This window comes from Lepidochelys olivacea (assembly GCF_965140295.1).
Source record: "Lepidochelys olivacea isolate rLepOli2 genome assembly, chromosome: 10".
In the NCBI taxonomy this organism is placed as follows: domain Eukaryota; kingdom Metazoa; phylum Chordata; order Testudines; family Cheloniidae; genus Lepidochelys; species Lepidochelys olivacea.
Window position 1 is genome coordinate 35123041 of NC_140420.1, and position 130778 is coordinate 35253818.

Consider the following 130778-nt stretch of genomic DNA (forward strand, 5'->3'; position numbering starts at 1 on the left):
AATGAAATCACTCTTAATCTGAAGCAAGAGTGTCCACACGCCCTTGTGGAAGCCTCTGGTGGCTCTGTGTGGTTCCCGCTCTGAGCTGATACACAGAGAACAGGAGTTGTGATGGCCGCTACCTGCAGAGCCTTGGCTCTGTAACTCAAGCCGTAGCAGCTCATGCATTGAGTCCAATGACTGGTGTGTTGGCCCAAATGGCCATCATCACATTGCACCAGAATGGCTAGGGGTGGGAATTAAACCCATTTTCATTGGTTCAGTGCCAGTTTGTGTGTGGCCCTCTGGTGATGGGTGCCTTGGACATGCCTAAGCGTCTGTTGGATACCACGCTATGAACAAGATGTGGTAGGTGGCTGCTCTGTTCAAGTTGGAGCCTTGTCACTCAGGGTTGGCCGCAGGTTTCAAAGATGTTCGGGGCAGGCAGTGAAGTGATAGAAGGCTTGGCTTGGAAGCCCGGTCTGCACAGCTGTGGGTGGGCTAGTAGGAGAGAAGAGAAGAGAAGCATCGGTTATCCCATTAGTTAGAACAGGAAGCCCATGGAGCCAGAAGGTGGCAGCATGTCCAGCAGGGGGAGGGAGCTGAGGGCTGGTGAGAACATAGCCTCCAGGGTACTGAACCACGGGCCAGGATCTGAAAGTGTTCTACAGAAAGTTGATACACAGGTCCGATGGGGAACGTTCATTCTGGCATTTCCTAAGTTGAGCACTTGACTTGCAACCATAAAGTTCTCTTAACATAACGTGTCTGAGGGTGGGGGGTTAATATGGAGGTAGATCCACAAAGGGACTTTGAGGCCTCACTGCCTCTTAGAAGCCTACATCCAACATCTAGATCCAATAACATACTCGAAGCCACCTCTCGGGTACTGCCTAGCCCTCTGCTGGTGGGCTGCCTGGCCCCAGGAAATGAGCGCAACCTGCCGTGCCAGCAGACATGAAGGGGGATTCTCAAATGAGGAGTTCCCTTGCCCGTCTCCTGGCAGGGACCAGGCCCCATAAAAGACCTGCATATGTGGCGAGTTGGAGCTATCGCACTTGGCAGAGCTAATTAAATAGTTGAGCAGGGCTGTCAACCTGACTCTCCCACAGCCCCTGTGACCACTGGGCTAGCCTCGCTCTCTTTCTCCCCGTGAACATTTAATTTATTTAGGCAAAGGGGAGCAGCTGCAGCAGGAGATGCCATTACCCACACGCCCAGGTGGTCACCGTGCTCACCTGTGGGGTGGTAGTGGGTGGGAGCTGGCTTCAAGTCCTTGCTCCCAATCCAGTAAAGTAGGGATTGGAATCTGGGTGTCTCACAGGTCTATTGAGTATAATGGGGTCTCATTCGCTTTTTTTGCCATGTCAGCTCTAACTCCACAAGAAGGCTCTTGGCCGAGAAGCCCGAGTAGAGCGAGCATGTTTCTCCTGCTCACCAGTTAGGTGCCCAAGGCCCAGATCAGTGGGAGTTAGGCACCTAAACACCTTTGTGAATCTGGGTCCTAAGCCCTACCCCTTTTCTCTGCATTTCACTCCTGCCTAGCCCTGGCAGTCCCTGAGAATGCCTTTCCCTGCCGCAGTCCCCCTATGCTTTGTAGGGGTGGCTAACTCAGGGGTGAGAATTCCACTAGGCAGCAGGGTACCTGGGTGTTAGGCATTGTAATGCCCATGCCCCTATGTGGATCTAGCTCATAATGCATGTACATTTCTGCGCACACACTACAATAGTGTAAGGTGTATAATATACCTTTAATGCATAGCACGCTTGTGCACGGAGGAGGATCTATAATGCACATGAACAAAAGCCCAGCAGAAGGATCAAACATGCCAGTGGCAGAGCCCTGGCAATCCGAGCTATGATGTGATGCCAGAGCAGCATCAAGGCTGCACTTTATGGCTCCTGCCAGAGCAGAAGAGAGACAGGGACAGGACTGTCCCAGGAAATGCCTGTCAGGGAGATAGGGAGAGAGGGACAGACAGCAGGTGCCTGCGCTTATGCTAGAGAAGAAGGGAGGCGTCTTGAAGGAAAACAGGAATGAGACAGACACAAAAAGGAGGAATGCAGGTGCCTTCATTGGAATTCAGGCTTCTCCTTATCTCGTTACCTGCAACCTCAACTGAACCCCCCCCACCCCGGAAGAATCCCCCACAGTTAAGTGAGCACAAATGGAGTGTGGGATTGGCCAATCCCCACCATTATGCCTGCAATCATTTATCTTCTGGGGCTGACACAGCCTTTGTGTCTCTCCTTCCCCCCCCCCCGCCCCCTTCTCTGTTTCCATTTTCCCAAGAAGCCTTTAATGAAATCTGCCCTTAATTAAATCCACATTCATTTGCATAATTACCAGGAAATTGAAATTAGCCTATGGACGTGGCTGGAATACATTTAGGCTTTATCAATCATTCCCATTATGCAGGGCAGAGGGGTATGATGTGGGGGTGGAGTCCTGGCCGAGACACTCTGCTGGTTTGGGGTAGGATAGTTGTGTATGAAGGTGCCCTGGGACCCCTGACAACTCTGCCCGTGCTCCTCAATCCTGGCCCAACAGCCCCTCTGCTATCCCAGTGTTGGGCTCCCCATATCGCTCTGCTGATACCAGTCAGTCCCAACCTGCAACCCCCCTGCTCCTCCAGCCCTAGATCCCCCCACCGCTCTGCCTGCACCCCTCACTTCTGATTTACATCCTCCCTGCAGTCCTGGGCTTCCCACCCCACTCTGCCGGTGTCCCTCACTCCCGATGTGCAGCCCGTTTGTGGTCTTTTATGTTGGCACTTGTCCTAGCCTCATGGTGGTGATGTGCTCCTGCTTTCTATTAACCTCCAGCATAGCCCAAGGCATCTGGCCACACTCGTGCACTCAGCAGAACTGGTTCAGCTGGCACTGCAGCTGCATGGCCAATGGACAGTACATGTCGCGCATCTCCATGGCAGGCTGTGCAACGAATTTCCTCCAGGGATTCCTCCTCGCCCCACTTCCATGCCAACCCTCCATCAGTCCCCAGGCAAACCCAGAAGCTCTCGCATGTCGAGCCTGCCCCCCAAGGGCGATCAGATCAATTGCTGCTGAGCAGCACGGTGCCGAGTGCGAGTGCTTTCTCTGTAGGGGAAAACAATGTGAAGAGTGACTTCCGGGGGGCGTTTGAATGGGTTGGAGTGATTGGCAGTCTGCTGGCAGAGGCTGTGTGCATTGGATCACTGGTTCTGGGCTAGCTATTCTCTCAGCTCAGATCTCTCCCACCCACTCCCCAGCAAGGACCAATAATCTCCACAGGGACAAATACTTTGAAAAGCCACAAGAATCCCATGAGTTTCCCCCCCCACACACACAATTCCTGAGAAAGTAGGGCCCAAACGGCGCTTCCAACAGTTCAAACACCATCTGCCTGGAGGAGCACTGGAGTAATCAAGGTAGCTATACAGGGCTTTGATGGCTAGGCCCTGAAGCCAGACCTCAAAAACTCAGCTCTACTTCCCAAATTGGGCAGAAGTAGCCAGAGAAAGGAGTTGCGAGGAACCAGATGGGAGGTGTGTGCCCCCCAAGCCTGCTTTAGTTGGGGTTGGTCCTGCTTTGAGCAGGGGGTTGGACTAGATGACCTCCTGAGGTCTCTTCCAACCCTAATCTTCTATGATTCCATAAGACCAGCCCCATGACAGCATGGTTCCCTGTCCCCAGCTATGGTGACTCCATTTACCTAAAGCTGGGTAGCACCCTGCATTGATAGCAGGCCTAGGGGGCTGCTCATGTTACCAGAAGGATAACTGAGCTCGTATGCTGTGTGCTTCGTGCTATTGCGTCCTGAATATGAAGTCTTTTATTGCTGCTAAAGGTTGTTGAGTGCTGACTGCTTAGACAGAGATGCCATCTCTGCAGTGAGGAATCGAGTCTTGGAGCTCCGGGCAGGACTCCAAGGTCCTACTCCTGCTTCTTTGACCCTAGCTTTTCTTTGGGCAACTCACTTCCCTGCTCCCTGCCTCAGTTTCTCTCTCTCTAACAATCCTGTCCCAGAGCCCTGGCGTGTGAGTAAGGGTTAATTCATCAATGGTAATAAGGCTCTATAAGACCCAGGATGAAAGGCGTGATAGGAGCTCCAAGCAGTCATCATTCCTTGGACCCGTTATTTGTTAATGAATTGCAGGATGTGCTTTCAAACTAGCCCTTCAGCTTTGCAGACAGCCTTCCGTAAGCTGCCACCCTATCTGTCCCCTTCGTCCAGTGTGCTGCATGTCACAGCCTGGGAACCCACCTGCCCCAGGCCGTGAGCCAGGTGCCTCCACCGCTGTGGCCCTGGCCTATTGGGGGCGGGTTGGACCTGTTCTGACTTGCACAGAGGCGGAACTCGCCTCCGTCACCATGGACTTGAATGAAACAGGATGCAACGAATGGCAAATGAGCCTGAGAAGCTGCTGGGTGATGCCTTCCCTGGGGTTTGGACAATTCCTCCCATGAGACCATCTTGACGCCAGGGTCTCGGGTGGTAATGGGAAACCACCCAAGTACCCAGGGTTTGCTGGTGTGAACGTTTGGCAGCAACTTATACTGCCATTGCTACGTGGTCCCAGCTGCCATATAAACTACTGGCTGCAAGGCCTTCCCACCCCACTGCCTTCTGCCTCCACCCCTCACTTCTCCTTTCTGTCATGGGCCAGGGTTACCAGTGCGGCATACAACGGGGGCTAATGATGGTCTGAACCTTTCACTGCTGGGTTGCTGGTCCAGATCCCAGCTCAGGGTGGGAACGGCTGACAGCAGCTCCCTCTAGGGGCTATGTGAAATGGGCTGCTGGACTCAGTCTAGCCTGATGATGGCCCAGGTGTCCGTGCCCTTCTGAATCCCCACTGTGACTGGTTGGCCAAGTCAGCAGGGAGGCCAGGGGTTCCGTGGGGCCAAAGCTAAAGCCCAGTGGGGATGCTTACACAGCCACTGTCTGCCCTGTACCTGCTCTGGGAATACAGAGTTACAGACGCGAGGGGGAGCAGCAGGAAGAAAGATAGGCACCTAAATACCTTCTAGAATCTGGACTCAACTCCCTGCCTACCTGGGAGGGTCTGGGCCACAGTCCCCTCACGAGGGAGGAAGGATGGTCTTGTGCTGGGACTGGACTGGGAATCGGGAGATGTACTTTCACTTCCCAGTCCCTGGATGACCTTGTGCGAGTCACAGCATCTCTCTGGGCCTCCAGAGACAATACTAATGGGGATAACCATCCTGCCTGTGTGTGTTTAGACTGTAAGGGCTGTCTCTCAGCCTGTGTTCACACAGCACCTGGAGCAGTGAGCTCAGGTGAGGCCTCTAGGCACAGCTGTAATATAAATGATGATGATTCCAGTAGAGAGGAAATGTTCTCGTTCATAGAAAACCCCTTCCTTCGATTTCATCCTTTAAAATGGTCGATTCCAGTATGACGGGGAAGAGGCCATTTGCCCATGTGTCCAATACATACACGTACGCACCCCCACACCCTCAGAATGCACCCCCTCCCCACGGAACCCGTCCAACCCAGGAAAAACTCAAAACACTTATTGGGATGGATTGTTGGTGTGTTTTCCCCTTGGCTTTATTTTATAGCAATTGTCCTCAATATAGAATTAAATAACACATTTAAAAACCTCCTGCTCACAAGTCAAAGAACTCCAAAGAATTTACAGCTACATGGTACTCTTTTGATTGTTTGTTTGTTTGTTTTCCCTTTTGCAGAAGGGGGGCGGGAGAAATCCAACGACAGCACCATGTCTGCTCGTTTTCATTCTGTGACCGCCCCTCTCCAGGCGCACAGTGCAAGAACGGAGTATATACACCCAACCAGTTCACAAGGCTAAGTCACAACACAACCAACGGGATGCAGTGATGCTTCATGGGGAGATCAACAAAAACAGCTGATGGAGGAGATGCCCACGCTGCTGTACAGATCAGAGTCAGTTGGGGAAACGGGATGTCCAGCCTGTCACATCTACTCTCACCATCTCCTGATCCATCCATTTGTATCTGTCAGTCTTGCTCAGTAAGTTGTGTCCATTTAACACATGCAAGGGCCTTATCCAGCTCCCATGGAAGCCAATGGCCAAATGCCAGTTGGCTTCAAAAGGAGCAAGGTCGAGGTCCGACCTGCTCTGAGTTTCTTGGTGTGGTTGCTGGCATGCTGAATGTCTGGAGGGGTGCAGGGGTTCAGTGCATGGATTTCTTTAGCAGGTTCAGATCAAATAATGTCAGGAACCTTTGTCCAAAATTCCTCAACTTTCCAAGGCTTGCTGTCCAAGTGAAGGGCTGAACTGCCCCCCCACCAAGGGAATATTCGTGGCATCCATATAGTCTAGGCCCTGAGTGACCAGATGTCCCAGTTTTATAGGGACAGTCCCAATATTCAAGGCTTTGTCTTATAGAGGCACCTATTACCCCCCCCCCCCCGCCCAAATTGGCCACCCTAACATAGTCTCAACCAGATGAAATGGGGTTTTCACCAGGGGCAGTCTGCCTGTGGGAGATTCCCAGCCTAGTTTCTGCTCTAAAGATCATAGAATCATAGAATATCAGGGTTGGAAGGGGGTCATCTAGTCCAACCCCCTGCTCAAAGCAGGACCAATCCCCAACTAAACCACTAAGATGGTTCAGCTCAGAGAACATCCAAGCTCTTAGGAGCGCTGATGCCCAGGGACAGTGGGTGGAACTATCCCACTGACCGGGAGAAGAGTAAGAGACACCTTCTTCATCTTGGTGTTGCCCAAAAAAGAAGCAAAGGCCTCTGGATTATTGTCACCCCACCAATCAGAGCACTGCAATAAGGGCTGTAGTAGAGGTCAGGGAAGGGAGTGATTGGTCCTCTGCTTGGCCACCTTTGCAGCAGGTGGGATAATGGGTGCTGACTTGGAGAAACCCATATATGGGGAGGGATGGACTGTCCTCCTGGAAGCTGCCTTCTCCCTGCAATCCTTCCTCTACACTGAAATGAAAACGGCTCTCAATCCTCATGGTCTAGGACAACAGCTTGGGTCACGAAGAATTTTCTCCGGTGCGATACGACTGCACAGCTTGGTGCCTTATGAAAGAGGGAACTGACACCTTGCTTCAAAGCTTTTAGCACCCAGGATGCAGGGCTAGATTGGCCATTGAGCTGCTCTGGTGTGATAGCAGGCCAATCGCTGGCTGCCAGCCTCGTGTACTGCACTCAATCTGCAAGGGAGCCAAAGGACAAGCTCTTCTTGGGATATTTTGGGCTGGACTGGGAATTTGACCAGAAAGACTGTTCCAGGGACACCTCTAGCTGGATGGTCAGGCGCTGGCCAGTCTGGATAAGCGGCTGATCATTTGCCAGTTATGGGAGACCTTCTCTAACTCAAATGGCGTCTGTGCAGTGGAGCTGAGGAATTGGATTCTAGTCCAGGGTCTGCATGAGCAGGTGTGTAATGTATGTAGTAACAGTGTTTGTTCTCTGCACCACATGCATTCATTCCACTCTCCTCTGAGCGATGCCACGAGACTTAGGGAGGTTGTCAGAAGAGCTGGTTGGAAAATTCAACTTTTTAGGCTGACATTTCAACTTTCACTGAAAAAAACCCAAGGCAAAATGTTTGCAAAAAAAAAAAAAAAATCACAGCCCCTTTTTGGACCAAGAGTCAAAACACAAGCTTCAGCCCTTCCAGAAAGCAGCCAATACACTCAGCACTTTTTGAGCTGGCGAAGACCCAGCCCCCTCCCTTCAAATGGGACAGCCCTGGGGGAAACATCACTGCATTGTTACAACAGAGAATCACTTTTATTTTATTTTATTTTAAAAAGGCCTTCACGTCCATTGAGAGGTTTTGCTTTTTTTTTTTTAAATATATCCATTTTGTTGTTTTTTTGTCATTTTTTAATTTTTCTTTTCTTTTTAACAGTGACAGTAACTGAGGTAACACCTGTGACACTATAATCTCTCCTACAGGAAGAATATCCAAAACCTGACAGACAAAGGAATTACCCCCCCTCGACAACCTAATAACAACAATGCAACAGAAAAAATATCTCACGCACACCCTGAAAATCAACAAACCAACCGGAAAAATAAAAAAAGTTCTATGTGGTGTTCTTATTCCTTATCTACATTATTGCACGAAAGATCAAGGACATTGAGGGACCTAAGGCAAAAAGGAGAAATTGCGGCTCTATTATCTAAATCTGTGCAATGCTACCTCTAAAAAATACTCGAGCCCTGGTCTTCCCCAAAGCACGGGGTGACACCTAAACAGGAGGGCAAACAGGTTGCATTCCCCCAAAACGTGGACTGCTGAGAAGGAGGGGCGACGCTGGGTGTTGTAATGGTGGGGATGCGGGAAGAGGACAGATGGACGGGATTGGTGACACAAAGGAAGATCCAGGGGTCAGCAGGCTGCTAGTCTGAAGGGTGGGAGAAGCCTCTCAGATGCTGTCCCTTCCTCACCATGGATAGGTAGTTGTTTGAGTGGATCAGTCCTGCCAAGGGACGGAGCAATGGGCTATCAGACATGGTGCCCCTTGGATACTGTACCCAGAGGTTCTGGAGTCACCATGGTGCTCTAGCAGTGGTGGGGAAGGAGGCCAGGGTTGGGTGTGTGCTGTGGCCGGCAATGGTTATACAGAAGACACACCCTCGCTTTCTGCTGAAGTCCTGTGGCACTGGCTGTCAGGTGCCCCCTGCGTATTAGGTGGGGGGCTTGGACTGTGCCTGCCCTCCTGGTGTCTGTTTGTAAACTGCTGTTGCTGCTTAATAGCATGATAGCCCTTTGTGCAGTGCTGAGTGAGTTGGGCCGTGCCCAGAGGCCGGGGCTGGGGGGGCGGGAGCTGCTTGCCAGAGCAACACCTCCACTCAGCCAGTCCAACTCCCCTCCCCTGAAATGGCCCCTGCTACAGCCCCTGGGGAGTGCAGCCAGCCCTGGGGAGTCTGGGACAGGGCAGGGAGGGGGGGACAGAAAGGTGGACAGCACAGCTCTGTGCCACTAAAGCTCCAACAGTGTCCGGCCCTCAGCCAGCCGGGTGGCAGGACTGACCCTGTTTGTGCCCACACTGCAAGCCACAGGCAAGGGGGACAAGCCAGATGCTCGACAGGGGTCTGTCTTTGCTGCAGTGCTAACCCAGGCACCTACTCGCCTCACCCGCCCTTCCCCACACAAGCCTGATGGTGCTTTACAGTTGGGCTAGCTGGCCTGGGCTATAAGCTAAAACCTGGGTGCTGATTACGCTTGGACTGGTAACCCGCCCACTTTGCAGTGAGGACTGCAGCTAAACCACTCATGTTCTGCTAGTCCTCCAACGACCATCCCACAATCCCACCCCCTTCCCCTCATGTGCCCAGAAGGGCAGACAGGTTCCCCACAATTCACTGGGAAAGCATCATAGACAGTGGCTCAGCTCGCTGCAGTGCAAAGCACCATGGGATGGGCCACCGCAGAAGCCCTAGCGACACATACAGCGAGCGCAGCACCAGACGTAGCTGCATCTGGCTTTGCAGTGGCTGTTCACACCGGGCTAGGAGAGTCTGGGCAGTGAGAACACCCCGCCTGTCGCCAGTGTTAGCTCTGCAGGGAAGATCTGCCCTGAGGTGCAGGTGGGGTAGGCGCATGGGAGGTCATGGGGGCAAGTGAAGCCCCCCTGTGGGATGGCAGGGACCTATAGTCCCTGAGCTCAGGAGGAAATCCCTTTGGTGCATGCCCTTGATTGGGAAAGAGCCCATATGCCTTGTTCTTCCAGTATCCTGAGGACCCTCTGCTCAGGGCCGGAGCTGGGAGACAGCAGACGTGAGTCTGTGGTAGGCAGCTGAGCTGACCCTGTGGACACCTCCTGGCAGAAGCCCCAGACACCCCCTCATGTTTGTGTACGGACCCATGTTTGTGTACGGCCTAGGACTCTGCAATGAACTGCTTTCCTGCCCCTCCCCCCGGACCCCCCCAACGCCTACAGGACCTCTCTGGCTCTGAAGCACCCACACTGTGTTAATTCGATCCCTCACCAAGGCTCTGGGCTGGGCATTCAGCCCCCTTGCTCCAGAACCAGCCAGGCAGGTTCCCTATGCATCCCTGGGGTGGTTAGTTACTGATTGGACCTGCTAAGGCCCTTCCCCAACTTGCCCATGGAGAAGGCAACTCCGGCCTCCAAGTCTGATTCAACAGCAGATCAGAGAAGTGCTTATATCCATCCCTCCCCCTCACACCCACCCACCCATCTCTCACACACACACGCCCACCTCTCGTTCACACACACACACACACCCTCCCATCTCTCTCTCTCTCTTACACACACACACCACCTCTCTGTCCTGTGTCTCACACACACACCCTCCCATTTCTCACACACACCCATCTCTCTCATGCACACACACCCGCCCATCTCTTTCTCGCTCTCATACATGCCCATCTCTCTCACACACCCCCTCCTGTCTCTCTCACACACACACACACCCCTCCCATCTCTCTCTCACACACCCCTCCCATCTCCCACACACACACCCCTCTCTCTCTCACACACACACACACACACACACCTCACATCCCCTCCCTCTCTTCACCCTCCCATCTTTCTCACTCACACACACCTCTCTGTCTCTCTCACACACACACACATACTCCGACCTCACACGTTTCTCTCTCTCTCTCACACACACCTCTCCCATCACATACATACCTCCCATTACATGCACAAACACCTCCCAGCTCTCAGACACCTCCTACCTGCACCCTCCCATCTCAGTGCGACCCTGCTTGTCACAGGTCAGTCTCCCGGTATGCTCTGGCAGTGCAGTTGCCCTGGGCCTGCCGGTGGCACCCTGCCACTACCATGGGACTGGGGACTCCCCACCATCCTTTGGCCACACTGAGGTTTGCAAACCTTGCCTGCCAGTGACCGAGCTGGGACCAACTGAATCAGCAGATGCCACTCAAACTCCTGCTCCTGTCACAACACAGCCCACTAATGCAGGTACTTGGGCGGGTTGATCCCACAGCTAGAGAACAGCTGAGCACAGCTGGGAGGTGAAGCTCAACTCCCATCACTGGGCTACACACAGGCTTTGGGCAGGTGGGGTGCTAGCAGGCTCCAGCACGCCAGGGAAACACAGCCAGCTGCCCCACTCAGCCCATGGCTGTGGAAGGCTCACGTTAAGAGGTGACAATGTTGGGGGTGGGAGGGTCATTTCCACCTGCGTGTTCCCAAGCCACTGAAGCTACCGCCCTAGATATGTCTGTGCCTCCATCAAACCGCCTTGCCATGGGCATCTGTTGGCAGTGAGTGGGCTCCCAGCGGTGCCCTGGCTAGGGGAGAGCGAGCTGGCACAGAGTATCACAGTGGCTGAACAGGGCGCACTGTGGAGCTGGTGGGGCACGGAGGGTTAGGGCTGGGAGCTGGCCAGCAGCTCGGGTGTGGGCTGGGTCTAAGTGGAGGCATTCTAGAGGCCAGGGAAGCTCAGCAGCAAAGCCCATCTCCCCAGGGGCACATGTTACAGCAGCGCCTGGCATACCCAGGGCATTGCCTCCCTGCAACCCCACCCAGCCCTTCATGCCGCTCTCAGTGCAGTATGGCTGCAGTGCACGGTGAGTCATCCAGAGCACCCTGGACACAGGGCTCCTGCCTGCCCTGACAGCACCACTGCCTTCCATCTCTTCTCTCCAGCACCCTCTGTTGCCTTCAGCTTGTCGTGGCAACTGGCCAGACTTTGCGGGCAGTTAATAGCTTTCCTTTCTGGCCACCACTTGGGGTTTGGCTCCAGTGCATCCATCTAAGCAGTGGGTGCTGTGCCAACCCCCACGCCAATGCCTACTGGTTTGCCTTGGGCAACCCCGCCAGCTGGTTTTTTCAGGCTGACCTCACCTGTCTCCTGCGCCTTCCACCAGCATGCACCTCCTCCCCAGGGAATCCCATTGACGGCAAGCAAGAGCCGTCCAGCCCAGGAAGCAGGTGCCAGGCCAAGCTCATCAGGGGTATCTGTGAGCATCCCTTCCCAGGCCCCTGCCATCCAAGCCCCAGCCCCATATGGCCTGGCACTGCATGCTGATGAGAGCCTTTCTAACCACTGCAGCCACAAGAAACCCCACGGAGCAGGGGATCCGGAGCCTGTTGGCGGCTCTCCTGCTGCCCACGTCCCTCCAGTTAAAACCAAATGGGTTAGATCTCTGCTCCTCACAAGACATCATGCTCTATGCCCCCTTGCTCCTCATATGGGTCCCAGTGCCCAGCTGACCCACTGGGGTCAGGGACAGGGAGAGGCTGTTCCCTGGGAAGGGTGATGGTGACAACAGCCGGGCCCAGCCGGCCCGACACACAGTGACACATGGAACACACCGACATTTGCTACATTTAGCACTTGCTTCCCCCACTGGCAGGGAGAGGCATTCCCTCAGGATCCCTCAGCAAGGAGGGGACCAGCAGGAGCTGGGGCTGCCCGAGTCCCCACCCCTGGGGGAAGTGCCCTGGGCATGGCTGGGCTCAGGCTGTCAGAGAACTGGCCCTGAGAACACCCCCTTTACAGACAGGGTCAGTGGCTCAACCAGGCTTATTGGTTTCCTCTTTATCTCCTGCTCCCCATCACAGGCCACCCTCCAAGCAGGATGGCAGTGGGGGACAGGGATGAGGCAAAAGGGGCAGACCCCAGCCTGCTTGGTATTAAACAGGCTGGTGCACGCTGCTCCCCACAATCTCTCCAAAGGCCTCCTCCACAGACTGGGCTCATGAGCCTTCCACTCAAACCCCACGAGTCCACCCTGCCAGCCCCCCCGCCCCACCCCCCCAGGGAAATCACAGGAGGGCCCCCGGGCCTGAGCACAGACACGAAGAGCCAACGAAAGAGCGACAGCGGGCAGCTCTGGAGGGCAACGCTGCTGCAGTGCCCACTGGACAGTGCTGGCCCCATGCTCTCTTACCGGTATCCTGTAGCAAGAGCCCTGCTCAGAGCCCCAGCACCCACCCTGCCCCAGGGAACAATGCACCAGTTCGCATATCAAGCCTTGACAGTGATAGGGGTTCCCGGTGACCCCCAGAACCACACGCCTGCTGCAGCCTTGTTGCTTATTAACTACAAACCACCCCCCACACCATCCTACCCCCCACCCCACCCACACGCCCGATGGCTGTGACATCCCTGCTGAGCCCCTGCTGCTCACAAGATGGTCACCCATCCGTTTGTCCAAGACTGGGTGCCGATTCCCTCCTTCCCGCACCCCTGTGTCTTCCCGCTATCATCCCTGTGAAAGTCCCTGCCCACCCCCAACAATGGGAAGAGCCTCAGCGCTCCTCCCATGCCCCACTGACAAAGGGGGGGCGCAGTGCAGAGTGCCCGGGGAAGCAGCCCCCAGCCCAATCATGGAAGACATGAGGGGGAGGGGCCACCATGCCACACAGGGTCCTTCCCAGCCGCCAAGCCGGGGCCTTTCTGCCTGGCTCTATGTCTGCACTCTGGCCTTTCCTCCAGGGGTTAGCTATACGTCGCAGCCTCAGTATCAGTGAGTACTAGCAGTGTGAGTATTTTTTGCTTCGGGAGACATGGCTCCTGGTCCCTTTTCACACAAAAAAGGAATCCCCTCCCCCCTGAACCCCATTCGCCAGTGGGGCGGGGAGGCAGGGGTGCTGACATCATCGTTGCAGGCTGTACAGAGCGGAGCAGCGTCATGATGACCAGCTGCCCCCTCATTCCCGCTGAGCCCTCATCAGACACAAATTTCTATTGCTGTGGCCAGGACCATCTGCCCTTTGCCTTTGTCCTGCCGCCCGTCCGTCCGGCTAGCTCCCCCCGGGGAGGACAGGCCTGGCTCGGAGGCGGAGAGCCGGGGGCCGCTGCCTTCCGTCAGGATGGTTCTCTTGAGCGGGGTGGGGGTGCAGGAGCTGGGCGTCTCATGGCGATGGGGGCCGGCGGAGAGCTTATCTCCGGCATGCTTGCGGGAGCGGTAGGAGGGCCGGCGGCGCACCTCCGACATCAGGTCGTACTTGATGAAGTAGAAGACCTCCTTGACGGGGCAGCGCTTCTCGGGGTCCAGGGCCAGAAGGCGCTGGAACATGCGCAGGGCATTGTCTGTGAAGCGCCGCCATTGGGACGGCAGGCCTGCCAGGCGCCCCTTCTGCCACCGCACAAATTCCTCAAAGAAGGTGTCCGAGGCAGCGGCTGCCTCCCAGGGGAAGTTGCCGGTCAGGACGCAGAAGATGAGCACCCCGAAGGCCCACACGTCGATGCTGGTGTCCACCGCGAAGCCCTCGGCCCGGCCGGCCTGGCATACCTCGGGCGCCGTGTAGGGTATGGTGCCGCTGATGCGCTTCACCCGGCAGCCCACCTTGCGGGTCATGCCGAAATCGGCCAGCTTGACCCGGCGGCAGTCGCGGTCAAAGAGCAGCACGTTCTCCGGCTTGATGTCCCGGTGCACCAGGTTCTTGCTGTGCACATAGTCCAGGGCCAGGCCCAGCTGCTGCACACAGCGCTTCACCATGTCCTCAGGGAGGCCCACCTGCAAGGGCAGACACAGTGCATTAGCAATGGGCACGGGGATGGGGGTGCCGGGGGGGGAGGGGCATTTCCACATCACTGCTGCGACCCAGGGGCCCAGCCTGATCTCCAGCACATGTGGAGTTGGACAGGCAGGCACTGGGGGTTTAGCCACAGAACTACAGAAGCGAATGGATTAACAGCAGGTTGGCTCTCCTGGGGACTGTCCCTGACTGCCAGGCTCCTCACAAGGTGTATGGGCCCCGTCACAGACACGTCCTGTTGGCACATTTCAGGTCACACAAAGACTCTCCCCTTAGGAGCTTGAATTAAGGAGGTCCTACTATAATTCCTTTATCAGTGCTTAACCTCCTCCTTCCCCAGGCCTCCACGTGGCCTCGCACAGATGGAAGTGTGTCACTCCAAAATGGCACATGCCCATGCTCCTGGTCGCTGCGGGGATGACTGCCCGCCCCGAGGTCTGTCCCAGAGTGGGCCCTTCCTGCCCCCCAAACAGCTTTGTGGCTCTTCTCTGGTCAGTATCTGGTAACGAGCTGCCCAGACCTGGCCGCACCATGGACATTCTGCTCAGCCTCCCTGCTCCGTGACATGGAGCCGTGGCTCTCCTCTACAGGCACATCCCCCATCCACTGTCACCCCCCAATCCCAGGTAAGGTCCCCTGCTCCCAGGGCTGGACCCAGAAGTCAATTGGCAGCAGGATCTCAGTTGAGGACCTTCTCCCTGAGAGAGGCCAAGTCCAGTGCAAATGAGTGGAGATCCACCTCAGCTTCTCCTCCTCTTGGGTCTCTCTCTAGTGCCTGTTAATCTCCAACAGACCACGACACCCTGGGAGGAGGCAGAGGCGTCGACTCCATGCGTTCTCCAAGGCTGGAACATCCATGGAAAAAAATTAGTGGGTGCTCAGCACCCACTGGCAGCCAGCTCCCCCTCACAGCGCCTCCCACCTGCCTGCTGCCCCACCCATCAGCGCCTCCCCCTCCCTCCCAGTGCCTCCTGCCTGCCGCAATCATCTGTTTCACTGAATCACATCATGCAGGAGGCGCTGGGAGGGAGAGGGTGGAGTAGGGATGGGGCACGCTGGAGGGAGGAGGCAGAACTGTGTGGGAAGAGGCGGGGAAGGGGCAGGGGCGGGAAGAGGCGGGGTGGGGGTGGAGGCTTGGGGGAAGGGGTGGGGTGGGAGCAGGGTCTGGGGTGGAGCCGGGGTTGAGTATCCCCTAGGCCCGGAGGAAGCTGGCTGAGAAGACTGATGGAGCTGGAAGGGCTGGCTGAGGAAGAGATATGAAGGGTGCTTGGCCAAGGCAGTGTGAAAGGGAGGAGAGGAGGTCATGGTGTTCATGTGGGAGCAGGCAGAGGAATTGCTTAGGGTGCTCTGGGGTTGGACAGGGTAAGAGGGAGGAGACTGACAAAAGGGAAGTCTAGGCTGAGCTTCAGGAGAAATATCTAAGGCAGAGAGGTCCGGGGGGCCAAGGTCCTGGAGAACAACCCTACACTGGCCACTGGGTCGGGAGGGGATGGACTAGGTGACTTAAAAGGCCTTCTCTACCTCTAGTGTCTCTGATGAGCATTGCCTTAGGTCCCTATCCATGTGCAATGCAGAAGCTGGGTGGAAATTTGGAAACCATCATCATCCTGAAATGGCAGCCAACAAACTGTTTCCCTCCCTCCCACACACCAAGGGCTTGAGAGGTGATCAGGTGGCTGGTTAAGAACTGCCAGCCACTTGGGCAGGGCTGTTGAGTTCAGCAGGGGTGGGGATACAGTTGTCCTTCTTCTCCAGGGGGCAAGGTCCTTACCGCTCACCACTACCTTGGAGACCAGTGCAGGCCTGGTGGAACCAGTCCAGAATGCATCCCCCAGGGGAGATCTTAGCCAGAACCCAGGCTAGTCTGAATCCCTGGGCCAATTGCAGACACCAATGCCAGCCTTCCAAAGGTCAGACTGGTGAGGGGCACACAGGGGCTAGAATTTCCTGGGTCACAAAGGAGAGGGCATTTCAAGGACTCACTTCCCTCCCCTGCCCCTCCCCCACACATACACCCTGTCTCTTGTCTTTGCTAAAGCACCTGCTGAAGCTGTATAATCACATTTTCCTTTATTTGCTTTACATTACGATTTCATTACACTTCCAATTCAATTATGTCTAATTATATTTGGGGAGATCTCTTTCTACTCTTTGGTCATCCTTTCTCCTTGGTTCTCTCTCAGTTCTGTCTGCTTATTCCTCCTCCCCCCCATGCCTTGTTCCTTCAGTGCAGAGAGGGGAAATGTTTTATGATCAGAGCAAGCAGTACTATATGTGCCATTGGGCTAGCTCGCCCCAGGAGGTGGCTATGAACCCCTGGTCACTGTTGAACCCTCCCTACTTTCATAAGGATAATGAATCATAGTCATTAATTTCTTATCTTCATCTAGCACCTTTCAGGATCCCAAAGCACTTTGCAAACCACTTCACCTGCCACTGAAATGCAGCCCCCTCTGGGGTGGGACATGCCAGCAGTTTAACAGCGCACAGCATCATTAGGCAAGGGTTTAGGACAGGAAGTGATGCATAATGCACCCAGTTGCAACTGCAGGGCAAGCATAAGCAGGAAGGTTGTAGTGACCCCAGTTAGTATTTAACAGCCCTGCTCTTGTGAAAATTGCTACAGGCTCATTAACAGGACACAAGTGGCCAGGGGCTCAGCTTTGTCTCATCTGAAGGCATGCTGCCCCCAGGGGTGAGGTCTGATTGCAGAGTCGGGGGCAAGAGTGCCACCTACTGAACACCCTGTATATGCGGGAGCCACTAACACTCGGGATGCTCCCAATTCAGAACTCTCCACTCACTCTCACCTTGCCCAAGTAGAAAGGATCCACAAGGTGCTAGCAAGAGGAGAACCAGGCCCAGGTGCTCTCAGACGGGAATGTCAGGGCTTTCCTGTGGCAGTATTGCACTCAGGCACCCGCCAGGCCTGAGCCTGATCTGCTGGCTCCAGTCAGCACCCTTGCTTAGCACATGAGATCACAGCTGGAGGACAGAGTCTGCCTTTAGGTCTCTGAGTAGCAGAGGTAGGATGGGGGTCAATGGAGAAGGTGGTCTTCTCGTGTAGGAAAGGGGTCTGTTGTGCAGGGGAGCTGGGGCAGCCCCAGTTGAGGGCCATGGGTGTTAAAGCTCAGACTCCACGGGGGCAGGAGAGAGGTAGCCTAGGGAAGCTTCCTAGCTGGTACCTGTGGCGGAATTATGTCAAAGAGGTCCCCGCCAGGCGCATACTCCTGAGCGAAGACATAGCAATCCTCAGTCTCAAAGACCACGTCGAAGACCTTGATGATGAAGGGGCTGGAGGAGAGCGTGTTGGTGATGCTGAACTCCCGCAGGAAGTTCTTCAGCTTCGTCTTGCTCTTGTTCACGAACTTCAGCGCCATTTTGGTGCCTACAGGGGAAAAGGCTCAGGAGAAGGCTCAGCAACATAGGGCTCCTCCCAGACCAGTGAGGAGTTTGGGGGGGGGGGACACAACGCTCCCACAAGAGCTCCCAAATTCATGGTCCCCGACTCAGGCCCCACCCATCCAAGCAGTGAGGTCCCAGCAGGTGCTGCTCTCCCTACCAACCCAGCTCTACGTGGCGCTTGTCATGGCCTGGCCCACACCCACTGGACCTCTGGAGAGGCCTGGGCAGGAGACACTGGTCTTTGAGCACAAGGACTGAGATTTTCCTGTCCGTTTTCAAGATTTTAAAAAATGTTCCCATCCCAAATCAGAACAAAGAGTTGAAATCTCAAAAAAATGTTCAAACTGAAGGTCTGGGGGGAAAAAATTGATTCGGGTCAGTGGAATCGTTTCATTCCCATTTTGTCAATTTTTTCAAGACCTTTTTAACTCTTGTTAGCTTACATTTCTAAACAAAAAGTTGTTTTGAACCAGAAAGGTAGAATTTTCCATGTTGAGTTTGACACTCTTTTTTCAAAAATGTTTTGAGTGGAGAAGTTCATTGACGACGCCCCTTTCCCAGGAAACGTGTCCATTTGGATGAAAACCATTTCATTTAAAAATTCCTGACCAGCTCTGCTGGGGCTGGGGCCAGTAGCTGAGCAGGGACACTAACAGGAGCACCTGGCATCCTCCCCAAAGGGCTTTGCCCTCCCAACCCAGAACTACAGAACAGCCTCAGAGCAGCAAGCCTGGTCCACTGGGAGCTGTACAGAAGGAACCGCCCCAGCCTCAGCCCACCATGGAGACCTTCATGCCTATCCTGTCAGCTCACCAGAGGCAGAGGACTGTGGGTGTGTCAGGGAAAAGCCAGTGGAATGGCACACAGAGCGGATCCCTGTGGCCACAGGCCCTGGTAAGAGGCAAGCAACAGGCCATACTTGCTACTCTCCCAGTAGCTGGATGCCCCCTGGCTGGGGGTTGGGGAGTGCACCCCTCATGCCAGTACAATTTCTGCAAGCAATACCCTTTGACTTAGACTGGGGATGTGGCAATAACGAGTCGAGACCCAGCCTGCTTCAGGGGTCCCTGTCTGAGCAACTCCTCACTCCCCCATGAGCTGAACCTAAGCTGGGGTACAGGAGCCTGACACTTCCTGCAGCTGGCATGGCTGGAAATATCCCGAGGTGAGCCACTCCCAGTGGGCATCAGTCAGCCTGCAGCAGACAGGCGCCAAGCCAAACAGGAGGGACAAGAATCCTTGTACTCCCTGACCTGCTAACAGGTCTGGGCTGAATTTCAGATGGCTGCTCAGTTCCTCCACTCCAGCCGTGTCTCCCCTCTCCGTCCAGCCGCTCCCAGCCCGTGGCTCGCCAAGCTACCAACAAGCCCTGCCTGCCCAAATGCCCAGGCCTGGCCACTAGGAGCCGAGCTGGCCTCACCTGTGCTTTTGTGGGACACCAGGTCCACCTTGCCGTAGGTGCCCTTGCCGAGCTCGCGGATGAGGTCATAGTGCTTGTTGATGTCAGAGCCAGAGAGGGTGCGGATGGCCAGCGACTGCATGTCCTCGGTGATCAGGGGCACTCCGCAGCAGGCCAGCTTGCGCGACGGCTCCTGCTCGATCGAGCCAGCACTCATCGTCGCACTGCAAGGCAGAGACGTGGTCAGGGGCATCGCCATATGTTGCCACGCCTGTGGGCCTGCCACACACACTGCCTGGCACCCGCTGTCCTGTGTGGCGCTGGGCAGAGGGGAGCCTCATGAACCACTAGGGGAGTTCTTTGGGGCCTGGGGAGGGCTGCCCCTGCAGGAGCACAGAGACCCACTGTGCTGGATAATTCCCCACCCATGTTGTACAGAAACAGCCCCTCCTGTCATCAGTCTAAATTCCCACCCACTCTCTCCATGTCAGTCCTGATCTTTGCCATCACTCTCATTCCTCTAATCCTTTGCTGGCTCCCCTTCTCCATCGCCAGCTCCAGAGCTCTGCCCTCCCTGCTCATCTGCCCAGGCTCCATCTCATCAGCTCTGTCCATGATGCCCCATTGCCCTCTTTGTCTGCAACCCCCGTGGCCGTGCTGCCTTCCAGGCCCCCCCCTATACATGGAGCCCCCACCCCCCAATCCAGGCTGGCTGGCTTCTTTAAATCCCCCCAACAACCCCCTCCCTCCCACAAGGCCTGCTGTGGCTGTAGCCAATATCCAGTGCACTTATCCACCTCGTGAGTCAGCTGCTCCCCTCCATAGAAGGAAAGGTCAAGCACTGGGAGAGGAGTTAGGACTCCAGGACTGATGCAGGGAATTCCAGGCAGGTGGGGGGCACAGGAGGGCTGAAGTGTGTGTGTGTGTGTGCACCTGGGCATGTAATTTAGGTATTCTTGTTAATATGATGTGTATTGTGCTAGGTGCTGTACATTATTTATTAGGGATATTATGTTAGCACCAAGGAGCCCTGGCCCTATTGTGCTAGACACTGTACATTATTTATTAGGGGTATTACGGTAGCACCAAGGAGCCCTGGCTCCATTGTGCTAGGTGCTGTACAAACACAGAGCAAAGCAGTGGTCCCTGCCCCCAAAGAGCTCAGTGTGTATGACTTTATAGAGCTCCCAAGCACAAGTGACTGTCCATGCGATCACTGGGCCTGCATGTTACACCCCTTTCCCTTTCCCCTCAGCTTTTCAGTTTGTCAGCTCCCCAGGGCAGGGACCATGTCCCTGGCTATGTTTGGAAGTGTGGACTACGTTGCAAGCGCCCTGTGACAGGGCTTTCTCCTGGGGTCTGCCAGACTTGGTACAACTCTGCACACATCTGCCCCTCCCTGGGGCTGGCTGTGAGCCGTGCTATAGGCAGCAGGGAACTCAGAGGGTCAGGGAGAGCTTGTTCACAGAGGGGAGAGCAGGAACTCAACCGTGGCAATGTCTCAGCTGGCTGGGGATTTCCATAGCATCACCCACAATGCTCTGCTTCAGAATCTGATTGAGGTCACCCTCATTGTGCTGAGGTGGGACAGAGAGCAAGGAGGAAGAGGTGGCTACTTACCAAACAGTGAATGTTGGGACACCACAATAAGGCTGTTTGGAAAGGCATTGGTGTTAGCACCAGAGGAGCATCTTTACTAAGGGCAGCCTTCCGTGAGCAGCTGTCTGAGCACATATGATTCCATCCTGCAGGGGGCAGTGGAGCATGCCCACACCCATGCTCTTGTCCAGCAGAATGGATGCTCTTGTGGCTAAGGTCTGGCACTGGGTCTCAGGAGATTGAGGTTCAATTCCATGCCCTGCCATGGGCTCCCTGTGTGACCTTGGGAATGTTCTTTGACCCCTCTTTGTCTCGGTTCTCCACCCAAACAGGGTATGGCTGTAAAGCAAGGAGAAGCCTACAACAGAGAGTTTCAGAGCCCAGGTTTTCAGGCCTGTGCAGTGGCACTAGAAAGAGCTGTGTAGCCATATGGGCTCAGGCTCTGACACCCTGTTCCAGGGGAAAGCTCGCTGGAGTGGGGCTGAAGGGGCCTGAGCTGTGTTCCTCACTGCCACGGACTGGCTGCATGACCTCGGGCACGTCTCCTCACCTCACTTCCCCAGCTGGTGAAGGGGGAATTATATGTCCCGAGCACTAGATCTGTGTGTGGAAGAAGAGCTAAGTATCATTCTAGCATTTGCTATACAATCTCTGCTGGGGCCGGGGGGAAGTCGCCTGGCGCTGGGGCGGGAGGGCAGGCCAGCAAGGTGGATTTGTCAGGGGCCCACGTACCAGAGGATCTAGGCACCAGGAGAAAGTTACAGCTCTGCTGCTTGTCATTTGAGTTAGCTGTTGTTGCCAGGTCTTTAGCCTTCCCACAACACAGCATTACCCTCACCCCTGCAGAGAGGATCCAGATGCCAGCAGCACACAGCAAAAAACAAGATGCTGTGAGTTATCCCCGCGACACTAGCAGCATTTGTGCTCTGAAAGCAAGTCAGACCTGGCTGGGGGGATTCTGGGCACCTCAGCTGGCACAGAAGGGCAAGGATTGGCGAGTGCAGGCCCAGACAATTTCTGAGGGGGGGCGGTTGGAGCTGGCCAGGATCTGAAATCCAGGAGATCCTGGGTTATAAACGGAGAGCCTTTGCGCAGCAGCAAATGCACAATGAAGGCCAGCTGGTGCTTGGAGCTTTAAAGAGCAACCCCCCCTGCTATGCCAATGGGTTTTCATTCACAGAAAGATAGGACCTGATTATGTAGAGAGCTGCCTCCAACCCAATCCCTTCCCCTAGGACAGCTGGTACCATCTATGATCTCACAGCACCGGACAAAGAGACACTAATTAAGCCTCACATCACCCTTCCAAAGCAGGATGGGATCTTTTATCCCCATTCTGCACATGGGAACACCGAGGCACAGAACGGTGATGTAAACTGCCTGGATTCACACAGCAAGGGTGAGGCAGAGAACCAGATCGCCCAGCTTCCAGGCCTGTGCTCACACCACTAGGCCATCCTGCCTCACAGCATTAAATAATCCCCTACAATGATTCTCTCACCAGCTTGAGTGTAGCAAGGACTAGTGTTGATGTGCGGCAGCCTTTGGATGCCATGGTGTACTTCCTCTAAAGGAAAATAGTCTGTGCCCCCTCCCCCGGACCTGCCCCCTCCACACATACTATGCTACTGCTGCTACAGGAGACATCAATCAGCCCCTGCGGGGCCAGCTGTGTAGCTCATGGCCCATCCTTATACAGTGTGACAAAGCTGCTTTCTCAGTTTGCTGGCTGGTTGAGGGATCTGGTAATGGGCTGTCGAATTTTTCACTACTGGGTTACTGGTTCAAATCCAGCCCAGATATGTGCTTATCCCATGAAATGGTTGAGGAGGGGTCTCTGGCACTTCCTCCCATATCACAAAAACACCACTGATTGCCCTCTTGTTGGTGGTCTCCAAAGGTTAAATGAGGACTGGAGAGGGAGCTACTGTCTGGCCCTAGCAGCAGGCACAGGGGTGGTTTGCAGGAGAAGTTGCACAGCTGCTGAAGATAATCCAAGCGTTTCATGCTCCAGGACTGTCCTGCAGCCGGGTGCCCATCGACAGCACAGAATTCACTCTGGAAATCACTTTAGTTAACAGCAGCGTTCAGGCAGAAGAAACCAACGCTGCAGTAAAACAAGCCCCGAGACAGCTTCCCGAGCGCAGTATCATGGCCCCTGCTGTTCCTGCTATGAGGTAAGAAGCAACAAGCCCAGCACACACAAACTGTGACCAGAGCCTGTTGCTACCCTTCACCAAGGAAACCTGGGCAAGGGAAGGCAGTGAAATGAAAACACAGAGATGCCCCCTCCCAAGTCATGTTCTGACACGCTGCAGCTAATGTCCTCCACAGCCGGTGTTCAAAAGAGGTGTGTGGTTGCCAGGGAATGCATGGGTGTGTACAAATGCAAGAGCCGGGACGGAGAGGGGAGTGTGAGAGGGATGTGTTTAAGTGTGTGAGGAGTGTGTGTTGCAGAATGCCCGAGCGGGGTGAGCAAGAGAGGGGTCCACGCATGTGTGGGAGATCTTCCTGGTTTGCCTTCCCTCCCTCCCTGGGACAGAAGCAGGATGCTCCTTGGTTTGAGTTGTGTGCTACTGCACTTCCCCTTGAGCTGCTCTCTTCTTGGGCGGGTCCAGAAGCGCTGCAGACGATTGAGTCTCTGCTCATCTTCTCCCACAACATTTTCCTCTGAAGGGCCCTGAAGGGAATGTAAGTCCCACTGGGGCTGTACCAAGCTCCCAATTGCTGGGTACTCAGGGGTACATTGCCCCAGATGCTCAGCTTCTGGCTGCAGAGGAATCTGGGCTTTCCCCCATGCACTGGCCCTGCTCATTCCGCATTTCCCACACTGGCTGTGGGGGTTCTCGCTGGGGAGTGCAAAGGGGAGCCTTTGAGAGCACTGGACAGCCAGAGCTCCCGAGGCAAGGCTGAAAGGCCAACATTTTCCAAAATGCCACTGATCTTGGTGACCTCCATTTTTGGGAGCGCCTGACTTGGGACACCAGGGGCTGGTTCCCGTTGGTGCTGAGCTCCTGGCAGTTCCCATCAGAGTCAAGGGGAGAGGCAGGGGGTGCTCAGCCCCTGGGAAATCAGGGCCCAAGCAGTCACAAGTCAGGCACCCAAGCTCAGTGGCCACTTTGGCGTAAGTGGCTGGGCTGCCTGCGATTGCCATAGTACCGTATGGCCCCTGCCATTCTACAGCTCTGCGGAGCGAGAGGAGGCTAAGAGGTGGCCAAGTCCAATTGGCAAACAGGGGGCCCAATTCGCCCCCAGGGGATGACATCAGTGGAAAGTACTGGTATTCCACAGGAAGACCATCAAGACTTGGGAACCACCACCATGCTGGGGTGTTAGCCGGGCTGTTTCTTGCTCTTCCCCGGATCTGATGCTGCTTTGAGGTGGTGCTGAGGATCACCCAGGGCACAGAGGGCCGTGGGCGGGGAAGAAATTCAGGCTGGATGCTGAGATTAGACTGTCAGCTCTTTGGGGCAGGGATCAGCTGGTTGTTCTGTGTTTGTGCAGCACCTGCCACAACAGGGTCCTGGGCCACGTTGGAGGCTCCTACGTGCCACTGTAATACATCTAATAAATAATGTACAGCACCCAGCGCCAGGAGAGCCTGGTCCATGACTAGGGCTCCTAGGTGCAACTACAATTCACATACTAAATAATAAACATGGTGGGATCACTTGGGGTTGTCTACTGATGTTGGACCCCTCAGGTTGGCACGAGCACCCCTCTGGGACATCAGCATTCTGGGACTGTCCCCCAAGGGCCTTGGTGAAGGTGAGGCAGACACCCTGGACCCCAATGGGCAAACACAGACCGTTCCACCTCAGCAGCCACTCAGCCACTGCTGCCTAGTACCAAAACCACTGCCCAGACGCCTCAAAGGGGCAGGGGACGTTAACTGAGGTGGAATGAAGTGTTCAAGCTGTCTCCTTCCGTAACAACTGAGTGAGATTCCATCGCCAGGCACCAACATGCCCTGTGTAGCTCTGTGATGACTTTCAGCTCTGCCCTCACCACTGCTGGACACTCCCAGCCATCAGCACTGGATGCTGGAGCGCATCAGGTCTCACTGTGGCCAGGCACCTCTCCCCTGAGTGCTCTTTGGGGAAAGGGCTGTCTTTTCATAATACAGACTGGGCAGAATTCAATTTTATTTTTTTATCCTTTCCACAGATGACATGGATGCGAATTTTTAACCATTTAATTTTTTTTTAAATCAATTTACATTTTCACAGTCATGGAAAATGGAGGGGGGGTCAGACAATAATTAATTAATGATAGGAGATGTTGAGATTCAAAAAGTTAAAGCTTTATGACCATTAAAACACATTGTCTACATCACATATCAAAATAAATATCCTTCAATCAAACTCTAATAAGTTCTCAAGCTGTGTTTTTCTTACTGTGTCTCTCTGTACATTTCAATTACTATCCATGGCAATATTCTTAATCGGTTTGAGTGTGTACGGTGAAATGGACATTTACCGATAAAAACCTAATACTCCCAAGCCTAATGATGTGTGTGTACAGTGCCAAGCACAATGGGTGTCAATCTAAAGCCAAGGCCTCTAGGCATTACCAGAACACAGCTGACCACAATTATAATCCACCTCAGCACATCTGTCTCCAGCCAAACCTCCAGCTTCAGCAGCCTAGCTGAACTAGACAGCACTTTTACTGGGACAGAAGGGAAGGGTGTGGGGAGAGGATCACAGGCAGGAATGCACAGGCAGGAATGTCTGTGAGGGGAGGGCTCCTGCCTCATACTGGCAATGAGGGGCGATCAACAGGTTATCTCAAGTGCTTATATACAAATGCACAAAGCCTTGGAAACAAGCAGGGAGAACTGGAGGTCCTGGTGATGTCAAGGAACTATGACGTGATCGGAATAACAGAGACTTGGTGGGATAACTCACATGACTGGAGTACTGTCATGGATGGTTATAAACTGTTCAGGAAGGACAGGCAGGGCAGAAAAGGTGGGGGAGTAGCACTGTATGTAAGGGAGCAGTATGACTGCTCAGAGCTCCGGTACGAAACTGCAGAAAAACCTGAGTGTCTCTGGATTAAGTTTAGAAGTGTGTGCAACAAGAGTGATGTAGTGGTGGGAGTCTGCTATAGACCACCGGACCAGGGGGATGAGGTGGATGAGGCTTTCTTCCGGCAGCTCACGGAAGCTACTAGATCGCATGCCCTGATTCTCATGGGTGACTTTAATTTTCCTGATATCTGCTGGGAGAGCAATACAGCGGTGCATAGACAATCCAGGAAGTTTTTGGAAAGCGTAGGGGACAATTTCCTGGCACAAGTGCTAGAGGAGCCAACTAGGGGGGGCGCTTTTCTTGACCTGCTGCTCACAAACCGGGTAGAATTAGTGGAGGAAGCAAAAGTGGATGGGAATCTGGGAGGCAGTGACCATGAGTTGGTTGAGTTCAGGATCCTGACGCAGGGAAGAAAGGTAAGCAGCAGGATACGGACCCTGGACTTCAGGAAAGCAGACTTCGACTCCCTCAGGGAACGGATGGCCAGGATCCCCTGGGGGACTAACTTGAAGGGGAAAGGAGTCCAGGAGAGCTGGCTGTATTTCAAGGAATCCCTGTTGAGGTTACAGGGACAAACCATCCCGATGAGTCGAAAGAATAGTAAATATGGCAGGCGACCAGCTTGGCTTAATGGTGAAATCCTAGCGGATCTTAAACATAAAAAAGAAGCTTACAAGAAGTGGAAGGTTGGACATATGACCAGGGAAGAGTATAAAAATATTGCTCGGGCATGTAGGAATGTTATCAGGAGGGCCAAATTGCACCTGGAGCTGCAGCTAGCCAGAGATGTCAAGAGTAACAAGAAGGGTTTCTTCAGGTATGTTGGCAACAAGAAGAAAGCCAAGGAATGTGTGGGCCCCTTACTGAATGAGGGAGGCAACCTAGTGACAGAGGATGTGGAAAAAGCTAATGTACTCAATGCTTTTTTTGCCTCTGTTTTCACTAACAAGGTCAGCTCCCAGACTGCTGCGCTGGGCATCACAAAATGCGGAAGAGATGGCCAGCCCTCTGTGGAGATAGAGGCGGTTAGGGACTATTTAGAAAAGCTGGACGTGCACAAGTCCATGGGGCCGGACGAGTTGCATCCGAGAGTGCTGAAGGAATTGGCGGCTGTGATTGCAGAGCCACTGGCCATTATCTTTGAAAACTCGTGGCGAACCGGGGAAGTCCCGGATGACTGGAAAAAGGCTAATGTAGTGCCAATCTTTAAAAAAGGGAAGAAGGAAGATCCTGGGAACTACAGGCCAGTCAGCCTCACCTCAGTCCCTGGAAAAATCATGGAGCAGGTCCTCAAAGAATCAATCCTGAAGCACTTGCATGAGAGGAAAGTGATCAGGAACAGCCAGCATGGATTCACCAAGGGAAGGTCAAGCCTGACTAATCTAATCGCCTTTTATGATGAGATTACTGGTTCTGTGGATGAAGGGAAAGCAGTGGATGTATTGTTTCTTGACTTTAGCAAAGCTTTTGACACCGTCTCCCATAGTATTCTTGTCAGCAAGTTAAGGAAGTATGGGCTGGATGAATGCACCATAAGGTGGGTAGAAAGCTGGCTAGATTGTCGGGCTCAACGGGTAGTGATCAATGGCTCCATGTCTAGTTGGCAGCCGGTATCAAGTGGAGTGCCCCAAGGGTCGGTCCTGGGGCCGGTTTTATTCAATATCTTCATAAATGATCTGGAGGATGGTGTGGATTGCACTCTCAGCAAATTTGCGGATGATACTAAACTGGGAGGAGTGGTAGATACGCTGGAGGGGAGGGATAGGATACAGAAGGACCTAGACCAATTGGAAGATTGGGCCAAAAGGAATCTGATGAGGTTCAATAAGGATAAGTGCAGGGTCCTGCACTTAGGACGGAAGAACCCAATGCACAGCTACAGACTAGGGACCGAATGGCTAGGCAGCAGTTCTGCGGAAAAGGACCTAGGGGTGACAGTGGACGAGAAGCTGGATATGAGTCAGCAGTGTGCCCTTGTTGCCAAGAAGGCCAATGGCATTTTGGGATGTATAAGTAGGGGCATAGCGAGCAGATCGAGGGACGTGATCGTTCCCCTCTATTCGACATTGGTGAGGCCTCATCTGGAGTACTGTGTCCAGTTTTGGGCCCCACACTTCAAGAAGGATGTGGATAAATTGGAGAGAGTCCAGCGAAGGGCAACAAAAATGATTAGGGGACTGGAACACATGAGTTATGAGGAGAGGCTGAGGGAGCTGGGATTGTTTAGCCTGCAGAAGAGAAGAATGAGGGGGGATTTGATAGCTGCTTTCAACTACCTGAAAGGGGGTTCCAAAGAGGATGGCTCTAGACTGTTCTCAATGGTAGCAGATGACAGAACGAGGAGTAATGGTCTCAAGTTGCAGTGGGGGAGGTTTAGATTGGATATTAGGAAAAACTTTTTCACTAAGAGGGTGGTGAAACACTGGAATGCGTTACCTAGGGAGGTGGTAGAATCTCCTTCCTTGGAGGTTTTTAAGGTCAGGCTTGACAAAGCCCTGGCTGGGATGATTTAACTGGGAATTGGTCCTGCTTTGAGCAGGGGGTTGGACTAGATGACCTTCTGGGGTCCCTTCCAACCCTGAGATTCTATGATCTTACACCTCTCACTTCCCTGCTTTTCCCCACTCCATAGTGAGCTTCCATGTTATCCCACAGCGACTGTTATCCCGCTGTGGTTGTGTTGTCTGATGACTAGTTACCATTGCTACTCATTCACACAACAGTCAAGTGAACCCCAGGACTTAATTACTGATCATGATGGGGTGTGTACCCTGCACAGACCCGGAAGGGGTTAATGAGGCCTGGGAGGCCAATGATGTTATGTGGCTGCACATGGAGGGGGGAGCCAAGTTTAACTGACCTTGATGACCAGCTGGGAAGAAGCAGGCGGGTTAGTAAAAAGCCAGAAGCTGAGAGCAGAAGGGGGCTGCAAGGAGAGAATCTGCAGTCACTGTCTGGGAACAGAGAGCTGGTGAGGAGGAAACCTGGGGGGAGAATAATCCCTGGGAGCCTAGCCTTGAAAGAAGGGCCAACCCAGAGAAGCTGTGGGGAATAAGGCCTGCGAGAGGCTGAGTACAAAGAAGCCCAGGGAAACAGCATCTAGGAGTGGGACTGTGCAGACCTTGGCTGCCAGTTGCAGGATCCTTGGGCTGGACACCAATGTAAAGGGAGGGCCTGGGTTCCCCTACCACCCATTGGGAAAGTGGCATGAGCCCAGAGTCTGGGGACAGAGCCCCGACTTAAGGTCTAGAAATTCTTTGTGGGACTTTTTATTTGTTGAACCTTGTTACCCCAAAAGGAGCAGACATAAATCTTGTGACCTGGCTGGAGGGCCAAGCTGGTGGAGGAGAGACCACCACCGCAATGGAGCGACAGCAAGGGGCACCACACGGGGAGACACCTGGCCACAAGGAGTGCGATGAGTGACCACCTTACACTTGTTCATACATAATACATGAATTTTTAGAATCCAGGTACACTGATTACATAGTGTTTACACTGGAATTACTCTGTCATGTTGCAGCCGCCTTCCAGTTACAGGGACTGGTGATAATGAAAGGTACACAAAGCACAACCACCACAGAACCTCAGGGATTGCTGTAGAACTGATGCATAACTTCACTGTTTTGACAGTGTAGCTACAGCGTGACTGCACAGCGAGTGCAGCAGAACTACAGGCAACTACCTTGTCATTGCAGCATAAATACCACCCCACTGTGTTGTGGCTGTAGTGCAACCACAGCATAATTACAGTCACTAGATTGTATCACCCACTGGGATGGGACAGCAGGATTTCACAACTGTCCTGGCCACTCCTTGGGGTGACCTGGGCACCCAGCAGTCCCCCATGCATACTGCAGGGTAACCTCAAGAAACGATGCCAACACAAAAGGGAATTAAGTCCCACCCTTCCTTCTGGCCACTTGGATCTAACTGGCATGGTCCCAGCCACACAACCAAGCAATAGGAGGCCAGCCTTGGGATATAAAGATACGAAAGCCCATGAGGCATCCATGCAACAAGAGGATCTCATGGACAGCTGGGGCAGGGAAGACTTTCTAAGCACCACTTCAAAGGTCATGCAGTTGTAAAATAGCCTTGAGAACAAGCCAACATCTGCATGAAACCCCACTGGATGGATCCATCCTGCATGGCCAGTCCAAAGTCTCCTACCAATGCTGACTTGCTCTTAAAGCAAACCTGAGATGGATTGCTGGGGACCGTCTCTTCATTGGTTCTTCAAAGTCCTGCTCTGGGTCCATATCAGGGCAGTAGAGACCCCACGCAGCCCTGATGGAGAGCTATTAACAAATAAATGGACGGGTTTGGTCTATATGCAGTTTTTGCACTGCTTTCACCATATCAGTTTAGAAACAGATATAGCTCAAGTAGTACCAATCCCATGTGTGGATGCACTTATATCGGTATCAAGGAGCTTATAGCTGATTCCCACATGGGAAGGGGAATAAATTATATTGAGAAATGGCAGTTTTATACCGGTACAACTGCAGCCATACTTGGGAGTTTTAACCAGTATAATTATAGCAGTAACAAAAATCACACCCCTAACACACAATTAGACTGGCGCAAAACCTGTGTGCAGAGCAGGGGGAAGAAATCAGGGCAGTGCCAGAGTACTGCAGAAAAGCAGATGCTGTAGCAATCTTCAGAACAAAAAAAAAAGAGAGATCCTGACAATAACTGGCCCCTACATCTCACCTGACTTTCAAGTAAATAATGAAACAAAAAATAGTAAAGCATCCAAGGCCTTCCTCCCTATTGACTTGCACCATGTGTAGTCCCCAAGAAGGTGGACAATGCTATCCAACTCTGAACAGTACTGCTTCACATCCACTTTGGATTCTGCATGGCTGTAAATGGTCTCACTAGTGCAATGGCCAATCAGACCCCAAAGGCAGGATGGAAACATGAGCATCAACTAGCACTGGGTGTTTGCAAAGAACAGATCCTCCCGGATAAAGCTGAAGGCTTTTCTTTCGCAACAGATTTCCAACATCACTGGGCAAGAGGAGAGCTGTTGCTGTTATACAGTTAAATGTGAATACAGTGGCTCACAACATCTCTCAACATAAATTACAGTTAGCTTGCATATGAACAGTGTCTTGTAGATGGGAAATGGTCTGCAGGGCCCTAGGCCAAGATTTATGTTATCACAGCAGCAAAGAGCCAAGGGTAACAAATAGCAAAACCACAGATGGTGGGGAGGTGTCTGCTGCCGTGCCCCCGGGATAAACCATATGTTATGGGGTGGACAAAGCCCACAGTGGGCAAGAAGGAATTAACAAGAGCCTGTGGACAGTCAGTCTGGGAGGGTGGAGGGGGGGGAGGGAGAAGAACAGATACTGGCTGTAGCTCAGCGAGAGAAACCGAGCTAAAGCAGGAAGCTAAGGGTGCGCATCTACACTGCAACAGACCACCCATGGCTGGCCCAGGAGAGCTGACTTGGATTCGTGGGGCTATAAAATTGCAGTGACGACAGACAGGCTGGAGGGAAGGCAGCTGGCCCTGGGTTCTCTGTGCCAGTGGAGGGACCTGCAGAGAGCAGGAAGACTCCAGCTGGGTCAGGGACCGGCCTGCCAGGGGAGCAGAGAAAACTCTCCTGAAGCAGAACCACTGGGTGGCGAAGCTCTGCAGTGAGCCTGAGGAGAGAGAGAGCTGCCAATACGCCCGAAGCCTGTGCAAAAGGTGGAGGCAGGAAGTGGTCCTGGGAGGCAGTGCGGGTCTGCGCAGATAGGCCTTGACTGCTTATTAAAGGATCCCTAGACTGGACGCCAGAGAACAGGAAAGGCCATTGAGGGGGGTGTGAGGCACCAGGGTAACAACCCTTGCATCCCCCTGATACCAGGGGTAAAGACGAGTGAGTCTGGAGTCGGGATGATGTCCCAAGGAGAGGTCGATGGTCTATTATTTGTTGGACTCTTGGTTTACCCCAGAAGGCATGGGGCTATATGTGACCTGCCTAGAGGGCCAAGCCACAAGAAGAAATGATTCACCAGGCTGTCGGACTGCCTTGCAATGCCCAGCCTCAAGGGGGCAATCTGGCAGCAAGCCACACTCTGACACCATACAGTAATCTACATACCTAAGGCACTTCCATGGCACTCACTACATCTGAGCTCTTCCCAGTCCTTAATGTATTTACCCTCACAACACTCCTGTGAGGCAAGCCTCTTGTCCCCATTGTACAGAGGGGGAAACTGAGGCATGGAGCAGTTAAGTGACTTGCCCAAGGTCACAGAGAAAGCTTTTAGCAGTGCAGGGAATTGAACCTAGGTCTTCGAGTCATTTTAGGCTTCTACCCTTACCACTGGCCTATCCTTCCTCTCTAGGGATGAGCTGCAGCTGATACTGAACTGGGAGTTGCTGTGACCATAAGTGAGGGCCGATAATACACAGCGACCCAGGGAGATTACTGACATGGGCCCGATCCCGCAGTCAATCCATTCTGACACAAGGGTCTGTCCACATGGATCCCATCCTGGGATCAAGGCCATGGGCAGGTGATCCCACTTGTAAAAATGCAGCGAATATCCTAAAATTGTGCAAAGTCAAAGATCCTGGATGGGAGGGAGGAAGCCGGGACCAGTGAAAGAGAACTAGGGGCAATACCAGACAGCAATTTAGGCATGAGTGTTATGGCAAAAGGAGTGTCCAATCAATGCAATTTTAGGGTTGCACACCCAGGACAAGTAGATAGCCGTCCATCTCAATGGGACCTGGCACAACCTCACCTGAAATCCTGGGTTTGGTTCTGGGTTATCAGAAAGACTCGATAAACTGATGAACAACAATACAAACCATCCGGGTTCTAGAGGGCCTGATGAGAGTTAAGCACGGATCGCATGGCTAAGCAGGGGGACAAATAGAGGGTGCAAACATCAAGAAGGGGAGAGTAGAGCAAAGGCATATAGGGAGAAGCAGTGGGACATTTAGGCTAAAGATCAGGAATCTATCCCAACTGAGATCTATGAAGCTTTTCAAGGGAACAGGTGGAGACCCCATGGCTTGGTCCAGGTCAGACTAGACTGGGTGAAGCATTAGCAATTATACCACGTAGGGAAAAATCCTGCATTGGCAGGAGAGGCTCTGATCTAATAGGATGTTTCCATCTCTCCAGGAATCACCACCCTGGTACAGACCAATGGTCCATCTGTGCCCAGCCTGTCTTCAACAGAAGCCAGTGCCAGACAGTTCAGAGGAATACACTAAACACTCATAATGCACGTAAGTGTGCAATGCTCCACCCCAGGGGAATACTTCTGCCGGTACCATCCGGTGATCAGCTCGTGCCCACAGACATGGCTGGGAGCCTTTGTCAGGGGCATTCTAGCTAGGGTAACCACACAGCCTGGCTCTTTGTCTGAAAGATCTGCTCTAGGAATTATTTGGGAGTAGTTCTCTGGCCTGTTTTTCCCAGGTCAGATTAGAAGATCATAGTGGTCCCTTCTGGCCTTGGAATCTATGAATCCAAGATGCTCTCCTTTACTACTAGAGATAGGGCTGCAGATAGCTTCCTCGGAATGAAACTGATCTTCCTGAAATGTCTCATGCTCCATCCCATCCCAGGGATGTCACACTCACACAGAGCTGTTTTCACACCACTACAGAGCCCTATTTTACATTCTCTAAATCTTCATTTTTCAAGAAAAATACAAAAACCCAGCCAAACACACCCTGCAACATATGAGCCCTTAGTGTCAGCCCAGCAGTGGTTCTAAGAGCTATCCTGCAGCAGGGAGTTCCAAAAGTTAGGTCTAATGCTAATAATGGGCTTAACAGAGCCAGAGCTTTAGAATTGAGGGTCGCTGGATGGTGATCCGGAAGGACTTTAGTCACTTTTTAAAATCCCAAACTAACCATCCTGCTAACAGCTAACCCAGGCCCTCTTTGAGACACTGCAGCGAGAAACACCAGGACTGGGTGCAATAAAGCTTCCCTTCATCCACAAGACAGCTGGCTCTTACTGCCCCGGACACATGGTGGAAACAGCAGTGGTCGCATGGCAAAGAAGAGAGGAAGCGCCACCTAGTAGTTACAGCAGGAGACTGGGAGCCAGGAGACCTGGGTTCTGCTCCATCTCTGCTGCTGGCTGGCTGGGTGACCTTGGGCAAGTCACTTAATTCTCTGGACGTCAGTTTACCCATCTGTGTGATGGGGATAATTGACACTGACCTACCTCCAGAGGGGAGCAGGATTCATTGTTTGCAAAGTGCTCTGAGGCTCTTGGAAGGGAGCTCCTAGAGAAAGGTTACAAGCTGAGGGGAGGGAGTGGCACCAGCTCATTCAGTGCCACATTGCAAAGGCCCCCATGAGGAGAAGCATCTCCTCCTGTTGGTGACAGTGGCCTGGAGTGCAGGGCACGTGTAACATTGAAAGGACACTCCACTGTCTGAGCCCTCAGCTCGCTCCTGATTAATCCCTGCACTGCTAAGGATGCTCCCACCCAGCTGACCACTGACCACTCCAGAGAGGGCTGAGCCAGGCCCTAGACTGTCTACTGCCACCCTAGCACCTCAGGTGCCTCCAGGCTGTGGTCATAGGCACGTCTGGTGAGAAGGTCCCATTATATTGCTGTGAATCGTGGACACTGCGGGGTGTCCAGCCCACACCAGCACGAATAGAAGCTCAGTGAAGCTACCTGGCCAGCCCCAGAGGCTGGGTCAGCCCCAATGGCTGATGAATCCCAGCTGGGGGTGAGCATAAAGAGAGGAAGTTATGGAGAGCTACAGAAGAGGGAGGAATTATCTGGGATGGGAAGATGGAAAGGGGCCTGGAAGCAGTCAGCTGTGGGCCACGGGAGGGATGAAAGGTCAAGGCTGAGGAGGGAGAAGGGGGCTGAATTCATAATGTCCCACTGGGATTTAGTTGGGGGGGATTCCAGGAGAGCTCTGGGAGTCCTAGCCCTGCAAGACGGGTGAGCTGATGGAGGCCCTGGAGAGACCTCCTGCCAGGCTCAGGAGGGCAGAAGCCTAGGGAGAAAGCAAGGGATGGGTCTGAATATGGGCAGACCTTTCCTGCTTGCTTCAGGGTCTCTGGGCTGGAATCCAGAGGAGAGAAAGGTCCTGGGCTCCCCCATCAGTCACTGAGGAATGAGCTGGGAGATCCCCCCAAGAGACAGGGATGACAGTGACAAAACCCTGGGAGAAGGGTGTGAGGCCCAGAGTCAGGGCCAGAAAACCTGATGTAAGGACATCAGGCTTCTTGTTGGGTTGGACTCTGTTACCCCAGCCAGAAGGGGCGGGGCTTAAACACCACCTGGCTGGAGGGCCAAGCTGCAAGAAGAGGAGGAGCACAGCAGGCCCTGAGCACCCGTCACAGGGGGCCCTAAGGAAGATGAAGCTGCTATGCTGTGCCCAGCCACAAGGAGGTGCTATAGCAGTGAGTCCAGTTATCTACACTAACGTTATCACCGTTATTTATCGCTTGGGCTGTGACTGAGGTCGGGGCCCCCTCGCGCAAGGTGCTGTACAGGTGCAGAGTGAGCCAGCCTGTGCCCAGAGCTGGCCATCGAAACAGACTAGACAAAGGGAGCATCCCTGTTCTACCAATAGGACACGGAGCCAGAGAGTAAATGAGGGACTGAGCCCCGCTCCCCAGCACATCTGTGGCAGACCCCCCACCAGGCCTGCCATCGCTAAGGGCAACGAAGCCTGCCAGGGGGGAAGGGCCAGCAGGAAAGGGTTAACCTGCTAGCCGCTGGCAAGCAGTTCCCCAGGTCACTGGCTTTCAGCAAGGCAGCATGGGGCTCCCTACGTCTCCCCACCTCAGCTCACGCAGTGGGCAGGGTGCCGAGTGGGGCCAGGGGCTGCAGTGATGGCAGAAGCCCTGCAGAGTCGCACCCTTTGGCGATTCAGTGGGAAGGGGGATCTGCCCCACAGGACAATGGAGAGCAAGACAGCTGACCTGGCTCGTGGGGGGAACAAAGGGCTTCAGTCTTCTACCTCGCACAACAAACCCATTGTGTGTTGCTGGGGCCCCAAGCAGCCTGGCCATGCCTCACTGACTGCTTGCATGCCAGGGCGCCTGCTGGGCCACGCTCCCCTCTGAGGGCTGGTGGCTACCAGAGCTGGCAGGGTTAATAGCTCCACTTGTCTCAGCAGCTGCCAGTTCCTTGTCACTACATATTAAAGCCTGGTCCTTGTGCAAGAGGGAAAGTGCTTCCCTTAGGAACTGGGCCTTTTTGAATCAGCCCCAGCCTGCTCATCTGGAGCATATTTAGTTATGCAGCCTGTGGGTCTCGTTCACAATGCTCTGCCTGGCATGGCAGCCCACCTGCACCTGAAACACACAGGGCTGGGGAGAGGGGGCTCTCAGCAAGTCTGGTCACTCGTTTCCACCAGCCCCAGCACTGAAACCTTTCCCAGGCCTTGGGGACCTCACATCCCTCCTCATTTCTGTAGGCAAGGGCTGCGTTGTCCTGCCTCTTCATTTCTCACCTGGATCAAGTCTAGATACTTGTACATCATAGTAACTGGACTCTTCTCAATCTTCAATGGATTTACCCTCACACATCCCTAGGAGGCAGGTAAGTCATCCCCATTGTACAGCTGGGAAACTGAGGCAGAAAGAGGCTAAGTGACTTGCCCACGGTCACATAGGAAGTCTGTTTCAGAGCAGAGCATTGAACCCAGGTCTCCTGAGGCCTAGGCTAGGGCCCTGAACCAGTCTCTCACCCCCTCATAGCTGACCCCATCCTATTCTGCACAGCCGGTGTCAGCGACATAAGTGAGAACTCAGGGCCTCCTGCTGCAAAAGCGGAAGGCGAATCTCCCTTAATTGTTAGTGCACATGTGGCAAAGCCACATTGCTCAGCTAATTCCACCCAGGAGAGGGCAGCAGTGCACACATACACTGGGCAATCTATTGCAATAACAACATGGCATTTAGTCCATCTCCCCATCCCCGACCCAGGACCAGTGCAACCCCCTCTCTCCAAGCCGGTACAGTCTCACACCACTGCCAGCTCAGGCTGGGGTCCCTCCTTAGCTGGCTATAGGGATGCTACAGTCTGAGCGAGGCTGCTGACATGCATGGACTCCAACTAGCCAAACTCTGCATGGCCCCGGGCGGGTCCCACTCAGGCTGGGCTCTAGGAATGGCCCAGGTGACAGTGCCCATAACCACTTTGCCTGCAGAGACAGGGGGTCCCTTCTAGTGGTTAAACCCTGGCGGGGCATTGAGCACTCAAGAGTTCTAATCCCGGCTCTGCCACGTTTCCCTCACCTAGCAAACCAAGCCAGGTTCTGAAAGAAACCTGCCTAATTGGCTGCTGTGGGGCCTGGGAGTCCAGCCTCCAGGGCCATGGCTCCAGAACAGCCAGTCGGGTGGGATGAAGGGGAGCTAGGAACTGGCTCCCAGCTCCAGGTGGAGGCATGAGGAGTGCTTTGAGATCCTACCTGAAGGGCGGTTCCAAAGAGGATGGATCTAGACTGTTCTCAGTGGTGGCAGATGACAGAACAAGGAGTAATGGTCTCAAGTTGCAGTGGGGGAGGTCTAGGCTGGATATTAGGAAAAACTTTTTCACTAGGAGGGTGGTGAAGCACTAGAATGTGTTACCTAGGGAAATGGTGGAATCTCCTTCCTTTGAGGTTTTTAAGGTCAGGCTTGACAAAGCCCTGCCTGGGATGATTTAGTTAGGGATTGGTCCTGCTTTGAGCAGGGGGTTGGACTAGATGACCTCCTGAGGTCCCTTCCAACCCTGATATTCTATGATTCTATGATCCTGAGACGCAGGTGAAGTGTCGTGTTTTATTGAGCGTGGGCATGCCAGATGAAGCAGTGGTGCTGGTGTCACACGCTGGTCAGAGTGTGTTACAGTCCACCTCAGTGTCTGACTTACAGAGGATCTGAGTCTCCAGCTGGAGACCTTTAGCAACTAGCCCTTTTTACTTCGGCAATCCCTGGTTCAACCCCCAGCATGCTGGCCAAGGGGCAGCCATTACGTTGCATGTTCACTATACAGCCATGCCCAGTCTCCACTGGGGTGGAAAGATAGCAGCTGCCATGCCAGGGCCTTGAGGCCAGGGGAAGAGGGTATATACCGCTCCAAGGTGATAAACACCAATGATCTAAACACACTGAAGTTCAGATCTGACAAGCAGGAACCTTAATACAGAAATACTGTTGATGCTTGCTCTTTGGACTGCCCAGCACTAATGAACATAAACTGGCTGGCTGCTTTAGCTGTGTTTGAACTGTCTTATCTCTCAGCAAAGACTCAGAGTCATGCTGGAACAGAAAACTGAGGGGAGAGCAAAGAATTCACAGGCATTCCTTTTGTTTCTTTTTCTCTCCCACCAGCCTCCTCTCTTCACAATTTTCTTTTCTTCTGAGAAGATTGGGTTGATCCATATCTGTATTCAGCTCCTGGCTCTGCCACTGACTTTCTGTGTGACCCTGGCAAAGCCCCCTAATCTCGCTCTGTGCCTCGGTTTCCCCATCTGTAAAACAGAGGTAACAGTCCTTCTTTTGTCGGTCTTGTCTGTTTAGATTGTAAGCTCCTTGGGGCAAGGCCTGTCTCTCGCTAGGTATCTATACCACACCTGGCACAATGGGGCTCTGATCTCAATTAGTGCACTACCATCAGGTGAATAATAGTGATTTTCTGTTGTAAAACACCGGTCTCCTGCACGCCATTGCTTTGCTCTGTCAGGTCAGTGAAAAGGCAAAGAGGAAATAGTATGGACAAGCGACACGGGGTGGCTTCTGGATTGTCTCTGCATCCCCGATGGTATTTCGTCTGTGGAGAGGTGACGAGACAAGAGCTGTACAAAGTTCACTACGAATTCTGCAAAGCTTATCTCTCCAGGTGTTTGAATCCCATGCTCCCCACAGTGATGGACGGCCAAGCAGATGGATACAATGCTGCTCTCAGTGAAGTGACAAGGGACACACCATGGGCTCCCTGGTGGCAGAGAACAGGAGTGCAGCAGTGCCTGCAGTGACACAGACCAGAGGAGCCGCGGGGAGATATTTACCCCTCTCCCCCACCCATGAAATCAGAATGCCATCTCTCTCCTGCTTACAGCAATTGTGTGAACAGTTCATTGGTTTTGCAGGAATGCGGCACAGCCTTCGCCATACGAGTGTCACATTAGATGCATGACATTTGGCAGGTTTGGCAAGAGATTCCACCTCTTATGTGCTATTCCCAAAATACTAGGAAATGTGAAGAACCCACAAGGGGCAAGGGGAGAACTCACTGGATCTAGGGTGTCTAGGCTGGTCCCCCACAAGCCTCAGTATAGGGGTCATGTTGGGGTGGGGCGAGGAGTGGGAAAAGTGGAGGCCAGAACACATGGGCTGCCCTGGGGAGGCTGCCATAACTTAGAGAATCCCCAGAGATGATCAAGGTCTTACCTACACACAGTCTTGCACTGGTTTACTAAAGGTGTGCTTTTCAGTCAAGTTTGCGTGTAGACAAGGGCTAGGGTACACTGGGGGCCCCACTCCCAGAGCAGCCCAAAATTTGACTGCAAAGATGACTTTGCACCATGCCTGCTGGACTGACTTGCGCAGGTGCAGCCCAGAACTGATCCTCCCTTCCTCCCCCCAAAGGGAGAGAAATACACTTCTATTAGATCTTTGCCTCTGGGTCCAGCGTAAACACTGACGCTGCTCTGCAGTAGTTCAACCAGGGCCTGCAGGCCTTTGCTTCCGGGACTGGTCCCTGAAACACTCTGGCGAACCGGGCTCTGCACAACCATCCCTCAAGTCAGAGGACGGCCAACGTTGTGGGCAGCAGCAGAGCCAGGTTTTGAGCAGGGGTGCAGGCAGGAGGGCAATGGGTCACTGGTGGTGCCATTTTCAATTATACCTGTTGGATTGAAAAGGCGCCGCACATGCACCTAAAGGCCACTGGGGAGTGCGGTGCTGCTGCCCCTCCCCCTCCCCCTCTATTAGCTCTGCCACTGATTGTGGGTCCTTATTGGTCACATTCTCCACAGGCTGCCTCGGGTGCTGCAGCACTGCACGGAGCTTGGCTGCAGCTTGAGGCCCCAATCCTGCAATCAGAGCTGCACTGCTTAACCCGGGTGCCTGAACACACTTGCAGGTGAGGCAGGAATCCGCCCGCACGGACCTGACTGCAGGCGGGGGGCCTGCGGGTGGGTTTTGGAGGGCAGTTTGGAAGCTCTGCCGGTTTTGAGTTATTAATGTGCAAAAGGAATGTGCTTTCCCTGGTTTTACTCAACCCTAGCTGAAGTCTCACACTTGAATGATCTGAGGAATAGTGGTTTAGAGGGAAAAATAATTGAAGTAATAGAGTAAGTGACCAACAATTTACTGTTGTGAAATTCCTGGCAAGTTCTTAGACACTAGCAACACTGTGTCAAATGCCCTGCAGAGGATAAAGCCTCAATCCACAGAGAAAACCAGACTCTATGGGTACTCCTGGCTGCTAGAATACTGTGCATTGCCTTAAACCCATGCTTCCTCGGGCCAACCGTTAACAATTCCTCCCAAACCGCCGATGGGGTATGGAGCGCTATCCCTGTTTTAGAGACGGGAGACCTCCTGAGTCGCAGAAGTGAAATTATTTGCACAAGGTCGCGCTGTGAGTGGCGGAGCTAGGCGCAGAACACAGGAGTCCTGAGCAGAGCTGGGCAAATAATGGACTTTGTCATTTGTTGGCAATTCTGGAAAATGGAAGAAAAATTCATTTGAGGTCAAACTGAAAACAATTTCTTTTCTTTTTTAATTTTGGCAAATCAAAAATTCAGGGGTGGGGGGAATTGACTTGGGTCAAAAACATTTTTTTTTATTCTTGAGCAATTTTTTTAAAAAATAAAATTAAAAGGAAATCTCAAAACAAAAAGTCAAACTGAAAGGTTCTATTTCGTCAGAATGTTTTTTGGGGGGGAGGGGTTGAACAAACAGGCTTGCCGAAAGCAACACAAAGCCACAAACTGTTTCAGTGTCACCAATCTGAGTTTTTCATTGAAAAACAGTTTGTGTTAACTTGGGTCGTCTCAGGACCCAGCCACCTGGCCCTATCCAAATACCCCTTCTGAATCTCCTGCTGGGGGAGGAGAGCAAGGAGGGGGCTGTGCTGGTGCCACACCACAATTAATGACTTTCCAAAAAGCAAGGTGAGAAGAGCAACCGAGCCCCATCCATCTCCCTGCTCTGGATACGTCAGCCCCGGCGGCTGCCTGCAACTCTACACCTGTCTACGGTCCCCGTGTCCTTTGATAAAAATAGCCCAAGCTCCATCCGTTCCTTCTGTTCCCTGAATCCTCACTGTTGTACCCTCTCCCTGAGATCGCAAGTGGGGCCAGCACTACTGCAGCACTAGCTGACCCTACAGCACCTCCTGCTGGGAGAAGCTATGCTGCTTCTGCACCACTGCCTGCAGCACCTACTGTGGGATGTAATGGGTACTGGTAGCACTCCCACCCCCTTGCAATGCCTCCTGGTAGGAAAGCTGCACACTACTAGTCCAGGCTCAGCTTTCCACTGTGGCTAGAGGCATCTGCAACCTTCTACATCACCTGCCAGAGGTACACATGGGGGAAACGGAGCCAGGGCTAACTTGCTAAGAAAGCCCAAGAGCCTGGATTCTGGGACAGAATCGATATTGCACCGACCAGGCTCAGGACGACTCCGGGCACTTCCCATGGGATATTTTCACTGGCACAGTCCTCGGATGTAATGCTAGTGCCCCAGGCTCATCATTTGTCATCAACAGACTTCAAAGTGCTTTACCAAGGATAGAAGAATCATTGTCCCTGTTTTACAGATGAGGCCCACGAGGTGAAGTGACTTGCCCCAATCCACATCTGATGGCAAAACTGAGAACAGAACTCAGTCTCCAGAGTCCAAGCCCAGTGCACTAGCTGCCAGACCATACTGCCAACGAAGAGGGAAGCGATGCTGCAGGTCCCAGGAAATAAGGCCCCTCAACATCAGACTGCACCTGAAAAGCACGGCCCTGGTCCAATGAGTTCTACACACATGGAGGGAACTGTTCACCAGCTGCAGCCAGTGCCACAGTTTTAGCTGGCGAAATGAGCAAGCCATTGACACATTCACTGGAATGCAAGAAACACAGGAGCAGACTCAAAAAGAGGCAGGACTGAGCACTTGCGCCTGCTGAGAGCCAGACAGCTTCTGCTTTGGAAACTCTTGCTGGAGTCTTGGTGAAAGTCACCCCTGAGGGGTGTGACCACTCGTATAGCGCTAGATGCTGCCTGCCCCAAAGAGCTCTCAATGGAAATAGGTAGTGTAGCCCCGCTTTACCGAGGGGGAACCAAGAGCAGCGGAGAGTAAGTGGCTTGCAAGGGCGCAAAGAGGATGTGCAGCAGAGCCAGAAATTGAACCCACCTACGAGTACCTGTCCAGTTCCTTAACCACAAAACAATCCCTCCTCCTGAGTTTTGCTCCACACGCAAAGATCAACCCTCCTCTTTCAGCCTGAAGGGGTTTCTTTTAGATTCAGGGGAACCATTCACCAAAAGCAAAGTCTCTTACAGTTTGCGCAGGGTACACGCCCCATCACACTATCCCAGCTCAGCAGAGAGTGGGCAACTAGCAACATACACAGAATGCTAGTGACAAACGCCGTATGTCACCCTTAAAGCCCAGCTCTGAAGCCTGGAGCTAACCCACTGGCTCGGCCCCCTTCATGCTCTCCAGCAATGGTGATCCTATAAGCCCCATGTGGCAGCTCCTTCTGTGGGCTCAATGGCTTGATTGGTGCTTCCTACTAGTCAGACTGAAATTGTTCTTTGTTTAAGCATAGGAATCATTTATCTCATTGACTAGGGAGGATAATCCACCCACTTCTTCCTCACTCCATGGCTGCTGTATGTATTTATAGATAGTGACTGTCTCCCATCAGCAGCCGTCTCTTCTCTCCCCAAGAATCACATTTCCCAATGCTGCTTTGGCTTTGTCCCTGTTATCCAGCTCTCTCTGGTAGTGCCCGACTTTACCCCATGGCAGCCTGGCAGCAGCCTCCCCAGTGCAGCATAGAAAGTTAAGACCCCACCCACCCGTTGTCCCCCATAGATAGACATGCCCACTGCTAGCTGACAGAGTGTTCTCCCTATTTTAGTGTCACAGCCAGGCATGTGCACAGAGACAGACCGCAGTGGGCCTGTTTGAGATGAAACGGAACATAGCTGGGTAAGGAGGGATGGGCACATGGGTATCAGAGCAACCCCCAACTGCAAGGGCCTGGGGCAAGTTTGTGACTGCTCTGAGCGCTCCCAGAGAAAGGCTACATACAAGTCAATCAAATGAGTGACACCTCTGATCCCAGCCCCCACACAGTGGTCAAGATTGATACAAGACAAATTGGTGGGACTTTGGGCTTTCCCCGTCCCTGGCTCCATGCCGGGCCTCCTGCACCAACATTCCTGCATACCCACCCTGCAACTTGGCCTGCTCAGGTCACCACCAGCCACACCAGCCAAGCTCCAGGCCCAGCGGGAGCGGGAGTTGCTGATCTCAGGCTGGTGAGCCCACAGGGCTGCTGACCACAGCTGAGTGAATAACAGATTTTCTAGGTCACTGGCAATTCCGAAGAATCAAAAAAAAAAAAAAAATTCCTTTGGGGTCACCCCCAAAATGAAATTAAAGAAAAAAAATGTGTTGACTCAAACAAAAAAAAAATCTTTTCAGGTCAAACAAAACATTTTATATCCGTTTTGATTAATGTTTTACAAAAAAATTAAAAAGCATTAAAGGAAATTTCTAAACAAAAAAAATCAAAGGCTTGTTCCAAAAATGTCACAAAACGTTTTGATTTTTTTTTTCCAGATTTTGTTTTGTTGGGTTTTTCCTCAACTGCAACCATTTGACAAAGCTGCCATGAATTTGCAAACCTTGTCAGTGGGGCCAAATCTGCATTTTTCACCAAAGCAAAAAGTTTCAGTTGAAAAACTTTGGCAGAAGCTGGGAATGGGCAACAGGGGATGGATCACTTGAAGAGTACCGGTTCTGTTCATTCCCTCTGGGGCACCTGGTACTGGCCACTATTGGAAGACAGGATATTGGGCTAGATGGACCTTTGGTCTGACCCAGTATGGCTGTTCTCATGTTCTCTTACCCAGTTATAGCCCTAGTTAGCAGCCAGAGGCGCCCAGTTCTGCTACTGGCTGGCATGTCCTGCTGGTAGAAGACATCGCAGCCTGCATTTCTGTTTGCCTGGAGTGGAAGCCAAATTCACCCCCAAAGAAGTGGAGTTTTATTTGCTCCATAGCCAGATTTCTCCTTAAAATTATCGAGAGGCTCTGCAAAAGGTACATTTTATGGGGTTATCCCATAACCCTGCTGGTTACTGAGCTGGGGCTGCCAACATGAGCGTAGTCTGGAGAGCCATGGGGGCATTGCCCCCCACCCCAACTGCAGGGTGGCACAAGTGAGGCAGCAGCCCAGGGCACAAAACTATGGGAGCAGCTACACGTGCACTCTGTCTCTCCCAGTCTCTGTGTCCCGCCGGGGCTGATCACCAGGGATCCTAGTTTTCCATGAAAAAAAAATCCAAAATTTTCCAATTAAAAAACCAACAACATATAAATCTGCGTTTTTTCATGATTAAAATGAAACGCTGAACTTTAGTTTCCCTAGCCACAATATCTAGAGGTATCAGTTGAACACAATGTTTTATTGATATACAGCAGAACCTCATTTATCTGAGCCTCCATTATCCGACTCTCCGCATTAACCGAACTCCCTATAAAAATGCTAATGTTTTTCTGTGGCAAATGGATTTCTAGGATCCTTGCTGATCACTCTTTAAAACTTTGTCTGAAACTCTGCCTCAGTTACCCCATCTGCAATAGGGGAATAACCTGTGAAACTTGTCAAGACCTGTGATACCTCCTGATGAAAAGTCCTATTTAAGTGCAAGTAACAGCATTAGAATTGGGATCTGGACACAAAGTGGTTCTTTTTAAACTGTCTTCCAAGGGCCCAGGGGAAAAAATAATTTGCCAACTACAGGTGGCCTTTAAATCATTTTCAAACATGTCCATATTGTAGACTGCTTAAGAGAGGGCGTCTCACAAACACTTCCCTTCCCAGATCACTCGCCACTCATTCCTTGCAGCAACTGTGCGCTGTTTGGTTACATGAAGAAGTCATGGAAAGGCATTATTAAAGATACAGGATCCAAATCAGCTTGCTTCAATTCAGTAGCTGGGGCCGCATGGTTTCTGCCTGTCTGCTGTTTAATTTTAAAATGTTTCTAGCCTTTACAGTTGCGAGGAGTGTTCTAAATATAAACGTGAGGCAGTGGTGTCATGCCGGGTTTGCAGAGAGCATCACAGCCCCAGCTGCTGCTCAGAGTTTTCCCAAACAGCAGCAAATGAAACTTGGGAGACTCCGGCTGCTTTCACTGAGGCGGTTCAGAGCTCTGTGGTAGCAGTGGAAATGAGCAGCATGGGAAAACTAGAAGCCCTGGCTTTGCATTTGTTAGTACCAAATCTTTCCCCACAAGCCCCTTTCATCTCTCCCTGCCATTCTGTGGTCTTGAATCAGTCTTCTTGTGCGTCAGAAAATACAAACTCTCCTCTAAATTTGTCCCTAGGGCTCCCCGCTCTGAGAAAAGTCCACTCCCTGCAACCTCTAGTCAGCAGCAGCTATGGAGGCCCACTAGTGCTTGTTAAATCTGCTAAGAAGGGAGATTCACATGAGGAATGGTGGGAAGAACAATAACTCACCCATGTGGCTCCACTCCCCTTGCCCACCTTCCACATTTTGTAAGTCTCCAGTGAAGTATTCATGAACAAATAGAGAGAACTAAGACACAAATGAGGCCTTTTGTTCTCCAAACCCAGAGTGAGGGAGGATGAGAAAGCATAGGGCTGTAACCAGGGCAGGGCGAGTGGGGCAGCCACCCAGGGCGCAAAGCCGCAGCGGTGGAAAAATGACAGCAACAAAAACAGATCCATGTGTGCGACCGCAACAAACACCGGGGCAGGTGCCCGGCCCCACAGGCCTGCAGTGGACCCACAGCGTGCCCAGCCCTGCAAGCCTTGGGCAGGCACAGAATTTCCGTCCCCCGGCCCCATTGGCCAGGCTGTAGCTGCCCCCACCCCAAATATAGAAGTAAAACTATGCCTATGGCTGCCAAAGGACAAATCAAGGCTCCTGCCACCTCCTGTACAGGCCACTCTCTGCCTTGTCTTGCCCTGTTTGTGCTCATCTGTGCCTTGAGACTTGATACCTGTCTGAGGCTGACTACCTCTGTCCAGCACCAGGTGCACCTCTGTCACCCACTGCACTGTATTCATCTCTTCCCCCCCTCCTGGTGCCCTAGGAAAGAGGGCTGCGAGGAAGGCTGTTGGAATAGTTAACAGAATTTAGGAGCCTGCTCCTGGGCAGTGAGGGCACCTACCCCACACAGGCTCAGAGGCACAGGCTGAGAGTTACCCTTACCACAGAGGTGGCCTGGACTCCCTAATTGGCTTTTCCATTTCAGGGAACAGCAGCTTGGTTCCCACAGAAGGTGCTGGTGTGAAGGATGAGCCAGTGGGTTAGAGACAAGCATTAAACCCCCATGACCCCAGCGTTCAGAGGGGACAGGTTTTTACCTCTAGGTGCAACAGTATTTCAGCTCTGCCAATAAGTAATTGGCAACTCGTTAACAGCTCGTTGAGAGCCCTGGAGACCCTGTGACAAAAGCTCCCCTCAGGAAACCAGCAGGGTGGAGCATCTGCTTGTCAATTACGGGGGTGGGGGGGGGGGGCGCAAGACTGCGCCAATCAAAAAATTACAGGCCAGAAAACAACCTGATTATTAAATGGAGTCAAAGTCAGTGGGTTCAGAGCTGGATCGAACATGAGCAAAGCAGGCAGATGCTAATGGAAACATCGCAGTGAGGCTTGGCTGTATGAGGGTGGCACTGCCCAGATCTTTGCCATGTGATCTTGGGCCAGGGGAAATAAATCAAACACCGCATTGCCTGAGCTCTTTGGCCCTCAGTCAATCCAGCCAGAAAACTGGGTAAAAGACAGCAACCTGGCTGCTTAAACCAGACGTTGCGTCAGGGGTGAGAGCTCCCTGGGGAAGGGAATGAAAGGAAAAAATACCTGTCTTGGAAACCTGCTCCAGACAGTGTGCCATGGGAGAGGGCAGAAACTGGGCCAGAGCCCTAGCTGGGGTGAACTGCTGCAGCTCAACTGAGTCAACAGAGGGTGGGTCACACTAGGATCAGACCCGTTCTGTTTAACATCTGTGGAGTTTTGGTTTCATCTCTGAACTCTCACCTCCTGGTCTCTCTCTGTTACACCCACTTATTAGGTGCCCATCCCCAAAGCAATAACAATAATGAAATACTCTGTGATTCTCACACACCTTCTGCATGAGGATCTCAAAGCACTTTAGCAATGTCCCTGACTGCATCTTCTGTGAGGGAACATTATCCCCCAGTACAGATGGAGAAAACTGAGGTACAGAGAGCAGAAGTGATGGGCTCAAGGCCACACAGTAAGGCAGTGCATAGAAGTGAGCAAGGAATAGAACCCAGAGGTCCCAGTTCCTTGTCCCATGCTTTGGCCTCCTGCCTAGTCTTTCTCTCTGGTGAAATTATTTTATAGGTAGGCTATTGCTCCCTGCTGATCACAATGAAGCGATCTAGCATGTCCACTGTCTATCTAGGCCTAGCTAGGAGACTCCAGACCATGCAGCATTATCCCTTCTCACCCTACCCAAAGCCAGGGAAACATCAGCTAGAGACCATTGGCCCAAGGGATAGCAGCAGCTGTATCAGGGGCCAGCCTGACCAAAGACGGACTCTCTTGTGCCTCATCCTTGTGCCTGCTCCAGGGGCCCGCAGCCCCAGGCAAAGCTCTGCTCCCACAGCTTCCCGCCAGCATCTTCTGAGCCTTCTGCTGCCAGCAGCCCCTGCCTCCATGCTAGAGCTACTGCCAAAGACTTGGGCTCTGATGGCCCATGAGCAGGTGCAAGTTCTAGAGCACCAGGGCCCTCCAAGGCCTTGGCATGTGTCCGCTGGGGGAGCTGATGGCAGAAGTGCCATTGCTAACTGTAGCGGCAGGGGGGAGGGGAGGGGAATGAGGCCCCATCTGCACCAGCACCCCTTTGCTCCCACCTCCCTCTGTTGCCATCACTGGTGGAGCTGCAGTGGTGGGAGTTGTACTGGACAGAGCTCTGGGCAGCGGCTGGTGTTTTAAGCACTGTGTTGTGTAGCCTTCCCATGAGCAGGGCTGCTGCCTCGAGCCGTGTTTAGACAACGCTCCCGCCCCTGGAGCTGAATGACAAACGGACCTTAGTTCGAACACAGCCATGGGAGAGTGAGGAGTCCCTGAGATCAATGGACCCTGGTGCACCTACTGCTCTATGAATAACCACCAACATCTCCAGCTAGTCCACAGTCCTGGACTCCAGTGTAACGAGCTGTGTCCCTGGTTACACTGCCTGTAGGTGGAGCCCTATTGACCAGACCCCATAGCAGAACTCCAGAGCTCCTCAGCATCAATAAACTGGTCTGCTGGCTCTTGTGATGTTTGCAGATGATCCTGTGGGCTAGGGAAGAGGGATGCTTGTAGCCGCGTTCACGAACCCATCATAAGAGGCAGCAGGGGACAGTGCACCTGTGATTCGTCATCTGTCTCCTAATTGGGCTTAAGAGATCTCATCTGGGCATCCAGAAGTGAGACAGACAGGCAAAGAGAGCATCAGGAGGGGCACGGGAGAGCTGCCTGAGAAAAGAAGAGGTGTAGGAGGGGGTACAGAAAGTTGCCTGCAGGAAAGCTCTGAAGGTGAGCAGTAAGTGACAACTGTCAGGGATGAGTTCTGTGGAAAACTACAGCCTGATGCCTAACTCCTATTGGCTTTCAATGAGTCAGTGTCCCACCTCTCTGGGGCACTTTTGAAATTGTCCCCCATAGGTTTGTATTTAAATGCAAGTGGAGATGATGGCACCATTCTGGGGCCTGGGCAGTGGAATAGTGGCAGAGCTGGGCAGCTCCATTCAGTACTTACTGAAGTGTCTGGGTAGCTTTCAAGTGGCCAGGCCTCGGGCTGGCCCTCTGCACAGGGTGAATTTCACTCCCTGAATGGAATCTAAACAAAGCACCTGCCTGTCATTTGAGACCAGCTGTGCATCAGGCTGCTCCATGACCATGTCTTGGATGGCAGCTTTCCTCCATCAGCCTGACCCCCAGAGGTGCCAGTTTGCAGTCCCACCTGGTGGATCTGAAAGGCAGGGGATTATGTAGAGCGATCCACCCCCCTTAGCAAACCTGAGACAAGAGCACACAAGCCTCACACACTCTCCTAGAGCTGCCGCACCTCTGAGGTGCTTATTACTCACGGGCAGGGCATCTGCTTGTAGTGACTGACCTGAACCCAGTCCAGCAAAAGCTGGGAACCTACAAGGTATTTACAGCACATCTGCAGACCCCACTGGGACAGGGAAGGGAGTGCATAACCTAGCCTAGGGGGTTGAACACTAGATTAGGACTCTGCAGATGTGGGTTTTAGTCCCAGTTTGATCCCTGACCTGCTACATGATCTGAAGCAAATCACTTTGCTCCTCTGTTTTGTCTATTTCGGGCTGTCTCTCATGCTGGGTTTGGACAGCTCCTAGTGCTCGGAGTCCAGCAGTAACAGAAATAACAACAGGCAAAGCAGGCAGCCCTTCTAGCTTCTCAGCTGTGCTTCCCACCTGGAGCTGTCTGCACATTTCCCTTCGCTTCCTGCTGAAAGGAGAAAGACGGAGGGCAGTTTATCACACTGCTCATCTCCTGGAGCATAAGTCCTTGTTCTGTAGGGTAGCAGGGCTGTGTAAATCAGTATTTAATTTGGGTGTCTGTGTGAACTGAGTGTTCAGGAAAGCTGCCAGAGCAACACCCTGGAGTCTGGAGGAGTCTCTCTCAACACGTGCAGGGCACGCATCACACAACACCAGCCTCTGGCAGTGCCTCAATCCTGACCTAGAGGGACCAGCCGCTGGGATGAGAAAGGGTAATTCTCCATTAGCCACAGCATTCTTGGACTCCTTTAAAGCTGCCCAGCAATACCAATGGCTGCATGTTGGTTTTAGTTATGGGGCTGCCTGTCTATACGGAACGGGACTGGAACCGGTAAAGTCAGACCATAGAGAGATTAGACAAAAAGATCGGATTAGATTAGATTCCAGATTTCAGTCTTGGCTGGAACCAAGAACTGCACACATGAAACAATAAGGAAAAAAGATAACCCTTGTCAAACCTCCAAACAGATTCAGTGATATGGACAGGGACGGACTGTCTGTTCTGTGTTTGTACAGCAACTAGCACAATGGGGTCGCAGGCCATGCCCAGAACTCCTTGATGCCATCACAATACACATAATCAATATATGTTTGTATTACAGAAGCTCCTAGAGGTCTGAGATGAGATCAGAGCTGCACGGCACTAGACACCAGACAAACACATAACAAGGGAGGGTTCCTGATCCAAAGATCTTGCAGTTTAAACTGACAAGAGAAACAAATGATGGAAGTGAGACCAGGCAAAGTGACCTCCCAAAGCTACACTATAGATCTGAGGCACAAGTGGGATTAGCACTCACGTCTCGCTGAATCCAATTCCAATCCCCCTACCTCAATTTAGCTTTGTTTGATCCAAATCAGTTGATTAATTTTTAAAGCTGGGTGAAAACTGGGTTTCCATTTTGTGGGAAATACCATTACAGTTGATGCTTGTTTGCAGCAACATTTTGTAAGCGCAATCATCACTTACAACAGGGGCGGGCAAACTTTTTGGTCTGAGGGCCACATCGGGTTTCTGAAATTGTATGGAGGGCCGGTTAGGGAAGGATGTGCCTCCCCAAACAGCCAGGTGTGGCCCAGCCCCTGCCCCCTATCCAAACCCCCCATGCTTCTTGCCCCCTGACAGCCCCCCCGGGACCTCTGCCCCATCCAACCTCTGCCCTGTCCCCTGACAGCCCCCCCAGGACCCCTACCCTATCCACCCCTCCCTGTCCCCTGACCGCCCCCAGTCCCCCCGCCCCATCCAAACCCTCCTCTCATTCCTGACTGCCCCCCTGGGACCTCTGCCCCATCCAACCATCCCTTCTCCCTGACCGCCCCCAGAACCCCTGCCCCTGACTGCCCCCCATCGACCCATCCAATCCCCCTCCTCCTTCCTGACTACTCCCTCAGGACCCCTGACCCCATTCAACCCCCCTGTTCCCCGCCCTCTGACCGCCCTGACCACTATATATATATTCAGTTCCAAAACAACACACCCCAAAAATTTAAAAATTTCCTGCAAAACAAAATTCTGAAAAAAAAAAAAAAATTTCAAGTTGACCACCACATTTCATTCCAATTTTGACTTTTTAACTTTTAAACATCTTGTTATATAAAAAAAAACAAAAAACCTGATTTTGTTTTGTAACCAAAAAAAAAAAAATCAAAACGTCATGTTCCAAAAAAGGATGGAATAGGAGGTTTGACATTATTGAAATGCTTTGTTTTGTTTTCTAAACAAAATTTCACTGAAATTAATACAGTTTTCTAAATGCTTCAAATTTCAAACTGAAAACGCATTTTTGGTCAAAAAAAATTTCCAACCAGCTCTATTACTTTTTCCATGTAAATACTAGTTACATATATATTCTTACTGCTGGATATTCTTGGGCTCTTTTCTGTCTTAAGGGGCAGTCAGTAGCTAGGTGGATTTGCACATGGATAATTGACTTAGCCCTCCACAAAGATGGATTTCCCTTGCCCCACACAAATAAATAATTATACTTTGCACTTCCCTAGCAACTTCCATCTGACAGCTCATTACACACATTAATTAATTCAATTTCACAACAGCTAAGTTAAATTTTGCAAATGGGAAAACTGAGGCCCAGAGAGGCAAAGTCATTCACAGAAGTCACAAGCTGAAACAGAAGCAGAGCCAGGAATAGAACCCAGGAGTCCTGCTGTGACACTCCATTTATTAAACCACATCCCCTCCTTCCTTCCTTTTCAGCAGCAACCTTCACTATAGGTCACATCAAGGTATCTATTCTTTGTATAATGCTTTGTGTTTTGCTTTCTTCCTCTTTTTTCCATGGATGCAGCTATATAGCCTTTAGTGTTGATTGCTTGGTTAAAAAAAGCAAAACAAAACACAAATTACAATGGGGGAAGGAAAGGGACTATATGCATATATCAGGGAGGCAGTGTGGTCTGTGACTAGAGTATTGGGACTGCTGACCTGCTGCCAGACCTTGGGCAAGTCATATCACTTCTGTGTCTCTATTTCCCCCTCCTACCCTTTGTCTTGTCTATTTAGATGGCAGGCTCATTGGGGCAAGAATTGTCCCTCCGTAAGGCCTTGCCTACCTGTGGTGGCATGTCAGGTACATGTAGCTACGCTCTGCAGTGAAAGGCAGGCTGAGTCCACACTCACGGTTCTGGGTACACATGGCAGCGAAAGGCTCCGACAGCAGGGAAAGGCTCCGGCAGCGGGAAGCTGCCTGAGCCTTTCCCCACTGCTGGAGTCTTTCACCATGGCAGGGAGAGGCTGAGGCAGTGGGACGCTACGCAGCTAAAAATAGTAGTGTAGACATGGGAGGCGTTGCTTGGGCATGCAGAGAGCCATGTAGGATATATCTCTTTGGCTTCGGGCAAGCAGGGCCTCTGCTTAACTTGCCTAAGCCATGCCTCACCCTCCACGCTGCTATTTACACCTGTGCTGGCTGGGTTTGCATGCTGCTGAAAGCGTAGCCATAGCCTGTTTGTACAGCAGTTGACATGACAGGGCCCCAATCTCAGTGCAGACCTCGAGGCAATATTGTAATACAGACAATAATAATCTGGTAATCTTCAAAAATTACATGACAGCAATTCCTGGAGGGAATTAATTAAGACACAGATTCAGCACACTTTGTCCTGCCACCAAACCCCCAGACTGTCCCTCTCTGTCCCTAACTCCTTATCCAGTGGACATGTTGATCTCAACCTTCCAGCCCCATCCAGGCAGACAGATTCTTTGGGACAAAGTTTCAACTGCTGTAATCTGTCACAATTTTGTGGGAGTTAATGGAGTTTCACCAATTTAAACCAGCAGGATATTTGGCCCTTGGTTTCTCACTGACTCCCTACTGTGACGGTCTCTCTGAGGCCACCAGCAAGCCTGATTTCAAAGATCCTGCTCTAACCCACCCCTTGGTAAGCCACGCCAACTGTCTCTTGTACAGATCTGGCCCCTTACCATAGAACCTGAGCACCTCACAATTTTTAAATGTATTTATGCTCACAACACCCCTGTGAGGAGGGAACTGCCATCATTTTATAGATAGCAGCTGAGCCACAGAAAGATTAAGTGTCCTCCCCAAGGTCACACAGGAAGTCTGTGGCAGAGCAGAGTTAACCCACATGCCTTGCGTTCTAGGCTAGCTCACTAGATCTGGGTTCAATTCCTTCTCATGGATTATGGGATCTCCACCTGCCATTTGGTAATACCATTTTGTACACTGCTTCCTCGGGTAACTCAGAATCAGCATAGCAATTTCTGACCAGGCTTTTGTACCATAGGATTCATCCCAAAAGCAAAAATTAGCAGCCACGTAATAGACCCTCAAAAGATCAGAATGTGTGCAGTGCAAACAGCTATAAGCATAAATATTGCCATATAGCCCCTGAAAAACATAGGCATTCAGTGGATATTGTACTTAATTAACTGATTAGGAGCATAGGGGGAAAAACCTCTTCAGTTCATAATTATGGTGTAATGAAAGCCCGGTCAGTGAGATGCAACAGATACTAATTGCCAGTTTGGCTGGCCACGAGCAGTACAGTGGGCAGCAGAGTAACTCACCAGGACAGGTCATGTTATACAGATAACATGACTAGACTGCATCTCAGCAGAGATTCAATATTTGTACAGGGGCCGTTTCATAGGAACTGCCACATTGGGGCAGCCAAATGGTCCATCTAGTCCCATGTCACTAATATCAGGTAACTTAGAGGAAGGTGTAACCATCACTACCCACAGAGAGCATCTACAGATGCAATATCCCATAGGGCAACATTTCTTCCTGACCCCAGCTGATGTCATGAGGCACTTAGATTGAGAGTCCTCATAATGAGTGTCACAACTGATGCTATTCTTATTCTATCTGCCTTGGTGCATATACGGCTCCTGTCACTCATATCTGAGCAGCTCAAAAGATTTATCCTCAGAAAACCCCTGGGAGGTAGGGAAGTATTATGCCTATTTTACAAATGGGAAATTGAGGCACCAAAATATTAAATGACTTGGCTAAGGTCACACAAAAAGCATGTGGCAGAGCCAGAAACTGAAATCAGATTGCTTGACTGGCTATCCAATGACTGAGTCTCATTCCAAGACCATCCTCCTCACCCTGTATAAAGGTCTAATCATTCCTTAATCTTGCTAGCCTGTTGACCTCAGTGATATCCTGTAGCAGGGAGTTCCACAACTTCCCCTCAAAAAACAGCTCTCTTCATCCATTTTAAGTACACTGCCTTTTAATTTCCAGTGGCCTTTTGTTCTCGTGTGATGGAGAACTAGGAGCACGCACGTGGCACTCACTAGACAAAACTAAATCTGAATGTGGTAATGTTCAAGGTAATGATGTTATAACATTTTCTGCATCATTCTCTTTCCCCTTCCTATGTCATGCTAACACCTAATCCACTCCATTTTCATGGCTGCTGCACACTGAGCAGGCAGCTTCATTGTGTTGTCCACAATGATGCCTAGATAATTACAACCAATTCAGATCCTCAAGGAGTGGATGAATAGTTTCAATGATCCCTTGACAGCAATCACAGGTTGCCTGTGATAGCAGGGCACTGTCCAATGTCACTTCCAATGGGCACAACTTTGCCATTTTTCTAGGCTGAATTTCATGTCACCTAATTTTTCCAGATTCTTCTGGAGCTCCTCATAATGCCTCTGCCCTAAGTTAAATCATATAGGGCCTGATTCAGCTCATACACTTCTGTAAATCTGGTGTGACTCCTTTGTAGTTAATGCAATTACACAGGCGTATGTTTAGAGTAACAGCCGTGTTAGTCTGTATTCGCAAAAAGAAAAGGAGTACTTGTGGCACCTTAGAGACTAACCAATTTATTTGAGCATGAGCTTTCGTGAGCTACAGCTCACTTCATCGGATGCATACCGTGGAAACTGCAGTAGACATTATATACACACAGAGACCATGAAACAATACCCCCTCCCACCCCACTGTCCTGCTGGTAATAGCTTATCTAAAGTGATCATCAAGTTGGGCCATTTCCAGCACAAATCCAGGTTTTCTCACCCTCCGCCCCCCCCCAACTCACTCTCCCGCTGGTAATAGCCCATCCACCACTCTCCCTACAATGTGCATGATAATCAAGGTGGGCCATTTCCAGCACAAATCCAGGTTTTCTCACCCCCTCACCCCCACACACACACAAACTCACTCTCCTGCTGGTAATAGCTTATCTAAAGTGATCATCAAGTTGGGCCATTTCCAGCACAAATCCAGGTTTTCTCACCCTCCACCCCATGTGAGCTCTCAGTCGTGCGCTCTGTGTTGGGAGCAAATTTTTCTACTTCAGTACCCAGCCCCCTTTCTAGGTTAATAAATGTATTGGACAGAGGTCCTGGAGCAGACCCTCAGGGCTTCCATATGTAATGTTTCCCCCCAATGAGATCTCTTCGCATCCCATGTCAGCTTTTAATCAGTGACAGGACTTCACCATTCTCCCCATGGTTACCAGGTATCTTGAATAGCATCTGAGGAGGCTCTTCCCCAGAAGCCTTTGGAAAGAGCAAATAACTGATCTCCACCATTTCTGCTCTACCAACTAGTTTGATCATTCAGTGCTAACAGGTGAGACAGATACCTTTATTCTTATAGAAGTCATCCTTAAACTATTACTCTCGTTTCAATGCTTTGCAATTCTCTCTTCCATAGCTTTTCTCTACTGTTTTCCCTGGCCTATTATTTCCAAGCACACCCTTAGCGTGGCACCTTTTTACAGAGATGACACAGCATTGGCTGCCTTCCAGTCCTCTGGCTTCTCAACACTTTTTAATGATAAATTACAAATCTCTGTTACTAGCTCAGTTACTCCATTCTTTATCAAGCTCTGAAGAGGGACTTCCAGTGCTGGTGATTTATGGGAACTTAATTATTTGAGTTGTTCCATCATTTCATCTCCTTTCAACCCTACCGCCCCCAATTCTTCCATCTTCTCTGGCAATGTCTCACTTTCACCACCCGTGAAGAGTAACCCCATGATAGGTATTCACCCATCATCTTCAGTGGTGAAGCATCATGGTAGCTGACCTCTTCTTTATATGCACTGATGATCAGGACACCTCACCAGAACTCTTCTGATGTGGAGGCTGACTACTGGATGTGTATTCTTGTGACCTGCATCATGGGTTTGGGTCTCCTACTCCTAATCACTCAAGCAGTCTCTGTGGCATGGATCCTTTGGCTATGGCCCTGCTCCCCATGTATAGTTTGTCAGAGCATCTCACTAATTGTTCTCTTCCCACCACGGAAATGCCAGTGGTGTCGAGATCTTCCCCCAATCCCAGCCTTTCCAGCTCACCCAGGTATGTTTCAAACATCCCACGCTGATCTGCAGCTGATAGTAGCTGTGATTTGTAACAGGGCAGCTCATTTTGCCTGAAACTCTTGTTATACCTTATTGGATTATTCCTCCTTGTTCTCACCCTTCCCACAGGGCAATCCTAGCCTAGTCTACTGGATACATACTGCAGTGGAACTTGTACCTCCGATGTCCCCAGCAGATGATGTCCATCGTCTGACTAGAGAGCTTCTCTGCACCTGCCAGCTTTCCCCCACCCCCCGCACCCTTGCACCCAATTTAAACAGCCTCCAAACTCTTCTTTGCTGTCATTGCCAGCAATGATTAAAAGCCCTCCTTTCCCCACAACCTAATAAACTCAGTCCCTCCCCTCATCCACAAACTGCAGCTCCTCTATCTCCCTGTGTGTGGGACTAGAAGAATCTCAGAGCACAAAGTCCCTAACCTCAGCCTTGTTTCTAAGCATCTACAGGCAGATCCCAGGTGCCATGTCCTGCTATTGCCTGCAACTAGTGCTGCCATTTACCGTGCCCACCAATGCCCCAAGTCTCCGTAAGAGAATTCCTAGCTCATGAGATCCAACATTCTCCCCTCTGATCAACCCACAGCCAGCTCTTTCTTTGTCTGGTAAAAGCAGCATCCATCCAATGCGCCAATGGTCTCTCTTTCCCCCAGAGGGATTTGCTCAGTCTAGGAGGAATTATTATCCCCCTCAGCCTATGCCAGATGGTGGCTCCCTCGACCCATCTCTTCATGCTTCTTTGATCTCCTTCCATCCCAACACAGGCTTCAACTGAAGGTAATTGGCAGCCCCATTCCTGCAGGTCTCTAGATCCCAAGAACCAGATTCTCAGTTAGTATAGCAATCAGAACAAAAGCCTTATGCCAATTTATAGCAGCTGAGGATCCAGCCCCATATAGGCACATCATGCACCATGCTGTCCATCTGGTAGGAGAGCAGCCCTGGCCTCTGAGCACCTTGAGTTGCTTCTACCATCTGCAGACACAATTTGGCCACAGGGTAAGTAGGCAGTCAATGGGTATTTAACTGGGTCACACTCACCCTTCCTAAAGTGTAGCTGATTCTTGAGCTAGACTCTAGCTCAATGACAGCTTCTTTCCGCTGCATCCCGCTGAGAAGGAAGATAAAAAACAAAACCCAATCAGCTCTCACCTTTCCTGCCACGCTCCTCTGTTTGTCCAGTTCAGGTGGGCAGCTCACCCCTCCACTGCCTGCCACTTGGACCACCACTGCCTAGCTTCCGATCTCACGGCTGGAGATGGCCTCTTGCTTCCCTGTCTTTCTTTTTATTTTTCCTGCCTTTTCTAGCCCAATCCATCAGCTCCATCCCAGCAATCAATTTCGTCAAGTCAACAGGGCCACCTCTATTCACAGCCCTCAATCAATCACTCCAGAGCAAAATCCTCAGGAGCCATTACAACCACGCTCCTCCTCGCGGCTCCGCTGCACAGTGACTATTGAAAAGGCACATCTGGAAAACTAAAGTCCCCTAAACTCTTCACCAGTCCTTACCCCCGGATTTCCATTGCCACTCAGGCTCCAACTCCTTTCAAGCATGACTCACTCTGTTTCCCTCTCTGGTTCAGAGTTTCTATAAGCTACCAGCAGGAACTGATCCTTGCTGAGATCTTTTGGTTCCCTGACAATACAGCAAAATCAAGCAACTGGGCTCTAGTCCCCTCCCAACCTGGGATACCATCCCTAGGGTACAGGCAAAGCTGAATGACAAGCAGCACACCCAGGTCAGAAGAGAAGACTCCAGTGACAGCAGGACCATCAGGCAGAAATGAAAATAAATGGCCACGCACATCATAGCCACACCAGCTGCATTCCCTGAGTCACCAGCTACCCTAAGCAACTGAATAGCTGGGCCACCTGGAAAGTCTGAGCCCAAGAACCGAGTCAGAGGAGACCAAGAACTGTCTAGCTCTATGACACGTGCTCTGTGAGGTGATCATCCTGCCATGCTTAAAGAAGGTGCTGGGAGGCCCAAAGGGCAGGTGAGTCGTGCCCCCCCCCTTAAGGCCAATGACATCAGGAGATGTCACCAGGACAAGACATTATCTCCCCAGCTCACAAGGAGCGCTGCTGTTAAATGGATCCATTAATTACTATTTACAGCATGTTTGCCAGGAGAAACAGCTCTGGCCAGTTCTCAAGGTGCGTAATGATGGAGATACTGCTCTGTGCCTATGGAGGGAGGGGATACACCACCTTCCAAAAATCAGCACTCCTCCCCCAAGAGAGATTGCTACTTACCTACCTGGGGGTAGAGGACAGGCCATCTTTGGGACAGTGTTTCCAGCAGGGTTGCCTCTAGCAAAAGATTCTTCCAGGAGGGTTTCACAGCACAAACACCATGTCACTGGAGCACTTCTGGAAGCACTAGAAAGCCTCGGGGGAGGCAGTGTATGATATATGGGGACCTCAGAATATAATCCCTCCTCCTGCTCTTCACATTCCTTTAAACCCACCCCACCCCACCCCCATTACTGCCTAAAGCCAAGCCCTGAAATCCATGCAGCAATCTGACAGAAAGTTTCAGCGATTCACAGAAGGGAGGAAAACAAGAGATCAAATAAGTAGCCCCGGGCAGCGCTGAAAATTCCCTCCTAGAACAACAGTGAGGATTTAAGGCAACAACAGGAGGGAAGTGTACCTGAGAACTGGCTAGAAGGACCCTAACCTGACAGGGAAAGTGCAGGTAGCAAAGAGGAAGGCTGCAGTGAGAGACAGATGGGCATAATACGTAGGATCTTGACACTGCTGGGAACTTGTCACCTCCAGCACTGGCCCCTAGATACAGGTACTAACGGATGACAACTTGTGGATGGAAGAGACCAATTCAAACGCACAGGTTGTGCCAGCTTTGGGAGAGCTCTGGGGCGGAGGGACAATAGAATTTGCTCCTGGTGCTGCTACCAGCTCACTGACATCCCTCTGTGTTCACAGAGAAAGGGCCTGACAGAACCAAGCCATACCCGATGCTGCTGTTTATTTACTCCAGTACCCCTTACAGGGCAGGGGGAGGGACAGCTGGGGTGAAGGGGGGAATCAGGCTTAGGCGGGATCGACATCCATTGATAAAAAGAGAGGTTGGATACCTGTTTCACGGCCACTCCCCACCATGTCAATTTCCATGCCAGTAGCAAGGGGGAGAGGGGTGTTCCCAGAGCAGGACAATCTAGGAGGGAGGCTTCGGGCTCCCCCCTGCAAAGCCCCGATCTAGCGCATTTAGGGCTTGCATGCAGAGCCCTTGTGGATGGCTGTGCTGGGGCTGGTGCCGCCGAGCGCTTGACGAGGGGGAGGGGGAGGGGGACTAGGTTTTGCACTGAGGAGAGACACAAAGGAAAGGGCCCTTCAGACGTACAAACAGGGGGCTGGAGCGAGCTGCCGAAGGGGAGCCCAGCCCTCCCTGCACCTGCCTCCGCCCGAAGCATCCGCCTGCAGCTGCACAATGGGGGACAGACCGGCCGCTGGGGGGGCTCCAGCCTCACAGCGACCTCCTTCTCCTAGCAGGGCCCTGCCCGGGCTGGGGGGTGCCGCTTCATTGTCCGGCTGGGCTGGGCTCCACCTGGACCCCCACCCACGCCGCGAAGGGGAGATCTGCGGAGCTCCAGGGCGGCTCGGAGCCCGGCCTTACCTGGGTGGGAGCTGGGACGAGCCCCCGGACAGCTCCCGCCTCCCTCACACACGTTCGCCTTCCCTTCTTCTCGCCCGCCGACAATCGCCCCTGGGTGCCCGGGCGGGGCTCACTCCCTGCGCCCCTGGGGGCCCCCCGGACGGGGCTCGGTCTCCGCCTCGCCTGACTTCGCTGGGGGGCCGGGGCATCCCCCCCTCCGCCGCTCGCCTGGCTCCCGCTAGGGGGGTCTGGTCCTCATGGCCCCGGGCGCGGGGCTGCTGCCGGGTCGGGTCCGCAGCGCGAGTCTGACCGGGGATGGAGCGGGCGGCTCAGGCGCGGCGAGCGCCCCGGGCTGCTACAGCTGCCGGCGCCGGGCGGGGTCCTCGCTTGTCCCCGAGCAGCAGCCGCCGCGCAGCCCGGCCGCCGCCGCCGCCGCCTCTCTGCTCCATCGCGGCGCCCCCCGGCCCCTGGAGGGACGGTCCCCGAGCAGCCAGTGCCGCCTCGCCTCTGGGCCAGCAGCCCCGCGGGGATCCGTGCGCCCCAGCCCCACAGCCAGCTCCCCGCTTTGTCCTGGCTCGGTGCGTGTGTGTGTCTGGGTACGTCCCCCCCGTCTCTGCCTGAGAGCTCAGCCACTGGCCTCCTTCCTCGCCGCGCTCCGGCTCCTCCTCCGGCGGGCCGAGCCAGCCGGGTCCTAGCGCTCCTGCGCCGCCGCCTTCGCCTCACCTCGCCGGTCGGAGTATCTGGGTCACACGCCTGGGCAGGCTGCCAAAGCCCGGGCTCACGGGGCGGGGTTAGTCTGAGGGCGGCTGGGGTTTGTTCAGGCTGGAGCGGTGTCACTCGCCGGTAGGACTCAAGAGCATGAGTTTGGCTGTCTCTGCAGGAGACACCCATTGGTGTGGGCAGAGTCGCCCAGCTCCCCTGTCCCTGGCTGGACAGATGCAGTGAGCCGCCACCCCAGCCGCCAATGGCCAACAGGAGGAGCAGCTCAGGCAGTGCAGTCCCCTGCTGCTCAAAGGAGGGGGGCGGAACTCAAGTTATTTGGGGGGCCAGTTATTCAGAAAGGAACCCTACAAAAAGTGGAAACAAGGAGGAATTGCGATAGAGGAGTACAAAAACAGCACAAGCACCTTGGGACAAAGTTAGAAAGACTATGGCCCCAAATGACTTACAGCTGGCAAGGGACAAAAACAGCAATAAAAAGAGGTTCTTTAAATACATTAGGAGTCAGAGAAAGACTGAGGACCATGTAGGCCCTGCACTTAGTAAGGAAGGAGAACCAATAACAGATGGCTTTAAGAAGGCTGAGGTGTTTGTTTAGTTTGCTTTAGTTTTCACTAAAAAGGTTTACGGTGACCAGAGACTCAAAACGATATTCATAAGGGAGAAGAAATGTGAGCCAAAATAGGGAAAGAATAGTTTTAAAATACTGAGATAAGTTAGATGTATTCAAGTCAGAAGGGTCTGATGAAATTCATCCTAGGGCAGAGGTGAAAGTGGGCCTGGGCGGGCTGGCACAGCGTACCGGTAAGAAGTGGCAATCAGTAGCGGCCCATACACAGCAGCGCTTTAATGTCACTGCCCCTCCCACGACTGCTGACGGGGGGACAACAGGGGCAGCTGCCCCAGGTCCCAGTGATTTAAAAGGGCCCGGAGCTCCCGGCTACTGCTGCCACTATCACAGCAGTGGCCAGAGCCCCGGACCCTTTAAATTGCCCCCGAAGCAACATGGAGGGACTGGCTGGGGGAGGCTGACCTGCCAGCCCCACCCCTTCCGGGAACCCAGAGCCAGGCCCCCATACCGGTAATTATTTTGATCTTACTTTCACCCCTGTCCTAGGGTGTTTAAGGAACCAACTAAAGCAATCTCGGAACCATTAGCAATTATCTTTGAGAACTCATGGAGGATGGGTGAGGTCCCAGAGGACTGGAGAAGGGCAAACATAATACCTGTCTTTTAACAGGTGAACAAAGAGGACCCAGGGATTTATAGACCAATCAACCTAAAATCAATACCTGGAAAGATATTGGAACAAATGATTAAACAATCAATTTGTAAGCACCTATAGAGTTATAAGGAATAGCCAGCATGCATTTGTCAAGAACAAAATCATGCCAAACAAACCTAATTTCCTTCTTTGCAGGGTTACTGGCCTAGTGAATTGGGGAATCAGTGGATGTGATATATCTTCACTTCTAGTAAGGCTTTTGACATGGAATCAGTGGATGTGATATATCTTCACTTCTAGTAAGGCTTTTGACATGACAGTCTCATAAGCAAACTAAGGAAATGTGGTCTAGATTGAATTACTATAAGGTGGGTGCACAACTGGTTGCAAGACCGTACTCAAAGACTAGTTATCTGTGGTTCACTGTCAGACTGGGAGGACATATCTAATGGGGTTCCACAAGAGTCAGTCTGGCTCTGGTACTATTCAATATTTTCATTAATGACTTGGATAACGGAATGGAGAGGATGCTTATAAAATTTGCAGATGGCACCAAGATGGGAAGGGTTGCAAGCACTTTGGAGGCCAGGATTAGAATTCAAAATGACCTTGACAAATTGGAGGTTTGGTCTAAAATTAACAAGATGAAGTTTAATAAAGACAAGTGCAAAATACTTCACCTAGGAAGAAAAAAAATCAGCCACATACAGAGTGGATAAAAATCAATGATTTTAAAAAAAAATCTGATTTTTTTGTTTAAATCAGATTTTTTGATAAAATACTTTTTGAGGAAAAAACCTATCTAAAGATCATTTTAATTAAGATACATTGTAGCTCAAAGAGATCTCATCATGGAATAGGGATTATAAATTAGAATTCTATAGTATGAGACAATATATTCATGTAACGTTTAAGAAAAGTTTTGTAAACAAATTTCAACGGGTTCATGGATTAGGGACCTAATCTTATGGGGTTCCAGGGGCTTCTGTATGGATTTAGGTTAATCTTTCTATCTACCCAATAGGACTCAGTGCTCAGTCTAGAAGATGCCATCAGAGATGCTTAGTTTTGCAGTTCTCAGACTGTGGCTTTGTGTCTCCAGAGATAACATGCTTCTTAACAGCAAAAGTGTTTTTAAATAAATAAATAAATATGTAGAGGTGAGAAATAACAGACCTCAACCCTAGTGTCCCTCTGCAAATTCATGTACACAGAGTTAATCCCTTACGTCTCTCTAAAAGTACAAAGTTTCAAAGTTCAATGAATAGAAGATTGTTGCGGGCGGAATAGATCTGGACAAGGAGAAGAAGTCTGGAAGTGAATTTGAGAAGGGAGGGACAGTCAGTAGAAACAAATGAAACTGTTTGAGCAGCATATTCCAGAAGGCTTGAGGTCTTTCTGAGTGTAGCCTTCATTGATTTGAGATCTACCATATCATTCTCTCACTAGAAGGGAAAACCTATAATGGCAACAGGCCATAAAAGAGATCCAGTTTGGGAATATTTTAATGAAGTTCCTCTACCTGTGGGTAAGACAGGCATGCGTGCAAAATGCAAATAGTGCAACAAAGAAATGCAAGGCCTGGTTGCCTGAATGAAACAACATCATGAGAAGTGTTCCTTCTCAGGAGGAAGCTGCATTTTAAGATGATGAAAGGAACATGTCTGAACATGCACGATCTTCAGGTTGGTAAACTTTTTTATTTCATACTTCTTTCCTAAGGACTGCCTGTCTTCCTTCTGGACTATTCTTGAATTCTCATGTTTGAGCAAAAAAATTACAGTTGTTACTCTATGGTACTATCATTTTAGATGAGGTTGTGATAAAAAATAAATAGCTGAAATAGGCAGATCTTCCTTTTACAATTTCAGCTTTAAAGTAGATCTGAGTGTCAGTGACCGCAATGAGTAATACTAAATTAGCAGTATGGTAATAATTAAATAACTGCATTGACTTATTTTGTTTAGGAGAATCCATCCTCAACATACAGGATTCTGAAGACTATCCACCTTCAAGATCACCATGATAGTGTTTCAGTCACATCATGTATGTCACATAGCCACGGTATATCACCTGTAGCAAAAAAGAAAAAAAAACAGATAAATTTGTGTTAAGAACCAGCAGTTTACAAAAAGAGGTAATTGATTAAAAAATTGCCCAGTTTGCTTATGCAACAAACTCTCCTTTCTGTATGATTGAGAACCCACTCTTCATTAACATGGTTCAGTCATTAAGACCAGGATATAGTCCACCCAACAGAGCAGATGTCACAGGCCAATTGCTGGATAACGTGTATGAAAGAGAAATTGAGCAGTGTGCAAAAGGTCTAGAGGGTAAAATTGTTAACCTGAGGCTTGATGGGTGCAGCAACGTCCACAATGATCCTGTTGTATGTGCTTGTGTGATAACAGAAGAAGGGAATGTCTTCCTTACAGAAACAATTGATACCTTGGGAATTGCACACACAGCAGAATACTTCCAAGAAGTAGCAGTAAAAGTCATAACAAACTGATAAAAAAAAATCAAATGTCTAGTACGCAGCTTGGTCACAGACAATGCTGCAAATGTATCCAAGATTAGAAGAAATTTAGAAGAGAGTCCCAAGCTAATAACATACGGTTGCAGTGCTCATTTGATGCACCTCCTAGCCAAAGACTTCAGTGTTCCAGAAATAAAGGCTAATGTTGTTGAAATTGCAAAATACTTCTGTAACAGCCACTTTGCAGCAGCTGCTCTGAATAAAGTGGGAGGAACCAAGCTAACTCTTCCACAAGACGTGCGATGGAACTCAGTAGTGGACTGTTTTGAGCACTAGATCAAGAACTGGCCTAATCTGATGACAGTTTGTGAACAAAATAGTCAAAAAATAGATGGCACTGTCACAGACGAAGTTCTCAACATGGAGCTTAAGAGAAAGGTTGAACACATGCTGAGTTCCCTGAAGCCTGTTTCTTAGCCTTGAACAAAATGCAGGGAAATAGCTATTTTATTGCTGATGCTGTTGAAATTTGGAAGGAACTGAGTGAGATCCTAAAAAGAGAAATATGCAATGACAGAGTTAAATGACAAGCATTTAAAAAAAGAGTGGGACAAGCACTATCTCCAGCTCATTTTCTTGCAAATATTCTCAATACTCGGTTCCAGGGTCAAACCTTAACTGCTGAACAAGAGGAGTTGGCTATGACATGGACATCCAGCAATCATCCCTCCATAATGCCAACTATAATAAACTTCAGAGCTAAGGGTGAACCTTCAAGAAATATATGTTTGCTGATGAGGTTTTAAAGAAAGTCAGACTTCCACAGTAAACTAGTGGAAGTCACTTAAGCACTTGGATTCAGAGACTGTTGAAGTGATAATCTCACTTTTAACAGCAGTAGCTTCTTCTGCAGCGTACAGAGAATATTTTCTTCCTTTGGATTAATTCATTCCAAATTGAGAAACTGTTTGGGACCTGACAAAGCAAGAAAGCTTCTTTTTCTTTTCCAGATTATGAACAAACAGGAAAATGAAGGTGAAGACAACTGAGTTAGCTGCAGAAGCAAATATTTTAAGTTGACCTGGCTGACATAGTTGGGTTGTTGTTGTTGTTTTTTTTAATATTTCATTTAACTATTTTAGTTAAAAACAATTTTAACAAAAACAAACCTGATTTTAAAAAACTTGAATGTTTAACTAAATTCAAAAATTCATGTGCTTGTTTTGTTAAAATATTGTATGTTTGCTGTTGAAGAATAAAATCCAGAATACATAATGTTGTTATTTTAATTAAATAAAACAATGTAAATGTCTGTCTGGTGATGTTGTCCTCCTAATATTAATGATTAACCTGTTGAATTGGAGATTGTTCACCTCCCAATGACTTCATAAATATCAGCTTCAATTACCTTTGGTAAATGAAATAACCAAATAATCATTCATTTTCTGATATAGTTGTAAAACTAATGTGAAAAGTTTTCAAAATAAATCACTTTAAAAATGTATAGTGTGTACCTTCTAAAAATGAAACCTACATCTATCTCTGAGTTGTGAAGAATATGTATTAAGGTTATAACAACCCACAAGAATGCACTTTTATATAGAAATCCATGATTAAATCGAGTCTTCCTGACTAGTGATTTAAATCAATTAGATTTAAATCAAATCTGACCACATAGCTACAAAATGGGGAATAACTGGCTAGGTAGCAGTACTGCTGGAAAGGATCTGGGAGTTATAGTGTATCACAAATTGGATATGAGTCAACAATCTGATGCAGTTGCAAAAAAGGCTAATATTCTGCCGTGTATTAATAGGAGTGTTGTATGTAAGACACAGGAGGTAATTGTGCTGCTCTACTCAGCTCTGGTGAGGTCTCAGCTGCAGCACTGTGTCCAGTTCAGGGCACCACACTTGAAGAAACTGGATACATTGGAGAGAGTCCAGAAGAGAGCAACAAAAATGATAACAAGGTTTAGAAAACCTGACCTGTAAGGAAAGGTTGAATACCTGGACATGTTTAGTCTTCATAAAAGACCTGATAATAATCTTCACATCTGCTAAGGGCTGTTATGAAGAGGCCAGTGATCAATTGTTCTCCATGTCCACTGAAGGCAGGACAAGAAGCAATGGGCTTAATCTGCAGCCAGAGAGAGATGTAGGTTAGATACTGGGAAAAACTGTCTAGCCATAAGGAGAGTTAAGCTCTGGAATAGGCTTCCAAGAGAGGTTGTGGAATCCCTATCATTGACGGTTTTTAAGAACAGGCTCAAACAACACCTGTCAGGGATGGTCTAGGATTACTTGGTCCTGCCTCAGTGCAGGGGGTTGGACTTGAGGCCCTCTTGAGGTCCCTTCCAACCCTACATTTTTGTGAGTCAACTTCCTTAACCATGAGGCCCTCCTTTCTCTTCCTACAGTCTCCTGCCTCAGTCACCAAGCATCTTCCAACTTGTGCAACAAAGGAACAGGAGTCCTACAGATTGCAGCCTCCTACACTAGCTAGTTCTGGTCTATTCACAGTCCATCCTGTGCTCTGAATGAGGCAGGGGGCCCGTGGAAAAAATAGTATCTGATCACATCATTAAAGACAGTAGCATAATGCATACACACAAGGGGGCAGTATTAAGGTTGCACAGGCCTTAATTTTGGCATTTCCTAATTTCTGAGTGCTTGACTTTGCCAACTTACTTGTGGCTTTTCAATATAGTTTTATGTGTGTAATTTCCTAGGTTTTTAAAAAAGCAAACTGAACAAATTCCATCATGTAGAATGATGCTGACACCCCCATGTGGTTCATCACATGATCACTTTTAGATCCCCCAAACAGATCTCTGCCAGTTCAGCTACAGGCATAATCTGCAGCAGTAATAGATTGTCATCCTTTTTGTGGATCAGCACTAAAAGGGGGAAGAGAGACACACCTTGCATGGGGAGCATTGAGAGCACAGGAAAGACAGTTTCCCAGTTCTGGTGCCACAGCACACCCCAGCACCCGGGAGCAGCAACTGCAGGGAGAGACCTACTCAACAGCTGCATTCCTGGGCTGGAACATACTCAATGCAGACAGACTCTTTGGAGAGTCTGACAAGTCTCTCCATAGCATGTGCAAAGAGAGATTTTTCAAAAAAGGTTTATAATTTGCCCAAATTTGGGCAGATTTTTGCAGGGATGGCAAAAAGGTGACCCACCCTCTCAAGCGTCTCAACAAAACAGCTGAAAGATTTTTTTAACATGGCAAAACAACACCTCTTTCCCTAATTTTGTTCTTAAAAATGACTGGAATATCTTAGCTGAACCTTGAAAAGAAAATTCATCTTGAGGCAGATGCCCAGCATGGAAAATTTCAGTCCAAACTGGTAACGTTTTCAAACAGCTGACAAGAAGGTCTTTTATAAGGGCAATTTTAACTAGAGGTGGTACTACAAGGTCTGGCTATAACTGTAGATAACAGATTAGATGAAAGGCAGTTAGGTATTCCTTCCTGAGCCAGCCCTAGACAAGTCATCTCTTTCCTTTTGTGTCTCCTTCCCACCCTACCATTCTTGGAATGACTGACAGATCTGGTCAAACTATTCATTACAAATAATGATCCTCAACTAGTTTAAACTGGCATTGCTCTGATGTCAGTCAAGCTGCATAGATTTTCCCCAACTGAGAACATGGCACTGGATCTGTTACAAATGCAGACCTGTGTTTGGTTTGCAACTCATTTGAGAGCTCACTCTTTGTAAGTATTAGCTGAAAAATTTGGACCAATAATTTTCACGCCATGTGTTGTCCACAAACACTTCATTCCAACTCTTTTCTATTCATTATTCATGTTCTGTGGTTGGTCTCTCTTAGGAGGTATATAAACCCCACATCACCTGAGAAGGCCTAAGAGCTCTATTAGCTGCACCTTGTTACACCCTGAGGGTGTGTCAGGCTCAGGGAGGAGTCAAAAGGAAAGAGCTGAGAGTGGTGGAGTCCCAGGAGTGAGGTGGTCTGGAGTTCCTTCTCTATGGGAAAGACCTGACTGAAGCCAACTGGAGGAAGAACTGTGAGGAAAATGTACAGGAGTGGTGTTAGCTGCTGTGATGGGCCTTGAAAAAGAAGCAAGGCTCCAGGGAGGAAGCCTTGTGGGTTGGTGTTTGGTAGAAGAGTCGAGAACTGGGGGAAATGTGAGATGGACGAAAGGCTCAAGTCTGAGATGGGTCAGAGTTGTTTAGTTTGTATTTCATCTGGTTTGGGAGTTTTGCAAGGGACCTGTTAGCCAGTGTCCTGGAAGAAGCTTGGGACTGACAAGGAGCCCTGGAAAGGTTGAAGATATTGCACTGATTGCCATTATTTTGGGACACAGATAATGGGATGGAACCACAGTGTGACCTGCTGGAGGACAAGCTCACCACTGAAGTCCTGGGGACAAGAGCAAAGCAGAATTGCTGAAACACCATGTCATGCCCCAAGGGGATGCTGCAGGACAGTGAGTTGATGACCGCCCCTAATGCGCATGGTGTTGTTTCCCTCCCCATTTGGAAGATTGAAATGCCTTAAGCAAGAGGCTGGCCAATAACGAATAACGCACTTCACCATAGGAGTGTTAGCAGATTTTAACACCAGTGATGATCCTGACGTGTTCAGGCTTTGGGAACACTTTTTGTGGCCTCTGCCTGTTATCCAAATTCCAGTGAATAATGAAACAGATGGCTCCCAGCACATGTATTGTGAAAATCAGGGTTCCTTTATCCTTCTCAGTGCCTGGCCCTTCAGCCATCTCTTAGCCAAAATGTTCACTGTTCCCCCCACTGTCACAAGGCCTGCAATGTCCATAGACATTCCTGAATTAAGGGAAGCAGCCTGGCTAGGGGAGGAGCCCCCTGCTGGAGAAGGGGATGAGGGAGTTTCTCTTTGCCTCCCGCTAACTCCACCCTGGGGGCATGTACTTTCCCATGCTGGGACCTTGTAAAAGAGCAGACTCACCCCTGTGGCACCTCCTGCTGGTTATCCTTGGGAATTAGCTCTTTTCCAGCCTGGAGCACCTCTGCAGGCTGGCAATCTGCACTGCTCTGGCCCCCATGTCCCTCACAGATCCCAGTACCCCTTTCTCTAGGGTTCTGCCCCCTGGCAGTACCCCCACACTCTGCCTCTGGGTCTCCCCATCCTGGGGAACCCCCAGCCCACTATCCCCACCTTGCCTCAGTCTGGGTTACTGCTAGTCATCACCAAGCCCCCACTCCCTGGGGCAGACTGCAGTGTAAAGGCCACTCATCATAGGCAAGGGGGTTTGGACCTGCTGCCTTCCAGTACCTCTATGGGCCTTGGACCAGGCCTTACAGCCTGGGGAGTTGCCAACCGGGAGCGCCCCTGCTTAGTCTGCTCCTTCCCCAGCACTGCACCACCTTCAGTACCCTGTTAGGCAGGCCCTGCTCTCTCCCAGCCTGGAGAGAGACTCCTTGGGCCTCTGGCTCACAGCCTTTTTATACAGGCCAGCTGGGGCCTGACTGGGGCATGGCCCAGCTACGGCTGCTTCACCAATCAGCCATCCGCAGCCACGGCCCTCTCCAGGGCTGCTTTTAACCCCTTCTATTTTAGGATTGGGGGTAGCCACCCTGCTAGAGACCTCCTCCTGCACCTGAAGCTTGCAGGAGGTCTCTCCCTCAGCTCTAATCTAAGTCTGGTTTAGTGCACAGAGCAGTTAGATCTTGATTCAGCCTCTTGGTTTAAAGTCACTCATAAAAAACCTGACACTTCTTTTCAATTTACTGCCAAGCACTGCTATGACACCAGGGGCCTGTCGGCACTAGGCAAAGGAGGCGCTGCTAATCAACCATTGCTTGGATGACTCAGTGCTTTCAGCACTTGGGCATCCCCATGCAGCGCTTGTGCTGGGATGAGGCTTGTAGCCCAGGCCCATGTGAACTAAGAGCTACACTCGTTTGTCCCCCGTGTAGCTGAGAAGTCAGGAGCCTCATGATTTCTCTGGTTCAGTCAGTCCTCTTCACTCCATCCCACTGTGCAGTCCCCTGCTCCAAATAACACTGATGGGCATCTGTTGTTATTATTTCTATGGTAGCCACATCTGTAAGAACCAAACAAGATCAGGACCCTGTTGGTCTAAGCGCTATACAGACACTTAGCCAGAGATCACCTCGGCCCTGAGGCGCTAACAATCGACATGGACAATGGAAATGTCACCGATGGCACAGAGATATTATACAGGTTGCCCACGGTCACACAGGGAGTCTGTGGCAGAGCCAGGGATCGAACCCACATCTCACGCCCATGCCTCTTCCTTAGCCTCAGGACCATCCTTCCATTGACAGAAATGCTTATTAAACTGAATACCATTGATCACTTTGCTCTGTCTTCCTTAAACCAGCCTATGGATTTCTGTAGTAGGGATAGGCTATTCTATTCAATTCCATTGTTTCCTTCAAGTAATTTCCATACAGTTTCATCCTTACTCAGTTCTTTAGGTTTATTTCATATGGGCCAGTTATGTTTTTCCCACAGAGAGCGACCATAGACTCTCTGCCAGAACGCCTTTTATATTAAGAGGAAAAAACCAAGAAAGAACAAAAGTAGGGTCCCCATGAGAGAGAGCACAGTGTGTGTCTCTTGCATAGCAGGCTGCATTTGAATGGAACACAAAATAGCAGCTGCCTCTGCAGCCGGGAGTGGGTCAGGGACTTCTCTCCAATTTAAAGGTCAAGCACACAAAATGGAATTGCAACAAATTCACTAAACTGGAATCCGATTAGAGCTGAGGGGAGCGACCTGCTGCAAGCTTCCTGTGCTGAATCAGGTCCCAGAGTGCGAAAGCACATGCTCCCATGGTGCAGTCAGGGGGAGAGAGAGCAGGCAGGAGGAGAAAGCAAAGATACTCTCCAGAGCGCCGTTGAGAAACTATCACTAAACTCTCTTATCATGTTGTTCTGGCCGGTTGAATCTGGTCTGGAGTTGGGGTGATGGGCATGGACAGTAAGAACATCAGAGTTGCCATTGACCTGGGCTGGAGGGGAAGGTTTGAACTCGGACGAGGGGGGGTTAGCATAACGTGATAGGAACTTGGCCTTGCTTCCCTGGAGGAGTCAGACCACACTTGCTGAGGAGTGCCCGATGTACCTGTATTAGAGAGAGTTCCATCTGGCCATTTTCACACCCCCTCTGGCCCCATTTCATGGGGGGGAGGGCAGAATTTGGGCCATGGTTTTTGCTCCTGCAGGGTGGTGCTTCTTCCTTGTCTATTTGGGAATCGTTGGGGAGCTGGGTGTGGCAATGAGAATGGTGAATCAGCCCCAAGCCTGGTTGACAGACTGGCTGCCAATTTGAGTCAATAGATAGAGGTGCATGTGTTGCCTGACCTCAACTCTTGCAGCTCCCCGCTACTCCCAGGGCGATTAGAAACCAGGAGCAAGTCGCGGCTGATGAAAATGGTGGTCAAAGTAAGGGTGAGCAATGCCACAACCCCTCCTTGCCCTCCCCCTGGGAGCACACACAGCCAGGCTGCCACACCTGGGCTAAGAGCAGCTGGTTGTTTTGACTATGAGTGACTATAGGCTCAGCAGTTGTAGCACTGGTATCTTAGGGACATAAGGACTGGGACTCTGCCCCAAATTTCTGCCCACAACCACTGGAAACTGGTTCCGACCAAACCAAGATTACCCCCTCATTGCTGCAGATCCCTAGGCGTTGTGTGACAATGCCTTGAGGTGGGCTAGCTGCAGAGATTGAACTGCATCTCCGGATCTGGATGCACAAACCTCTACTGCTTGAGCTAAAGGAGCAGCTACTCACTGACCTGCTCCTTTAGCTCAGAGGCTGTAGCTGACTCAAACCTTGACACATCATCTAGCCACTAGAGGGGGACAAAGAGCCACATTGCATTAGCACAGATGAACATCTGGGTCCCGATCCTCAGCTGGTGTAAAGCAGGATAGCTCCACCAGTGTCATGCCATCAGTGGAGCTACGTGTTTTACACCAGCTGAGGAGCTGAGTGTTTCCCTGCCCCAGATGAAGCTCTGAGTTGGGTTGGCCTCTGATACCAATGCGATTCATACACAGAATAAAACACATCTAATTTGTGTCTTGACTCCAGATCCCAGCACCACTGATTTCCATGGCCTGACTCCATGGGCAAAGGGTATCGCAGTCCAGAGGAGGCTAAGCCTCCCCAAACTGCCACGCGTGGCCCCAGCCACGCTCCATCCCGAGGTCTCCTCCTGCTTCCAGCCACTTCCTCTGTGGCCTCAGCCCAGGCAGGCTGCTCCTCTGTCCCAAAGTGGGCTGGGGCTAGGGTGGGCTGGCCTGTGGCCCAGGACTCAGGGGGGTGCAGGCCCGTGCTGAGGCCGCCCAGGGCTGGGGCAGGGTGGGCCGGTGACCATGGTAGGGGGCTCAGGGCTCTAGCGGTGGAAGGGGCAGGGCTGGGGACTAGCCTCCCCAAACAGGTGATTCACGTGCCGCCCGTGCTTGACTCACATCAGCTCAAACAGCAGAAGGATCCAATCCTGCGCTGTTCCTATGTAGAGAATGAGAGAAGAGCGGAAACATACAGCAGGCAAATGACTAGGCTCCTCAAACAGAAGCAGAGACAAACGCGTAAATGTGCTTCCCCCTGCAGATCAAATGCTTGTTTCTGTTCCTATGTAGAGACAGACAAAATTGCAAGGCAGCTTGGGTTGGAGATATTCTCTGCACTTAAATATACACAAGACAAGGGCTTGTAAAATTACACTGGCCTTCCTTACTCTCTCCATGCTCAATCCTGCCCGAGGGAGCTACGAAAGCAATTTGAAGCAAAAAGACCCCCCTCCCCCCCCACACATACACACGAAACCACCTTTCATAGAATCATAGAATATCAGGGTTGGAAGGGACCTGAGGAGGTCATCCAGTCCAACCCCCTGCTCAAATCAGGGCCAATCTCCAACTACATCATCCCAGCCAGGGCTTTGTCAAGCCTGACCTTAAAAACCTCAAAGGAAGGAGATTCTACCATCTCCCTAGGTAACCCATTCTAGTGCTTCACCACCCTCCTAGTGAAACAGTGTTTCCTAATATCCAACCTAAACTTCTCCCACTGCAACTTGAGACCATTGCTCCTTGTTCTGTCATCTACCACCACTGAGAACAGCCGAGCTCCATCCTCTTTGGAACTGCCCTTCAGGTAGTTGAAGGCTGCTATCAAATCCCCCCTCATTCTTCTCTTCTGAAGACTGTCACCCCAGTTCCCTCAGCCTCTCCTCATAAGTCATGTGCCCCAGCCCCCTAATCATTTTCATTGTCCTCTGCTGGACTCTCTCCAATTTGTCCACATCCTTTCTGTAGTGGTGGGGCCCAAAACTGGACGCAATACTCCAGATGTGGCCTCATCAGTGCCAAATAGAGGGGAATAATCACTTCCCGCGATCTGCTGGCAATGCTCCTACTAATGCAGCCCAATATGCCGTTAGCCTTCTTGGCAACAAGGGCACACTGCTGACTCATAGCCAGCTTCTCATCCACTGTAATCCCCAGGTTCTTTTCTGCAGAACTGCTGCTTGACCAGTCAGTCCCCAGCCTATAGCGGTGCATGAGATTCTTTGGTCCTAAGTGCAGGACTCTGCACTTGTCCTTGTTGAACCTCATCAGATTTCTTTCGGTCAAATACTCCAATTTGTCTAGGTCACTCTGGACCCTATCCCTACCCTCCAGTGTATCTACCTCTCCCCCCAGCTTAGTGTCATCTGCAAACTTGCTGAGGGTGCAATTTATCCCATCATCCAGACCATTAATAAAGATGTTGAACAAGACCGACCCCTGGGCACTCTGGCTGCCAACTAGACATTGAGCCATTGATCACTACCCATTAAGCCCGACAATCTAGCCAGCTTTCTATCCACCTTATAGTCCATTCATCCAAACCATACTTTTTTTAACTTGCTAGCAAGAATACTGTGGGAGACCATATCAAAAGCTTTCCTGAAGTCAAGTTATATCATGTCCATTGCCTTCCCCATACCCACAGAGCCAGTTATCTCATCATAGAAGGCAATCAGGTTGGTCAGGCATGACTTGCCCTTGGTGAATCCTTGTTGACTGTTTCTGATCGCCTTCCTCTCCTCCAAGTGCTTCAAAATGGTTTCCTTGAGGACCTGCTCTTAATCACTCCTACAAGACAATAAACGTTCTGCTGATAATCAACCTCTCAGCTCCCCTCCCAGCCACTGATTTGAATCAAGATCATCCTGTCTGCTACTTGGAAGGAAAACAATAACGTTCTGGAGAGCAAATTGAAAGAGCAGATCATTTTAGACCAGCACAGAGACATGCCAGACATCCCTAACTAGGAGGGAAGAGACCCACTTTTTTATTTTTTAGCCACATCTGTATAATTGTTCTCCCCTTCTGTGCTACCATAAGCCTCCTCCTCTGGTGTGTTTCAAGGAGGGGCTATGATCGGTTCACCAGATGTCCCACTTAAAGTGTTTAGCTGTTTCTAGATCAGGTCTGAGTAGCTGTGTGTACAAGCATGCTGGAAAAGGAGCTAGCCTTGAGGTGAAGGTACTAGAGTGGCCCTCAGGAAATCTAGATTTCATTTCCTGTTCTGCCCAGACTTGTTGTGTGACCTCGGGCAAGCTGTGATTCTCTGTGCCTTATCTCTACTCAGACTGTAAGCTCCCCAGGGCCTGCAGTGATCTTTACTAGGCATGTACAGCATGGAGTACTAAGAGGCTTTGATCGTGGTTCATGTGATATTGGTCACAACAACAATAAGATCAGAGTAATTATAGCCCTAAACTCCTCCCCACAGAGATCAGGAAAGCTTCTTTCCCCTGCACAGAGGATGACGAACAAAGCCAAGCATGTGCCTAGCCAGCTGCCCAGTGATCCTGCATCTACCAGGCTAATGGTTTGATGGATAGTAAATCCTCTGCACCTGCATCTCCAGCCCTTCTGGTGTCACTCCGGCTGGCTAACCCCTATGCTGAGTGACATGTTCCCCTCCTCACTCGTCAGAGACAAAGCCCTTGCAGGCTGCCTCTCCCAGGCACCAGAATCTTTCCAGGAAGTGGCTAATTCTTGGTTGCGGAACCAAGCAGTTTATTTAGAGCAATTAAACTGGAGCTCAGCCCTGACCAGCTTAGCAATTTCTCCCCTGAGCAGCTCTCATGCAGCAGCTGGGGCTGTCATCCTGCACAACGAACTTCACTATGGAGCAGGCATGTGGGTCATGCCTAGATTGAATAATAATAATAATAACACCACTTAACAGTCGCATAGAGCGCTCCATCTTCAAAGCACCTTACAAACATTAACTAATTAAGATCAAAGAGATGAAAGGGGCCTGATCATGAAGCCCGTGCTCTCACCAGAACTGTTTCAAACACATTTTCCACCTAACACAGTTTGAGGCTGCACCTAAACCATTTTATAAAACCCAGACTCTAGTACAGTCTCTCAGCAGTTTCACCCAGGAGAGTTATTAATGAAACTTCCTACCCACAGTGTGTTAGCAATAGGGGTCCTAGCCGCTGATAGTTAGGAAGTGCACTAGCAAACAGGTGCTTGAAACTTTGATCAGGGTTCAAGACACGGTATGGACAGAACCTAAAGGCAGCTTGTTAGTCAGTTGGCACCTGTTGTGGTGACCTCAGCCTTGCTAATAACACAGGCAGTGCCCCGGGGACATGGAATGAGATAGAGAGATAACCTTGGAGTGAATCTGTACCAAGGAATGTAGAAGGCATGTTACTCTTGGAATAAATCTATCCATCGTTCTAGTAATGTACGTAAAAACTGCCAGGTACATTACAGAATCCCTGGCTGAGGAATAGCTACCCCTTAAATGGATGGGGATGGGCACAGACCAGGAGTGGGGCATGCTGGGAAGGGAGCTGGCAGAGGCTGTACAAACTAAAACTGATTAGAGGGGAAACACATGGGAGAGAGAAGACCCCAAGGGAAAGTCCAGTAGGTGCCGTTAAGGCCCTTTGGCAGGTCTCTGTTAGCGGAACCAGGAACCCCAGTAGCCCCATAGATCTATTGCTCTATTCCAAAACTTAGACGGACAACTGGAACCTGTTGGAAATTTTCAATGGGAATTTCCCCTAGAGGTAAATGAGCCCAGACTTCAGAACTATGTGTAATGCCAGACATCAGCAGCAGGGATCAAACCTGGGACCCCTGGAGCTGAATGCATGAGCTATAAAAGATACATCTATTAGCCAAGGCTGTAGCAGGCTCATCATTCTCCAGGGCAGGGATGGGAAAACTTTTTGGCCCAAGGGCCACATCTGGGAATAGAAATTGTATGGCGGGCCATGAATGCTCACAAAATTGGGGTTGGAGTGTGGGAGGGGGTGAGGGCTCTGGTTGGGAGTGCAGGCTCCAGGGTGGGGCCAGAAATGAAAAGTTCAGGGTGCGGGAGGGGGCTCTAGGATGGGATCAGGGGGGTTAGGTGTGGAGGGGTGAGGGATCCGGCTGGGGATGAGGAGTTTGGGGTGTAGAAGGGCGCTCTGGGCTGGGACTGAGGGGTTTGGAGGGCAGGGGGTGGTTCAGGGGTGCATCCACCAGGCAGTGCTTACCTCAAGCGGCTCCCGGAAGCAGCGGCACATCCCTTCTCCAGCTCCTACGCGGAGGTGCAGCCAAGTGGTTCTGCACGCTGCCCCGTCTGCAGGCACCGCCCCTGCAGCTCCTGTTGGCCGTGGTTCCTGGCCAAGGGGAGCTTGGCGGCACTTGGGGCAGGGGCAGCATGCAGAGCGGAGCCCCCTAGCTGCCCCTATATGTAGGAGCTGGAGGGGGGCCATGCCACTGCTTCTGGGAGCCGCGTGGAGCAGCCTCTGACCCTGCTCCCCGGCTGAAGCACCGGAGCGGGGCAAGCCTCAGACCCCACTCCCCAGCGGGAGCTCGAGGGCGGGATTAAAACGGCTGGCGGGCCAGATCTGCCCCACAGACCGTAGTTTGCCCACCCCTGCTCCAGGGGACATAGCTGCCACTAGAGGGGGTCAGAGCACCACTCTGAGCAAGCCTGGGATTACACGTTACCCATAGAACCCACTGGCCAGTGTGTCATGCATCCCACACTCTGCTGGATCCATAGAGGTTGTGAGTATATCACAGGTCCCAGCGCTTCAGGGCAAGCAGACTAGCAGATTCAGCTCTGGAGGTGCCTGGTGCCAGCAGAGATGGCAGCCATCACACCCGGCCTTTTGTAACGGTCCCTACCACTCACCGGCCTTTCCTTCTCTGGTACCTCCTCTCTGAGGATCTCAAAGCACTTTGCCAACCTGCAGTAACCTCCTAGCCTCCCTGGGATGTGAGTGTCCTTCCCCCATTTTGCTGACAGGGGAATCGAGATGGGAAAGGGGCTTGGTTTCCAGGGGTGCTGAGCACCCTAAATCTGTCAGAGTTCATGAGTGCTGCAGGGTCTTGCCCCACTGCAAAGCAGGCACCAGGTGACTTGCCCTCACCCAGGGAGTCCTCAGCAGCCCCGGGAATGGAAGTTAGGAGCCCAGCCCCTGCTCTGAGCACCAGGCACTCCCCCTGCCAGGGTGCTTCTGGGATGGAATCTGTGCTCGGGTGGAGTCGTTCACTTTTCCGCCAGTGGTGGCCCCTGATTTGCTGCACTGGGCGGGAGGTGCTTGCTGAGAGTTGCAGGCTGCCCAGCTCCAGTTGAACAATCTCCCTGCGCTAGGGTGGCCAACAACTCCTTACAAGGGACGTCTCTTATGTCTTCATCTCTATACAGGAAGATTGGGAGTGGCTGTGTGCTGCAGAAAGCACCAAAAAATAGCCCTGGCAAGCATAGGTGAGTCCTGCTTATTGGTATTAATACTAATAATGATGATAACAGTAACAATATCAGGGGAGAGGTGGAGCAGGAATGCTAAGGAAACAGTTTCTGAAATACAGTGTTGGCAACCCTCCCTGCCCAGCATACAGCCTAATCGAGCAGGAGAGTGACTGGATGTCAGCCCAACCTGCTCCACCCACTCAGATGATGGGGGCTTTCCTTTGCTCCACATCCTGTGTCCTGGGACATCAGAGCCAGCTGCCCCCTTCTGGCCCTGCTCACATCAGATCTAGCTACCTCCTCTCCTCAGCACTTCTAAGGCACCTGTTGGAGATGTTCTCTGGCCTGTGTTCTCCAGGGCTTAGACTAGACTGACCCTTCTGGCCTTGGAATCTATGAATCACCATGTCTCCCGGCATGCCCCCGCTAAGGCTGACTCATTATCACCTGCCTCCCTGCCCTCCTTATCCCTGGCCTCAGCACTGCCGAGCCAGGATGCAAATCCTGAGTCACTCACTCGCCCTCCGAAACACGGCTGTGTCCCATGGACAGTGCCACTGACCTCCAGCAGGAAGCCATGTTCCCTGGGGGATTAGTGGAGCCTTGTATATAAGGGCCTAACTCCAAATCCCATCTTGCAGCTGTTTATGCCCCTTCAGTAGAAACCAGTCTGGCCTGTCTCGGTGCTGGAGTCTCAAACCACCCACCACTGCATCTCCTGGGATGTGACTGCATGTGGGCTGAGGGCATCCCCCTGGCCAGGATAGCACTGAGCTGGTTTGCTTTGCTATTCCGGCTATTACTCTCCCTGGTTCTCTGCCTCCCGCTCACAGAAAGCAGCAGCAGGTGATGAGTCTGCAGCATGGGAGCAGCTTACAGATGACAGCTCAGCCCTGCCAGTAGCTGGCCGCAGAGCTGAGTTTGTAGGTACTGTTGGGGATGGCAGACTGGAGCACAGCCAGGTCATGCTGCAGCATGGATCCACACCTGAGCTCACCGTTCCCCAGCTGCTGGAGGGGGGAGCTGAGAAAGGCCCGCAAAACGCTTCAGTGATCCAACCCCAAACAGACAATGGGCCCTTTGCAGAATTCCACCAACTCCCCCCATCTCTACCAGGGTGCCCCGCCCCCCACCTCAGTACCCTCTCCATCACACGAAAAGGCAGCCCATCTCCAAGGGCTAAAGGGAAATGGTTGGTTGGTTTTTTTAGTGCAACAACGCACTAACCTGCATGTTTCAAGGGAGAACAAGCTGAGCTGGCTTGATGGGTAGTAATGATGTAAGGCAGGGTGGCTCAGTGCATGGGACATGGGGCTAGGCGGCTGGAGAGTCACAGATCTGGGTTCTCTACCTGGCCCTGCCACAGCCTCACTATGTGACCTTGGGAAAGTCATGCAGCCTCTCTGTGCCTCAGTTTCCCCTTCAATACAATGGGAACGAGGATTCTCACCTTTGCAAAGTGCTGTGATGGTCACAGATGAATGGTGCCATGCCAGTGCTGAGGGTTACTGTTAATTCATCCTCTTGCCTCAGGGTATAGACTGATCCCTGGCTGAAGTCAGGAAGAATCACCCACCCACCCACCTATGGTATACTGTATAGTTATGTGTGGGAGGGTTATGCCTTCCTCTGAAGAGTCATTGGCCTAAATGGACATTGGCCTTTTTTTGCTGAGGCAGCCTATGGGCTAGCTGGACCCTGGTCCAGCCGCATTAGCAGCATGAGAACATTAATAGCTCCTGATCCTGAGGTAGCAGATCAGATCCAAAACCTTACTGCACAGTGACATGTGACATGACCTTCAGTTCCAAATGATGGCCAGGAAGCTCCAGTTCAGCCACTCACTTGGAATGGCCCTGTTGTTACCAGCTACACATGTCGCAGCCCTGACCCCGAGCCAGGCACCCTGCACGGCCAGCCCGTCCAGTTTGCCCTCAGAGCCCCAAAGCTCTGTGGGCTGGGTGGGACAGAGCCTCTAGGGGGCACACGGGGAGAGAACCCAGACCTCCTGAAAGTGTGTCTGTGGAGCCTCCAGACTCCACCAGAACAGCCACATGCAGCTGCCAGTCACTTTTTCAGGTTTAAACCTCTTCATTAGGCATGAAAATAACTGCTGAGCTCAACCACTTTTTGGGGGGGGGATCCATTTGCTGGGATGTTAAAGGGTTAAACTAGCCCCTTTCCCCAGTGTTTGTGCCTGCTGCTTACCCTTTCGAGAGCCCCCTCTAGCTCCCAAATGCCCTTGTGTTAACTCTTCAGATGCCAGGTCACTTTACAACTGAACAGAATCTCGTGGACAGGCTAGTTCCAGAACAGGATTAGAGAGTGAAGGAAGGGCCAGATCCCGACATGCTTACACCTCTCCAGTGGCATCTTACTCCACAGTGAGCCCCATTGTTTTCTATTACACTACCCCTGGAGTCAAGGGCTCCGTACCTTGTTGGCAGAAACTGGTCCAAAGGAAGAGAACCCCCAGCAGCCAAAGGATAAAACGAGTTAGATGTGTTACAATTCCACAGGCCACAATACTGACCGTTACAGCCCCCAGCTCGTCTGGGAGAGAACATGGTGTCTGGAGAGCTTGTCAGGTGGGGGATTGCTGGGCCTCCAGGGAGACATTTGTCTGCATGTGCCATGCACCGCCAGCCTAGAGGTCACTGCTCTGTGAAGAGCTTGGAGAGAGCTGGAGGGGCAATCACCATTTAGAGAGCAGATGTATCTGCCGGGACAGTGCATGTGCAAAATGTGGGACATTCAAACTGCCCCACCCCTGCCATGCACAGGCAGCCCCACCAGGACAGCTCCTAACACCAGAGGCAAGAAGCATCAGATGCCAGCACAGAGGACTGCTCTGGGAATGGAGAACACCCTCTCCCCGCTGGTCCGGCAGGAAGAGCTTTTGCCTTCCTCACCCCCTGCCAGCACCTGATATGAGCTGGTTCCTCCTGGTGAGCTGGGGAACCTACTGACCCTTCCCCAATGAGAGGGTAGACGAGATGCCTTCAGTAAAGCAACATATGCTCAGCTCCCACACAAGTAACTTTTCCTATTGTGGGAATTTGAGGTTGAAGCGCCCTCTGGTGCTCATTCTGCATCCTGCGGCGCAGCAATGTGGCCTTGTGCTCCCTGCCTGCCCAGTCAGCGCTCCTGGTGCCTGCAGCCAAAAGCCAGCATGTTGTTTGCTGTACGTTTGGCAGTTATGGAAAGTCTGGCTCTTGGGTCACTGAGCGACAGCTCAGGAAAGCCAGGCCTAGCGCAGGCAGGTGACAGGAAAGCTTCATCCTCCCTGGATACCCATGCACAGAGCTCTGCCAGGGCTCCCGCTAACTCCAGCCCTGCCCCTCTCCAGCTCTGCATTGCCCCTAGGTCAGGGCTTGCAGCACTTCCCACAGTAGGCTTTGCTGCGTGTGGGGGAGAGCACTAGCCAGAGAATATCCAGGCCCCACTCCCCTGGGCTGGGGAGGATCTCAGCATTCCTGCCTCCCAGCTCAGGTTAAAGGCTCTGGCAACCCCCACAGGCACATGCATGGGTCCTAGTTCACCCCAGTCCCAGAGGAGTCATGGAGGGTTCCCAGGGCAAAGGGCGGGGCCTTACCCCTGATCAGAGGCTCATGGGCTCCCCATAGCTCTGAAGAAAGGGTGAGATCTGCATGCCCACAACCCTCCATCAGCCAGTTCAGCCTTAGACCAAGGGGCTTAACCCTCTGTGACAGGGGCTGTCCTACAGGAGGTAGGCAGGCAGGGAAGGAAGGGGGTTCATTGGCATATGGGGTTGCAGTTTGTGGCACCGGAATGACCCACTGTGACCCAGTCCTGCGGTCAGAGCTCTGCACATGGAAGGCTCCCCCACCTCATGTGACAGAGGCTCTTGGGTCAGACTAAGCCAGGACTGGCTGGTTCCAAATGTGATGCGGCCATGGGGTGGTGATAGGGAACAAGCCCATCTTGGCCTACCTGTAGTAATTGACTGCCTAGGTGGCTGCTTGGCAGCTAATTGACTAATGAGCACCTGAGCCTGATAAAAAGCTGCCGTAGCTCAGCTGAGGGAGGGTACTCCTTGAGAGACAGGTTACTCCAGCTACTGGGACTTACCTGTCTGGTGCATAGCATATAGCCCTGAGGAGCTGCTGAATGTGGGAGCAGAAGCTGAACTGAACCCTGACATGGACCCTGGAGGGGCTGGGATTCAAGGGTCTGAAGAAGAGGTGCTTAGATTCTATCTGGGAGTTAATAAATCAGAGCCCCACAAAAGGGGGTCCCTGCTTGAAATACTTGGCTCTGAATAAGTCACTGAGGAAAATGCAACTTTAGGGTCACCAGGGGGTGGGTGTGAGGATGGTGCCCTATTACTGGACTCCTGCAGCTCTGCCTGTCTGAGGCTGTGGCTATGCTAGGGAGGCTCTCCCTTCATAGCACTGGAGCGTAGATGGAGCCTGCACTGACAGAAGGGCTATCCTCTGGGGTAGGAACCTCCCTGTGCAATAATAGTTAATTCAACAGAAGCATTCTTCCATTGCCATGGCTGTGCGTAAGCTGGGGGTCAGACTAACAGTGGGGCAGGGAGGTTGTTTCACACCCCTGGCTGATGTAGCTGTGCTGTCCTAACTTGTCAGTGTAGACTAAACCTGAGTCTGCAGGCAGCCTGAAACGATAGCTCTGAGAGAGTGCTGAGCTGCTCCTGTTCAGCTCAATGGGGTGTTCACCCTGAGGTCTCATGCTGATAGCCCTGTTAACTGTTTTGGTGCTGATCCTTTTAACAGGAACCCCCAGCTATTCCTGGAGTGTGGGCAGAGCTGTGAGCAGGCACTGCAGATGGTGAGTCACCTGGTCCTGGAGGCTCTGTTACAGGATCTGAGAGAATAGCTGCTTAACTTAGTTTCAAGCCCCATTAACAAGTGGTTTTATTTCAACAGAGGTGGCAAGCATCACTTCACAGCCCAGAAATAGCCAGGCACTTGCACCTTCTGAGCTGCAGGGCCCAGAGGGGAGGGAATGCCTCTGCTCTCTGCCAGACCCAGCTACTGCTGCTTGGGCCACATTCCTCTACTAGCGTCTTCCCCTCCCTTTAAGCCTCTCACCCCAGGACTATGTCCTGAATCCCCTTTGTTCCCACTCCACAGCTTGCTTCCTTAGCTCCACCAGTGCCCCCTGGTGGGGGAGAAGAGACAGGACTTCTCTGGGATGACTAACGAGGACTTGTTAGTGGTGCTGCAGGACACAGACAGACCTTGTGGTTCTCATGGTAATTATCTCCACCAGCTGGGGTCTAGCCTGGACTGGGTTGCTTACTACACTGCATGGTTCGCCAGCCCCAATCCTCTCCCATTCCTGGCTGTGGGCTTCTGTGCTGTGATCTCCCTAACTCAGCATGCCCAGTGCCACCTTTCACCCTGCTTCTGCAACATCTATTCTAGTCAAAACAACTCCACTGCCCTCTAACCAGTCTGTGCACAGGGCTTGGTGTGCTCAGCTATCCAGGACAGAGAGCTTGTCTGCCTGCTTAGTGCTGTCCAGGCCTAGGACCTGGTCTTCCTGCTTTGTAGCCTACTGTGTGAGCTGCTAGATCACCCGCGGACAGGCCATAGGAATAGCCCCACTGCATAGAGAGGGGTGGTCACTCAGTGACTTGCACCCTTAGCTGGAAGGCCGTCCATCCCCAGTCGCCGTGGGCTTCCTCGCAGCTGGCCTTGGAAACACAATCACCATCCCTTTACAAGGGAGGAGCCAGGACTAAACCGAGTGGGATGCCCGCCCCTAAATCTTCTGCTAGGACCGGAAATGCAACCTCCCATGCCTGCTGGGTAGACAGCCAAGCCCACCCGCGATGGTGCAGGACCAGGCATGTGCGCGTGCGTCTAATTGAACACCCAGGCATGACAGGTGGCAGTGGCCTGTGTGAAGCTAATCTCCGCCTTTGGCTTGCCTGTAGACACCTGTAATCCCCAGATAGGGGATTATCTCACATGAGAGCGACACTGCGAAGAGCAAGGAGGGGAGAGAAATATCTTCTGTGCCTGGGCCATTCCTGTGGGGATCTCTGCCTGATCCCAACAGGGATTCTATGGGTCCGACTGCAGCAGCACCCTCACCTGCCAGTGAGATCCATTAAACCGCAGAACCGTCAGCGGTTTAGGACACTTATCCTGGGAAGGACACAGCCCCAGGGAACATGCTGTCGGGAGCAACCTAATGCACCAGATAATCCCTGGACGGGGCCTTGTTGCTCTCCATTTCACCATGCATCACAGTGGCAACCTGGGTCCTCTTCAAACTTATTCTCTCTGGCTGCCCCATGGAAAGGACTTAACTAAAAGCTGCAGCATGGCTGCAGAGCTGGGATGGCAGCATAGATGGCACTGGGGGACGAGCACGGAGAAGGAGCCACTTCAGTGCCATTAAAAACCCAGTCAAGGCCCCAGTGATGGGGCCAGAATGGTAACGGGCTAAAGGGGGGTTAAATAAGAGACAGTGTAAGGACCGTTCTCCTGCCTCTGCTAAATGTGAAGGGGACTCCCCTCTTCTTTGGCTGGAGCCAGTGGGGCTACAGAGCCTTTTGTCTCCAGGCGACTAGTACAACTCTAGCCCAGGCCAGTAGCGGCTGAAAGCCATTTACATATGACAGCTGATCCTGGCCTTGGTGGTGGCTTTACTCCAGGTCTCGACGGACCCATGTCCAGGTCAGAGTTCGCACTGTTAGCCTCCTTGCTAGCAGTCTCTGCAGAGAAAGGCCACAGCAGTGCTGGCCTTGGAAATGGAAGGCCCGAGGCATGGCGGAGTGAAAGCTCATGCTGAGGTGGCCTGTGTTATGAATAATTGGAGGCCACGAGGCTGAAGAGTTGCCCATTCCCTGTGTCTTACTGGAATTAAACATGTATGGGAAACGAACAGCATGAGGCCTCTAGAAAGGCACCAGGCGTGAGAACATAGGTGCTGACTTATTCAGAGCCTGCAGGGTGCTCCCCCTGACTCTGACCCAGCCCCCACTCCACCCCTTCTTCCAACCCCCCACTCTACCCTGCCTCTTCCCATCCCTGCCCTGCCCCGACTCCACCCCTTTCTCCAAGCCCCCACCCTGCCTCTTCCTGTCCCTGCTCCTCCCTCTCCCCGCAGTGCCCCCTGCACGACACTGAACAGCTGGTCACGGTGGCTGCAAGGTGCTGGGAGGGAGGGAGAGGAGCTGATCAGCAGCGCTGGGGGGAGGAATTGATGGGTGGGGCTGCCAGCAGAAGGGATGTGCTGTGGGACAGCTGGCTGCCGGTCGGTGCTGAGCACCCACTTTTTTTTTCCATGGGTGCTCCAGCCCCGGAGCACCACAAAGTTGGCGCCTCTGAGTGAGAGAGCATGGAAAAAGAGAAATGAAAGATAGGAGGCAACAGATGACATTCGCTGAGCACAATAATCCAGGCCACCCCCTCCCCATAGGGAGGATCCTGGGCTCCTAAGCCCTTCAGAGCATACGCTATGTTAGCTGTCACTGCTCCATGGAAGCAGGGTGTCCTCTCCTCCCCAAGCTCAGAACACCAAACCCATGTTCCTTGCGGCCAGAGCCAGGCTCAGAGCATCCAAGCTGGTCGGTTAACCATGTAATCCAAGTCCAAGGGGCAGCAGCCAGCCAGGTAAGAGTGTCTGGTCCAGGCTTGTCCCAGGATGCAGCTAGGGTTGCCAACTCTGACTGAAGCTATTCTGAGAGATTTTTTTTTTTCGAGCGTGATGTAATGTCATTTTCTTAAAATATCCTCTGAAGGTCTTCCGGATTGCTTTCAATAGTCACCGGGAGATTGCTGCCAATTCCAGGAGACTCCAGGCCAATCCTGGAGGATTGGCAACACTAGATGCAGCAAGGATCAGAGGCAGGCCTGAACCTCAGAGCTCAACCCCAGATCCCACAAGGGTGCTGGGATCCATGTGTCTATAATCGGCCCTCCTGACTGCCCTCCCTTATGAAGAACCTGCCTCCCTCTAGAGTGACGCCATCTGCCCTGTCCTACGCAAACAGCCACCCAGCTGTTTATTCCTGGGCAGGACTGTCATCACAAACACTGACTCTCAGAGCTCAAGGCACCCAAAAATGGGATTGACGCGAAAGGAACGAATCCCACAGCTTCTTGAGCTGGGCTGAGTCCTGCAGTGGGGTCTTGGCAGGTTAGCGGAAGGCAGACTGGCTGCAGCAGATCGAAGCCCGGGGCTGGCGAACGACACGTGGGCAGAACACGAGGCCAGCTGTAAATAAGGTACAGTCGAAGCGCCAAGATTCTGTTGTTGTTTTTATAAATACGGCACAAATCTGCTGGGAGATGACACGATGCTGGGTGAGCGCAAGCACCCAGCCCAACGGCACCGAGACAGCTGTAAATAATGCAGTGGGGAAGGGGGCGAGGAAGAGACTCGTAATTACCACGCTGTCAAAAGCAAACAGAGCTAATGGGGCCAACCGCAGAGCTGGGTTGCTCCCAGATGCCTATCGATAACGGGGGCTCTGAGCATCCTTAAGAGCACTGGGGACGGAGTGAGCTGGAAAGTAAACACCCAGTCAATAACGCTGCTTCCCAGGGAGTCTGGACTGCAGGTGGGGGCTAGGAGAGAAGGACGTGGATACAGACCCCCACAAGAGCTCTGTTCACAGGGTCCTCCCATTCCTGTTAATGCTTAGGAGGAAGACGCACAAAAGAGCAAGCCCAACAGCAAACGGTTCCCGGGAAGAGCATGGGTGGGGTGGCACGCAGAGTAAGGCATTGCTCAGCACGCAGCTGGCGCTGTCTGTAACGACTAGGGTGACTATATCGCAAGAATAAAATATTGGGGGACACGGGGGGGGGGCAGCCACAGGCTCACAGCCCCCACTGGAGCCTGTGGCTGCCATCGGGGGGTGCACAGTCCTAGGAAGCCGCAGGTTGGGGGTGCACGGCCCCAGCCCCTGCCACAAACCGTGGGGCAGGGACACACAGCCCCAGGGGCAGCCCCAAGCAGCAGTCCCACCGCAAGCCGCCCGCCACAAACCGGAGGTCGGTTGAGGGTGCGTGGCCCCAACCACAAGCCGCAGATCGGGCGGGGGTGCACTGCCCTGGCTCTGGCCCCTGCTCCAAGGGAGGGTCTCAGGGCTGGGGCATGGGATTGGGGTGCTGACTCTGGGAGGGAGTTTGGGTGTGGGAGGGGGCTCAGGGCTGGGGTTTGGGGAATGGGAGAGGGTGCGGGCTCTGGGCGGGGCTTACCTCAGGCGGCTCCCCAGAAATGATGACAGCTCCCTCTGGGTCCTAGGCGGAGGTGCAGCCAGGCGCCTGTCCGTGCAGCTCCCATTGGCCACGGTTCCCAGCCAATGGGAGCTGTGGAGCAGGCACTCATGGCAGGGGCAGCACACAGAGCCCCCCTGGTCGTCCCTGTGCCTAGGACCCAGAGGGAGCTGTCACCACTTCTGGGGAGCTGCCTGGAGCCAGGTTGGGAGCCTATCAGCCCTGTGCCAACCAGATGCCTGGCAAGCAACCCTACAATATCAGGACAAATGGTGTCCTGATCGTACACCGGGCGGGACGCAGGACAAACAGTTAAATATCAGGACAGTCCCAATTTTATCAGGACGTCTGGTCACCCTAGTGCAAAGACACCTGAAACCCAGCTTAACCAGTCACTGGGGAATCGCCAGGTGGTCTAGAGCTGGGGTAGCAGCAAGGGGTGAGATCCAGGAGTGTGATTCTGAGGCTGCTCTGACTAATGCCAGGAACCAGACTGATCTCCATGTAGCCCCAGAATCCAGAGTCACAAAGGAAGGACCCTGTGGTCCCTGAGCCACATTGAGTGCAGCTGTACTGCAGTTCAGAATTGGGTCCTTCACTGGGTGTGGTTTACTGGGTGAGCAGGGAACTCCTAATTCCTGGCTTTGCTGGACAACCTTTGCCAGGTCACACCCCCGCTCAGTGCCTCAGTTTCCCCATCTGTACTCTGGGGATAATGATACCAACTCTCCTTGCAGAAGGCTAAAGGAGTGAGTCCCTAAGGCACGTGGAGACCCTCAGAGGAAAGTCAGCTCCTGTCTGGATGTGACTTGGGGAAGGTTGGTCCTCCCACCCTGGGACTGGCTGCCCTGCTTTCCCATTCAGCCTGTACTGTTCAAATGCTGCTTGGCTTGGCTGCTCCCTGCTTCTATTCCATCTGCCTGTTGAAATTTAAAGCATTGCCAGGTACAGGAGGTGATCCCAGTGCCAACCTGGAATAATCAGTCATTACATTCTGGGAAGGCAGCCAGCTCAGGCTCGCTGACTCCATGCTCAGCTGCTCTGTTCTCCCAGCCTCTTCCATCTTTACCTCCTTTAAAGAAGCTGTAACTTCCCTGGGAGGACTTGCCACTCTCCCAGGGTCCTAGGGAGGATGCTAGGTGCAAGGAGTGTGCAGTGAGCCACTTACAGTCCGGCCAGTCTTGGGAGAATACCCGGAACTGCAGGCTCAAAGGATCATATGGGATGGGTGCAAGGCCCTCCTTACAGTGAAACCAGGGGGTGCTTAGAGGAAGATGGGGGGCTGTTTGGGAAGGCAGCTGTTGGCTGAGTGGGGAAGGCTGGTATAGCGGGTCACTTGGCAAGTTGGCTGAGCGGGATGCTGGGATACAGAGAACAGGATGGGGGCTTCCCGTGTGATGAGCCTACCATGGTTGCGTGAGCTGGCACCTGTGCCCTTTACCGCAAAGCCACTAAACTCTCCGTGTCTAGCAGGGTTATTGTGTGCCAGCAGTGTGTGGAGCGCTAATGGATAGTGGGCACGCAAGGGCAAGAGGCCCTGGGCACCCCTAACCCTAACAGCGTGGTCTGGTGGGTACTGCAGGGGACTTATACTGCACTCATCGCCATAGTATGTGGGAGACAGGATGCCTGGGTTCTATTCCTGGCTCAGCCACTGACCTGATATGTGAGCTCAGGTGGGTCCCATTCCCCTGTCTGTGCCTCTAGGGTGCAAGGGCCAGATTCTGTGTTGTACATCACAGCAGGTGTGGGACAGGGGAGGGCTGTGTATCACCTTTATGCCTCCCTAATTCTGGGCTGCTCTGTTGGCTGATAGAGCCCCGGATGTAAGTTAGAGCAGCCTGCTCTAGAGAATGGCAGCTGCCTTCTCCAACCAGTCCCCAACACGCCCTGGCCCTGCCCTTCCACCTAGCCCATGGGATGAGCAGAGGGGAGGGGTGGATTGATAGATGACATAGGGTTGCCTACATTGTCCCTATCCTGTAGGAATTCCCTGCGGGGCACTGTAGATCTTTTTATACAGGAGCCTTAGTCGGGGGCCAGGATCTTGCCCAGCTACACTGAACACATGCCTGGGAGGAGGATTGATGAAAGGCTGAGATATCCTCGGGGCTCTTTGGTGGAAGGGGCAGCCATGGGGATTTTCAAAAGACCACCGATTGTGATTAATTTCACACATCCCTCCCCAAGAATGAAGCCTCCTCCGCAGCTTGGCTCCAACACCCAACCCCAGGGAGCCTCACAGTCTGCTGGCCCTGGCACACCCAGAGCAGGCATGGTATGCAAGCAGACACGCCTCCTTCTCATGCCACCAGAGCCCTGGCGGGCACGGGGCCTGTACATTACTCCCCCCACCCCCGCCAAGCACACACCCAGCTCGCATGATTGGAGCAGAGGGGATAGGGCTGCAGGCAGGCTCGTGTACCAATGCGCAGCTGGCCGGTCTAATTTTAGGCCTTGTGACCTTGAGGGAAGTGATGCCTGTTCTGCTGAGTGTGGCATTGTGGCAGCTGAGGTGGTGAGAAGCGCTGGCTGCTGAGACTCTGAGATGGGCCTGAAAATAGCTAAGCCCAGCTCAGCTCAGCCAGCGGTTCCTCGCTGCCTGCTAGGGACTGACGCCTTGCCAGGCTCCTCCCATGGCCCGATTCCTCTGTGCACACCTCATGGGCCGCAATGCTGGGCTCCAAGCCTGGAGTCTTGGGCCTGCTCTGAGTAGCCAGGCCAGGGCAGGGGAAGAATCTACCCCAGTCCAGAGGCAGGGCCACTCCACAGGCCCCTGTGCACCCCACACATCCTCCCTGTGCTGGTAGTGGGGATGGGCAAGATTCCCCAGCCCTGCCGTGTCTGTTTCTGTGTCTGACTCTTTTCCAGTGTTGCAGCTGTTGCTGAGTGTGAATCCCCAGGCAGGGCTGGGCATCTCAGCTTGGAGCCGCTGGAGGAGGGCAGACGTTTCTTTACATCCCCTGCTGTCTAAAGTGCCCAACAAATCCCTTGACAGTGGTGCCCTCGGGGAGCTTTCAGAAACTCTCCATCAGCTCTTGGCGCCCAGCAGATGGGCCAGGGCGAGCAGCACGAAGGTGGCTGCAGTTGCCTGCTGGAGCAAAGACGCTGGACCCAAGGCTGCAGCGGAGAGCGCGTGACCCTTCCACTCGCCTGCATCACAGAGCTCAGCATTTCTCCTGGCGCCTCATCAGAAACAAGCAAGCAGCCCAGACTCAGGCCTGCCACTGCTGTGCCCTTTCCTGCATGGGCTGGCAGGGAGCTAGCTGCCCTCAGCTTAGCCCCATCGAGCCCCAGCACCAGAGCCAAGTGACCTTCCCCGATTATCATGCAGCGATGCTCTTCCAGACTCCGATCTTCCAGGCCCAGGGCATGTCATGGTGGTGAAAGGTGCTGGGTTGATAGGCAGGGGGCTGCAGCTCAGGAGTGAGGCGCATTGGCAGAGTGGAGTGTGGGGAGGGCAGGCCTAGAGAAGCCAGGGGCTGCTGGTCAGGATCGAGGGGCATTGGCAGAGAGGGGTGGAGGTGGGGGAAAGTGCTGATTCATACCAGTGCCAATAGCTCCCCAACATTAAGGGCACAAAGTCTCCTCCTTAGTCTGGGGGGGCAGGGAGGGAGGAATGACAGCCAAGAGCCTGAGGAAATAGAGCAGCAAAGTGATGAAAATAAAGGAATGCAGCCCCCCACCCCATGCATACTGGTAAGGGGCCAATGTCACTCAAAGGACTCAAAAAGATTGGAGCTGCCCTGCCCCCCACCCCACCCCACCCCACCCCACTCCCAGGTAGAAGTGAGCCCTTGGTTCAGTGACTGTCCCCTCCGCAGACCCTTGTGGGGAGGAGCAGGCATGCTGGGGCTGGGGGGAGTTAAAGGGAAATGGCAGGCTGTAGGCCAGCTCCCATGGTGGGGGGAGGGAAGGATGCCCCCACCCCACATACACCTGGTCCTGCTCAGCTCCCGGCAGCCAGTGAGTCCTGCTGCCTGGGAGGAACAGCTTGGGGAAGACATATGCTTGCATTCGCACCTTGCATTCCCGCCATCTGGTTCGCTAATTCGGGGACTGGGGAGCTGGGGCACGTGGCTTGGCTGCCAGTTGGGAGGGGAGAACAATTCCCAAAGCAATGGAATGGAAAGTACAAGGGAGGGGAGCTCCAGAGCCTCTGGCAAAGGGATACCCCCAAGCCAAGCGCCTGCTCACAGGGAGCCCCCCAGCCTGTGACTAGCTTTCTGCAAGGCCAGGAAGCCATGGGAGTTCACCACACACCTACCCCAGGGTCTATCTGGAGCAGCCTCACTCACTCTGGGTTAACAGCGGTGTCACAGAGAGCAGAACCGGGTTCTGGCCGGAAAGTCAGGTGTGCTCTTTCCTTCTGCCCCTCCACTCTCCATTTATCACCTTCTTAATGCAAACAGGGCCAGATTCTGATCTCATTGCCACAGGAATCGACACAGAGTAATTCCTCAGATTGCGATGTGGGCAGGGGATCAGACTATGCCCCACGGGGTGGCAAAGCAACTGGGGATGGAAAGGGAAAGCTGTGGGTGGTGACCCTTGGCAGGGGAGGGGAAGGTAACCCTAGGGTGGGGAGGGAGCCACGGGTGCCTGCACTTTGATCTGTGAATGCACAGCCAGGAATCTATTTCCCCATCTTCTCCCGGCCGCTGAGGGAGCCTTGCATTGGAAGTGGGTGCATGCAGAGACCAGGCTGGGCTTGCTAACAAGGGCACTGCTCTGCGGGGGACCTGCACATGGAGGGTTTATTACTGTCTCTTCATCATGTCAGCTCCTGTTGCCGAGGCATCAAAGCATCCAGAGCCAGGGGATGGGGAAGCATGGGACAACTGGGGCTGGTGGGAAAGCCAGGACTTGGGAGATCAGGGGCCAGTTCCTGGCTCTGCCAGACTTCCTGCCTGACCTTGGCCACGTCACTTAGGACTCAGTCATGCTGGCATAGATTGGGAGAGGCTCTGGGGAGGTTAATGGCACTCCATTGGCTGGAGAGGAGAAGCACAGCCCCAGTCTCTCAGTGGCGCAGGTCTCCAGCGTGAAATGGGAATAACAACCCCTCCTTTCGGCCCCCTCCATTTGGCTTGTCTGTTGAGATTGTAAGGGCAGGGCAGTGACTCTACTGCAGTGTGGCCCTGATCTCAGCTGGAGCCCTGGGTACTGCTGGACTATGACAACGAACAGCAGCCATCATCCAGCAGTGCAGTCTCTGTCCCGGGGGGAGCAGAGGGGGAGGAGCAGAGTGGGTACAATCTACAGCTAATTCACTCCAGACCCCCCAAAGCTGTGGCCAGCCCTCTCCAGATCCCGCACAATGGGCCCAGCATGCACCCTGTGGAGAAGCTGGGTGGGGCCTGGAGCTGCCCAGGGAGAGGGGTTACTCCATTTGCTGTAGCTTTGCCGTGTACCTGTGCCGGGGGCTGCTAGCTCCAGCAGGGGCTGTGCAGTCTTTGTGATGGCTCAGCCTGGTACATGCTGGGTCCCCAAGCTGGAGGGGGGAAGGGGCTGGGGCCAGGGTCTGAGCCTCCAGGTCCCACACTGAAGTCAGTGTGCACTGTGGGCACTCGGCGCGTCTGAAAACCAGGGGCCTTGCATAGGCATTGAAAATTGGTGCCTCAATAATTAGAGGCCACCTATGAACATGCAGCATCACCCGCAGGATAACACCTCTGTGCCCGACATCCCTGTCGCCCGCTGATTGGGCCCCACAGCACAAGGCCTGATGGGCAGGTCACCTGTAATCCCTAACAATCCGAGTAGGCAATGGACCGGGCAGGACCTTATTCCTCCTCCCAGCCGCAGAGCAGTATGGTGCTGGCTAGCCCTGCTTCCCTCAGCACCAGCTGGCCATATCGCTGGGCTGCCCTTCCCTGCTCCTCCAGGCTGGCATGAGTCCTGGGGCCCTGCCTGTAGGGGGCACTGCTTCCCTGGGCTGGGGAGTTTCCCATGGCAGTATTGACATGGGCCAGGTTCAGCTCTCAGGTCCAGCTGTGTGCGTTGAAGGATCCCCACTCCCTAGTGCTGCAGCCTGGGGACCCCTTGCACACAGAGTGGGGCCTGCTGGAGCACAGTGCGTGCAGGTGTGGAACAGAGGTCCTGACACTGACCTCCTGCAGAGGTAGGATGCAAACTGCTACCCATTCTGCTGCTTGGTGCTTTATCTTCACCACCTGGAGCTGGGATCTCCTCCCCTCTCCCCAGCTATGGAAGGCGGGGCCTTCTCAGCCCTTAGATGAGAGACCTTGGTGGAAAGTCTAGGGGCATCAGAAGGGCTGTGGATTCCTGCACCTGAATCAGTACCGATCCAGTACCTATGGGGCACTGTGGGTAAGACGGGAAACTCCAGCCTCAGTCACATGCAATGGTTAAGGGTCCCGTGGTGCTTTTCACAAGGGAAGAGAGGGTTAACCTGGCCCAATTCTAACTGGGATTGATTACACTCCCCCGCCCTAAAAGGCAAGTGCAAATGATTATGGTCTCTTTACTTCCTGTCCCAGCTGGCTGTGCTCTGTGAAACTTCTGCTGCTGCATCCCAGCTCGGAGGAAGCTGCATTTCACCCATCTCCTACCAAGCTCTACCTGCCACCAGATAAATCCACAGGGAGCAACCTCCACACCTGGAGAAACCAAGACTGGAGCTGTCTGGAATACACTTAGCCTGGCAGATAACATGCATCCACAGTGCCTGGGAAACACGTTCTGACTTCTGCTATGCCAGCAAGCCAGCACCACAGACCTAGTCATTCCCCCAGTAACCCTCCCGACCCCATCTCAGGCCAGGACCTTCCAGGACACCCATAGCAGGCTGGAGAGTGGCATAGGAGCCTGAGCAGACAATGCCATGTGCATCTCTGGCAGAGGAGGCAGGGCTGAAGCCAGGCTGCAGCGCAGAAGAGCAGAGTTTGCAGGAGTTGCCCCCAGGGAAAAGGCACCTCCCAAACAAGGTGGCAAGTGACTATGGGCTTCAGTGTGGAGGAAGGGTGAGGCGGGGGAACACTGGGTTGGGTCTAATCAACAGGCGGGATCAGTCACCCCTGCAAAGGTTCCATGCAAGACTGCTGGGACCTGCATGGAGGAGAAGGGGCTGGCCAGAGGTCAGAGCCCCTCCCCTGGTTTCAGGTCTGTCTGCCTGGGCACTGTGAATGGCAGGAGAAGCTGATACAGTTCTGGGTTAAGGAGAGGGTTGGCTCAGCCCCTCTGAATACCCAGGTGCCACTTTTGCCAAGGACGCCCCAGGATCAGGCTGTGAACAGGGATCACCGTCACAGCTTCAGGAAGGTGTTGACATGCACAGGAACAGGGACACTCGCTGATACTTGTTGCATTAGATAAATTTCACATAGGACCGGCTCAGTCTGCCACACCCAGAGCTGGGCTCCTGTTCCAACATCTGACCCTATGTGCAGCTCAGACGTGCATGCTTGCAAGGAGACATGTAGATAGACACATGAGCATCGAGACAGAGATGTGCCTGTCCACAAACTCACTCCCACATGCCTGAACATGAGTGCTCCCCAGATGTACACACGTGCACCCCCAGACAGCCTGGGAAGGGCACACCCAGAGAGAGAGAGACACACACCTAGGCAGTTCTGTACAAACAGCCTGGAAGTGCACACACACACAGATGTTCACCCCCACACACTCTGACATGCCCTCACACAGACGTGTGTACACACACACACGCATATCCCTTCTCTCCCCTATGCTGCAGGTTCCCCCATTCCAGCTGGAAAGATGCCCAGGTCCCAGCTGCACGAAGCCGCATCCTGAGAGAAGATGGGGCACTTGCTTGAGAGAAACTTTTGACAAAGTGAGGTTTATGGGCCCGTTCCGGGGCAACGCCCTGCGAGCTGGCCTTGCTGCCCCCGGGACACTCACGCATCCCCTCCCTAGATCAGCTGGGCAGTCCCATTGGCTTTCCCCACACGTAGGCCCACATTCCTCCTTCAGAGAATGCCCGGGAGCCCTTCTCTGCCCAAGCTCCGAGTGACTCAAAGCCCCAGCCCCTCGCTGGCCCTGGGTGCTGGGGAGGGAGGAAGGGAGAGCAGGCAGTACTGAACTGACCTGGTCAGTTGCAAGGGCTGTCGCTCCTCTTTCTGGAAGCAGACGAAGCAGAAGGTATCCATTTCCTCGCTCCCACAGCCAGTGCACCACAGCGGGGGCAGTTCCAGGCTTGTGTACGCTGCACAGGTGTTGGCATCCTCTTGCCCCTCACCAGTCTGCCCGGAGGCCAGTGAAGCCAGAGTCAGCAGGTCCTCGGTCTCCTGGACCAGTTGCCGGGAGGTGTCATCATGTGCTTTGTCTCCCAAATTACCCGTCGCTCCTTCTGCCAGGGAGAGGTCGCAGCTCCTCCTGCCCTGTGCCCTCTGAGGTGACCCCGTGCCCTCGGCCCGTCTGACTGGGAGCGCGCCTGGACAGCACGGTCCCGCCCAGCTGTTGTGACTCCTGTCCCACGCCGTCCTCACTCAGCAGCCAAAAGGGACCCTGCACTCTCGCTCCCATTGATGGCCATCTTTGGGGCCACTGCTGTCGCACTCTCTCTGTGGGATGAGATGGGGCTGTCCCCTTAGGACTCTCTCCTCGGGCAGCTGGGGAAGGACAAGGAGGGCTCAGTCTGTAGCCTGAGGTGGAAGAGCCTGAGCTGAGGAGTTTGGGGAAGATGCATCAGCACAGAGACCCCACAGCATCCCGCTGCTCCTCAAAGGCAGAAGTATGGGAGCATGGCCACCCATCTCCAGGGGCCGGTGCTGGATCTCATCCTGTGTCTGGATCCGTGGAGCTGCTGTCGCTGGTCCAGCATGGAGGGCGCCGGTGCCCAAAGGCAGATCCTCAGTGCCCAGCGCTCAGCCTCAGCTGGACTTTGCAGCACGACCTGCTCTTGGGAAAGTTTCCCCTTCCCTCGAATCTCTTCAGCAACCAGCATCAGCCGTGGCTCTCAGCGACTCCGTGGGGCGGGAGGGGAGCAGTGTGCATGGGGGAGTGGAACTCCTTGACAGCGTTTGGAGCTGGGGCTGGGGGAGCAGCCCGGCCCGGCGGGTACATGCGAGCTCGCACAAAGAAAAGTTCTGGCCCTGCCGAGACACAGCTCTGCGGGGCTTGTCTGGATGACAGAGCAGCCAGCTCGCTCTGACAGATAAACCAGTGTGCGGATATTAATAGCTCCAGATTCATGCGGAAAGGTTAACTCTTTAGCTGCCAGCCCCAGCCCTTGCTCACACAGGAGATGATGGGCTGAGCAGCTACAGCCCCAGACTATTCCCATTGGCTTGACTTTGGGTGGTCAGGGCTGTCCCGCATCACAGGCCCACTGCATTGAGACAACTTCCTTCCCAATGCAGCCCACCTACGACTCCCCCAGCTGGATGGCTCTAGTTCCCCCCTCCCGATGATGTCCAGACCCCATACAGAGTTGAGGATCATAGACCCTCTGCCTGCCTTTGCCCTGGCTTCCCCCTGCTCTTACTCCAGCTGCTCTCCCTTTGCTAGAGTGTTGATAATCTCTCTCCTTTCTCCCTCTGTGCCAGCGAGCCAGCCCTTGTCATTGAGGGTGGTTGGGGCAAATCTGGAGACATTCAGGCTCAAACCGATTCCTTCTGGCATGGAGTCCCACCACCCAGAGCCCTTCTCCCCTGCACAGTGTCGCCCCAGGTTCTGTCTTCTGCAGAAGCTCTGTCTTCTGGAGAAGCCCTGCTGCGGGTGTCAGAACTGGAGAGCTGGTCTCTTAGGTACATGGACGCCAGTTCATCAGGGGTTCTAAGAATCAGCGCCAGGACCTTGGATTTCAGTATTAAATGGGGGACTCAGCTGGGGTGGACATTAATCTCATTTTCCTGCACTAGACATGCTCCCCTTCCTTTCTCTCCAATGCGGGTATGGCCATGAGCTCATCTGACCTTGGGACAGCTCATGTGTGGGGCTAGCAGAGAGATTCACAGGATCAACTACACAGCTTACCACAAACTCCTGTGGAGGAAACTCAGCCTAGTCCCTGGCACAGAACAATCCCAGATCTCCCTGTTGGCCTCATCCTGTTGTAGAGGGCAGGCCCTGGACTAGCGTGCAGCTTCCTCCCACCCCAGGAGGCCACTAGAGTTAGGTGATGAAGGCAGGAGGGTCCACATTCCTGGAGGCCCAACCGAGAAGATGCACATGTCAGAGCTCCTTAGATCTTTCCTTGTGACACATGTGCCTTGATCTTACTGGGGTCCAAGACTCCAGTTCTACTTCTCCCAAGGATTAGGCATTTCAGGTGAGCAGAGGGACCCAGTTAGAACATAGGACATAAGAACAGCCATACTGGGTCAGATCAATGGTCCATCTAGCCCAGTAGCCTGTCTTCTGACAGGTTTCAGAGTAACAGCCGTGTTAGTCTGTACCAGGTACTTCAGAGGGAATGAGCAGAACATAGTAAATATAAAGTGATCCATTCCCTGTTGTCCAGTCCCAGCTTCTGGCAATTGGAGGCATAGGGACACACATAACATGGGGTTGCATCCCTGACCATTTTGGCTAACAGTCATCGATGGATCTATCCTCCAGGAACTTATCTAATTCTTTTTTGAACCCAATTATATTTTTGACCTCCACAGTATCCCCTGGCAATGAGTTCCATGGGTTAATTGTGTGTTTTATGAAGCACTTCCTCTTGTTTGTTTTAAACCTGCTGCCTATTAATTTCATCGGGTGATCCCTATTTCTTGTGTTATGTGAAGGGGAAACTAACACTTCCCTGTTCACTTTCTCCACACCAGTCATGATTTTATAGATCTCTATCAGAATTCCCTTGAGTCATCTCTTTTCTAAGTTGAACAGTTCCAGTCTTTTTAACCTCTCCTCATATGGAAGCTGTTCCATACCCCTAATCATTTTTGTTGCCCTTCTCTGTTGTTTTTCCAATTCTCATTTTTATTTATTTATTTTATTTATTTATTTTTAGCTGGAGTGACCAGAACTGCATGCTGTACTCAGGGTGTGGGCGTACCATGGATTTATATCGAGGTGTCATGAAATTGTCAGTTTTATTCCCTATGCCTTTCCTCATGGTTGCTAGCATTCCGTTACCCTTTTTGACTGCTGCTGCACATTGAGCAGATGTTTTCAGAGAACTATCCACAATGACTCCAAGATCTCTTTCTTCCATGGTAATGGCTAATTTAGAGCCCATCATTTTATATGTCTAGTTGGGATTATTTTTTCCAATGTGCACTACTTTGTACTTTTCAACACTGAATTTCATGTGCCATTTTGTATCCCAGTCACCCAGTTTTGTGAGATCCCTTTATAACTTCTTCATAGTCAGCTTTGGACTTAACTATCCTGAGGAACTTTGTCTCATCTGCAAATTTGGCCACTTCATTGTTCACCCCTTTTTCCAGATCCTTTGTGAATATGTTGCACAGCACTGGTCCCAGTAGATGCTTGGGGGTGCCCACTGTTTACCTCTCTCCTTTGTGAAAACTGACCATTTATTCCTACCCTTTGTCTCCTATCTTTTAATCAGTTACTGATCCATGAGAGGACCTTCCCTCTTATCCCAGGACAGCTTACTTTGCTTAAGAGCCTTTGGTGAGGGACCTTGTCAAAGGTTTCTGAAAGTCCAAGTACACTATGTCCACTGGTTCCCCTTTGTTCATATGCTTGTTGACCCCCGCAAAGAATTCTAATAGATTGGTGGGGCAGGATTTCTTTGTTGACTCTTTCCCAATATTATCTGTGTGTCTGATCATTCTGTTCTTTGCTATAGTTTGAACCAATTTTTCTGGTACTGAAGTTAGGCTAACCAGCCTGTAATTGCCAGAATAACCTCTGGAGCCTTTAAAAAAAAATCAGCATTACACCAACTATCTATCCATCAATCTGTGAGGATTCCTGCGACATTCTGCACCCATCACCCTAGTGTCTGAGCACCAGGTCCCATTTTTTTCCATTCCAGAGGTTGAACCTAGCATCAGCATTCATTGCTGCAGTGTTCTAAAGCAAACCCCATGCATAATTGTCACTTTCTATATGTTTGTACAGCGCCTAGCACAACGGAGCCTTGACCTGGCTGGTGTCAGCATCATCGTAACATAACATAGCCATTGTTTCTGATGAGGGCAGAATAGAGCAGGGGTGAGAGTGTGCAGTACCCACTTGAGAACACTAGAGGGGTCCATAGAGGGTGGAAGATTCCTGCTTGGCCCTCTGGGCCACTTGCTTACTTCAGTCCAAACACTCTGTGCCAGCCACTCCACAGTCTATAATTTAAACTTCTACATCTGAGGTAGGCCCTACAATAACAATAGATTAATTAAATGCAGGCTTGGAGTATGCTGCGCAAATACGGCAGTGAATTAGAAATTCTGTGTGAGGTTAAGCAGAGGCAGGCTATAAATACCAGCAGCCATGTGCCTCTGCGCTGCCAGCCTCTGGGATGGGGCTGGTTGGGCATGAGGTGCCATTCAAAATGTACACTGCCACTGGTAAGCATTGGGGATCAGCCTCAGAGTACCTGATCTCTACAGGTGCTCTCACGATCTGGGTGTCTCCTGCACAGATCCCCCACTGAGCCACCTGAAATCAGAGGTACGGAGATTACAGCTGATGTGGGGAGCATGGGGTTGAGCCCTGCACTATGCTGTAAGCGCTGATGCCCAAGGGGGTGTTTGGCAGTTATGGGCGGCGTGGATCCTGGCTTCAGCATGGGGGGACGTCTTCCTGCTTTGGGGCTCGCTGGCACGTTCAGGTAAAGCCAGTCACTGGGAGTGTTCCCCCTCAGCCAGTCCCACGCCGACCTAGCTGTCAGCCTACCCTCCATGCGGCCTGGCTGTGGAGAGGGCAGCTCTGCGGCGCTACTCTGAGACTGCCAGGTGTAATGTCAAAAGCCACTACTAACAGATTTTGCTGCCAGTAGCAGTTACTGACACCAAGGGAGGTTCTTTCTGCTGCCCTGTCCCAGTTTGCTACCTCTCACCTTCGTCATCCTCTGATCCAGTGGTAGCAGAGACTCAGCTAAGGGATTCTTTTAAATACTCCAGATAGGTGACAGATTGTTTTTTGAGGGTGTATGTAAAATATTTTCTCCTGTAGCACCTCAATACATTATATCAAATAGGGAAGAGCTGCCGTGGCTAGGCATGGGGACGCCCTGTGCCTTTCATGACACAGCCCTTGGAAGCGGGTGCTGAGATGTACTGTCCTGTGAGAGAGGAAATAAAAAAGCCCTTCCACCCCCCCGCCCCATTTTTGCAAACAGGGCATGTGACTCACCCCATTGGAGTAACTGTTACCCCCTCTGCGCCTCCCCCCCCCGAGCTGGGGTTTTGCCCTTTGCCACCATCTGGCAGCAGCTCACTCCCCGCTCCTACCCATTCTCCCCGATTTTGTCACTCGGCCCCTCTCCTTCACCGGCTGCCTCCAGCTGTTTGTCCCTCCGCTCCCCCCAGTGCAATCGGTTCCGCCCCCTGCTGGACTCTGCCCATCCTACCTCTCAGCTTGACCTCTTTGCCCCCTTTTAGCCCCGGTGAACGGCAGGTAGCAGCTTTTAATCCCAAGTACGGGCACAGCAGATGTTACCGAGCAGCTCTGTCCCTGTGCACACACTCAGTATAAGCCAAGCAGCAAATTCTGTATTCTGCTCCCTGCTCTACCTGCCTGATCCCAGGGTAGCCCCTGGAAGGCGGAGGAGTTATTCTGGATTTGCACGCCCAGGTGTGGGGCCTCTCTCCTATAGCTGAGCCAGCTGGCCTGTTGTGCATGGGGAGCAGCTGCTGAGGGTGTTTCCCCTAGAGATCCAGCAGTGGGGAGCACAGAGACCTCTCACTAGGGTTGCCAACCCTCCTGGTTTGGCCAGGAGTCTCCTGGAATTGGGCTCAATCTCCTAGAGGCTACTTAAACCAATCCGAGAGATTTTAGGCCACTAAAAGTCTGGCAGTGCAGTGGGGCTAAGGCAGGCTCCCTACCTGCCCTGGCTCCATGCTGCTCCTAGGGGCTGGCACATCCCTGTGGCCCCTAGGCACAGGGGGATCCAGTGGGTCTCTGCATGCTGCCCCTGCCCCAAACACTGACTCCACAGCTCCCATTGGCTGGGAATGGGGAACCACAGCCAATGGGAGCTGCAGGGGTGATGTCTGCAGGCAGGGGCAGCGCGCAGAGCCACCTGGCCACCCCTGAGCCTAGAAGCCGGACATGCCACCACTTCTGGGAGCCACCTGAGGTGAGCACCACCTGGCCGGAGCCTGCACCCTGAGCCCGCACCCAAACTCCCTCCTGGAGCCAGTATCCCAACCCCCCTCCCACACTTCAACCCCCTGCCCCAGCCCAGTGAAAGTAAGTGAGGGTGAGGGAGAGCAAGCAACAGAGGGACAGGGCCTGGAGTGAGCAGGAGGCGGGGCCTTGGAGAAGGGGCAGGGAGGGGCAGGGCCTTGGGGAAGGGGGTGGGGCAAGGGTGTTTGGGTTTATGTGATTAGACCAGGGATCTCAAACTTGAATCACCATGGGGGCCACATGAGGACTAGTACATTGGCCCGAGGGCCACATCACTGACACCCCAGCCCCGCCCCCACTCCACAAGGCCCTGCCCCTGCCCCACCTCTTCCCACTCCTTTCCCACCCCAACTCCAGCTCCTTCCCCAAATCCCCGCCCCTGCCCCGTCTCCTCACCTGAGCGCGCAGCTCCCCACTCCTCCCCCCTCCCTCTTGGAAAGCGCTAAGTGCCATCAAACAGCTGTTTGGCAGCAGGAAGCACCTGGAGGTAGGTAGAGGAGCAGGGACGTGGCACACTGTGGGGAGGGGGAGCGGAGCTTGGCGGCCCGCAGGAAATAACTCTGGGGGGAGGGACACGGGGAGCTTGGCAGGCCATAGGAAATAACCCTGCTCTGGATTAGATGGTTGAAAACCCTATCTCTCCCCCAGGGCTGCGTCACCATGCTGTGCATGAGGAGTGCTGCTGAGGGAGACATGGGGTCTGTAACTGAGAGCAGAGCTGGGCCGTCAGACTGCAGCTAGCGGGGGAAGGCCCCGTGCCCCACTATGCGATCCATTTAGTGCACATGGTGCCTGCAATTAGGGAGAGAGCGGTAGCCCTGTCCTTGTAGTGGCTGGTGGGTGGGGCATGGTAGCAGGCTCCTGGCCCGTCCCCGACGCGGGTGTTGTCATTTCTCCCCGTGAATTATTTAGCATGACTCTGTTTGAAATGCTCTGCCTGGGCAAAGGGAAAAAATCTATAGCTTTTTAATTTACAGTGGCCGGGAGGCTCCCAGCGCCAGCTTGCTGAGAACACTCGCTAGGCTGTAGAGTCAGCTGTTCCCTAGAAGGGGAGACGGCATACAGGGGTCAGCTCATGCAAAGTGGACAGAGGAGCGCTGCCCAGCTAGGGACTTTGGTTTGGATACAGTCCAGGGTGTTTTACCTTCCTCCTCCACCTCTACCCTCTCTAACTGATTCCAAACAGAGGATGAAGCGGTGGGCTATGTATGCAGAAATAGTATGTCTAGGGAACCAAGAGTCCAAACTCCTGGATCCTGTATCCAGGGTATAAACCAGCCTCTAAATATTGGGGATTAGGAGGGAATTTCCCAGGCGCGGGGACTAGTTATCCTGTAACTGCCTCCTGCAGGGTTTCCTGCACCTTACTCTCAGGGCCCTAGCCTCCGTTGTCAGTGACAGGACACTGGACAAGATGGAGCATTGGTCTGATCCAGCCTGGCCTTTCCTATGAGCCTGTGATTCCCCTGTGCCTTGCAGCTTGCGGGTGGGGTGTCTCGTGCGTGTCTGTGGTAATATGAGTGCAATGTAGTGCAGAATCAGGCCCTAGCTCTTCCCTCATTGTATTGTCCCCAAGATTGGACTGAGAGACCTGGGCTTTGTTTTTATCAGCAAAGCACCAAGCGTGCATCTGGCAAGCTGTCAGGCAGAGCCCATGAGCGCCAATGTCAGGGGAGACTGCTAAGAGGCAGGGCACAAGCTGTGAGTTCTATGCTGTGAGGGCTGTGAGTTCTACAGTGAGATTTCACCAACCAAGTATTGAAGCATAAATTCCTCTGATGCTACAAGAGCCTTAACAGGGAGTCACAGACAGTTCCCTGTGGTACTCCGCTCTACCTTGTCACCTAAGCAAGCCTACCTCTGTGATAGATGGGCCCTTACACCAAAAATCACAACAATATCCAGGTTACTCCCTGTCACTTACTCCAAGTCAATTGCACCTTAGAACTCACACCATAGATGCTTGTAGCCAATCCTATAATAAACTAGCTAAAGGTTTATTATGTAGGAAAAGGAAATTAGAGAGTTATTTACCAGGTTAAAGCAGGTAAACATATACACACAAATGAGTTATAGTCTTAACTTTCAAAAGATAATAGAGGCTTCTATAATAAGCAAGCTCTGTATGTCCCTTAGGGCTGACCCAGGCTAAATACTGAGGATCTCTTCCCAGAACGTGACAAGGTCTGCTGCCATGCTCTCTGACTACGGGGGAATGTCCTGTCTGCTCTGCACCCAGCCCCTAATTGTGCAATTCCCTGGCATCACTCAAACGCAGCCCTTCAAAGCTGGGGCTTGCACAGGCTGGGCACTGTCACTGCATGTTAAATTGTTGTGTGAACAGCCCATCAGGCATCATGCTGCTCTCCCAGAAGGTAGAAAGAGCCATTCCAAGAGACCAGTTAGCTCTTAGCAATGCGGGTAAACATTACGGGATGCACACAAGGGACTGCTGGAATGAGAAAGCTCTTAAAGAAGCATTGGGCCATTGAATTGGTTGCTTCAAATGCACCCTCCTACCCACTGCGGCTACACGGGGTCGGGGGGTGTACATTCCACCGTTCAATTCTCTAACTCCACCCAGGACTCCAGAGCTGCACTGCAGAGTCGCGAGAGAGATTGCAGTTCAAAGATTACATCACCCAGGGCCTCTCCAGGCATTTAGGCCATTTGTTCTGCAGGCGTATACCGTAAAGCCATCTGCATTACCACTAGGCCATTCAATGATCTCTTGTTCTCATCTCACATTTTTAACTCTCCAGCATCAATAAGGGAGATGTGAAGCCAGGTGGTAGAACCCTGCAGCTCAGAGGAGATTCCCATTTATTGGCCAGTGCAATTGGACCGATGGGGGATGCTGATGGAGGGAGTCTGGAACGGGCTGTGCTGGGCATGCAGTGCAGATATATGCCACTTCCCATTTCTGTCCTTAGGGAGCAGTGTCTCCTCCCCACCCCTTTTGGGGCAGTTTGTGTCCTCGGCAGAGCATGTGGACTGTGATTGTCCTCCCTCCCAGGGCAGGGACAAGACACAACTGGGCCCACAGACACTATGGAGAAGGGAAGGCATCTCCCCATGAGCTCCATTTCCCCTGGTGTCAGCAGAGGAACTCTGGGTCCCCTCTCTCTCCCTGCAAGGCAGCTGAGTAGTCCTGGCTTCCTCTGGAAGGGGAAGTTGATTGATACCGGGGAGAGAGAGCTGTGGAGCATGATAACCAGGAGAGGGGAATCCCCATTTCTCCATGTCATAGAAAATAGGAGCTCCCTAGCAATTAAACTAGATTGTACATTTGTGATGGGGTGCAGCCCTTACAGACCCAGGAGTGAGGAAAGAGAGCTGAAAGGCTAGATGAACTGTCAATCACCCAGACAGGAGATGGACTTCCTTTTTGTGCAAAGGGTTCTGGGTAGGGAAGCCCTTCATAAAACCCCTGGTTCCTGCCCAGCTAGAGAGTCCAAGTTGTAGGGAAGGTTAGGAAAGGTGGCCTGGTGGAACCTGAGCCTGTCCCAAGCTGCATGGAGAGTGCTGGCTAGGTAAATGGACTGAAGTTGTGTTGTGGAAAGGTGTCCATTGTTGTTCTTTTGACAACATCAAGGCATCCTCTTGGGTGTCTTCCATGTAACACATCATATGGGGCAAACCCCAGGGCTGCCTGGGGCACCTTGGGAAGGCAGACAGGGTACATGTTGACATCTGGTCCCAGTGTCTGGGGCTGCCAAACCCAAATTTCCATAATGTTGGTTTGATGGTCTGAGTGAAGCCCCTTCATCAGCCAGGGGAATGCGCCCTCACCCAAGGAGTTCCCAGGACTCCAGCGGAACCGTGCCTGTGGGGTAGCATTGTGCCAGCCTGAGTATGGACCACACAGCCCATCCCTCGGCATTGCATCTGAGCTGAGCAGAGAAGGTTCGAATTCCAAAGCTAGGGGAGTTTCCCTGGCAGTCGGATAACGGCGGTGAGGAGACCTGTTCCTCTCGAACGTTGCTGTCACGATCGCGTTTCAAAGGCAGGAGGCATGTCTGGCAGTCAGTCTTTAGTCACTAAGGACACCACTTTCCAGGGACAGGCTCGCTCCCAGCACTGTGCGTCTGTGACTGGGGGATAATTTCCTGAAAGGCCGGGGTGAGGACCTCAGTGTAGGACTCCTCTGGCAGCAGAGTCTGAGGGACCGTCATCCCCTCAGAAGTCACTGATGGGTGCAAGTCTCACACTCAGAGCCAGCTCTTGGCACTTGCTTTCCTGCAATAACACCAGCACAGGCCAGCCAGGTAACCCTGGAGAAAAGCATGTCCTTGAGATAAATTCCCAGTCGTGCTTGCCCCAAGCCAGAACCAACTGCGGGGGCTACAGGTCAGGACTGACGGGCATCTGCAGAGCTGCGCAGGGACCCTAGGTTAGAAGTGTGGGGGCTGTGGGTTGCAGCAGAGGCTGCCGGCTGGGGATAAGGGGCATTCAGAGTTGTGTGAAGACTTGTCCAGCACCTTTGTGCTCTAGTGTTGTTATTGTTATTAGTCCTCCCATCGCCCCAAAGCTGCATTCAGTCATGAATCTTAGCTGCAATGTGGGAGCTCAGAGGCCTCCAAGCTTTCTGGGTACTTGGGCCAACCATCTCAAGGACAGAATGGGCCACTTGGGAGCTGGCCATTAGCTGCTGTGCTGAGGCCTTGATGGCTATTCCATTAGCTGGCTTGGGGCTGGGCGGAAGGGCTGTCATAGCCTTGGCCCCGTGCCATCACTCACCTGCCTCTGCATCTATTCCCTACCCCCTCCGTGGGCTCCTCACTGGGAGCCCTTCTCCCAGCTTCCTCTCCTAAGAACAGCTCCTAGCAGGGGTAGTGCAGCAGCTGCCAAAGCAGGTGAAAGAGGAGCGGGCTGCAAAGTAGCCACCCACACAACGACACCACTGGCCACATGGAAGGATCCCATGAGACTGATGTAGCCATTGGCCACTGGGTAGAGGCCCCCACAGTGCCATGTGGGAAGGCTGTTGCCACAGCAGTGCCATGTCCCTTATTTTAATGGGCAGCACAATCCCAGAAGGGTCCAAAGCAGCCGTGCCCAGGAGCATAGGTGGCCTGCGTGGGGCTGGCAGGTCACAGGACCAGAGCTGCTGCTCCTCGTTCCTGGGTGCTCCAGGTGGGAAGCTCTTTGCTGCAAAGCACAGCCTGCGTGTCTGTGAAAGCGCTGGGAGCAGCAGAAGGAAGGACCTGGCCTCTGCCAGGAATGGCTGCTCCCTAAAAGCAAAGGAAACAGCAACTGGAACCTCCAGCGACCGGGGGAAAGGGACGTCCTGGGAAGCAGGGATGGAGAGGCAGCCATGCAGTATGACAAGAGGAAAAGAGCCTTGAACCAGGTGCCAGGGGAGCATGTGCAGTGGAGAGAGGAACAGAGCAGGTGGGAGGCAGAGAGGAAATGAAAGGTTTGTCCAAGCTGGCCCCAAGGGGCCCCACTCCCTATATCTGGGGGACTCATCTCAGATGGTCCTGGGGTCCCCACTGCCCCCATATTTGGGGGGCTCATGCCAGTGGGCCCCAGCGCCCTGTTATTCTGTTGCCCTTCACTTGGGGTGTAAATAAGCTTCAGATTTTGAACAGTGAAGGTAATGAACCATTGGAACAACTAGACGATCCCAGTGGTCCTTTCTGGACTTCTGCTTCTGTGAATCCTGCATCACTGTCAATGCTAGAGCAGTGAGTGCCCTGTGGCTGTGAAGTCCCACCAGATCACAGTGGCAGGGCCTGATGCTTACTTTGGACTCGTGCAAAAATCATTACCTGGGGCAAAGCGATGGCGAATCGGAGCCTCCAGCTGAGCCAGGTGAGGAATGTGCAGCTAGGGCTGGACCAATCAGAGTCAGAGCCTTGGAAATATGTCCAGATCAAGAGCTCAGTATCCATTCAGAAAGAAGGAAGCTATTCATAGGACGCACACCATGTGGGCACTCACTCTACAGCCATCCGGAGGAGCCAGTTGGGGCACCTGGTTCTAGGTGAGCAACGTCTCAGCTACTCTCTTCCTTCTCCTGTTCCGTACCCCATCCTGCCCCCATCCTGACCACCCCTCAAGGCAAAGACTACATTGCACTAGGCCATGCCAGCTGGATCCAGCCCTTGGCACCAATTCAGAGAGACACTCACCCAGGCACATGCCGCAGGCAGTCAAGGGAGCACCAAAATGTTAAAAATTCATATGTCAGCTAATGGGCCAACAGGAGGCAGCGTGATGGAGAGAAATCCGGGCGGCAATCGGCGGAAAAGAGTCTACCAACAAAGAGAACAAAACAACGCAGCGGGAGCCCCTGGGAGACAACTAATGAGTTCTGGGAAGGGCTAAAGGCGTCGTTGGCTGAGGGAGGGCTCAGAGGCAGCGTCCCCCTTCCCTGCAGATCTAAGGGGATAGAAATCCAGCAAGCTCGATGTCAACTGATGTGATTTTTTTTCAGATTAGTGAGTGTAAAATGGAGACTCTTCCAAGAAGCACTCTGTGCGGCATCCAGCCCCACCCTTGGCGTGAATACCATGCTGAACTCAATAAAAACCCATTCATTCGAGCACAGCATCCAAGGAGATATGGGATGTAACAGCTGGTCGCGTGGTTCCTTGCTCTGCGCCAGCAGATTTCATACACTGTCACTTTACTAGTGAAGGGATTGGGTGCAGAGCAGTGTAAGTGACATGGTGTTCCTGCTGCTGCATTCAGGGCTTCTTGGGATTATATGGTGAGAATTTCAGCTAAGATGTCTCAGATGTCAGGGTTTCGTGTAAATGTTGGGGTTTCATGTAAATTGGGGACAGGCAAAGCAGGCTGGGTAAAATAATTATGGAGAGGCTGGGCCAAGCAGTTGCATCATGGCCCATTGGTGAAAAGGCCTATGGCTTTGCCTGGCTGGGCACAACTTCTACTCATGCCCAGTCAGACAAAGTTATGGGTAACTTAGCTGCTGGGGTAGAGGCTGGGGGGAGGGGGGTTGCACTAAGGGGGAGGCTGGGGGAGACAACCCTAGAGCCCAGAGGGATGGGGCAAGGTGCTGCGATGCTTCTGAACATTGGATTGAGGTTCAGCTGGCACTAGGCGCTTCCTCACGGGGATGGGCCTGGGGGGAGGGTTTGTATGGGAGAGACAGGCTCAGGCAGGGCTGTGTAATGTGGACACTCTGAAGGGGCTGCTCTGTCCCCGTTCACACAAACTCCTGACCAACAGGAGACACCACCCTCATGGCAGTGCTGCTCTTGGGGGACTCTGCAGAGGCCTGGGGTTACCCGCTGGGCCCCCTGGAGGTGGGAGAAGGCACTCTGCCCAGGGAGAGGCGCTGAGGCTGGTGGCAACCCAATGCTGGCAGCTAGCATGGAATATGCAAAGCAGCATCCAGGAGCAGGCAGCGGTGACGCAGTTCAGACCCTGCCAGCCCAGAGGCTGCTGGGGAAGGATCAGCCAGACACGTCCTCAGGAAGCCGCAGTCGTTGCTATCCCGCCTCACTGCATAGGCGCCAACTCCGTGGGTGCTCCGGGGCTGGAGCACCCATGGGGAAAAATTAGTGGGTGCTCTGCACCCACTGGCAGCCAAGCTCCCTTCCTCCCCCACCCGACCTCCTCCTCCCTCCCTGAGCGCGCCACGTCCCCAGTCCTCCGCCTACTTCCCAGCACTTTCCGGCCAGCCACAGCCAAACAGCTGTTTGGCAGCGTTAGCATGCTCCGGGGGGGGGGGAGTAGTGGGAACGTGGCGCGCTCAGGGGAGGAGGCGGGGAAGAGGCGGGACTGGGGCTGGGATTTGGGGAAGGAGTTGGAATAGGGGTAGGGAGGGGGCAGAGTTGGGGTGGGACTTTGGGGAAGGGGTTGGAATGGGGGTGGGGCCTCATGGAAGGGGTGGAGTGGGGGCAGGGCAGAGGTCAGAGAGGGTGGGGTTGAGCACCCAGGGGAAAAAGGGGAAGTCAGCATCTATGCCTCACCGGGCTTTGGCTGGTCCCCTGGACACCCTGATGAAGCGCATCTGCACTGTGTGGGGTAGACTCTTCCAGCTCCTAGGAACCCCACTCCGGATGGGCTGAAGCTGGTGGCTCATGATCAGTGTCCCCCTCCTGTCTCCTTCCTTCGCCCTGCATCAAACCCAGCATGAGAGATGGTCGTTAGCACTTGGCACTCCCTTGAGCCCATAGACCCCAAGGGAGCCTTTCACGTGCAGTGAGGATGAGGCACTGAGTGCACAGGGGATTCGGGGCACAGACAGAGCCCCGGTCCTCCATGGGCCCCAGAGTAGCTACCCACATGGGGCTGATCCCTCTCTGTGCAGGTGCATTGGCAGAGTGGAGGCAGCTTGCACCACCCTTATTCAGGTAGCCTCACGTTGCACCCCTGCTTCACTGGCCCTGATGGGGCTTTGCAGGGGTGCAGTATCACTAGGGTGCAGGCCCCCTCCAGCCAAGTGCCTGCCTGACCCAGACCTACCCTAGAACATCCCCAGGTCCAGGGCTGCTCCAGAGATGGCACTGGGGTATTCCACAAGCAGGGGGCTTACACTGCCTTCAGCCCCCTCCCTAGTTTGAAAAGGAAAAGAGAAGCCCTGAGTGGCTTGAAGGAGAGTGTACCAGGTAGCGACCTGGTTGATTTCAGCTAACAAAGGTTAGGATCATGACCCACGGGTGGGGTCTCAAAGCTGGTGCTGCAGGGTTTCTAGGAGAAGCTCCAGTCCTTCATCTAGCAGCCTACTGATGCTGGCATACCTGGGAACCATGAATCCCAACCCATTTGAGGCTCCACCCCCTGCAGTCCTTTTGGCAGAGTCCTGGAGCAGCTGATTGGCTGGCTGGCCCTACTTAAGCCAGCAGCAGCCCCAGGAAGCTGTCTGAACAGCATCATGGTAGCCATGTTAGTCTGTATCCACAAAAACAGTGAGGAGTCCGGTGGCATCTTAAAGACCTACAGATTTATTTGGGCATAAGCTTTCCTGAGTAAAAAACCCACTTCTTCAGATGCATGGAGTAAAAATTACAGATGCAGGCATAAATATTCTGTCTGAACAGCTAGGCTCTACCCTGCTCTGGAGTGCATGCTTTCTGCTGCTTGCTTTCCTGGCATCTGATTTGTGGTTCTGACCCAGCCTGACTCTGGTTCCTGGCTTGTGGTTCTGATCCCATTTGTCTCCTGGTATCCTGACCCAGTTGACACCCAAACTCCTGTCTAGTGACCATGGACTCTAGCTCTGGCTACTAAGTCTCACTGCCTATGACCTGGCCGTGACAGCTGGGAAGTGGCATAGCTGTGGACAAATATGACATGGCATGAGAGTGCTAAGCCTCCAAGACAGTAGGGAGACACTGATTGAAAGCTGGCTCCAAAGTTAGAACTCAATAAGTTAAGTAATTTAGGCAATTCCTCACCGAGAAATGTAGGGTGATGAGGTTGGGGGATAAACAAAAGGGGACAAGACTATGGTTACATGATGCATTTTCAAAGGGAAAGAGGGAATTTGAGGGTCCTGGACCAACCCTGTGAGTGCTGTGTGGTCCTGGTAAATATATGTCATTGTGCTTTGTGCACCATGAGATCAGAGGCAGGTGCAACTCCCTTGCTGCTGTGTTCTCTTCCACTGAGTGGTGGCTGGGCTACGTGCCCACATTGATGGCCTTGGCTAAGAGAGCGGGGTCTCCTAGTTCAGGCAATAGATGTGCCAAGTTCAATCCCCATGGCCGACAACCCACTCAGTGGGACAGTGTGACACAGGTGCTGTAGACTTGACAGATGGGACCCCAGGGTGGGTTCCCATTACATGCCCAGTAAGTAAAGAAGGATAATTCGCATGGGCTGGCAGAGAGAAGGCACAAATACCTTGGGCATAAGGGCTTGGTTACAGTAAGAGAGAAGCAGAGCAGTTCCTGATCTGGCCTAAGAGTAGCCTTCTTCCATGGAGCTCCTCAAGCCTAGTCTCTTAGATGCCCCTTCTAGTCCACCCTGAAGTGGAAGGCAATTAGGGATTGGCCTGCAGGTTCCACTAGCCAGATGGTGTTTCTGGAGCTGCTGCAGGCTGCTCCCTCTGGCCTTCTCTGTCACCTCACACCTGCTGCCCACACACACCAGCCCTGTGACTCCGAGAGTCTAAGACCAAAAGTGAACAGAGTGATCATCTAGGCTGACCCCCTGTCTAACACAGGCCAGAGACCTTCCCCACAGTAAATCTTTCAGAAAATGATCAGATCTTGATTTCAAAATTGCGAATGATGGAGAATACACCATGACCTTTGGAAAATTGTTCCAATGGTTAATTATTCTCAACATTAAAAATTTACGCCTTATTTCCAGTCTGAATTTGTCTGGCTTCAATTTCCAGCCATTGGATCATGTTTGGATCTTTGTCTGCAAGATAGAATATTTGTTCCCCATGTAGCGGTACCTATAGACTGTGATCAAGTCACTCCTTCAAATTCTCTTTGTAAAGCTCTTTGATCGAGCTCCTGGAATCCATCACTCTAAGGCTGGTTTTCAGCTGATTATCCACGATGACCCCCAAAGCTTTTTCAGAGTCACTGCCTCCCAGAATAGAGCTGCCCATCCCGTAAGTATGTCCCTCCCCTGACCACTCTTCCTGTCTATCAACTACATCCTATCCCAACTTGGTAACGTCTTTCACATCAGACTTTATATTTGCTCACCAAATGCAGACCTGCCTTCTTCAATCCCCTTCTTACAACCAGGGCCAGCTCTAGGCACCAGCAAAACAAGCAGGTGCTTGGGGCGGCATATTTCTAGAAGAGGCATTCCAGCGCCAGCCATGCCGCCCTTAGAAATGTGCCCCCGCCATCCCAGCTCGCCTCTGCTCCCTCCCCTGAGCATGCCGTCGCCACTCAGCTTCTCCCCCCTCCCTCCCAGGCTTGCCGTGCGCCAAACAGCTGTTTCATGCGGCAAGCCTGGGAGGGTGGGAGGAGAAGTCGAGTGGCGGTGCACTCGGAGGAGGTGGCGGCGGTGGAGCAGAGGTGAGCTGGGGTGGGAAGTGGTTCCTCTACCCCCCCGTTACTTCCTGCGCTCCCCCCCACTCACTCACCTCTCCTCCGCCTGCTTCCCTGAACATGCTGCCTCTCCCTCACCTGAGAGGGAGGGGGAGAAGTGGAGCGGCAACATGTTCAGGGGAGCAGGAGGAGCGGAGGTGAGCTAGGGCGGAAGGTTGCGGGGGCGGGGGAGCGCAGGAAGCAATTGGGGGGGAATGCAGCACGCCTGGGGAAGAAGGCGGGGTGGGAATTTGCGGAAGGGGTTGGGAAGGGCCGGAGTTGGGGCGGAGCCAGGGGCGGGGGAGGGAAATTTTTTTTGCTTGGGGCAGCAAAAATCCTAGAGCCAGCCCTGACCCCAAGCCAGAGCTCTCACACATCTCCTAACCCCAACCCCGTGCCCCAGCCTGGAGCCCCCTCCCCCACTCTGAACCCTTCAGCCCCAGCCCGGGGCCCCCTTCTGCACCCCAAATCCCTCATCTCCAGCCACACATCAGAGCCTGCACCCCCAGCTGGAGCGCTTACCCCATACACACACTTCAACCCTCTGCCCCACGCTGGAGCCCCCTTCCGCACCCTGAACCCCTCATTTCTGGCCCCACCCCAGAACTCACACCCCCATCCCGGAGTCCCTACCTTCTCACACACCTCAACCCCTGCCTCAGCCCTGAGCCCCCTCCCGTACTCTGAACCCCTTGGCTCCATCCCCCAACCCAGAGGCCTCTCCTACAGCTCAAATCCCTCATCCCCAGCCCCAACCCCACATCATAGCCTGCACCCCCAGGCACAGCCCTCAACACCCCCCACACACCCCAACCCCCTGGCCCAGCCCAGAGCCCCCTCCCACATTCTGAACCCCTCAGCCCCAACCCAGAGCCTCCTCCTACAGCCCAAATCCCTCATCTCTGGCCCCACCCCAGAGCCCGCACTCTCAGCCAGAGCCCTCACCCCCTCTCACATCCCAACCCACTGCCTCAGCCTGGAGCCCCCTCCCACACTCTGAACTCCTCATTTCTAGCCTCACCCCGGAGCCCGCACCCCCAGGCGAAGCCCTCACCCGCTCCCGCACCCCAGACCCCTGAGCCAGCCCAGTGAAAATGAGTGAGTGAGTGAGGGTGGGGAGAGTGAGTGACAGAGGGAGCAGGGATGGAGTGAGCAGGGGGGTCAATGCCTTGGAGAAGGGGTGGGACATGGACAGGGCCTTGCAGGAGGGGTGGGGCAAGGGTGTTTGTTTTTGTGTGAGTGGAAAGCTGGCAACCCTAGCTCCAACCCTCATCTGCGATTCCTTGCTCTGGCTCTGGCATTTGGCCTTTGCCTCTGACGCTGGGCTTCTATTCCTGGCTCCTGACTTCTGCTTCAATCACTAGGCCGGACCACCCACGCCCGGTTCCCTGACAGCCCAGCACTTTGCAGACAAACTGAGAAGACAAGGTGGAGTTTCTCTTCTAAATTAGGCACCATGCATGTGGGATGACAGTCAACAAAACGATAGGAGGACAAAGGTGAAACCAGTTACAATTTCTATGATTGCCTCCCCACACACATGGTTAAAATATGGTTCAGGGTCAGCCTCGGGCCTTCTCTGCAGCGAAGAAATTTGACTGTGCACCTCTAAGGCCCCTGGCATGCCTATAAATCACTCTGTGTCTACACACACGTCTCCCAGGGGTGCACAGGCAATCATGTCACCATTTGGAGAAGACTTGCTCTGGGCAAAGCCAACCACCATGCGGCCCTCGCCAGTCCCCGTTCAGGGCTAGTATGGGCAGAAAGTGCCAGTGTAATAGCAGTGCAAAGAGTCCCTCCTGGACTGTCTGGTCTATGCTCTGCATTGTAGTGGTTAGGGGCTAAGTTTGCTAGGAGCCACTAACCTGTAGAAATAGCATGTGCACCCTGTAGAGCTCATTGGTACCTTATTGTCATCAACTTTCTGAACAATCAAGTTAGTCGATGCCAGTGCCAGGAAATCGGGGACTGATTCGATCATTAGAGACATAGATAGCTGGGTTTGTGATGACCAGGAGAACTGTATGGTGACTTGCCTGCCTGGTGCGAAGGTTGCGGATCTTTTGAGGCATCTAGATAGACTTATGTGTAGTGCTGGGGAGGAACCGGTGGTCGTGGTACAGGTAGGTACCAATGACATAGGGAAGGGTAGGAGAGACGTCCTGGAGGCCAAATTTAGGCTGCTAGGAAAGAGACTGAAATCCAGGACCTCTATGGTGGCATTCTCAGAAATGCTTCCAGTTCCACGCGCAGGGCCAGATTGGCAGGCAGAGCTTCAGAGTCTCAATGCGTGGATGAGACGATGGTGTAGAGAGGAGGGGTTTAGATTTATTAGGAACAGGGGAAACTTTTGGGATGGGGGAGCCTCTACAGGAAGGATGGGCTCCACCTACACCAAAGTGGATCCAGACGGCTGGCACTTCACACTAAAAGGGTTGCAGAGCAGTTTTTAAACTAAGAGATGGGGGAAGCCAATTGCTGCAGAGGCGCATGTGGATCGGGCGGAGACTTCTCTTAGAGGAGAGTCTATTGATAGAGATTCTCTAGGGTTTAGTCAGGAGGAGAGGATGGAAGAGGATAACGTATGGGCCAGATCAGATGAGAAACATTCACATAAAGAATCTGACGCATCAGAAAAGGGCAGACAAATAAACAGTGAAAAGTTTTTAAAGTGCGTGTACACAAATGCTAGAAGTCTAAATAATAAGATGGGTGAACTAGAGTGCCTCGTGTTAAAGGAGGTTATTGATAAAATAGGCTTCACAGAAACCTGGTGGAGTGAGGACAATCAATGGGACACAATCATTCCGGGGTACAAAATATTTCGGAAGGACAGAACAGGTCGTGCGGGGGGGACGGGACAGGGAGTGGCACTATATATGAAAGAAAATGTAGAATCAAATGAAATAAAAATCTTAAATGAATCCACATGTTCCATAGAATCTCTATGGATAGTAATTCCATGCTCTAATAAGAATATAACAGTGGGGATCTATTATTGACCACCTGACCAGACAGTGATAGTGACGATGAAATGCTAAGGGAGATGAGAGAGGCTATCGAAATAAAAAACTCAATAATCGTGGGGGATTTCAATTATCGCCATATTGACTGGGTACATGTCACCTCAGGACAAAATTCAGAGACAAAATTTCTTGATACTTTAAATGACCGCTTCTTGGAGCAGCTGGTACAGGAACCCACAAGGGGAGAGTCAATTCTCGATCTAGTCCTGAGTGGAGCGCAGGATCTGGTCCAAGGGGTAACTATAACAGGACCGCTTGGAAACAGTGACCATAATGTAATAACATTTAACATTCCTGTGGTGGAAAGAACACCTCAGCAGCCCAACACTGTGGCATTTAATTTCAGAAAGGGGAACTATGCAAAAATGAGGAGGTTAGTTAAACAGAAATTAAAAAGTACAGTGACTAGAGTGAAATCCCTGCAAGCTGCATGGACACTTTCCAAAGACACCATAATAGAGGCTCAACTTAAATGTATACGCCAAATTACAAAACACAGTAAAAGAACTAAAAAAGAGCCATTGTGGCTTAACAACCATGTAAAAGAAGCAGGGAGAGATAAAAAGGCATCTTTTAAAAAGTGGAAGTTAAATCCTAGTGAGGTAAATAGAAAGGAGCATAAACACTGCCAAATTAAATGTAAAAATGTAATAAGAAAAGCCAAAAAGGAGTTTGAAGAACAGCTAGCCAAAAACTCAAAAGGTAATAACAAAACGTTTTTTAAGTACATCAGAAGCAGGAAGCCGGCTAAACAACCAGTGGGGCCCCTGGATGATCGAGATACAAAAGGAGCACTTAAAGACAATAAAGTCATCGCAGAGAAACTAAATGAATTCTTTGCTTCAGTCTTCATGGCTGAGGATGTTAGGGAGATTCCCAAACCTGAGCTGTCTTTTGAGGAATTGTCACAGATTGAAGTGTCACTAGAGGAGGTTTTAGAATTAATTGAGAAACTTAACAGTAACAAGTCACCGGGACCAGATGGCATTCACCCAAGAGTTCTGAAAGAGCTCAAATGTGAAATTGCGGAACTATTAACTATGGTTTGTAACCTGTCCTTAAAATCAGCTACTGTACACAATGACTGGAAGATGTCTAATATAACAACGCCAATATTTAAGAAGAGCTCTAGAGGTGATCCTGGCAATTACAGACTGGTAAGTCTAACGTCAGTACTGGGCAAATTAGTTGAAACAGTAGTAAAGAATAAAATTGTCAGACACATAGAAGAACATAAATTGTTGGACAAAAGTCAACATGATTTCTGGCGTGGAGAAAGTGAATAAGGAAAAGTTATTTACTTGTTCCCATAATATAAGAACTAGGGGCCATCAAACGAAATTAATGGGTAGTGGGTTTAAAACAAATAAAAGGAAGTTCTTCTTCACTCAGCGCCCAGTCAACCTGTGGAACTCCTTGCCAGAGGAGGTTGTGAAGGCTAGGACTATAACAGGGTTTAAAAGAGAACTGGATAAATTCATGGAGGTTAAGTCCATTCATGGCTATTGGCCAGGATGGGTAAGGAATGGTGTCCCTAGCCTCTGTTTGTCAGAGGGTGGAGATCGATGGCAGGAGAGAGATCACTTGATCATTACTTGATAGGTTTACTCCCCCTGGGGCACCTGGCATTGGCTACTGTCGGGAGACAGGATACTGGGTTGGATGGAACTTTGGTCTGACCCAGTATGGCTGTTCTTATGTTCTTATGAAACTGGAAGGAATTGGATCAGATGTGTGTTTGACACTCAGTGAGGATCCTCTTGTGAGTTAAAATTCTGATAACCATTGTGTTCCCCTGTTGTGTTGTAATGCTGTGAAATGTACAGTACAAGTATTTGCTGTAACCTTCCTCCTGGAAGCCACAATACTATATTGGGCCACTAGATAACAGGAGATGCAGGGCAATCCAGAGGACAGGATATCCAACTGGGAGTCAGGAGACATGGGTTCTATTCCTACCTCCATCGCTAATTTGCTCTGTGACCTCGGGCAAATCATTCCCCTGTCTCTGCCTCAGTTTCCCATCCCACCCTTTGTCTGTATAGACTGTAAGAACTTCAGGGCAAGGACTGTCTGTGCAAAACCTAACACAATGGAGTCTTCTCTATGTGCTGCTGTAGTGCCTATAAATAGTATGGCTAGGAGCCCCAGTCAGAGCCAAGGGTCCCACTGTGCTAGGTACTGTACAAACACAAATCAAAAAGATAATTACAATGAATGTAGGAAATACTTCTCCATTGGGGTTGATCTGTAATGGTCCCTTGTAATTCACATGCAGTGTCACCACTGCTCTCCAGATAGTTCAGCAAAGTGTTTGATCCCACCCATCATGTTGGGCTGTTGTTACTTGGTAACATGCTGCCTCACCCCAGGGCATAGATGGGAACTGAGTAGCTGAAGCAGATTTCAGAGAGGGGTTCACTACAGAATGAGGACGAAAAACAGCAAGATCCCAACGCACTGGGCAAATGTGATCCTGTTGATTAGGCAGGCAAAGCGGTGGAGCCATAAGAGGGGGCTGCCATTTAAAGAAAGAAAGGAGGTATCACGTGCAGGCCCCCTAGCCCAGCTGGATCTGGATCACATCCTTGGCTTGCATGGGGCTGAACACTAACTCTGTATTGTACTCTCCTAAGCGAGAGGATCTGAAGCTTTCAGCCTGACTGCAAATGAAAGGAAACCCCTGAAGCTGGACTTCAAGCAGGGATGGAAAAATTGGCCTCTGCTAGTCCCCTTAAATCTGCCTTCCTCCCTCCTTGCCCTGTTCCTTGTCTCCTTGGCAACGGTCTGGTAGGAAAAAGGCGGGGGGGAGGCACATTTATTGGAGTTAATCCCAAATTCATGTTGAAGCTCTGACGAGAGGCTGGAGAAGAGGAAAGGGGCTACAGTAAAAGATGCAGCCTGTTCCCAAAGAGAGAGGGAGACCCCTCTTTCCCCTCCCAGGATGTTAAACTATGAGACAACACAGAGATCTAATACTGGACTGGTCATTTCATTCCCTGCTGCCCCACACCTGAGAGCAGGTGCAGCCTCTGTTCCACATCCCTTCCCGCCTTCGGGAACAGAGCACACAGACTGGAAAGAACTCTCCTGAAAAGCGGAGCGATGGCCACTTACAAACGGGACTCTTCCAACTAAAGGGAGAGCAGCTCTCACCTGGACTGTAGTGAACACACACGGATGTGCATACAGGCTGGATCTATTATTGCTGACAGGCATGGAGAGACCCATGTTTTCTACCCTGAAGGATCAGGACTCCAGTCACATGTGTGTGTGGTCTAAAGCATATGGATTGGTTACACACACACTGCCCCTGATGTGTCGACCTTTGCCTGCAATACCTTCATCACTCCTAAGGCAGATGTGCCATTTCATGGTACCTGGTTGCAGATGAAGTAGGTGCTGGTAGGTCAACATCTAGAAGATTGGATGTAGAACAAAAATCCTACCAGTGCCCATAGGAAATTAACAGACATCCACCACCGTGTAACTGACGTGTTCCTGCTCACACCCATGGATCCTGCCTGTGAGTCACCAGGCAAACCAATGCCTGAATTTCTCTGGCTCCTCCCACCTTGATCAGCTGCATGAGTGACTGAGTGTGATCTCATGCCCCAAAGACCGGCACAGTGCCTAGGTATGTAACTATCACCTGGGAAGGCAGAGTTCACAATCTCCCAAGTTGCTGCCAAAATGGTCAGTCTCATCCCTTCTTTTTAATGGGTTTCAGAGTAACAGCCGTGTTAGTCTGTATTCGCAAAAAGAAAAGGAGTACTTGTGGCACCTTAGAGACTAACCAATTTATTTGAGCATGAGCTTTCGTGAGCTACAGCTCACTTCATCAGATGTATGCCGTGGAAACTGCAGCAGACTTTATATATACACAGAGAATATGAAAAAATACCTCCTCCCACCCCATTGTCCAGCTGGTAATAGCTTATCTAAAGTGATCATCAGGTGGGCCATTTCCAGCACAAATCCAGGTTTTCTCACCCTCCACCCCCCCACACACAAATTCACTCTCCTGCTGGTGATAGCCCATCCAAAGTGACAACTCTTTACACAATGTGCATGATAATAAAGTTGGGCCATTTCCTGCACAAATCCAGGTTCTCTCACCCCCTCACCCCTCTCCCAAAAACCACACACACAAACTCACTATCCTGCTGGTAATAGCTCATCCAAAGTGACCATTCTCCCTACAATGTGCATAATTAAGGTGGGCCATTTCCAGCACAAATCCAGGTTTTCTCACATCCCCCCCACCCCCATACACACACAAACTCACTCTCCTGCTGGTAATAGCTCATCCAAACTGACCACTCTCCAAGTTTAAATCCAAGTTAAACCAGAACATCTGGGGGGGGGGGTAGGAAAAAACAAGAGGAAATAGGCTACCTTGCATAATGACTTAGCCACTCCCAGTCTCTATTTAAGCCTAAATTAATAGTATCCAATTTGCAAATGAATTCCAATTCAGCAGTTTCTCGCTGGAGTCTGGATTTGAAGTTTTTTTGTTTTAAGATAGCGACCTTCATGTCTGTGATTGCGTGACCAGAGAGATTGAAGTGTTCTCCGACTGGTTTATGAATGTTATAATTCTTGACATCTGATTTGTGTCCATTTATTCTTTTACGTAGAGACTGTCCAGTTTGACCAATGTACATGGCAGAGGGGCATTGCTGGCACATGATGGCATATATCACATTGGTGGATGTGCAGGTATACGAGCCTCTGATAGTGTGGCTGATGTTATTAGGCCCTGTGATGGTGTCCCCTGAACAGATATGTGGGCACAATTGGCAACGGGCTTTGTTGCAAGGATAAGTTCCTGGGTTAGTGGTTCTGTTGTGTGGTATGTGGTTGTTGGTGAGTATTTGCTTCAGGTTGCGGGGCTGTCTGTAGGTAAGGACTGGCCTGTCTCCCAAGATTTGTGAGAGTGTTGGGTCATCCTTTAGGATAGGTTGTAGATCCTTAATAATGCGTTGGAGGGGTTTTAGTTGGGGGCTGAAGGTGACGGCTAGTGGCGTTCTGTTATTTTCTTTGTTAGGCCTGTCCTGTAGTAGGTAACTTCTGGGAACTCTTCTGGCTCTATCAATCTGTTTCTTTACTTCTGCAGGTGGGTATTGTAGTTGTAAGAAAGCTTGACAGAGATCTTGTAGGTGTTTGTCTCTGTCTGAGGGGTTGGAGCAAATGCGGTTGTATCGCAGAGCTTGGCTGTAGACGATGGATCGTGTGGTGTGGTCCAGGTGAAAGCTGGAGGCATGCAGGTAGGAATAGCGGTCAGTAGGTTTCCGGTATAGGGTGGTGTTTATGTGACCATTGTTTATTAGCACTGTAGTGTCCAGGAAGTGGATCTCTTGTGTGGACTGGACCAGGCTGAGGTTGGTGGTGGGATGGAAATTGTTGAAATCATGGTGGAATTCCTCAAGGGCTTCTTTTCCATGGGTCCAGATGATGAAGATGTCATCAATATAGCGCAAGTAGAGTAGGGGCTTTAGGGGACGAGATTTTAATGTATCTCAGCAGCCTGCATTACACATGACAATCTCCCTTGCCTTATTGGGGTTTCTGTCAGGCTGTTGTACATGAAGCTGTTAGGGGGCTTATTCCTTCACCCACTTACTTCCCTGGTCCTTCTCGCATGAACAGAGAGCATCAATACCCGAAGTCCAAAGGTGCAAACAATTCGATGTTTATTGGGGTGAACTTCCAGCAAGCGTGATTCCAGTTTCCTTCCTTAGTATCCTCGTTCCCAGCTCTGACACCACAGAGCCTTACACCTGTGTCCCTGTTCCCATTCCTACCCTTAGCCAAACATGATTCCAACTTCCTTACTCCCATTCCCTGTTCCCATTTTCCCCTTTAGCAAAACTTGATTCCAATTTTCTTACCCCCATTCCCTGTTCCCATCTCCCCCACCCACTTCCTCATTGACTACAGATTATATAGTAAAACTTGAGTTCTGCTTAGCAATACCTTAACCAATCATTTTCCTGAAATTTAACTAACCAATCCTAACATATTGTAACATGATTATGTAACCAATTATATCCCACCACCTTAATTAGTTTACACCCAGCAAAATTAATTATACAGCAGACAGGAACAATCACAGAACCAAAGAGATTATACAGACAAACAATAGCAAAGTGGGAACTATAATGACAAAACAATACAGAAGTGAGGATTTCACATCCCAGCTATTGATAAGTGAGTTCTTGCCAGACAGGATGCTATCAAACTAAGTTTCCTTTTACATTTTCTAGGCACTTCCCTTTCTCTGGAGGTGATAGGAATACAATCCTGTCCTGATAGTGCCTAACAGCCCAATAGCACCTTATTTCAATGTGACTAGTTTGGAATGTGAGGATGTGACTGTTCGCTTCCCAGCTTATGGCTGCCTCTGCTGCTTAGCCAAAGGCCTTAGCCTAAGAACAGGGCCTGAGACTGTCACAGTAAGAGAAGGCCCTTACACCAGCAGACAGTGATTTTGATTCTTTCTTTTATACCTCTATAACTAGCCAAGTGATAAGAATACACCTAAATTCTTAAAGTACAGGCCTTTGCAGACAGGCCTGAATATCTATATCCTAACAGAAGCACCAGAAGGACATTAAATAGTACCAAACTATTAGTAGAGAGGCATTTGCAGATAATCCGGGGAGACCCACAGCCCATCATTGCAGGTTCAACTTGGTGTCATCGGGTCACCCGCTGTGCTGCAGGATCCTGGCAATGGCCAGGAGAGAAAAGGATATGGCTGGACGTTCTCCCCCAGCTGGCTTAGAAGAGTAACACATTGGTTCTTCTGGGCTGCAGCTATTTACACTGCAATGTTGGGTTTGGGGCTTGCTAAACTGGTGCCTGTAAGCTGAACGCCAAATCCTTCAGATCCTCCCAGGACTCACTTCTCTCTGCTGGTTGTGGCCAATGAAATGTCATCATGATGGTGGAAAACTAACTGAAAGGGTTGGGAGGCTGCAGTGATCAGGTGAGTGTGAAGGGAGGAGGAAGGGTGGCTGAGCCTTTTCACTAACCCCTGGAGAGAGAAACCCCAGTTGCCCAGTAAGTTATTCAGTGGAAGATGGTTACACGACTGCCTAGATGTACGGATGTGGATTAGATGAGGTGACCCACCTGTGAATCCTTCCAACCCAAAGGATTCTATGATCCCCATGCTGGGCCTGTTTATCTTTTCCTGGAATGCTGCAGATCTGTCCCAGCCTGTAGATCTCAAAGGAGCAGGACCAGACCTAGTCACCATTTCAATGGGAGTCTTCTAGGGACAAGCCTGGTATTATGACAGGAAGTAGCAATGATGACTCAGTAGATAACACTCCCCATGAGTCAGTGCAGCCTGGGCCCAAACTCCATCCCAGTGCTATGGAGGTGCTGGGCTATGGAAGATGCTGTCTTTCAGAGCAGATATAAAACCCAGGTTCTGGCAGGTGATCCGGGGCATTTCTATGTGAAAGCAATGGTGTTAATCCTGGCGCCCTAGGGATATACCATGCCTTCCGCCTTTTCAAAAGGAAGCAAGAGGCAATCTAGCACTGCAATGTGTGTGGGAAAGGGGAGAAAGGGGTGCAAAGCTTTTTCTGGGATTTTTTGTTGTTGCTAGAAATAGGCAAAAATCATTCCTGACTGTAAGTCCAAATATTGTGTCAAAAGAACTTTCGGTCAGATACAGAACACTACTGTGACCTCAGTGTTTGTGTCACTCCTCTTTTCTCTTCCCGATGTAATCTCCACTTTTCCATCTAGTTTGGAACAACCCAGGGTTGTGAGTTCAATCCTTGAGGGGGCCATTTATGGTTCTGGGGCAAAAATTGGGGATTAGTCCTGCTTTGAGCAGGGGGTTGGACTAGATGACCTCCTGAGGTCCCTTCCAACCCTGATATTCTATGATTCTATGATCTTCTCTTCAGTCTTTTCCAGTGCCCATCCTTGCCCTCAAGCAAACTTTTCTATATTGTCTCACTGGTTTTAAAATACCTTTTATTAACATCCTCAATTTCTTCATCTTGCATTTTTTCTCTCTGCATTATTATCCCTCTTCCCTCACTTTCTCTCTCCTTGCTCCTCTCTCTCTCTCCCCCTCTCCCTCCCTCCTTCCTCAGAATTAACTGGTCGGTCCTCTTGGGACCAGGACAGCTCCTATATCACTCTCCAGATGCAGGTGTTGAGGCTGTTTGAGACAGTGATTAGGTAACAGGATGAATGTACAGGCATCACCCTTCAAATACTGGTGAGACAACAGATCTGAAGAATTACCATTATCCTACCTAAATTATCCCTGCCTTGTCAACTGGCTACTCTATATTCTTATTTGTGTATAGAGTTGCTATGCTCTGCACTAGAAGTGGCTACCTTTCAGGGGTGGGTGTAAAGGAATTCCTGTAATTAAACACTGTGTAGTTGGCTTTGTGATCTTTCTGAAGAAGAGACACTATATAGGTGTCTAGCACTGTTATTACCTACTGGAGGCTGTTATGGTCCCCTTGAGCCTCATTATTCCATAGATTCCACCTCTTCTTTTCTCTTCCTGAGCCGTTTTCCTTTGTCTTCTTTGTGTCAGTGTAAGGAGCTACACAGAATCATCTTCTCTCCCTCTCTGATAACGAGCAATGTCAACAAGCATCTTCCTTTTTCCTCTGCCTTGGCATTTGATGGACTCTCTTCGTGTATTGAGCAACATGATGAAATGTACCAAGGAGGTTATTGGGGAAAAGAAAACACCATCAAAACCTCAATAGTAACCAATTAATCCAAGCCAGCTTCCTTCTGATCCAGCTATTAAAGTAAGACGACGAGAGCAAAAGCCAAGGGAAGAGAAACCCCCTTACTGTCAGACATGCTACCCAAAAACAAGATCGTACTTGATCAACAGGAATAAGAAAGTAGGTCAGCAAGGAATTCATTATAGACGCAAGCAGGGCTGGTTTAGGGACCTGTGCTAGCCACAACAGGCTCTTGTTAAACAAGTCTTGAAGAGTGGGGCTGTTCCTAGCCAGGCATGCAGTGACAGCAGTACCTGGTATCACCGTCCATGCCTCCAAATGCTCCCCCCTCCCCCCACACCTCCGGCCCCTTCATTCATACTCTGGCATCGCTTATTGCTTGGATTGCAACTAACCCCTAGGGAAAGGCTAAATGGCTCAGGGTTTTGGTAATGGGCCATTGGGAGGGATCCACAAATGGACTTAGCATTGCAACACTAAGCGGCACGAAGCCCTAACTTTTAGGTGCCTAGAAAATCCCAACCCCCTCCAGTGTAACGATACCCCAAACTTCAGCTCTGCCCATCTTCCCACTACAGGTTAAAAACATTGACACCCAGAAAGAGAAAGTGAAGGAGAATAAGAAAGGTAGGGGGAGGCGTGGAGACATACACAGAGCCCCCCAGCGGGGGAGGGGTGGGGGCCACATAGAGGCCCTAGCATGCTAGGAGAGGGGAATGTGGGACATACCATCTCTGACATAAGGAAGGGGGCAGGGATGGGTTGCGGGAAATCCCTGAACTAGAGGGGGCTGGGAGGGTGGCACAGGAAACGTGTGGGAGAACGAGGGATGCAAGCAGCCCCTGCAGTGCACAACAAGAAGCATCACCTACAGAAGCAATGAAATGTGCGATTCCCCACAGTTCAGGAACAAACCATACCGATGTGTAGAAAGAATAGCAAATATGGCAGGTGACCAGCTTGGCTTAACAGTGAAATCTTTGCTGATTTTAAACACAAAAAAGAAGCTTACAAGAAATGGAAGTTCGGACAAACCATCAGGAAGGAGTATAAAAATATTGCTCGGGCATGCAGGAGTGAAATCAGGAAGGCTAAATCACACTTGGAGTTGCAGCTAGCAAGCGATGCTAAGAGTAACAAGAAGGGTTTCTTCAGGTATGTTAGCAACAGGAAGAAGGTCAAGGAAAGTGTGGGGCCCTTACTGAATGAGGGAGGCAATCTAGTGACAGAGGATGCGGGAAAAGCTAATATACTCAATGCTTTTTTTGCCTCTGTCTTCACAAACAAGGTCAGCTCCCAGACTACTGCACTGGGCAGCACAGCATGGGGAGGAGGTGACCAGCTCTCTGTGGAGAAAGAAGTGGTTAAGGACTATTTAGAAAAGCTGGACGAGCACAATCCATGGGGCCGGATGCATCCGAGAGTGCTAAAGGAGTTGGCGGATGTGATTGCAAAGCCATTGGCCGTTATCTTTGAAAACTCATAGTGATCGGGGGAGGTCCTGGACGACTGGAAAAAAGCTAATATAGTGCCCATCTTTAAAAAAGGGAAGAAGGAGGATCCGGGGAACTACAGGCCAGTCAGCCTCACCTCAGTCCCTGGAAAAATCATGGAGCAGGTCCTCAAGGAATCAATTCTGAAGCACTTAGAGGAGAGGAAAGTGATCAGGAACAGTCAGTATGGATTCACCAAGGGCAAGTCATGCCTGACTAACCTAATTGCCTTCTATGACAAGATAACTGGCTCTGTGGATGAGGGAAAAGCAGTGGACGTGTTATTCCTTGACTTAGCAAAGCTTTTGATACGGTCTTCCACAGTATTCTTGCCAGCAAGTTAAAGAAGTATGGACTGGATAAATGCACTATAAGGTGGATAGAAAGCTGGCTAGATCATCAGGCTCAATGGGTATGTTCTTGTTGACCTCCTCCCCTCAGATGCCTTGTTGCTACTTCAGCTTTCTAGTGGAGCTGGGGGCTTGGCTGGAGGAAGCTGGTGTAGCTCTTCTGCGTGTGGCAGCTGCCATAAGTCATGACCTTGGCCCTGAGCAGGTCCCTTGGTTCTGTTGGAGGGGTGAGCAGACATGGTTGACTAGCCTCAGTTGCTACAGTCCTAGTTATCACTAACATATTTACAGTGTAGACAATGTATGGGCCTGGGCAAAACTAAAATAAGTCAGTTATCTTCAGTAGGTCATTTATCTGGCCCTTAATAATGCATATGGCAACGAGGGGCAGACATTTTGTGACAGTAAAATCAGTGCTGAGCTGGAGCTGGTTCGCACCGGTTTCCGCGAACCGGTTGTTAAATTTTGAAGCCGGTTTAGAACCGGTTGTTAAAGGGGTGGGCAGACTCTGACCTGTGAGCCACATCCAATCCGCATGACCGTCCTGTCCGGCCCGCCTGAGCTCTCGGCTGGGGAGGCTCCCCTGAGAATCCCCTTTTAATTTTTACTTACCCGGTAGCGCTCCGGGTCTTCGGCGGCACTTCGGCAGCGGGTCCTTCAGTTCCACTGAAGACCTGGAGCGACTGAAGGACCTACCACCGAAGTGCTGCTGAAGGCCCAGAGCGAGTGAAGGAACCGGTTCTTCAGCTTTTGGCAGCTCATCACTGAGTAAAACCTATTCTTACCATCCCTGCCCTTTGCCTCAGAGAAGAATGCTGCTGTCCCAAATGTTTGGACGTCAAAGGTAAAAGGCAAAGCAAAAAAAGGGGGTTCTGCACTTGTTTTTTAACTTCATGATGTATGAAGGACTGAAAAGATTTTTTTTCTAAATTTGTATTTTACAGGGGAAACTGGAGTGTATTTTAACCCTACACGACTCTGTGGATGACTGTTGAAATGACATCACAGATCCCAAGGAAGAAGAATGAAGGGGAAGTGATTTTTATTCAGACTTTCACAATTGTTTTTGTTCATGCCCATTTAGCACAAATAACTAAGGAACACTAAGGAGAAAATCTCTCTCTAAAGAGTCAATACCTCACTTCTTCGATTGAGGGCTGAGAGAGCTCTTGGTCTACTTCTCTGAGCCTCTCCAGCAAAATTAGGGAAGATCTGACTTGAAATTGGTGTTGTTGAAGGGAAAAAAAGAAGAAAATCCACAAACCTTTCAGGCTTTCTTCATGCACCATAAAAATGGATACATTCTTTTTTTCTCCTTTGCAGGTCATTTTTAATGACCAGCTGGTGTTGGTCTCATCTGCTGGGTCTCCCTGACCTTCTTTCTGCTTTTAACACACTGAATCATTTACATTCTGTGCAAGTGGGCTGAATTTTATCTTGTTTCATGGCACTAAAATCAAAACCCTTGGCAAACCCAATGCCAAAATAATGGGGTTTCCATGGCTCCCCAGACTGACATGCAATTGGAAGCTGAGTGCTGAAACAGATTTGTACTGGGAAGAAGTGTTTTCTGTGGACTGAAATGTACAACCTGGAGCATTTGTAAACAAACAACTCATTGGAATAACAAACTGTGATAATAAGATTAGTCCTTCAATGGTCACCATGGTAACCTATCTTCTGAAAATGTTGCTATAATATCTTGATTTAATGATCATTGAAATAAATGGCAGCTTGAGGCGATTCAGACCATTAAATACTCTTGTAAACGTGGTTCACAGCTCAGTTCAGCCTCACCTTTAATGGATCCTAATATTCTGCCATGCAATACACAGATTAATTCTTTGGCAAATGAGGAATACTGCTAAAGGATTTCTTTTACAAGCAGCTCAGCCATGCCTTAATCAGAGCATGGCTGCAGTTGGGGCAAGTCTCTTTGTTGTACCATAGTTGAATATTGTGACAAAATCTGGTTTCTGTGCTTTTTCTGCTGCCACTTAAAGGCCCAAAGACTCCTTCCACACCATGGACTCAATCATGTTTTTGAACCAGTTTGAGATGCACTTCCTGGTAACATGGCTTAAACATGTGGTGGCCCAGGCATAAGTTACAAAAACTGGCCAAATTCTGCAAACTGAACTCATAGTAGTAGCCACAGGAAATGCCATACTGCATCAAGACAGTGATCTAGGTAATCCAGTACTCTGGCTGACCAGTGGCCAAAACCAGATGATTCAGAGGAACGTGCAAGAAAACCCATAGTAGACAATTGTGGAATAACCAGCCATAAGTGGTGTGACAGAGGTAGCAATTTCCTGCAATATCTTTGAAAAACCTTATTATCTTTCAGAGTAGCAGCCGTGTTAGTCTGTATTCGCAAAAAGAAAAGGAGTACTTGTGGCACCTTAGCCCTGGTCTACACTAGGACTTTAGGTCGAATTTAGCAACGTTAAATCGATTTAAACCTGCACCCGTCCACACAGTGAAGCCCTTTATTTCGACTTAAAGGGCTCTTAAAATCGATTTCCTTACTCCACCCCTGACAAGTGGATTAGCGCTTAAATCGACGTTCCCGGCTCGAATTTGGGGTACTGTGGACACAATTCGATGGTATTGGCCTCCGGGAGCTATCCCAGAGTGCTCCATTCTGACCGCTCTGGACAGCACTCTCAACTCAGATGCACTGGCCAGGTAGACAGGAAAAGAACCGCAAACTTTTGAATCTCATTTCCTGTTTGGCCAGCGTGGCAAGCTGCAGGTGACCATGCAGAGCTCATCAGCACAGGTGACCATGATGGAGTCCCAGAATCGCAAAAGAGCTCCAGCATGGACCGAACGGGAGGTACGGGATCTGATCGCTGTTTGGGGAGAGGAATCCGTGCTATCAGAACTCCGTTCCAGTTTTCGAAATGCCAAAACCTTTGTCAAAATCTCTCAGGGCATGAAGGACAGAGGCCATAACAGGGACCCGAAGCAGTGCCGCGTGAAACTGAAGGAGCTGAGGCAAGCCTACCAGAAAACCAGAGAGGCGAACAGCCGCTCTGGGTCAGAGCCCCAAACATGCCGCTTCTATGATGAGCTGCATGCCATTTTAGGGGGTTCAGCCACCACTACCCCAGCCGTGTTGTTTGACTCCTTCAATGGAGATGGAGGCAATATGGAAGCAGGTTTTGGGGACGAAGAAGATGATGATGAGGAGGAGGTTGTAGATAGCTCACAGCAAGCAAGCGGAGAAACCGGTTTTCCCGACAGCCAGGAACTGTTTCTCACCCTAGACCTGGAGCCAGTACCCCCGCGAACTCACCCAAGGCTGCCTCCTGGACCCAGCAGGCGGAGAAGGGACCTCTGGTGAGTGTACCTTTTAAAATGCTATACATGGTTTAAAAGCAAGCATGTGAAAGGATTACTTTGCCCTGGCATTTGCGGTTCTCCTAGATGTAGTCCTAAAGCCTTTGCAAAAGGTTTCTGGGGAGGGCAGCCTTATTTCGTCCTTCATGGTAGGACACTTTACCACTCCAGGCCAGTAACACGTACTCGGGAATCACTGTAGAACAAAGCATTGCAGTGTATGTTTGCTGGCATTCAACCAAAATCCGTTCTTTATCTCTCTGTGTTATCCTCAGGAAAGTGAGATATAATTCATGGTCACCTGGTTGAAATAGAGTGCTTTTCTTCAGGGACACTCACAGGTGCCCGTTCCTGCTGGGCTGTTTGCCTGTGGCTGAACAGAAATGTTCCCCGCTGTTAGCCACAGGGGGGGGGGAAGGTTGAGGGGGTAGTCACGCGGTGGGAGGAGGCAAAATGCGACCTTGTAACGAAAGCACATGTGCTATGTATGTAATGTTAACAGCAAGGTTTACCCTGAAAGAGTGTAGCGACTGTTTTATAAAATGTGTCTTTTTAAATACCGCTGTCCCTGTTTTTTTCTCCACCAGCTGCATGTGTTTCAATGATCACAGGATCTTCTCCTTCCCAGAGGCTAGTGAAGCTTAGAAAGAAAAAAAACGCACTCGCGATGAAATGTTCTCCGAGCTCATGCTGTCCTCCCACACTGACAGAGCACAGACGAATGCGTGGAGGCAAATAATGTCAGAGTGCAGGAAAGCACAAAATGACCGGGAGGAGAGGTGGAGGGCTGAAGAGAGTAAGTGGCGGGCTGAAGAGAGTAAGTGGCGGGCTGAAGACAGGGCTGAAGCTCAAATGTGGCGGCAGCGTGATGAGAGGAGGCAGGATTCAATGCTGAGGCTGCTGCAGGACCAAACCAGAATGCTCCAGTGTATGGTTGAGCTGCAGCAAAGGCAGCTGGAGCACAGACTGCCACTGCTGCCCCTCTGTAACCAACCGCCCTCCTCCCCAAGTTCCATAGCCTCCACACCCAGACGCCCAAGAACGCGGTGGGGGGGCCTCCGGCCAACCAGCCACTCCACCACAGAGGATTGCCCAAAAAAAGAAGGCTGT

The 130778-nt window shown here is 51.7% G+C and overlaps 1 protein-coding gene across 1 annotated transcript; it reads right to left on the bottom strand.

Moving 5' to 3' along the window:
* Positions 1–13044: 13044 nt before the first annotated feature.
* Positions 13045–60700, bottom strand: SBK1 (SH3 domain binding kinase 1). Its single transcript, XM_084640549.1, has 4 exons — positions 60088–60700; positions 19259–19461; positions 17619–17821; positions 13045–14411 (listed from the first exon to the last, which is right to left on the bottom strand). The coding sequence occupies exons 2-4, from the start codon at positions 19452–19454 to the stop codon at positions 13623–13625; spliced, it is 1188 nt and encodes a 395-aa protein (XP_084496675.1). The 5' UTR covers positions 19455–19461; positions 60088–60700; the 3' UTR covers positions 13045–13622.
* Positions 60701–130778: the final 70078 nt, after the last annotated feature.

Coding starts and splice junctions, on each gene's coding strand:
- SBK1 (XM_084640549.1), bottom strand. CDS start 19,454: ATGAGTGCTGGCTCGATCGAGCAGGAGCCGTCGCGCAAGCTGGCCTGC. Junction 17,822..19,258: donor GGTGTCCCACAAAAGCACAG/GTGAGGCCAGCT, acceptor TTTCCCCTGTAG/GCACCAAAATGGCGCTGAAG. Junction 14,412..17,618: donor TTGACATAATTCCGCCACAG/GTACCAGCTAGG, acceptor CTGCCCTTGCAG/GTGGGCCTCCCTGAGGACAT.